The sequence below is a fragment of the Phyllostomus hastatus genome, unplaced genomic scaffold, assembly GCF_019186645.2.
Source record: "Phyllostomus hastatus isolate PE091 unplaced genomic scaffold, TTU_PhHast_1.1 phas_contig_549, whole genome shotgun sequence".
In the NCBI taxonomy this organism is placed as follows: Eukaryota; Metazoa; Chordata; class Mammalia; order Chiroptera; family Phyllostomidae; genus Phyllostomus; species Phyllostomus hastatus.
In genome coordinates, this window is record NW_025333907.1 from 1156356 (window position 1) to 1300534 (window position 144179).

Here is a 144179-nt window from a genome sequence, read left to right on the forward strand (position 1 = left end):
GTATTGCAGAGGGAGAAAAGAGCAGTGCAAACAAACCAACCCTAATAAGGAAAGGAACTACTCAGAAAACTGGAAAATCAAGCAGTGCTTACAGTCCACATAGAGCACCCCCTAGGAAGCATCGGGCATAAGGAAATGCAAAGCCCAGTTTTTATCCATGGCGAGAGTGAGGGTCTTACCCAGTGAGGATGCTAGTTCAAAATTGTCCAGCATCACATCCAAGTACAGGAATCTCTGATCTTCATTAAGCAGGCACCATTCTTCCCTGGAGAAGTACAAGGCAATGTCCGCAAAGGTCACACCAACCTGTCAGAATTGAGACAAATGAACCCAGGGCTGTTTGAGAATCACAGTCCTAGTCCTTACATATCCTACCCATGATCAATTTCCTCCAGGGCTCCCCAGTGCAGTATGGACACCAAGCCCTAATGCCAGGGCTGATTGCTCTCTCATCACAACCCAATTCATTATTGTTCACACATTCAGCAGCAGCAACTTGCTTAGGGGACACAGGGGATGGCAGATCAATGCCATCTAAGCCTTGGTCCATGACTGCAGGGTCCCATCCTTCCTGACAAACATTCCAAACATTCCACTGAGTCTCCCAGATCATCCCTCCAAAGCACAATCATCGTTATGCCCCACACCAGGGTCCAGGACCATCACCTCACATTTCCTCCAGCTGTGCACACCACTGTGGAATGTCTTTCTCTTGCACATCTTAAAACTCCATGTTCACTCTCTCAGCTCCGCCACCTTTCTACTCTATAGCACAGGTATCACTCTGGACTCAACCAAAAGCTAGGCATATGGCATCCAGAGAGGGCTTGGCAGGTTCCAGCAGGATCCAGAACAGCCCCCGTTTTCTAATGGGCCCCACAGCCCGCCAAAGCCCCGAATGAGGCGCTCAAGTCCTCCCTGCCTGCCTCATGATCTTTCCTTCAACAGTCACCAATCAGATCATCATGGGAAATCCAGATACGAATATCTCCGTTCACTTTGCATCGTACTTGCTGTGTCCTAAAAAACCACAACACTCTCTCCAATGAGCTTTCCTCAAGGTCCTCCACGCAGGTCCTGGGCGGCAGGACATTCGTACACCCGGACATAGGGTTCGCTGTGGTGAGGCGCCAGTGGGGGGAAGGTGTGAGGGGACTTGCACTGAGGGGACTTGCACTCACCTCCGCGGGGCGTCTCCTCAAGGCCGCCAAAGGACACCGTGAGAGAGGCTGGGAGGTAGCAAAAGTACAGGAGGACGCCCCCGGCTTGACTGCCCCTGTCTCCGCCCTGGCGCGGGTCACATGGGAAGTGTCGCTCAGCTTCTTGCTATCGTGTGTGCTGTGTGGACCGCGACTATGGCGCCTTCCCTGCCCCGGCATCTCCACCCGCACTCAGAGACCTGGAGCTTCAGAGCACAAACTTGAGCAGATTATGGCTGAAGCAAAATGCCCGCTGCAGCGAGACTCCGGAAGTCCCGCCCCTATCGGGCTCTCCCAACGGAAACGTCTTTTCGACCCTTCACTGGGTAGGCGTGGCGGTATTCCTCTCAGGGTGTTATGGGTAATTTGGGTCTGAGCGGCCAAGGCTGAGATCAGAGGTTTCCCCACATCACTTCCGCAGAAAAGGCCAAGAGCCGCCTCTTGGGGTGCTGGGAAATGACAGATGGTCAGGAAAGTCACATCTTACAAATGGCTAATGAAAATTGTCATCCTTTCCTGGTGATGGGGTTTGAGTCCATATTAATAAACACACATTATCTGTGAGACCAATACAGCGAGTCATAATAAAAGAGGTACGTCTGGATTACAGAGTCTGGAAAATTTTCTCACACAAATGATCTACTTACACCATCATATATGTATGTGACAAATATAATACAATACTGTACGACAAGCCTTTGAAGGAAACAAGAAGTTGCCTATCGTTTATAGTTCGAACATCAATTAATATAAATTTTTTTAAGTGTGAGAATTGAATTCTGACAGTTATTGATGTTTTTGTTAATGTGTAAGTCCTATGGTATTTATCATAGTGAAAGAGAATTTGTACTTTATAGACATCATACAAAATATTTCAGGCATTCTCAATGTGTTCAAATTACAAACATTTATGAGTTATACTTAGGGCAGAAAGACAGGGTAAGAAACATCGATGATGTTCGAGAGAAACAAGAATCGGTTGCCCTTCAGATATCCTCAACTGGGGAACTGGCTTGCAACCCAGGCATGTACCCTGACTCGAACTCGAATCGAACCTGCACCCTTTTGGTTCACAGGCAGGCACTGAATCCACTGAGCCACACCAGCCAGGGCTTACTTACTGTGTGATCTTAAAACCGTCAGGATCCTCGTGCTTGGTACTCCTGAGTGCTGCTCAGTTTATGTTTCCATATCATCTATCACCCAACAGTTTCTACAACAAAAGTTATTCTCTTTCAACTCATGGCTACTCCTTCAATAAAGCCATTGAACAAGCCCGGTTGTGATCACATTTCTTTATTCACGGGTGTATATCACAGACCTAGATAAGCCTTGGAAGCAGCAAAATAATTAGTAATGGCTTGTTAAAGCAATGAAACATAATACCATGGCTATTGTTTCACAATTCTAATTTTATCTGCTCACACCTTACATTATCCTTCTCACCTCACTTTTTTCCCTCAAGTTCTAATGAATAAATAGGACTCAATTTGTAGAAACAATTTTGATAACCACATTTCCAGCATAGCTATAGAATATGTAAATTCTCTCATCTCTTAGAACTTAACGTCCATTACCTCCCATTGAAACTTAACCAATTCTCAGGCTTCAGAGCCTTTTGTCTTCCAGCTATTTCAAAAGTGTTCACTTTATAACTCCACTAATCATCATTCATACCTTTCTGCAGTTTGCTCATCCCTTAACTTCACACCAGAAATAATCTGTAGTCCCATGCAGACACTCTCACTGTATTTACAGGTGTAAATGATCATCATTTCCCAGCAAGGGGGTTAAATCCTGAAAGGAAAAATTATTCTCTCGGAATAATTCACTTTCCTAACCTAACATGTTCACTTTCCCAACCTAAACAGAGGCCAACATGCACCTATCCTACACTGAATATAAATTTGGTACGTAGTCCTTATTCACAGGTACACGTCATACTCTTAGATTTTTGGAACAGACCATGTCTCAAAATGTTCAGTAAGAACTGCCACATGCAAATATGGATGAAATGATGATTATTTCCCAGCGAGATGAGATCTTTGAATCCAAAACGTTTTTCTCAGGATCAGATGCCCACTTTCAACACTTTTATGTATGATGACATTGTAGACATCTTGGTAGCAAATGGAACCATACTCCCAGATATATGCTTTATTGTTAGAAACAATAAGCCATATCCCCAAAATACATTAAGAAATGTTATGGAGGAAAATAAGTATTTCCTGAGACTGCAGAACAAGCATCAAGAAACAGCCAGGTACAATATACTCTGAGGAAACTAATGGTTTGGAGAAACCATATCTACTTGCTTTGGGGATGCCAAGTATCTCCCCTCCATGTTCCCTCTATACCCGTCTAAAGTATTCTCCCTCTGAACACTCTGTGAGCACCTTGGACCTAATGATGTTCACAATAAAAGCTTTGCTACCTATGAAGTGAAGAGAATGAAAACTTTGTGTTTTATTCAGTACATGAGTGAACTTTAATGTTTTGATAGCAATTGTTGTATATTCATTTTTCACCATTACAGAGCATGAATTACAAATGTAATCTTCAGGAACATTTTAGTAACATGTCTTTGGTAAAGGTGGATGTTAAATCTTCCTGCTGGCTTTAGTGAAAGCAACACATTCTTTAAAAGCATGCTAATAAAATATAAATAGCGAGATAATAACACATGTAAAGAACCTCAAAGCTACAAATAACATTGATGTTAGAACTCAGTATTTACAATTCAAATGGTGCAACTTTCCTAATATCTGCTCTGTGCTTAGAAGACCTTGGCTGTGGCTGTGGTTAGTATTCTCTGTAACTTCCATTTTATTTTTCTTACAATAAAGAAAAGTGTCCCAAGTGTCCTGTGTCCTAAGAAGTGTGGTTGTATCTGTCTGCTAACTGGAACCTGGGCAAGGGGCCTCTGCTGTGGCCCAGGATGGATAAATTCATAGTGCTAACTTCAAAGCTAAGAATATTTCTCAGTAAAAACATTTCACTTACTAATATATCATTAATAAATATATAAATATATATGTAAAATGCAAGAAATATAGTGTTAGACTTATTACAATGGAATATAAATCAATGTTTGCTTACAGAGCTGTGAAGGGCTGAGAAAGCATAAAATGGCCATGAAATAAACTGCCAGTGACAGTAATGATCAGTATTATGATGATGATGGTTTTAGTATTATGTATAAGTGAAGACTAATTAATTATACTTGAAATATGTTTACTAAAATCCATATATCCAACTCATTTTGAAAATAGGTTTAGCAGCTCTATATTCAAAACACACTCTCATGTGCTCTGGATGAGAATTTACCTCAGTCACAGTGAATATAGACTACAAGAGCCCTACTGGTGTGGCTCAGTGGATTGAGTACCAGCCAGCAGACTAAAGGGTCACCAGTTCAATTCCCAGTCAGGGTACCTGCCTGGATTGTGGGCCAGGTGCACAGTTTGTGTGAGGCAACCAACTGATGTGTCTCTCACACATCATGTTTCTTTCCCTTTCTAAATCCCTTCCTTCCCTTCTCTCTGAAGATAAATAAATAAAATCTATTTTAAAAATAGCCAATAAAAACTCACTGAAACCAACAGGACTGCTGTCCATTTCAAAATTGTGACATCCCTCAACTATAGATACACATTTTTTCTTTCCACAGGGCACCAGTGGCTCTGACATGAACATCTGACGGAAGACAGAAATCCACAAATTTTTAAAAAAAAATTTTATTGACTTAAAAGAGAAGTCTGTATTTGTTGTTCCACTTACATGTGCATTTATTTGTTGCTTCTTGAATGTGCTGTGACTGAAGTTTAAAATCAGAACTGAAGCATATCAAGATGACACTCTAATTAATTGATCTACCTGGTCACAGCCACAAAAACTTTTGATTATATTCAATCATAGTGACTGAATCAACAGAAGATAAATGTTCCTGCAGATCCTGTGATTTTTGTACACACCAACCTTGTGGTCTTTTTCTAAGAAATATTTCTGAATGCACACTCAAAAGAGGCACATTCATTCTAGTTGGCTGCAGTCTCCTCCAACACCTATTAGGCCAGGGTTTCTGTTGCAATCAGTTTTCCCTAACCTCTATGGTGCTGCGAATAGTGACTATCACCCATGTAATCACAGACATTATGGCACATAGCCCTGTGGAAAGCCTGGGCCCACAGACTCACTACAATACTAATCACATCCTTGACAAACAATAAAATCATGCTGCTCCCAGAGTACTTGAGGATGTCATAGCTACCCCTTCTTTGGCATGATCTCTGTGTGTCTTTGAACTCACAGCATTGAGGCTTCTCATGAGAACTAAAGAGCCCACAGTCTTGCCTAGGTGGATGTGAGCAGGATGCAGGCTTACAAAAAACCACTGAATTAATTCTATACTAACAGTCCGCATAGAAGCAAAGAAAGTTTGAGACATACATAAAAGGTGTTCATGCCTTTATGCTTGTACAGAAGATAACTGTTTCTAAACTACTACACATAATAAATAGAGCAGTAAGATTAAAGAAGACTTAGGAAAAAAGTCTTGATGATTTTACTAACCAAGGAATATTAGCTTGGCAGTTCTTGTATTGGTGATTTGACACTCAAAAATTATCACTGGTATGGAAAAAAACATGTCCCCCAAAGGAAGTCCTTCTGCAAACTGACAGCTGAATTCCGATGATTTTCTCTGGGCCAAAACTGAGTCCAATCTGCACCAGCTAGTAGGAGTACAAAGAATAACCCCTACAAAGCATCTCCTGGAACCTTTTAGGTGCTGCAGGTGAAATACCATCAGCACAGAAATTTGCAGTGGCATGAACTGGAAAGAGTCCTGGGTAAACAGTAAGTGCAACATGGACATACATGGTTCCCATATAAAAAAGAAATTTATGGGGAACCTCCCTAGTGTTTATGTTTGGCAGTATGAGATCTGATTCCCACAAACAAGGCTTCAAAGAGTTCCCTACACTATTGTTTAATTGAAAAAAAAAACAAAACCCTGAACATTTCTGATGCATCTCAGTTTATCCACCCATTTGAACTCTTATGTGCAGAAAAAGGTTATAATTTTGGCTAAAAGATTTCTGACATTAACTATACTTACATGGCCTTTCTCCTGTGTGAAGTCTCTCATGATGAAGTAGTTGATACTTTTGGATGACTGCACTTATAAGGTCTTTCTCCTGAATGAACTCTGTGATGATAATGGACGGCAGTGCTACTGGTAAAAGATTTCCCACATCCAATGCACTCATAAGGCCTTTCTCCTGTGTGAACTGTCTGATAACGATGAAGGTACGATTTGATTTTAAAAGATTTCCCACATTTAATGCACTCATGAGGCCTTTCTCCTGTGTGAACTCTCTGATGATAACGGAGGCCAGCAGTACTCTGAAAATATTTCTCACATTCACTGCACTCATAAAGCCTTTTTCCATTATGAACTCTCTTCTGAAAATGAAGTTCACCTTTTTGGATGAAAGACTGCCTACATTCAGTGCACTCATAAGGCCTTTCTCCAGTGTTAACTCTCTGACAATAACAAAGACTAGGAATTGTAGCAGAATACTTTCCACAATCATGGCACACAAAACACTGTTTTCCAGTAGAAATGCACTCCTGAACATATGTGGGGTTGTAGCCAACAGTTTTTTTGCATTCATTCAGGGTGGAATAACTTTTTCGTTGGATAGTCACTCAAGTCCTTGAAATTTCATCCAGCCTTTCCCTGATGTTATTAGCCTCTTGTTGGAGATGTTCTGACTCAGTAGGAATGTCCAATCCAACCTCCCTACAGCTAAAAAGCTTCTGGGGAACATTATAATTGCAACTGTTGGCAAGTGACATCCTGTCCACACCTCTTACAACAGGCTTCTCTCTCAGGTGGTGCTCCTGGTGCTGGTAAATATTTATACTGAAATAAAATTGTTTTGCACGTCCCCCACACCTCAACAGTTTCTGGCTATTTTGTCCTTCCTGATGCTCAATCAAGTGGAAAATATGACTCAAGATGGGCCCACAACTTTCACAGGGGTTGCTTTGTTGAGAAGACAAAGCTACACTGAGATTCTTTGTCTCTGACACCATTACAGGAACACTTTGTTCTATCAGTGTTTCCACATCTTCTGTTCCACAGCAGCAACCTAAACAGAAGGAAACACTGGTGAAATGTATGTTGACCTTATAAAGAAGGAATAGCCTCATCACACATGGCCATCTATCACAGCTAGGATGATTCTAAAACCATTTTCAAGATACATGAGTCAGACAATGAAGAAATGGCTGTTATACCTTACTTGGCCCCCAAAATCAGTCAGTGGTAGTGACCTCACTAAGGAGGTAACACAAGCATAAGATGAAACGCAAGGAAGAGAGACAGGTTCTACTAGTTGTTCTTCCACAAATGGTTTCCTGTAGGACATTTTCTGTCGATGATGTGAGGCCATGTAGATTAATTTGAGTACGTTCAAACTCAACAATGTCAATTGTATTGGAGCATATCATATTCAAAGTCAACATAATGATATGTATGCACTCCAAGGGTTTGCAAGCATGCACTAAAGTTAGAATACAGTAAAAAAAAAAAAAGCCCATAAAGAATGGCTGAGGTGAAAGGTTTAGATAGATGAAGATTATCTATAGACTGGGAATTTGAGTGAAATGAAGATTGAGAATTAAGTAGTTGACAAAGTGTAAACAATAAATAAAAATAAATAGAATGGGGTGATGAACTAGCAATGGCAACAAAATACTTTTATTTATTCTTTTAAAAGAGTTTATGTATTTTATTTATTTATTTAGAAAGACAGGAAAGGAAAAAGAAAGAGAGGGAGAAAAACATCAATGTGTGGTTGCCTCTCAAATATACCCTACTGAGGACCTGTCCTGCAACCCAGGCATGTGCCCTAACTGGGAATCAAACTGGTGTCCCTTTGGTTCACAGGCCGGCACTCAATTCACTGAGCCACACCAACCAGGGTTAGAAAGTTTTGATTTTAAGAACCAAAAAAGCCCCACAACACATTTGAACTCCTCACTGTTTACACATCAGGGGACCCTACAGAGTTTCTCAGCATAATATCCTGAACAAATCCCTTTGCATACAACCTAGTCCAGGAAGAACACAAAACTCAGTATGTCCCAACAGTATTTGCCACTAGACATTTCAAAATCCTTGACTGTCACTGAAAAGAGATGCTACCAAAGTAACTGGCACATTTTTTGTTATTTTGACCTCAGCTCACAGAGCATCAAGGCAACTAGGCTGCTGGGACTTGTCTCAAGTCTAAAACAAACACAGACTCAGTCTACCTTTAAATCTACATGTACATGAATGTATTTCTCTAGCCAGAATTTGTCCATAAAATTGAAAATAGTTACTAAATTTTTAAAATATAGCAAGGTGAATAAAGTAACACTATCAAGATATGTGATATTTGCATTATGGGAATTGGAGGAAGCCCTGGTGGTGGTGGTGGGTGGAAACAGAGGGGGAAAAAAGGGAAAGAAGCAAGTTAGGTATAACTTTTATTTTAAAACAGTAAGCTGAAGACTGACTTCTCACTTCTGAAAGAGCTGTGAACAATCAAGTGCACGCATTCTCACAGGTCCTTGTACAGATTCAATGCAAACTGGACTTTTCACAAAGACACAGTCAAATGAAAGTGTCAAAAATCAAAGGCAAAGAGAAAACACAAAAATAGTAGAAATGACTTACACACAGGGGAATACCTGAATAAGGATAGCAGTAGATTCCTCTGCAAAAAGTTGCAGACCAAGGGAAAATAAAATATTTAAAACACTAAATGGAAACCATCAATATTTTATCCAGAAATTCTGTTGTTCAGCAATAAATACTTTCCCAGAAAAACAAAAGTTAAGGAAGTTCACTGCCATTCAACCTCACTAAAAATGCCAAAATGACTTCCTGAAGATAAAATAAGAAAATACTATATAGAAACTCAATTACACAGGGAAGTATGATTCTCACTAGTAAAAGTGCTAATGAAATCAAATTACTATACTGTAGCACTAGAGTGTACAGTATAGTAATACTGTGGAGTGGACATTATTTAACTACTATAAAAGTTTAAAATTAAATCTAGTAAAAGTAATAAAGCTAACATTCTGTACCTTATTAGATGCACAATAATAAAAATATAAATTGTGACTTTAAAAAATATAAAGGGATATGTTGTAGAGAGTCAAAACATAGAATTTCTGGATATAATGAAGGTGTTATCAAGATAAAATAAATTGTAAAGTGTATGAGTTGTTTAATGTAAGTCTTTTGTAATCAGCTAAAATATATGTAATAATTATACAAAAAAGAATCAAAGCTCTATACAATCAAATTGCAAAGGAAGACCACAAGACTGGAAGACAAAGAAACTGCACAAGAAGAAAAAAAAACAATGAAGAACTGGCAAAGCATTTCCTTAAACAAATTCTCCAATCAAAAGACATGAGTGGCCCTGACTGGTGCAATTCAAGGTTTGGGCATCCACCTGCACACTGAAAAGTCACCTGTTTGATTGCTGGTAATGGAACATGCCTGGGTTGTGGGCCGGGTCCCAGGTGGGGGTGTGCAAGAGACAACCAACTGTTGTTTCTGTCACACATTGATGTTTCTCTCTCTATCTTTCACCTTCCCTTCCCCTCTCTTTAAAAATAAATTAGTAACATCTTTAGAAAAAGACATAGAGTGACTAAAGAGATTAAGGGAAAAAAAGACAAAATATATGCTGCTACAAGAGGCACTAACCTTTATGGACACAGTCAGGCTGAAAATAAAGAGATACAAAAAATCCCATGCAAATGAAACTAGAACATGGCAGGCGCAACTAAAATTCTACTAGGCCAAAAAAGATGTCTCAAAAACTGTCACAAGAGACTAAGTTCATGACAGAATGATAAATAAGTCAATTCTTCAAGAAAATAACAATTTTAAGTACTATGCACTAAACAACACAACCACCAGATATGTTAAGCAAATAATATCCAAACTGAAGGCAGAAAAAGAAACCCAACATTAGTTAGTAACTTAAATATTGCCCCTTAAACAATAGGTAGATCAATCATCCCATCCAAAAGCAATAAAGTACTGAAGACTGTCTACAGTTTAGAACAAAGAGTAAAAATAAATATATACAGAACATTCCATTCAATAGCAGAAGATGCATTGTTTTCAAGCACACATGAAACATTCTCTAGGTAGATCATATGTTAGGTCAAAAATCAAGTCTCAAACTTTGAGAAAAAAATCATGTCAAGTTTCTTACTCGATCACAATCTATGTTCTTTTTTTGAAAGATTTTATTTATTTATATTTTAGAGATAAGGGAAGGGAGAGAGAAAGAGAGGGAGAGAAACATTGACATGTGAGAGATACATTGATTGGTTGCCTTTCACATGCCCCCTACTAGGGACCTGGTCAGCAACCCAGGCATGGGCCTTGACTAAGAATTCAATAGGAGACCTTTCCGTTTGCAGGATGATGCTCAACTTACTGACACATGTAAGGGCTGAAGATCTGCTTTGGAAATGATATTCTCAATGTGGCAATAACCACCAGGGAAAAAAGCAAATATTAACAGTCTGAACTCCAACATATGAAAGTTTCTTCACAGAACAGCAATTAACATAATGAAATGAAAAGGCAACACTAACCAGTGTGGCTCATTTGGTGGGGTGACATTCTGGAAATCTAAAGGTGTCCTATTGGATGCCTGGTCAGGGCACATGACTAGGTTGGGGGTTCAGTCCCTGGTTGAGGTGGGAAAGAGGCACAAAGAATCAATGTTTCCCTCTCCCATGGCTGTTTCTCTCACTCTCTTTTCCCTTACCTTGCCTTCTACCTAAAAACAGAAATCAATAAAACTGAAAAAAAAATTCATAATAATCAAAAGAAACAGGCAGCCTCAGCATGGGAGAAAATATTCGCAAATATACAAAAACATAGTTTGGTGATACTGTGGGTTGAGTTTGGAAGCAGTCACATAAATGTAATGATGTCCCAGTCAATAACAAAGTTATGTCATCACTACATAGCAAGCTATTAACAAAACAATACCTTAGTCTAACAAATACTCTACATAATGTAATTAAACATAATTCTTCAGTAAACACTGGTAACCAGTCTCTGAGCCTGCTGAAAAACTGACAAGATCAGACTTTCAGAATACAGGGCTTCTAAAAAGAGTGAAAATGTAAAGAAATAAAAATGAACACTCTATACAGCAAAATAAGCAAACGATAAAAGCCACATATCAGTAGGTAAAAGAGAAATTAATACATAAAATATACAAGGTTTTCAAAATACCAAAAACTGTAGAAATTTTTCCTAAATAAAATATATACAAATTGCTCTAACTGGTGTGGCTCAGTGTGTTGAGCATCATCCCATAAAAAAGGACCCTGGTTTGAGTCTCAGGCAAGGCACATGCCTGGGTTGGGGGCCATGTCCACAGCTGGGGCCATACAAAAGGGAACCATTTGATGTTTTTCTCATGTATCAATGTTTCTCTCCTGCTCCTCCCCACTTTCTCACTAAAAATAAATAAATAAATAAAAGGTGTATGACAGGAATAGAAAAAATGCTTTTTCTCACTAACCCAGATAGTTTTCATTAGGCTCCCTGAAATGTTACAAACCACAAATCCTTCCCTATGAGTTCAGTACAACAGGCATTGGTATTGCAGGGGGAGGAAAAAGCAGTGCAAACAAACCACTCCTACCAAGGAAACTATTCAGAAAACTGGAAAATCAAGCAGTGCTTACAGTCCACATAAGAGGAGAGATCACCTGCAAGAGAACAGGCGCCACAAGGAAATGCAAAACCTTGTCCGTATCATTAGCAGAGTGAAGGTACTACCCAATGAGGATATCAGTTCAAAGTTCCCTAGCATCACATTCAGGTACAGGCATCTCTGATCTTCATCAAGGAGGCACCACTCTTCCCTGGAGAAGTACAGGACAATGTCGGCAAAGGTCACACCAACCTGTCAGAATCAACACAAATCAATACAGGTCTGTCTGGGAGCCTCAGTCCTACTCCTTACACATCTTTCCCACGCTGAAATTCTTCCAGGGCTCCCCAGTTCAGTGTGGACACAAGGCCCTAATGCCAGTGCTGGTTGCTCTCTCATCACAATCCCATTAATTACTGTTCACACCTTCAGCAATAGCAGCTTCCTTGGAGGACAAGGGAGACGGAAGATAAATGGCCTCTAAGCCTTGGTCCATGACTGCAGGATCTCATTCTTCCAGCCAAGAAATTACAGAATCTCCCAGCTCATGCCTACAAGGCACAATCAAACATGACCTTATAATTCACTGTTACGTCCTTGCACCAGGGCTCAGGACCATCAGCTCACACTTCCTCTAGTTGAGCACACCACTGTGGAATGTCTGCCTCCTGCACATCTTCAGATCCCTGGTTCGCTCCCTGAGCTCTGGCGCCTTCCTGCTCCATAGCACAGGTATCACTCTGGACTCGCCCAGGAACTAGGCATATGGTATCCAGAGAGGGCTTGGCAGATTACAGCAGGATCCAGCACAACCTGTTTGCTAATGGATCCCACAGACGGGCAAAGCCCCAAATGATGCCCTGAAGTTCTCCTCCCCGCCTGCTTCTATTTTTGCTCCAATAGTCACCACCCAGAACCGCAAATGAATTTGTTACGAATAAGCCCTGTCCTCTCTGCACTGTACTTGTGTCCACAGAAACCACAACACTCCTGTCTCTAATAACCCTTCCTCACGGTCCTCTACGTGGGGCCTAGGCTGCAGGGCGCCTGCACACGGGATGTAGAGCTCGCTGTGATGTGGCGGTTGATGTTGAACGTGTGAGGGGATGTGCATTTACCACAGCCCGGCATCTCAATGAGGCTGCCAATAGACTCTGTCCTCGAGGCATGGTGGTAGCCTTGGGAGAGGAGGCCGCCACCAGCACGGCTGCGCGGCACCGGCCCTGGCACAAGTCACCCAGGGAGCATGGCCCAGCCTCTTCCTCTCCTGTGTACTGTGTGAACCATGACTCTGGCGTCTTTCTGGCCCCAGCACCTCCAACAGCACCAAGCAAACTGGAATTTCTGAGCGCGTGCTTGAAGCAGAATTTCCGCTTCCGGCCGAAGAGGTCGCTGGAAACGGAAGCACCTTTTATGACCCCTCATTGGTTATGGGTAACGGTATTCCATGCAGGGTATTCTGGGTAATGGTCTGAGACTCCAAGGCGGGGACCAGAAGTTCTGCCTCATCAGTACAGTAGAAAAGACCAAGATCCTAGGCTAAGGGCAATGGGGAATGTCAAGTCCTCATGAAAGACACTTCTTTAAAATGGCTGCAGAAATCCTCACGTTTTCCTGGTGAAGGGTCTTGAGTTCATGTTACTAAAATGATCTGTGATCCCAGTACACTGAGCTGTAAAGAGGTATGCCTGCATTACAGAGTCCTGATAATATTTACACAAATGACCTATTTACACCATCATATATGTATGTGACTAACATAACACAGGACTGTAGGATAAGCCTTTCAAAGAAAAACAGAACTAAGATGTGTAACATAAACATTCAATGGAATTCCATTGTTCAGTTATAATTGGAACATTAATCAATTTTAAGTGGGAAAGTAGAATTCTGACAGTTATCTGTGTTTTTGTTAATGTGTAAATGCATTTGCATTTATCATAATGAAAGAGAATGTGTCCTTTACAAATGCAGTTAAGACATCAGGTGAAATGATATTTTAGGCATTCTGAATGTGTTCAAATTACACACGTATTTATTAATTATGGTTTGGGTAAAAGAAGTATATATTTACCGCTAAAGTTGACCTAGGTATATCTGAAACTTTAAAAATCAGATGAAATTGACCTGGCTGGTGTAGTCCCCAGTTGGGGGCCTGTGAAAGGCAACCACACATTGATGTTTCTCTCTCTCTCTCCCCCACTTCCCCTCTCTAAAAACTAAATACATCTTTTAAAAAATTAAAAAAATAAAAATCACATGAGTTATTATAAGTAACAAGTAATTATGGGTATGCATACATATTTAATAAACACTAAATTCATATAATTAGGTTAAAGGGATTTCCTATTTAAAATTTCAGAGCAAATATGACACTGAAATATAAACCATAATTTGAAAAACATTAAACTAAGTAATGTAACAGAGGAGTTGAAAAAACTCTGAAAGATTATCAGAAATTATAGAAATCCTTGCAAATAAACATAATGTCCAGCACTATGAAACTGTCACAATGATCATAGGTGTGGTCTGACACTGTGAGTGAACTACTGGCATGGGAAGATATTACAGCACTTTCTTGTCCACGAAACACCTTCCCCATTAAATCAAATCTCTTTCCCCCTCCTTTAAATGTGTGGTTCTTCAGGATGAACATCCTTGTCATTCTTCAGTACTGATCAATTTATGTTTCCACATAATATGTCAACTAACAATTTATTATATCATGAAATATTTTCTTTTTGAATTGTTGGCTATTGCTTCACTAAAGCCTTTGAACATTCTGGTTGTGGTCACATTTCTGTAATCACTGCTGTATAACACACGCCTAGTTCAGCCTCTGAAGCAGTGAGATAATTAGCAAATGATTATCACAGAAATGAAACACAACACCCTGCCTGTTTTTCCACAATTCTAAATTTGTCTCCTCACACATCATAGTATCTTTCTCACCTCACTTTCCCCCCTCAAATTCTAATAAATAAAAAGGACTCACATTGTGGAAACAAAAATTTTATGATAGCCATGTTTGCAGCATAGTTATAGTTCATGTAAGCTCTCTCATCTCTTAGAACTCAATGTCCATTAATTACCTCACACTTAGACTTACCTCATTCTCAGGCTTCAGAGTCCTTTGTCTTCCAGTTATTTAAAAAATGTTCATTTTATAACTTTACTAATCATAATTCATACATTTCTTCAGTTTACTCACCCCTTAATTTTATAACAGAAATAATCTGGAGTCCCATGCAGACACTGTCACTATATTTACAGGTATAATGATCATCATTACCCAGCAAGAGGGTTAAATCCTGAAAGGAAAAATTATTCTCTAAGGTTCAGATGCCCACATTCCCAGCCTACACAGATGTCAACATTACAGCCATCCTGGCTCTGAATGTAAATTTGGAATGTAGTCATTATTCCCTTTTTTGGAACACACCACATCTCAGAAAATTCGGTAAGAACTGTCGTGTGCAAATACAGATGAAATGATTATTTCCTTGGAAAAAGATGAGATTTTTGAATCCAAATTCATTTTCTCAGGATCAGATGCCATTTTCAACACCTTCATGGATGACAACATTGTAGACATCATTGTGGCAAATGTAAATTTGCTATGTGACCACACTCCCAGATATGTGTTCTATTATTAGGTAAAAAAAAAAAAACGCCATATCCCAAAAGTACATTAAGAAATATTATTTGTTAAGAAAACAAATAATTTCTGGGGATGCAAAATATATACCCAGAAAGAGCCAGATGGAATATATTCTGAGGAAGTGTTGGGAACTGTTCTGCCTGAATTCAGAAGCTGTAACCCCCATGGCTAAGGCTGAGTAAAAAAGACTTGGGACCATAAACCACTAAGGAGACAAAACTTATCCTCCTGGCAGGGGTGCAGCCTCTGCCCCCTTTACTTCACCCTGCTGGGTCCCTGGAGGATGGCTGGATAGTCAATGATGGGTAAGATTCCTCAAAGGGGGAACAACTTAAGACAGGAACAGTGGCAAAGGGGCCATCAGGGAAGGACTTAGGGGATTATGGAGCAGGGACAAAAGATCCTCTCCCCTCAGCTTTGTCATAGCCTGAGTCCTCATTCTATCTGTAAAAAGTCTCCTACTCTCTTGGCCACACACATCCCCCACCAGATTCAGGCCTGAAACAATGCTGAAGGCGGGTACAGCCCTGTGCCTGAACAGGCAGTTCCTGGCAGGGGTGCAATCAGACCTAAGCAACAGTACATAAAATCCTGTGAAACCTGCTTTGCTAAGAATGCCCTCAATTTAAATATTAAGGATCCAAGCGTAAAATGAGTTTGTTTCTCAGAGTTTTATGGCCCTTTGGCATTACTCTATTTGATCCTGACTCAGAATAAGCCCTTATAGTTCTTTGAACATTATCTATTCCTTGATCATTACTGCCTGACAATGACTGATGAGCTTTACATATATGCCCTGTATTCCTATGCAAACTAAACCCAATAAAAGTGCAGGGAAAGAGGTGCTCAAGGTCCTGTACCTCTGAGAGATTGGTCAGTCTTTTCTCCCCAAGTAGATCACGTCTTGGTAGATTTATTCTCATCCGTGGCAGCCAAGAGGGCTCTACAGGATGGAGCTTCCCTACAGGGAAGTAAACAATATGGTGGAACACATCCCCTTGTCTTGGGGCTGCTAAATATCTCCCCTCCATGTTCCATCTATACCTGTCTGGAAGAATGTTCCTCTGATCACTGTGCAAGCACCTTATGGACCTTATGGTATTCATGCTAAAAGCTTTGCTACCCATGAAGTGAAAAGAATAAAGACTGTGTTTTATTCATTATTTTAGTGAACCTTAATGTTTTGATAGCAATTTTTGTATATTCAGTTTCACCATTACAGTGCATGAATTACAAATGGAACCTGCAAGGATATTTTACTAACATGTCTTTGATAAAGGAGGGGGTTAAATCTTCCTGCTGGGTTTAGTGAAAGCAACCCACTCTTTAAAAGCATTCTAATAAAATACTATAAAGTAGAAACAGCAAGATAATCAGGCATGTAGAGAATCTGAAAGCTACAGAACAATGTTGATGTTAGAATTCAATGTGCGGAGCTTGAATGGTGCAACTTTCCTAGTATCTGGTCTGTGCTATAGTATGTTAGCTGGGACCATGGTTATTATTCTCTTTAAAATGATTTACATTTAATTTTTCTTACAGATTGTTTCCTAAGAAGTGTAGTTGTATCTCTCTGCTATCTGGAATCTGGGATAAGGGTCTCAGCTGTGACCCACGATGCTGAACACTGCAGTGAGGGTTTGTGTTCAGAAACAGACTACAATGGAGGACATGGTTCCAGAACATGGTCTTGGCTGCAGGACATGGTGTTTTATTTTCTCATACACCCCGTAGGGATACACAAGACAGAGTCACCTGGCTAGTGGGTAGCTTTCATGAAAAGGAGGTGTCACTTTACAATGAGATTGGGATCCTTTAGGTATTCAGCATTACTTCCAAATGTTAAGTTCCAGCATTCACAGCCATCTGGCCCCTCCACTTCAGGGTGAATGTCTGTGCCACATAGGAATACTCACAAAGTCAAAATAAAGCACCAAATTCACCAGAGTAAATGGGGTCACAGCCTGACACCGAAAATGGGGATGAAGGTGCAAAGACCCAAATTACCAAGGTTTCCTGAACATCAAACTATGGTGGGACCAACGGAAATGCAAACTCGAACTCCTTCTAAATGGAGGTTCCTTTTTGTGCGGACCCATGTGGTCAGTTGGTTGGACAACATCATGCAAACCAAAAGATCCCTAGATCCATTCCTCATTAGGGCATATGCCCAGGTTGTGGATTTGATCCCTTGCCGGACAAATCAATGTTTCTCTCTCACATCAATATTTCTGTTCCACTCTTTCTCCCACCTATCCATTCGCCTAAAAAATGAATTAAGTCATTTCAAAATAATGAAAGGAGAATATCCTGGAGGACTCAGTGGCACAGTGTGCTTTGACATTTTAGGGAATTAGGGAGAGAATCACATTAATTGTATTAATGCAAACAGCAGCTCCAGCTGACCCTCTCTGGTTTTCACACTGTACACAACTCAATGAGGGTTTCACAGCAGTGGTAGAGGTTGTTTCTGGCTCTGAAGCCAGAATACAGTTAAAATCAAGCCACTTAAATCTGACACTTGTGTGGTGAGTAAACTTAAGAGAACCTACTTCATTTCTCTAATCCTGGATGTTCCCAGCAACTCAATAATAGTTTCCACTTCCAAAGTTGTGTGAATTAAAAGTGAATCTTCTCAAAAAACAAAACCTGGAATCCTGGGATTGACAAGTACTCAGTTTGTTAACTCCATTGATCTCAAATGCTAAGGTTAAGACACAGCATCATCCACATGTCACATTAAGCCAACTGAGATCGGAGGAGCTCTAGCAAGTCACCTGCAGATTCCCAGGTTGGGAGCCCACATAGAGGGTCAGTGTCTCCCTGCAGGTGGGTAAGCCTGTAGTTAAAGGCCTGACTGTATCTTCAAATACACACCAAAACAAAGGAAGTGTGGGTATTGGGGGACTGAGGGGTCCTTGGCCTGGAAATGTCTCTGCAGGCAGAAACAAGGGTTACCCAAATCATGGAGGGTGCACACACAGCTGTCACATTGTGAATGGACATCTTAGCACTTGACCTTGTCCAACAGCTGAGGGTTAAAAACATACCTTACACTCATTACACAAAAAACTAAAACACAGACCAGAAAAGGGGTTATTTCTTGATAGGACAGTTAAGCTAGGAAAGTTCCTGGTCAAGAAGTATGAGGAATCAGAAGAAAAGTAAAGAAGGCCAAACAATTTGATTAACTTACAGTCAGCAGGAAAATCCCAAGACCTTATCTCCCCTAACCAAGACACTTGAGAACAAATGGTTTATACCTCTCCTTCCTGACTAGAATCTAGATCCTGGTCTTTGAAATGGAGAACAGAGATTTAACTCATGTCACTTGTGCCAATTAGAGCCAAGGACAGATGAAGTCAAGGGAACACATTTATTTTTAAAAAATATTTTATTTTTAGAGAGAGGGGGAGGGAGGGAGAGACAGAGAGAGAAATATCAATATGTGGTTACCTCTCACACACCCCCTACTGGGGACCCAGACTGCAACCCAGGCATGTGCCCCGACCAGGAATTGAACTAGCAACCCTTTGGGTCAATCTACTGAGCCACACCAGCCAGGGCCAAGGGAACAATTTAAAAAATGACATTAAGAGCCAGAGAGACCCAAGATTAAAGTAAAACAGCCTATTAGACCAAAGAATATTCCCCAAACCCCCATAAGCTCATTTTGATACATCACATATTAAAAATGAAGTTGGAAAGGTAATGAATATTCTGCTGAAACAATGACCTGAAATCCTCACCTACAGAAGATAAAAAGCCCTCAGGACAAAGAAGGCTCAGGGCTGGCTCACTCTAGAGTATATCCATGCCCCTTCCCAGGCATGAACATTTTACTTCCTCTTAAACTGTAAGGGATGCCAAGACACTTTCATCCAGAGGACAGGGGGCAGCAGCATATTGACTTGAATTAGCCCCAATCCCATCTCCAAGGCCCTATTTTCTCTGACCTCCCAGTGAGATGAAAGGAGTCTCGTCTTGTTTCACTTCTGTCTCTGTGACCTGACCTCCACTTCCCAGTGGGCTAACAGCAACCCTGGCTTGGCTTACTCCTTTCCTATAACTTTTCTAGGGAGCCAAAGCAGAGCACTGCCTAGTTTCTCTCCTGCTACTTCCTCTACCCTAAATCCTTAGTTTCACTGTCTTCACCCTTAATAACATACTCCAGGCTGGTTCCTGTAACAATTTGAGTAATTTATAATCTGGGATTCAGATCCATGGTGCCTGCCCCAGGGCATGGGGAGTCTGATCACTGCTTTCTTATTTCCTTCTGCATTGAGCTTTTGTCCAAACCATTCTCTCCCATCTTGATGCAATCTCATCTCCTTCAGAAACCAGTTCCAACTCAAGAGGCTCCATGACAAAAGACCAGAAAAATGAAACAAAATACAAAACAAGGGCTTATTGTAATACAAACAGACTGGACTTTTTAAACTGATGGAGAATGTTAGATACCACAAATGAAAAGTGTACATTGCATTGTGCTAAGTATAAAAGAGTACAAACTATTAAAACATCTTTCCAGTAACAAAAAAAACCCCACATTTACTTAATAAAGCAGGAAATGCCAAAAGTGAGTGAAATTCCAGCATACCCCTTTGTCCTTTCTGTCCTTTTGTTATAGAAAACCACCAAAAACTCAGATTAGTCAGAACTCATGATCAGACGTTTAGCAAAGGTAGACATAGCAAATACACATCTGAGAAAAGGCTCATGATAAATACTTAGAAAGATAATATCAAACAACAGTGAGGTAGCACTAGATATTTAAAAACAAGTTTTAATACAAAATGATTTATCAATCAAATATTAACATGTAAAGGAAATAAATCTCTTACACACTGCTGGAAAGAAACAAAAAGATACAATTGGTTTAGATCACAAATTCCTAATCTCTGTAACTGTTGGGAACCGCCCTGACTGGTATCAGAGGCTGAAACCCCGGCCTAGCTAAGGCTAAGGGAACGCCCTTGGAACCGTGAGCCGGCAAGGAGACAAAAGCTTATCTCCCTGGCAGTAATGCTGTTTCTGCTGCCGAACCCCAAAAAGCTTGGTCGGTTAGCCAAAGACGGGTAAGATTCCCCACGGGGGGAACAACCCAAGCCAGGCACGATCACTTTTGGGAGGCCCCCCAAAAAGAAGGACTTGGGGGGCTGCAGCAAAAGGGGGTGATGGACCCTCACTCCTCGGCTTTGACAAAGTCTGAGTTCTCAGCGTCCGGAAGAAAATCTCCTTATCTCTCGGTGGCCTTAGTTCCCGCGCTCCACCTAAGCCTGAAACAATGACGGGGAAGTACAGCTCGGTACTGGGAAGTGCGGATTTCCCGGGGTGATCAGGCCTAAGAAAGAACATGTAAATTACTGTGAAACCTTCTTTGTTCAAGAATGCTCTCAGTTGAATGAGGAGGGTCTTAGGAGGAAGCTAGTTTGTTCCTCAGCCTTACAGCTCTTTGACCCCCAAATCAATAGACCGGCAGAGCTCTTTGTTTTCTATATTCCTTACTTCCCCTAATGAGTATTGTACGTTACCTGAGTTATTATGCAAAATGAGCCCAATAAAAGCAGGTATGGACGGTAAATCAGCGCGCTCCCCACTAGGGGGGGTGGCCATTCCGTCCCTACTTCCCCACAGAAACTAGTCTGTCTCTGTGCATGTTGTTATTTCTCGCGTGTTTATTGTCGAGCCATCCACAGCGTTCCGTGGTCACTGCTGGCCGGTGACCCACGCGCAACATGTAACCTAAACATTCAGCTACTCTACAACTCATATTGTGCACTGAGTTGACAAAGGTAAATGAAACTAATGTCCATATAAAAATTATACACAATTACTTAAACCAGGTTTAAACTAAAAAATTAGAAATAATAATTTTGAATGGATAAATTCATTGTACTAACTTCATAGAATAGAGGGGTTGGTGTGACTCACTGGACCGAGTGCCAGCCTGCAAACCAAAGGGTTTATTGTTTGTTTTCCAGTCAGGGCACATGACTGGCTTGTGGGCCATGTCCCCAGTTGGGGGCGATTGAGAGGCAACCACACATTAATGTTTCCTCCCTCTCTTTCTCTATCCCTTCCTCTCTCTAAAAATAAACAAAATCTTTTAAAGCTTCTCAGCAAAACCACATGAGTTACTAATATATTACCCTTCAAATATAAATGCAATGTAAAAGCAGAAAAATACTGTTACTCTCGGTTATATATTACAATGAAATATAAATCAATGTTTACTTACAGAGCTGTGAAGGGCTGAGAGATTAAAATGGCCATGAAGTAAAGTCTCAGTGACAGTAAAGGACAGTATTATGAAAATGGAGGTGGTTTTAGAATCATGTATAAGTGAAGACAGATCAAGTATTATACTTGAAATACATTTACTAATTAAAGCTTATTAAAAATGATACAAGTCTTTAAAAATATATATGACCAACTCTTTTTAAAAATAGGTTGGCAAGTCTCTATTCAAAACACATTCTCATGTGCTCGGGAAAGACTTTGCCTCAGTGAAAGCAAATACAACCAACAATAAACTCACTGAAACAAACAGCTGGCTGGGTCAAAGTTGTAACATCACTCAACTTTATTTTTCTTTCTACCAGGACACCAGTGACTCTGAAAAGAACATCTGACAGGAGACAGAAATTCACATTTAAAAAAGAATTTTATTGATTTGAGAAACGGGGCGGGGGGGGGGAGGGATGAATCTGGATTTTTCCACTTATGTGTGGATTCATTTGTTGCTTCTTGTATGTGCCCAGACCAGAGTTCAAAATCAGAACCATGGGATATCAAGATGACACTCAAACCAATTGAGCTATCTCGCCAGGGCCAGAAAACCTTTTGATTATAGTTAATGAAAATGACTGAATCAACAGAAGATAAATATTCTTGCAGATCCTGAGGTTTGTACACAAACTGATCCTGCAGTCTTTTTCTCAGAAAATTTTCTAAATGCATGCTGAGAAAATGCACATTCCATCTAGTTGGCTGCAGTCTCCTCCAGCACCTATTAGGCCAGTGTTTCTGTTGCACTCATTTTCCCCAGAGCTCTACGTTGCTGCAATTAACCACCATCACCTATGGAATTGCAGACATTATGGCACATGGTATCTGGAAGACCTGGACCAGAAACTCCCTTCAAAAGTGTTGGTGTCCTTTACAAAGAAGAAAAGAATTCATGATGCTCCCAGATGTACTTGAGGTTGTCATAGCTACTCCCTTTTGGAGTGATCTGTCTCCTGAAACTCACAGCACTGAGGCTTCTCATGAGAACCAGAGAGCCCAGTCTCGCCTGGGTGGATATGAGCAGGAATGCAAGTCTGGAAAAAAGCTGTCATATTAATTTCTGTAGCAAAAATTGTCCCCACAGAGGCAGAGAAAGGTTGAGACACATATAAAAGTTGTTCATGTCTTTATGCTTGTAGGGTCAAAAACTGTTATTAACTACCACACACAATAATACAACGCTCAAGATTAAAGACTTAGGAAAAAGGCCTTGATTATTTTACAAACCAAAGGAATATTAGCTTGGCAGTTCTTAGACTTGGAAATTCAAAAGTCATCACTGGTATATAAAAAAAGCATGTCCCAAAAAAGGCCATCCTTCTGCAAACTGACAACTGTACTCAGATGACTTTTTCTGGGCCAAAACTGAATCAGGTCTGCGCCAATTAGGAGTGGAAGGAATAAAGCCCTGAAGTTAGGCTACTCCTACTTTTACCTCACAAATTGGGTAACAGTTATCCTTTCTGAGCACATTAGGATGATGACTCACACATCTCTCAGAACCCTATAGGTGCTGCAGGTGAAATATCTTCAGCACAGAAATCTGAACTGACATGAATCTAAAAAGAGACCTGGGTAAAGTAAGTGTGACATGGACACACCTGCTTCACATATAGAAAAAATTATGTGGCATCTTCCTACTGTTCATGTTTGGCTGTATATTTGATTCACACAAACAAGGCTCCATAGTTTCCTAAAGTATTAACATGGGGAAAAAATGCTGTACCTTTGCTACACATCTAAGACCTTCCCCTCTCCCCCATATAAACTCTTATGTGCAGAGGAAGATTAGAAATTTGGCTAGATTTCCCATATTAACCGCACTTATAAGGCCTTTCTCCTGTGTGAACTCTCTGATGACAATGAAGTTGCTGCTTTTGAATAAAAGATTTCCCACATTCATTGCATTCATAAGGCCTTTCTCCTATGTGAAATACCTGATGATAATGGAGAATAGTGCTATGGTAAGATTTTTGACATTCACCGCATTCCAAGAAGTTTGTCCAGTGTGAATACTCTGACGAGAACAAAGTTTACACTTTCCTCTGAAATACTTCCCATATTCACTGCATTCACAAGGCCTGTCTGCAATGGTATAGCAATGATATTTCTCAGCCAAACAGATGAGCTACTACCGTTAAAAATCTCCATATATGGAAATGTAAATCAATGTTTACTTACAGACAGGCGAAGAGGTGGTAGAAATAAAAAAGGCCACTAATTCCCAGGGACAGATAGAATCAATATTATGACTATGGTGATGATTTCAATTTTAAGTATATGTGAAGACTCACTAAATATACTTCAAATATGATATTCATTAAAACTTTTAAAGATAATTCAATATTTGAAAACTTTGTATGTCCAATACCATTTGAATATAGGTTTGGCAAGTCTATATTCAATCCATGTTCTCATGACCGCTGGGAGAGACTTTGCCTCAGTGAGCAAGCATAGCCAATAAAAAAAAAAAAAAACTGTCATGAAAGCAGCAAGAATGCTGGGTGGGTCATGAAGCAACATCCCTCAACTAAAGATATCCTTTAATTTTTCTTTTCTGCCAGGGCACCAATGGCTTTGACATTAACACCTAATAAATGACCAAAATGATCAACTTTTTGAAAAAATTTTACTTACTACTCAGAAGACACACATTCCATCTAATTAGGTGCAGTCTCCTCAAGCACCTCTTTAGGCCAGTGTTTCTGCTGCAATCAGTTTCCCTTAATCCCTGTGAAGCTACTAGTGATCATCACCCATGCAACTGTTATGATGCACAGCCTATTGCAAAACCTGAGCAAGATTCTCTCCCCCAAATATTGGCATCCTTTGCAAAGGAAAAATTCATGCTGCATCTATACATACTTAAGGTTGTCTTAGATACCCCCTCTTGGAGTGATCCTGTGTCTCCTAAAACTCATAGCATCTAGGCTTCTCATGAAAACTAGAGAGCCCACTAGTCTTGCCTAGGTGATTATAAGAAGGAATCCAAGTTTGAGAAAAACTGCTGAGTTAATTTCTGCAACAAACTGTACTCACAGAGTCAGAGAAAGTTTGAGACATGTGTACAACTGTTCACCATTTCATGCTTCTAGATCACAAATCTGCTTACAAACTACCCCAGACAATACACAGAATGCCCAAAGAATTCAGAAAAAAAGGTTTTCATTACATTACAATCCAAAAAGAAGGAAGCATGGCAGTTCTTGCACGGGTGATGTGGACACTCAGAAATTTATTACTGATAACTGGTAAGAGCATATCCCTGAAAATAAACAGGCCTTCTGCAAGCTGACAGCTGAATTCAGATGATATTCTCTGGGCTAAAAGTGCATTAACTAGTGAGTGAAAAAGGAATGAGAATCTAAAAATAAGTTAGCCTACTCCTAATTTTGCCCTGTCTGGTGTGGCTCAGTGGATTGAGTGCTGGCCTGTGAACCTACATGTCGCTAGTTCAGTCCCAGCTCTGGATTGCCAGACAGGTCCCAGCAGGGTTCTGTGAGAGGCAACCAAACAATGTATCTCCCTTACACTGATTTGCCTTTCTTTTCTTTCTTTCTCTTTTCCCCAACTCTAATAATAAATAAATTAAATTTAAAAAATCTTCAACTACAGAAATATGGAATGACATGGAGATATCTGGCAAAATACTTGGGTAAACTGAGAGGTGCAACTTAGACACAGGCTTCCCACACAATAAAATTATGTGGCTGTGGAATTTAAAATGGATGGAGACAAGATAGAGATGTAGGTAGATACACTTTGCCTCCTCACACAAACAAAAGAAAAACAACAAATTTAAAAGCAAAAAAACCCCACAAAAACCCAAAAACAAAAACAACAACCAGAAGTGTCAGAAGACTGAATTGTATGGAAGTCCGACAACCAAGGAATTAAAGGAGAAACATTACTCAAACTGGTATGAGGGGCGGAGACAGGCAGCCAGGACACAGGATGCATGGTCAGGTGAAGGCCTAGAGGTCCCACATTTGAGAGTGGATAAACTGGGAGGAACAACTGGGGAGCAAGACAGACCATGCAAGCCACGGTCCCAGCGGAGGACAATAAAGCCTCAAAACCCCTGGCTGCAAAGACCTTCGGGGGTTGCGGAAGCAGAAGAAACTCCCAGCCTCACAGGAGAGTTCACTGGAGAAACCCACAAGGTCCTAGAATGTACACAAGCAGCATTGTTCCCTGTCAGACCCCTCCTCCACATATAGTGCTACAATGCAGCAACCTGGGCTGTCCGCTCCAACACCAAAGGCTTCACCCCTTATAAAGTAACAAGCATGCCAAGACAAAAAAAAAATATGGCCCAAATGAAAGAACAGAGCTCCAAAAGTAGAACTAAGTGAGGAAGAGATAGCCAACCTGTCAGATGCACAGTTCAAAACACCGGTAATTAGGATGCACACAAAAATGATTTAGTATGGTTGAAAAATGGAGGAAAAAGCGAAAGCTATGTAAAGAGAAATAAAGAAAAATATACAGGGAACCAACAGTGACATTAAGGAAACCAGGATTCAAATCAACAATTTGAAGCAGAAAGAAGAAATAAATACTCCACCAGACAGAATGAGGAAACAAGAATTCAAAAACCATGAGGAGAGGTTTAGGAACATCCAGGACAACTGTAAACATTCCAACATCTGAATCATAAGCATGCCAGAAGAGGAGGAGCAAGAAACTGAAAACTTATTTGAAAAAATAGTGGAGAACTTTCCCAATCTGGCAAAAGAAGACTTCCAGGGAGTCCAGGGAGTTCAGAGAGGCCCAAAGAAGCTGAACCCTAGGAAGCACGTATCAAGGCACATCATAATTACATTAGCCAAGATTAAAGATAAAGAGAGAATATTAAAAACAGCAAGAGAAAAGGAAACAGTTACCTACAAAAGAGTCCCTATAAGACTATAAGCTGATTTCTCAAAAGAAACCTTACAGGCAAGAAGGGGCTGGAAAGTATTCAAAGACATGAAAGGCAAGAATCTACACCCAAGATTACTCTATCCAGCAAAGCTATCATTTAGATTGGAAGGGCAGATAAAGTGCTTCCTAGATAACATCACATTAAAGGAGTTCATTATCATCAAGCCTTTATTACATGAAATGTTAAAGGGACTTATTTAAAAAGACCAAAAACTATGAAGAGTAAAATGACAACAAAGACAACTAAACCAAAAAAAAACAAAAACTAAGGAAACAAGTAAAAGAGGAATAGAATCACAGAAATGGAGATGACATGGAGGAATATCAGCAGGGAGGGGGAGGAGGGAGAAGGGGGGAAAAGTTACAAGGAAGAAGAAGCATAATTGGTAGGTACAAATTAGACATGGGGAGGGTTAAAAATAGTATAGGAAATGGAGAAGCCAAAAACACTTAATATGTATGACCCATGGACATGAATTAAGGGGGAGCATGCTGGTGGAGGTGGGGTGCAGAACAGAGGGTAATAATTGGGAGAAAAAAATAGAACAACTCTAACAGCATAATCAATAAAATATGTTAAAAATAAATAAAATGTACAGAGAAAAATAGAAATGCAGCAGAAGAAAAATATGTGGAACCTCCCTATGTACATGATTGGCTCTATGTGATTTGATTCAGATAAACAAGGCTTAAAAAATTTCTTTTGGCATTAACATTAAAAAAAAAAAAGAATCTGTACAATTCCTACCCTTCTATGATAATCCTCCATGTGAAGTCATGTGTGTTATCATTTTTGTTGAAAGATTTCCACATCTGATTGTAACGATAAGTAGTGCAACTGTAAAATCTCCCACATTCTCTGTATTTATAAGGCCTTTCTCATGTATGAACCCTCTGATGATAACGAAGGATATCAATTCTGGTAAAAGATTTTCCACATTCACTGCAACAATAAGGCCTTTCTCCTGTGTGAACTCTCAGATGAACACGGAGGTTAGTGCTAGTGCTAAAACATTTCTCACATTCCCTGCACTGATAAGGCCTTTCTCCTGTGTGAACTCTCAGATGAACACGGAGCCTAGTGCTAGTGGTAAAAGATTTGCCACATTCACTACATTCATAAGGCCTTTCTCCAGTGTGAACTCTCTGATGACAATGAAGGTGATTAATTCTGGTAAAAGATTTTCCACATTCACTGCAATGATAAGGCCTTTCTCCTGTGTGAAATCTCTGATGATATCTGAGACTAGTGCTAGTTGTAAATGACTTCCCACATTCGCTGCACTCATAAGGCCTTTCTCCAGTGTGAACTCTCTGATGACAACAAAGATGATACATTCTTGTAAAAGATTTCCCACATTCACTGCAATGATAAGGCCTTTCTCCAGTGTGATTTCTCTGATGATAACGGAGGCTAGTGCTAGTTGTAAAAGATTTCCCACATTCAAAGCATTCATATGGCCTTTCTCCTGTGTGAAAGATTTGATGGTAACGGAGGTTAGTGCTAGTGGTAAAAGATTTCCCACATTCACTGCATTCATAAGGCCTTTCTCCTGTGTGAACTCTCTGATGACGATGAAAATCACCAATTGTGGTAAAAGATTTCCAACATTCACTGCATTCATAAGGCCTTTCTCCAGTGTGGACTCTCTGATGACAATGAAGGTGATTAATTCTGGTAAAAGATTTCCCACATTCATTGCACTCATAAAGCCTTTCTACAGTATGAAATCTCTGATGATCTTGGAGGCTTGTGCTAGTGGTAAAAGACTTCCCACATTCAATGCACTCATAAAGCTTTTCTACTGTGTGAACCCTCTGATGATAATGAAGGCTAGTGCTACTGATTAAAGATTTCCCAATTTCACTGCATTCATAATTCCTTTCTCCAGTGTGAATTCCATGATGTAAATGAAGGTAATAGAGCCTGCTAAAAGATTTCAGACACTCACTGCCCTCATGGGTTCTCTTTCCAGTGTGAACTCTCTGACAATAATGAAAACTAGAAATACTGGTAAAATATTTTTCACCCTGATGACACACAAAACATTGTGTCCCAGTAGGAACAGCTTTGTTCTCAAGAAATGTGTGGTTGCAGCCAAGTGCTTTTTTATACTCATTCAGTGTGTAATGACTTTTGCTGCTTTGAGGAGTCACTCCAAACGTCAAGATATCATTTGGCCTGTCCCTGGCTTGAGTAGCCTGTTGCTGATGTCCTAACCTGGTAAGGGTGTCCTGCCCAAAGTTCCCACAGGTAAAAAGCTTCTGGGACACATTAAAATTGCAACTTTTTGCAAGTGACATCCTGTCCACACCTCCCATGAAAGGCTTCTCTCTCATGTGGTGCTCCTGGTAAGGCTGACACTTTGTACTGAAATAAAATTGTTTTCCACATGCTCCACATCTCAGCAGTTTCTGTTTGTGTTGTGTTTCCTGCTGGTCAATACAGTGAAAAATGTCTCTCAAGACTGGCCCACAACTCTCACAGGGGTGGCAATGCCAGGGAGAAAAAGGTGTATTAGGTTTCTTTGCCTGTGACACTTCTATAGAAACATTTTCTTCATTTGATGCTTTCACACCCTCTGCTCCACAGCAGCAACCTGAACAGAAAATAAAAAGGGTGGTAAATAAATGTTGACCTTATAAGGAAGAAATATCCACATCATACACGGCTATCTGTCATAGCTAGACATGATTCTATGATTTTCAAGGAAAGTGAGTGAGACTCTAAATAAATGGCAGTTATATATTACTTGGCACCAGTGGTCAGTGTGTGGTAGAGATCTCATGAAGAGAGAGATGAGCGCAGAGAAAGCGACACAGAGAAGAGAGGTAGGGTCTACTCAATGTTCCTACACAAATGGCTTCTATAAGACCTTTCCTGCTGGTGATGTAAGGCTGTGTAGAATAATTTGAATGAGCTCCAACCCATAAACATCAGTTGTATTGGAGCATATGATGTTTAAGGTCATATAATGATCATGTGCACTCCAAGGGTCTGCAGGAATGGACAAAGTTTGAACTGCAGTAAATGGAACTTGTAAAATAAATGGCTGAGATGCAAAGTTTAGAGAGAGGAAGGTTATCCATGGGCTAGGAATCAGAGTAGAAATGATAACTTAGAACTGAGAGTTTGACAAAGTTTCAACAATAAATAAGAGTAAGTATAATGGGGTGAGGAACTGGCAATGGAAACAAAATACTGTTGAACAAAATGAGTTCCTACTTTTGACCTTAACAAAGCCCTTTCACCAAACCCTGTTCAGCAGCTGTATACCAAGGCAAGGACACCTCTCTGTCTACCCTGCCATGGATAAAGTCATGTTTATCCTGAGATACACAAGCGATTCTCCCCCTTAAATCCCAGTTGAGCTATTACATGAAATACAGATGATATAAAGTCTAAGAGCAAAACTGAAGACATGGATGGCCAGCACTTTGGTAAAACAAAAAAAGCACAAAAGAGACCAAAGAAAAAAGATCTGTATGAGTGACTTCAGCAAGACGGCCTAATAATGAACATGATAATTCTTCCTTCCTTCAGAACAAGGAGACAGCTATCGACAACAAAATCCATCACAGTGTGGCTCCATTCTGCAAAGTGAAAAGCCGCTAGTTCAATTACCAGACTGGGGACACACCTGAGTTGTGGGTTAGGTCCTGCTCTGGCCCATACAAGAGGCAACCAATTGATGTTTCTCTCTCACATAAATGTTTCCCTCCCTCTTTTTCTCCTTTCTTTGTCCTCTCTCCAAAAACAAATATATTTAAAAAAAATTTTAAGTAGATAATTCAGAAAAGTTACAGGATAGAAAATCAACATACAAATATCAGTTCCAACCTGGCTGGTGTGGCTCAGATGGCTGGGCGACATTCTACAAACCAAAGGGTCACTGGTTAGATTCCAGGTCAGGGAATATGCCTGGGTTATGGGTATAGTCTGAAGTTGGGGTGCCTACAAAGGGCAACCAATTAATGTTTCTCTAACTCTCTTTCTCCCTGCCTTCTCCTCTCTCTAAAAAAATTTACTATACATATTTTATATGTTATTATATAATATATAACTATACATACACTACATACTATACAATTATATAATGTACATATATGTCATATATGTTCCATTTCTACACAATGATAATAAACTGTTTAATAAAGAAACAAAGAACCATGGCTGGTGTGGCTCACTGCATTGAGTGCTGGTTTGTGGGCCAAAAGGTTGCTGGTTTGATTAGCAGTTAGGACACATGTCTGGGTTGTGGTCCCCAATTGGGGGCATTCAAGAGGCAACCTATCAATGTTTCTCTTGCACATTGATATTTCTCTCCTTCTTTCTCTCCCTCCTTTCTCCTCTCTCCAAAACTAAATAAATAAAATATTCAAATTAAAAAAAAAAAAAAAGAAATGGCCACAGCCAAGTGGCTCAGTTGGTTAGAGCATTGCCCCATACATGAAAATGTTCCTGGCTAAATTCCCAGTCAGGACACATACCTGGGTTGGGGGCTGGGTACCAGGACTGGCACATAGAACAGACAACTGTTCGATTGTTCAATTTCTCTCTTTTTCTCTTTCTGTCTCCTGCCTCAGTCTTTAAAGTAAATATATATATATCCTAGAGTTGGGACTGAAAAAAAATGAAGAGAGTAGTCAAATGTACAACAGCATTAGAAACAATAAAACGCCCAGGAATATATTCAACCAAAAAGGTGAAGTGTTTGTACCCTGAACACCATGAGACAATGATAAAAGAAATGGGAGAAAACACAAATAAGTGAAAAGACATCTGGTGTTCTTGGAATTGAAAATACAGTATCATCAAAATGTCTACACTGCCCAAATCAATCTACAAATTAAATGCAATTTCTAAGATAATTCAATGGTATTTTACACACAAATAAAAAAAATCCTGAAATGTATAGAATCTCAAAAGACTTCGAATAGCAAAAGCAATCTTGAGCAAGAACAAACTTGGTGGCATCTCACTTCCTGACTTCAATCTGTTACAAAGCCAAAGCAACCAAACTGTGTGTTAGTGGAACAGATACAGAAATATAGATCAATAGAACAGAGAACACAGAAATAAACACAGGCACAGGCTTTCAACTAACATTTGACAGTTAAACCTCAAGACTTATAAAAAAAGAGTCCTGACTGGTGTGGCTGAGTGGATTGAATGCTGGCCTGCAAAACAAAGCGTTGCTAGTTTGATTCCCAGTCAGGGCACATGCCTGAGGAGCAGGTCAGGTCCCTGGTAGGGGGTATGCAAGAGTCAACCACACACTGATGTTTCTCTGCCTCTCCTTCTCCCTCCCTACCTCACTCTAAAAATAAAAATAAATAAAATCTTTTTCAAAAAGACATATAAAAAAGAAAAGATAGTTTCCTTGATAAATGGTGCTGGAGAAAATGGATATTCTCAAGTAAAACAACAAAACTGGACACGATCAGTAAAAATGAACTCAATCTACATAAAGAATTTACTGTCAGTCCTAAAACTTAATACTTCTTCAAGACAATTTAGAGAAGAAGCTTTAGAGATTTGTTGTGGATATGATTTTCTGGGATGTGACAAGATCCACCAGACAAAATATGCAAAAACAAACAGTCTGGACTACAACAAATGAAAAAGCTTCAATAGAGCACAACAGCAATTATCATAATGAAATAAAAAGGCAATCTACAGGACTGGAGCAAATACTTGCAAAATCATTTAAAAGTATCATTTGGAGGTACTGCAGGCTTGGTTTCAAAAATCACAATAAAGTAGCCCTGGCTGGCGTAGCTCAGTGGATTGAGCGCGGGCTGTGAACCAAAGTGTTGCAGGTTCGATTCCTAGTCAGGGCACATGCCTGGGTTGCAGGCCATGACCCCCAGCAATCACACATTGATGTTTCTCTTTCTCACTTTCTCCCTTCCTTCCCTCTCTAACTATAAATAATAAATAAATAAAATCTTTTTAAAAATCACAATAAAGTGAATATTGCGATACAGAAATTTACAATTTTTAAAAAATTTCCCTGAATAATAAAGTTAGGTTAACAGTGCTGTACTGCATTATACTTTTTAAATGATTTTATTTATTTTTAGAGAGAAGGGAAGGAAGGGAGAAAGAGACAGAAAAATTGATTTGAGAGAGAAACATCGAAGGGGTGCACCCCGACCTGGGACCAAACCAGCAACCAGCCATATAACCTGATCAGGTATCAAGCTCGCAACCTTTTGTTGTGCAGGATGACCCCCAAGAAATTAGCCACAAAGGTCAAGGTTATACTGCAGGCTATTAATAACACAATACCTTTGTCTTAAAAAAATCTACAACTTCCCACCACGATTGAGGCAGAGGTAAACATGCTTCACCTCCCAGCACAACTATAGCAAAAATCACAATTAGATTACAAAACAGTTATCACACAGATTGGACAGAGAATCAAGCTGTATGGAAGTCTGACAACCAAGGATTTAAAGAAGCCACATTCATGCATATGGAGAGGAGAGGATACGAAGAGGTACAATGCAGTGAAATGGGTTGTTCTGCCCTGGCAACTATCTAAGGCTCCACCCCACACAATTTACAGGTGCCTTTTCTACAATACCCCAGGCTACTAAGACAGGGTGTCCAAGCAGCTCTACCTAATACACAAAAACAAACACATGGAGGCTGCCAAATTGAGGAGACAGTGAAATATGGTCCAAATGAAACAACAGAATGAAACTCCAAATCATAGGGTAATGCAATAAAAGAAAAAAGACTCAGGCAAAAATGAAGATGCCATTAAGTGAAACAAAAAAAAATGCACAGGGAACCAAGAGTGGAGGGAGCATTCAATCAGAACAAGAAGAAATCAGAATTTTTTAAAAAAGAGAATAGAGTAAGGAGCTTCTGGGACATCTCCAAATGTACAAACATCCAAATCATTGGGGTGCCAGAAAGAGAAGGGAAAGAGCAAGACACTGCAAACTGATTGACAAAAATAATGAAAGAAAACTTCCGTATTTGGCGAAGGATATAGAAATATAAGGCCAGGAGGCACAGTCTCAAACAACCAAAAGAGGACCACAAGAGGACCACACCAGGTCACATAAATAAAATTCCAAAGGTTAAAGAGAGAATCTTAAAAGCAGCAAGAGAAAAGCAGAGAGTTAACTACAAAGGAGTTCCCTTAAGACTGTTACCTGATTTCTCAAATGATACCTTGCAGGCTAGAAAGGACTGGCAAGAAGTATTCAGAGTGATGAAAAGCAAAGCTATCATTTAGATGTGAAGCACAGATGAAGTGCTTCCCAGACATGATAAAACTAAAGGAGTTCATCATTACCAAGCCATTATTACATAAAATGTTAAAGGGAACTATGTAATAAAAAGATCAAAACTATGAACATTAAAATGGCAACAGATGTATAACTATACACAACTGAATCTAAGAAAACAAACTAAGCAAACAAGCAGGACAGCAACAAAATCATAGATACAGAGATCATTTCAAGGGTTATCAGCTGACAAAGGGAAGGAGAAGAATGGAGGGGGAAGGTGCAGGGCCCAAGAGGTATACAATGGTAGGTATGAAATAAACAGGGGGATGTTAAGAACAGTATAGGAAATGGAGTGGCCAAAGAACTTATATGCATGACCCATGGACATGAACTAAGGGAGGGGATTGCTAGAGGGTAGTGGGATACCAGGCAGAAGGAGGGCAAAGGAGGAAAAATTGGGACAACTGCATCAGTATAATCAATAAAATACACTTTTAAAAGAAGAAAAAAAAGAATTATAGAAACTACACATAATTAAAAATAGTTATCACCAAACACTGGTTATAAGAATCTAAGCCTGTTGAAAAAATGGCAACACTAAACTTGCTGAATGCTGCATTGTCAAAAACATTGAATTTGTAAAAAAAAAAAGAAAAAAGAAAAACAAACAAACAAAAAGGAAGGAAACAAGGCCACAATATGTACAATGCACAATTACACAAATGTAAGAGCATGCACTTGTATATGAAAAGGAATTAATATATAAAATAAACAAGGGACATGTTAGCTAAAAAATGTCGAGAAAATTTTGCAAAAAAGATTGTATATATGAGGAACAGGATTAAAAAATGCTTTTCCTCAAGGTGATATTCAAGGTGATATTCATTAGGCTCCCTGCAACACTACAAAGCACAAATCTTTCCCTATTAGTTCACTACAACACATACTGGTATTACAGGGAGACAAAAGGACAATGCAAAAACCAGCCCTACCAAATAAAGCAGCTACTCAGAAAACAGGAAAATCAAGCAGTGCTTGTAGTCCACAGATGAGTAGAGAGCACCCCCTAGAGAATAGCAGACACGGGAAATGCAAAGCCAAGTCCACATCACTAAGGAGAGTGAGGGTCTTACCCAGTGAGGATATAAGTTCAAAGTTCTCCAGCATCACATCCAGGTACAGGCGTCTCTGATCCTCATCAAGGAGGTACCATTCTTTCTTAGAGAAGTACAGGGCAATGTCTGCAAAAGTCACACCAACCTGGCAAAAGGGAGACAAATGAAGCCAGAGCTGTCTGAGAACCACAATCCTATTTTTTTAGAAATCTTTCCCACGCTCAATTTACTGCAGGGCTCCCAGGTCAGTGTGCACACCAAGCTCTAATGCCAGTGCTGGCTGCTTTCTAACCACAGTCCTATTAATCACCTTATCACCTTTAGCAACAGCAGGTGAGCTTCTGGACGGTGGCAACAGCAGAAAAATGCCATCTAAGCCTAGGGCCATGAGTGCAGGGTCCCATCCTTCCTGACAAGCAATATCACTGAGTCTCCCAGATCATGCCTACAAGACACAGCCAAACATGAGCTTAAGCTGCACCCTGAAGTCCCCACACAAAGTCCCCACACAAAGTACACAGGACCATCATGTTTAAGATTCCTCTACTTGTGCATACCGTTAAGGAATGTCTGCATCCTTCACATCATTTCAAGTTCACTCCCTCAGCTCTAACATCTTCCTGCCCAGGATTCACACCCCAAGTAGGCACATGTAGAGTGCTTGACAGGTTCCAGCAGGACCCAACCCAACCCGTTTTCTCACGGATCCCACAGCCCAGGAAAGCCTGCAATGAGGTTTTGCGTCCTCCCTGCCTGCCTCTGACCTTTGCTTCAAAATTCACCACCCAGATCCGCATGGGAATTTCAGGTAGCAATGATTCCTGTCCACTCTGCACTTCACTTGCTGGGTCCTAAGAAACCACAACACTACTATCTCAAGTGAGGCTTTTTCACTGTTATTGCCGAGGGTCCCGGACACGGGGATATACAGTGTTCGGTGATGGGGGTGGACGTGTGAGAGGACACGCACTTACCTCAGTCCGGCACCTCAGCGAGGTCACAAACGGACATTGTGGGCGAGGCCTAACAGTGGTAGAGGGAGAGGAGACCGCCCCCGATATGGCGGCCCCCATTCCGGCGCCGGCACCAATCTCCCAGGCAGCATCGCCCAGCTTCTTAGTTGCCGATATTCTGTGTGGACCCCCACTCTGGCGCCTTCCCCGTCCCCTCATCTCCACCAGACTCCAGTGATGTGGAGCTTCTGAGGATTTATTTAACTGGACTACGGCTGAGGCAAAATGTCGACGGTGAGGAGGGCCCCGGAAGTTCCGCCCCCCTCCGTGTACGCGATACTGGAAACGCCTCTCCTGACCCTTCATTGGCTAGGCTTCTGGCGGTATTCAACACAGGGTACTTTAGATAACGTGGGTCAGAGTCCACAGCAAGGATCAGGAGTGTTCCTACATCACTCCAGCAGAGAAGACCAAGATCCGCCGTTAAGGCGTATGGGAAATGACAAGTCCTCATGAAAAATACATCCTGAAAACGGCTAAAGAAATTTGTCATCTTTTCCCGGTGAAGGGTCTTGAGTCCGTGTTCATAAAAACACATCTGTGAGCCCAATACAGACCGTCATAATAAAAGAGGTATTCCTGAATTAGGGTGGACAATTTTATAACACAAATGACCTACTTACACCATCATAAGTACATGACAGATATAACACAAGACTGTAGGACATACATTTGAAACAAAAATACTAACACATAATATAAACATTAAATGAAAGTCTACTGTATAAATTATACTTTGAACAATTCAAAATCAATCTTTTCTAAATGCTTGACAACACCGACAGTTACTGGTGTTTTTGTTAATGTGAAAACGTTATTATAATTATCATAGTAGAAGAAAATGTCTTTTACAGGCATATTGAAGGCATCAGGTGAGAAGTTTCAGGTATTCTCTATGTGGTAAGACTATGAACACATTTCTAAATTATATTTAGAAGTATAGCCTTATAAAGGAAGTTGACCTATGTATAGTTCCAATAATTTTTTAGAATCACATGAAATATTATAAAGAACTAATTATGGGTGTATATATATATATATATATATATATATATATATATATATATGCAATGAATATTAAAAATCAATAATCCGTGAACAGCTTTCCCTTTTAAATATTCAGAGCTAATAATGGAAAGTGATGTAGAATTCAATGAATGAGGCTGAACAATGCCCGAAACTGACCTGACACCAGGCCTATGCTTAGGAAACTTGAACCTGTGAACTTGCTCACTTTCCTCTTACAAACGACCTACGTTTATTTTTCATTATATATGTATTGTATCCTAAAATGTGTATTTGTATCTCAGTTGTGGCCAGTATGTGCTGGGCACTGGGGTCAGTTACTGTTAAAAACAAAATGAACAAAAACTACATTTCAAAACCAACTTCACTTGTGCAGACAAAAGTAGGCTGCAAAGGAACGCATGAGTTCAGAAAAGTTGGGTACAGAGACCCAGCCCAAATTATACAGGTCTCCTGAGTGTCAAACTCCATGCTGAGATCAAAGAAAAGGCAGAGAAATTGTAACTCAGCCTCAAAAAAATGTTCCTCTGAAAAAACCACAGGAGCTGATAGATGATGTCATTCCAGTGGAGACAGAAGGGCAAACGATGTGTTCTGAAATTTTAGGAAAATAGAAGATCATGATAACTGCACCAATGCAAAGACAAGCTTCAGCTGAGCATCCCTGGTGAAGACCATACACCATGAGGCCGAGTATGTGCACCAGTGAAAGCTTCACATTTGTGGTGGAGACTGTGGCTCTGGAGCCAAAATACTGAGTTAAAATCCAGCCTCTTGAATCTGACATTTATCTGTTGAGTGAACTTGGAGAACTTCATTCATTTATTTAATCCTGAATGATTCAAGCCATATGGTATCAGTTTCCATTTCCAAGGTTGTTGTAACAAAAGAGAAAATGTGGAAATGAAGACCCTAAAATCCTTTCAAAGACAAGTACTTGGTTACTTTCAATGATCTTCAAAGGCCAAGATAAGACCACCTCCATCTGCACATCATATTCGGCCAACTTAGATTCAGGGAGCTCTAGCAAGTCACCAGGATATTCCCTGATTGGGATAGCACACTGAGGGGTCAGCACCAAAAGTACCTGCCTTCCTATAGGTGGATCAGCAGTAAATGCACACCCCCAAATAAGGTGTTTGAGGACACTGGGGGAGTGAGGAGTGCCTGGTTTGGGAGTATCTCTGAGGGCAGAAATAGGAGTTCCTCCAACCCAAGAGGTTGGAGACATAGCTGCTGCACTGCAAAAGGACACTTTAGTACTTCACCTCCTCCAACACCTCGAGGATGTAGATATACCAGATATTCATTTCACAAAGGAGAAAACTGACTCTGAGTCCACAAGAGGGACATTTTGTGTGAGTCCCAAAGATATTTGGTATGCTGGGATTAAAATCATGGGTGCCTGACCCAGGGCGTCGTGAGTTTGATCAATGGCTTCCATTTCTCTGCACTGTGCTTTCAGACTCCAAAACATGCTACCCATCCTGATGCCATGTGGATTCCTTGAGTCCTGTTCCAACACAAAAACCCTCATGACAGAAGGCCAGAAAAATGGAAAATACTAGAAAGCAAAAGCTTAATTATGAAATGACTAGATTTTGAAAATAATAAAAAACAATAATAGTCAAAGTTAAAATGAATGTCAATTTTATTGTGCACAACATAAAAGAAAAGTAAAAAGGAATTGAACATAATAGTCCAACACAAAAAACATTTACTTAATACGGTAAAAAAGGCAACAAATGATTGAAATTTCACCATGGATCTTTATTTTTATGTCCTTTAATTATAAAAAACTCCCCCAACTCCTATCAGATTAGACAGAACATAGGCTCAGACAACTTAGCAAACATAGAGAAATAGCAAATATACATATGAAAAAAAGGTTACTATGAATCCTTAGAAACATACAATCCAAAAACAGTGAGGTAGAACTGCAATATTGAAAAAAAAAGTTTAGCACTGGCTGGTGTGACTTAGCAGTTGAGTGCTGGCCTGTGAACCAAAGGTCACTGATTCAATTCCCGGTGAAGGCACATGCATAGGTTGCAGTCTAGGTCCATAATAAGGGCACTGTGAAAGACAACCACACATTGATGTTTCTCTCCCTTTCTCCCTCCCTTCCCCTCTAAACGTAAAGAAATAAAATCTTTTTTTAAAAATTTAAATGAATAAACAACTAACCAAACCAAGTACTTTCTAGGATGTGAAGAAAGTGAATCCCTCATGCACTGCTAGAATTACGCAAAAAGTACAATCGATTTTGATAACAAATTGCTAATCTTTCTAAGTTAAACATTTACCTCCCCTATGACTCAGGCTGTCCAAAGAGTTACTGACAAAGGCAAATGAAACTTATGTCCATATAAAAAATTATAAACCAATATTTATACCAGCATTAAAGTCAAAAAAGAGAAATAACCAAATTAAATGGATATACTCACAGTGCTTTCTTCAAACATAAGACTATTTCTCAGCAAAAACAGATGACCTACTAACATACCATTAAAAAAACTCCAATTACACATGCAGTGTAAATGAAAGCATAAAAATACTATTCTCATCATATAAATTTAAGAAATTGCGAATTAATCTATTAGAATGGAATGTAACTCAATGTTTACTTAGAGAGGTACGAAGCGTAGGAGAGATGAAAATGGGCATCTCTGGGATGCCCATTTAATTCCCGACAGTAAAAGACAGTAGCGACTATGGTGATGGTGTCAGGATTGTGTGTAAGTGAAGATTGATCCAATATTACACTTGAACTATGATGTTTACTAGTAAAAGCTTATTAAAAATGGTTCAAGATTTTAGAGGTTCCAGCCAAGAAGGAGGTGTAGGTAGATACACATCACTTCCTCACATAAACAAAAGAAGGATAACAACCACTTCAAAAACAAATCCAACAACCAAGGAATTAAACATTCATCCAGACTGGTAGGAGAGGTTGGAGCCAGGAAGCCAGGGTGGCAAGGACACACAATAAGGCGTGGCTGACAGACAGGGGTGGGGAAGGTGTCAGCTGGTGGACTGGGATATCCCACTTTCGCATGCAGATAAGCCAGGAAGAACAACTGGAGAATGAGACAAACTGCACAACCCAGGGTTCCAGCACAGGAAAATAAAGCCTCAAAACCTGTGGCTATAAAAACCTATGGGGGTTGCAGCAGCTGGAGAAACTCCCACTCTCACAGAAGAGTCCATTGGAGAGACCTGTGGATTCCTAGAATGTACACAAGTCCAGCCACCCAGGAATCAGCACCTGAAAGACAAAATCAACTTGTGAGAAGCAAGGGAAGTGATGGAAAGTAGGGCAAGAGCCAAGCAAGCAGGCAAGTGGCATTATTCCCTCTAGGACCGCTCCCCCACATACAGTGCCACAACCAAGTAAAGTGGGTTGCCTTGCCTTGGTGAATACATAAGGCTGGTGTTCTTACAACATAACAGGTACGCCAACACAAAGAAATACGGTCCAAATGAAGAACAGATTAAAACTTCACAAAGAGAGGAGTTCCAGCCAAGATGGAGGTATAGGTAGAAACACTTCACTTCCTTGCACAACCAAAAGGATAACAACCAATCTAAAAACAACAAACAACCAGAAGTGCCAGAAAATTAAACTGCACAGAACTCTTGACAACCAAGGAGTTAAAGAAACACTCAACTGGATCATCTGGAGAGGCAGACATGGGAAGACAAGCAGCTGAGGGGAGGAGACATGCGGCAAGGCAGCAGACCAAGCAGGCGAGGTGGGACTGGCTAAATGGGAAACTAAAGACTCAAAGATAGCTGTGAACTACTATGGGGATTCCACAGCGGGAGAAACTCCTAGTCTCATACGAATTTGTTAGAAAGTGGAAGCTAGAGAGGAGCAAGTTGAACAGAATTGTTCCCTCTGCCTTGTTGCCCAAGACAGTGCCACAACACAGCAGAGAGGGCTGCCCCACCCTGGCAAATATCTAAGGCTCAGCCCCCTAAAAATATAACAGGTGTACTGAGACAAAAAAATATGGCCCAAATGAAAGAGCAGATTAAAACTCCAGAAAAAGAGCTAAGCAATGAGGGATAGCCAACCTACTTGACACAGATTTCAAAACTCTGGTAATCAGGATGCTCACAGAACTGATTGAGCTCAGTCGTAAAATGAAGGAACAAATGAAAGCTACCCAAAGTGAAATAAAGGAAAATATACAGGAAACCAACAGTGAAGGAAAGGAAACTGGGTCTTGAATCAACAATTTGGGACAAAAGGAAGAAATACACATCCAACTGGAACAGAATGAAGAAACAAGAATTCAAAGTGAGCAGAGGCTTAGGAACCTCTAGGACAACTTGAAGCACTCTCACATCAGATTCATAGGAGTACGCGGCGGCGGAGGAGGAGGAGGAGGAGGAGGAGGAGGGAGGCAGGGTCTACTAGTTGTTACTCTACAGATGGCTTCCTATAGGAACTTTCCTGCTAGTGATGTGAGGCTGCGTAGAATAATTTGAATGAACTCAAACTCATTGACATCACCTGTACTAGAGCATATGATGTTCAAGGTCTGTATGATACTTGCTCACTACATGGGACTGTAAGTATGGAACAAGGCTGAAGTGAAGTAAAAAACAACCTGCAAGAATAATGGTTGAAGTGTAAAATTTAGAAAGAGGAAGATTAACCATGGGCTGGGAATCTGAGTAGAAATGATAATTTAGAACTGAATAGTTGACAACATGTCACCAAAAAGTTGGTTAAGTTCAATTTAGTAAGGAACTAGCAATAGTATGAAAATATTGCCGGAAGAAAAAATGGGTTCTAGGCATAACCTTAAGAACACCCTGGTGTCAAATGCTTTCCAACAGTCCTTCATCAAGTTAAGACAGCCTTGGGGTTCACTGCCATGTATAGTATCAATCTTTTCCTGGGATGCACAAATGATTCTTAAATCCCAGTTGAGTCCCTACGTTGAATACAGATGATATAAACATTAAGAGAAAAACAGAAGAAATGGATGGCCAGCACTGTGGTAAGGGAAAAAGCACAAAAGAGATCAGGGAACAAAGATCTATGTGAGTGAGGTCAGGAAGATGTCCAAATAAGAAATACAAGATTTCATCCTCCTTTCAGAACAAGGAGGCAGCTATCCACAAACAGAATCAACCACGGGGAAAGGGAATAAGAATATGATTATGACAAACAACAAATTAGCCCTAACCAGGTAGCTCAGTTGTTGAGAGCTTCATCCTGATAGGCCAAGGCTGTGGCTTTGATCCCCAGTCAGGGCACATACAAGAAGCTACCAATGAATACATAAATAAGTGGAAAAACAAATCAATGTTTCTCTCTCTGCCCAACTCCCCATCCTCTCTCTCTCTCTAAAATCAATTGCAAAAAAAGAAAAACAGCAAAGCAAAAGAGGAAAAAATAGAGAACAGGCTACAAATGATGACTGGGAAGATAAGGTTACCAAACATATTTGAAAATGCCAATGCTCAAAAACAAGGGTCAGAGTTACTCTATCAACTACTGTGATTGCACTCAGGTTGACTTTAGTGGACTGTTCTGTGAAAAACACTGGAAATTTCTATTTTTAAGAACCACAGAGGCCCTTACAACATCTGCAAACTTCCCACGTTTACACATCAGAGGACCCTAGTGTTTCTCAGCATGAAAGCCAAAAGAAATTCCTTTGTCCACAACCGAGTGAAGAGAGAAAACAAAAATCTGTATGTCCCCAGCAGTTTAAGCCACCCAAGTCTGCAAAACCCTTGACTGTCAGTGAAAACACATGCTGCCAAAGCCACTGTGGACCAGGACATTTTTTGCTATTCTGATCTCAGCTCACGTAGTATCAAGGAGAATAGGCTTGTGGGCCTTCTCTCAAGCTTGAAACACACTACCTCACCCAGCCAACACTCCTGAATCCACATGCAGATAAATCTATTTCTCTAGCCAGAACTGGTCCCTAGGTTAAAAGGAATAACTGCTTTATCAAATCAACAGACATCAATACAGGATGAAAAAAGCATATTAAACACAAGGACACCAACAAGAGGGGTAATTTTTCAATAATTGATACAAAACAAATGGATATCTATGTACAGCCTGATAAGAAACCCAAAATATTTGGTTTAAAAAATGTCTATGAGCTACATCAGAACATAAATGAAACCAACAAAATGAAGAAACCAACAGAAACATAAGGACAATATCAGATAGAGAAAAAATTTAAAAATAATAAAACAGAAACACTGGAGTTGATGAATTACAATGAATAAATGAAATAAGGAGTATCAAAAGCATACCTTACACATGTCATCTCTAAGAGGACATCTGAAAGCATCAAGATGGAAAGAAATAAAGAGGGAAATAAATTTTTTAAATTTAGCAAGGTGAATTAAGTAACACCATCAAAGTAACAGATATATGCATGATGGAAATTCCTGGAAACACTGAAGTTGCTGGTGGTGGATTGAGACAGAGAAGAAAAGGGAAGAAAGGAGAAATAAAGTGGGAGCATTTATTTAAAGAAAATAAACTGAAGACTGAGTTCCCAAATCGGAAAAAGGTCTGTGATCAAGTGCACACATTCTTAAAGGTCCCTGAACAAATTCAATGTAAACTGAACTTCACGAAAAGATGTTATATTGAAAGTACCTTAAATCAAAGGCAAAGAGAGCTGTGAAAGCAGAAGAAAATAGAAACTGCCCTAGTTGGTAGATTGAGGGTTGGCCTATGAACTTAAAGTTTCATGGCTTGATTCCTAGTCAGGTCACATGCCTAGGTTGCCAGCCAAGCTCCCAGTTGGGGGCATGCAAGAGGCAATTAGTTGATGTATCTCTCACACATCAATATTTCTCTCCCTCTCTCCCTACCTTCCTTCTATCTAAAGATAAATAAATAAATAAATAAATAAATAAATAAATAAATAAATCTTTTTCTTTTTTTTTAAAGAAAGAATATAGAAACTCATCTCACGGATGGGAAACAACTAACGGTAACAGTATGTTCCTCTGAAAAAAACACTTGCAGGTTAAGAGAAAACAAAATGATATATTCAAAACATTAAATGGAAACCATCAATATTTTATCTAGAAAAACCTGTTCTTTGGAATAAAATACTTCCCCATACAAATCTAAGAAGTTTACTACCATTCAACCTGACCTTTTAGAAATGCTAAAAAAAAAAAGATTTTGAAAATAAAATAAGAGAATACTAAGTAGAAACTCAAACAGATATGAAGTGTAAATTGACACAGCCACCGGCCTGCAGTGACTGCGGAATGCTGCAGATGGCTCGTCGAAACACTAGAAAAACATACACAGGGACAACCGGGTCCTGTGGAGAAATAGGGACGAAATGGCCACACTCTCTAGTGAAGAGTGCCCTGAATCCCCGCCTAAGGCTTTTTATTAAGAATACAGACACAGTTTGTGGATTCCCAGTCTGGCAGGGAAGATCAAAAGGCATAGGTAATTTTCAAAGGGTCTGACAGAACTCCCACTGGAATTCTGGGCAAAGTTTGGGGTTTTATCAATACAGGACCTAAAAGGCTAGTCTCATTTCCTACCTGTGCCTTCATATTCTAATTCAATAGCATCCTCCAGCAAGCAGATCTCACAGGATCTTGCATATTCTATGTCCTAGGCCTGATTACCCTGGAGGTCCGCCGACTGTGGTCTGGACTGTACCACTCCTGTTATTTCCGCAGGCCTGAGTCAACAGAGGAGACAAAGGCAGCCAGGAGACTTGGATTTCTCACAACTAAGAGCAAGGACTCAGGCTTTGACAAAGCCCAAGGGGCAGAGGTCGATGTCAATCACCCCTTCATTTCCACAGCCCCGAATCTCTTCCCTGAGGCCTCCACATGATCATGCCTGTCTTAGGCAATTCCCCCCATGGGAAATCTTACCCGTCATTGGCTAACTGATCAAGCATTGGAGGCCAGGCACAGAACAGGCAGCATTCATGCCAGGGAAATAAGTTTGTCTCCTTAGTGGCTCCTGGTTCAGAGGTCTCTCACTCAGCCTTAGCCATGGGAGGGGGTGGGGGGGTTACAGCTTCCTGAGACCAGGCAGGGCAGACTCCAACAGTAAATATCACCAGTAAAGTAGAAAATGAAATCAAATCCACAGCACTGTAACAATGGATTGGTACAATGTATATTATGTAACTACTATAAAGGTTAAAAATTAAATCTAGTAAAAATAAAAAAGCTAACATTGTGTATCTTAATATATACACAATTATAGTAGATGTGAATTGTGATGTGAAAAGCATGTACAGCGGTATGTGGTGGTGATTCTAATGCAGATTTTTTGGATGCAACTGAACGTGTTATCAGGCCCTGGCTGGTATGGCTCAGTGGATTGAGCACTGGCCTGCAGACTGGAAAGTCACAGTTTCAATTCCTGGTCAGGGTACATGCCTGGTTTATGGACCAGGTCCCCAGTTGGGGGCGTGCAAGTGATGTTTCTCACTTGCTCTCCCTCTCCAAAAATTAACAAATAAAATATTTTTTTAAAAAAGAAAGTGTTATCAGGATAAAATAGATTGTACAGAGTATGAATAGTTTTACGCAAATCTTGTGGAAAACACAAGCAAAAATGTATGTAATAGGTATACAAAAGAGAAGAGAGTCAAACCACAATGTGAAATCATTAAACCACAGAGGAAGACCACAAGACAGGAAGACAAAAAGTATACTGCAAAAGAACCAACAAAAGAAGAAGTGGCGATTATAGCTCCTTAAAAAATTCCTCAACCAAATGACATTAGAGGGACTGAAGAGATAAAGACAAAAAAGAACAGGCACAAGATGCTGCCTACAAAGAGACACTGAACCTTTTATGAACACACACAAGCTAAAAGAGATGCAAAAAATATTACAAGCAAACAAAAAGCAGCTTAAAATTTATCAGATGAAACAGGTCACTTCAGAAACTGTCACAAGAGACTATAAATTCAGAGAATGACAAATAAGTCAATTCATCAAGGAGATAACAAATTTAAGCATTATGTACTAAACAACAGAGCAACTACATATAATTAAGCAAATACTATTAGGTGTGAAGGCAGAAAAAGAAACCCAATTATTAGTAAAGAACTTCAATATTCCTTCTTTAACAATAGTAAATCATCCCATCAAAAAGCAATAAGGAATTATTGAAGATTGACTACACTTTAGAGCAATCAGAACTAATAAATATATATAGAACATTCCATCCAACAGCTATAGATGATGGATTCTTCTCACATGCACATGAAACATTTCTAGGTAGATCATGTATTAGGTGTAAAATCAAGTCTTAAACTTTGACAAAAAAATCACATCAAGTATCTCATTTCATCACAATGTATGAATCTTAAAATCAATTTTACTTTCTAGAAAGCTTGAAAATTCACAAATATGATGAAATGAAACAATATACTCCCGAACAATCAGTTGTCAAGAAAAGAAAAAAATCCCACAAAAACCAAAAGAGAACTCCCTTGCACCTCACAGAACAATAAACACAAGAAAGTAAAACCAAAACTAGAAAGGGAACAGATTCCAATAAATATTACAACAAACATAAATGCAATAGTGACAAGACAAAAAAGAAAAAGAGAATTATCTATGGGCTATTTTTTTTTGAAAGACACACAAAATTAGCAAATCTTTACCTAGACTAAAACAAAAGATTCAAGTCTCAAATAAAATAAAGAATAATTTAAGGGAAGACATTACACCATATACTAAGAATCACAATGCCTCATAAGAGATGTTGGCACATGCCATAATCCCATATATAAAAAACTGTCAAATTCCCACCGTGAACTTCTGAAACTAATAAACAGCTTCACAATTCTGGGCAGGTAGCTGAATTGGTGAAAGCTTGGTCCCAAATGCCAAGATTGTGGGTTCAATTCCCCATCAGGGAACATGCAAGGGCCAGCCATGAATGCATACATGTGTGGAACAACAGATCAATGTTTTTCTCCGTTCTCTCACATTCCCCTCCTCTATCTAAAAATCACTAAATAAAAAATTTTAAAAATACATAAATTAACTGAGAAAAATTACAGGATACAAATCCCAATTCTGTTGCTACACACTAATAATAAATTCTTTGATAAAAAAAGAAGAGTCATGTCCAGGTGGCTCAGTTCATTGGAGCATTGTGACATAACCAAAAGGTTATGGGTATGATTTTAGGTCATGGTACACAAATAGGTTGCAGTTTGGGGCGCATATATGAGGCAACCGATTGATGTTTCTCTCTTACATACACGATTCTCTAACTCTCACCCCTTTTGTTTCTCTCTAAAATTAATACACATATCCTCAGGTCAGGATTAAAAAGTAAATGAAGAAATGAAAATGGTAGTCAATATTATAATAGCAAGAAAAACAATTACATGCCAGAAATCAATTCAACCCAAAGAGGTGAAAATCTGTACACTGAACATGGGAAGACAGTGATGATAATATGGCTTGGAGGTATTGTGGGTTCGGGTCAGAAAATGTCACATTAATTATTTTGAATTCTCAGTAAATTATAATAAAGTTATGTCCACACTATCCTGAAGGCTAGCAACAGAGCAACACCTGAGTCTAAAAACAAAAACAAAAACCCTCTATATAACTTATTTAAAATTACTTTATCACCATGCACTGGTAACCAGCATCTGAGCCTGCTGAAAACCTGGCAACACTAAACATGCTTAATGCAGGGTTGTCCAAATCATTGCAACAGTATAAAAAGTAAAGAGAAAAAGTAGTATCTGCAAAGCAAAATTAAGCCAATTGAAAAAGCCGTATCTCAGGAGGTAAGAAGGCTTATATACAATATACAAGGGATTCAAAACTCATTAGCCAAGAAAAACGTAGAAACAATTTTCCAAACAAATATGTACAAATGACCAACAGAAATAGAAAAATGCTTTGTCTCACTAATCGAGGTGATATTCATTAGGGTCTCTGCAACATTACAAACCACAAATGCTTCCTTTTGAGTTTAGTACAACAGATATTGGTACTACACAGGGAGAAAAGGGAAGTGCAAACAAACTAGTCCTACCAAGGAAAGCAACTATTCAGAAAACTGGAAAATCAAGCACTGCTTACAGTCCACATGTGAGGAGTCGAGGACCCACTAGAAAATAGGAGGCATGGGAAATGCAAAGCTAAGTCCATGTAACTGGTGAGAGTGAGGGTCTTACCCAGGGAGGACACAAGTTCAAAGTTCTCCACCATCACACCCAGGCACAGGCACCTCTGACTGTCATTGAGGAGGCACCACTCTTCCCCGGAGAAATACAGAGCAATGTCCACAAAGGCCACATCAACCTGTCAGAATTGAGACAAATGAAGCCAGAGCTGTCTGAGAACCACGATACTATTCCTTATAAATCCTCCCCACGCTCAATTTCCTTCAGGGCTCCCCAGTTCACTGTGGACACCAGGCCCCAATGTTGCAGAACACACAAGGGGGGCCTGGGATGATATACTATTATTTAAAAGGCCCCCAGGTCCGTCATGTCCGCCGCCAGAGGAAAGACGTCTCTCAATGCCAGAGATTCGTGAAAAGGAAAGGAAATGTCTATTTCATGCTATACAGACTTCAAGTAGTGACCTAATGTCTTTATCAAAAATCCTAAAGTCCCTAAAAACACCCACAAACACACAGTCCTTCCTTCCTTCTCCCTTTGCCCAGTCCAGAGTACCGTATCTCAGGAAAGGAAATAGAAGTCCATGGCTCAGGCAGTCCTCTGGTTCTTAGTTAGTCCTCCATCTCGACTGGGAGACCTCCCTGGGTTCCCGGCACCCTCGGCTGAGTCGCCGGGATCTCTGCTAAAACCAGGTGGTGGTTCCCCTTCTAAAGCTGTGGGGGTCCCCACTCTGTCCAGGCCGCATGATTCTCCCTCTCTCAGGGATGCGGGAGTCTTCACTCTGCTAAAGCTGTGTGGTTCTCTCCTCAAGCAGCACGGTTCTCCTTCTCAGGGATGCGGGAGTCTCCACTCTGCTAAAGACGCATGGTTCTCTCTCCTAATGGCCGCCAAGTCTGGGTTTTAAATCCTCGCGGCCAATCTTCCTCTGCAGCCTCATTTCCGACTCCTCCCACACTCGGCTTCACATGCCAGAACTTGTATCCTTCCAGCTTTACTGGGCTGCCATCATGAGTCTGGGCAGGTGTGGCCCCATGTCCTGGAGCCAATCTTCTCTGAGCTCCCATGCAGGCGCTGTAGCTTGGGGGGATCTGCCCCCAGTCATGTCTTGGTGGGGAAGTTACTTCCATTCCCCTGGCTCAGAGATGATCACAGCTATTTAACATAACCATGCAACCAGCCAAAGGTTATAGATATGTTAAATGACCACGCCAGAGGGTAGCTGCAAGGCTGTTGCTATGCAAAACAGCTCTCAATGGCCCTGCTCCATTTGTCTCTTCCCCCAACCCGCACGGTGGGGGGTGGGGGGGTGGGGGGTGGAGACATCTTAAAATCTCCTGGACACCTTAAGTTCTGGACCCCATTTCAAATGCCCATTTGGGTTCCCCCCTCTTGGCTGCACCCTGTAACACCTACACCAGTGCTGGCTGCTCTCTCATCACAGTCCCATTAACCACATTCAGCAACAGCAGTTTGGTTGGCGGACTCAGGGGAGAGCAGATAAATGCCATTTAAGCGCTGGGTCATGACTACAGTCCCCTTCTTCCCGACAAGCAAGTCCACTGAGTCTCTCAGATCATACCTCCAAGATACAGCCAAACATGGGCTTAAGCTTTACACTGAAAGCCCCAGAACAGGTAACCACGACCATCAACTCACACTTACTTTATTATGTATACAATTGTAGAACGTCGGCCTCCTTTACATCTTCAGACCCCAGATTCACTCCCTCAGCTCTGCCACCTTCCTGCACCATAGCACAGGCATATCTCTAGACTCACCCCAAAACTAGGCATACGGTATCGAGTCAGGATCCATAAGAACCCCAGTTTTCTGATGGATCTACAGCCCAGTAAAGTCCCGAATGAAAGGCGAAAGCCCTCCCTGCCTACTTCTGATCTTTGCTTCAGTATTCACCACCCAGCTCCGCATGGGAATTTTAGATCCGAATAAACCCTGTCCACTCTGCACCCTACTTGCCGTGTCCTCAGAAACCAAAACACTCCTCTAGTGACTTTTCCTCACGACCCCTGATGCGAAGCCTGGGAGGTAAGACGCCCGCACACCGGAAACTAGTGTTCGGGTGGTGGGGCGAAGGAGGGCAGGGGGAAGGCCGTGCACTAACCGCAACCGCGCCTCTCAGAGAGGCCGCCAACAGACGCTGTGGGTCAGGCGGAGAAGTAATGTTGGAAGACGAAGACACCAAGGGCATGGAGACCCCTCTCCAGGCTTTGGTCCTTTTCACCCAAGCAGGGTCGCTCGGCTCCTTACTCTCCTGTGTGCTGTGTGGACCATGGCTCTGGTGCCTTCCCCACCACCCCATCTTCACCATTACCAGAGCCTCTAAGCCACGTGGTTGATCTCTGTGCAGAGACAAAAATGCCCGTTGTGGCGCCGGAAGTCCCGCCCTAGCAGTGTGCGCCACGGAACACGCCTTTTCTGACCCTTCCTGGGGTAGGCGCCGCGGTGTTCCTCACTCGGTATTCTGGGTAATATGCATCACAATGTCCAAAATGGTGTTACTGGGTTTTTCTCGCATCATTTCCGCCGGAAACGCCAAGATCCGCCGCGAAGGCCGATGGAAAATGGCAAGTCCTCACAAAAAACACATCTGGAAAATGGTTAAAGGAAGTAGTCATCTTTTCTTGGCCAAGCGGCTTGAGTTTATATTAATAAAAACACATTGTGAACCCAAACAGTGAGTCGTAATAAAAGAAGCATTCCTGCGTTACAGACTCCGGAAAATTTTAGCTAACAAATGACATACACCATCATCTATGTATGTGACATATAACATAAAACAATAGGGCACGCCTTTGAAGCAATAAAACTATGATGCGTAATACAAACATAAAATAAAGGTCTGTTTAGATAATTTGCACGTCCATTAGAAAAAATTTTTAAATGTTGGGCTATTGAATTCTGACGGTTATTGGTGTTTTTGTTAAAATGAAAACCACAGTGAAAGAAAATTTGCCTTTCACAGACATATTTAAGATATCAAGTGAGATAATGTTTCAGGTATTCTCAATGTGATAAGATTACAAACATAATTTATAAGTTATACCAACATTGCAGCCATCCTGGCACCAAATATAAATTTGGTATGTAGTCATTTTCCCAGGTCCATGTTGTACTGTGGCAGGAAAAGAAAACCCCATAAAAAAGTTTCTATGCTCTGTAGCTTCTTTAATAAGCAGTGCTCTCTGTAACACTTGCAAAATTTCACACAGGACTATTTTAGGTAGAAGCTGACCAGCAGTTGTTACTAAGGTAACCATTATCTCAAGGCCAAAACACTGACCTTTGCTTCTGATTTTGTATGCTTGTTTTAAGCAGTTGCTCCCCGCTCCCTTTCTGCCTGTGTAACTAGTATTTAAAGGAAACTCCAGCTTAAACTATTTGCTCAGAGGATTTGGTAGGTTAACCCCTTCTGAGCCCCCAGGGTAAAAAAGTTTGTGCTTCATTATTTCTCTCCGAGAATGAGTGATTTTCCGCAACAGTACTTTTATGTTTTCAGAACAGACCATGTCTCAGAAAATTCAGTAAGAAATATTATGCACAAATACAGGTGAAACGATCATTATTTCCTGGAAAAATGGTATTTCAATCCAAAACGTTTTTCTCAGGGTCTGATGCTCACTTTCAACATCTTCATGGATGACAACATTGTAAACACCTTTTTTTAATTTTTAAAAAAATTTTTTTAGACTTTATTTATTTACTTTTAGAGAGGGAAGGGAGGGAGAAAGAGAGAGAGAGAGAGAGAGAAAGAGAGAGAAACATCAATGTGCGGTTGCTGGGAGTTATAGCCTGCAACCCAGGCATGTACCCTGACTGGGAATCGAACCTGCGACACTGTAATTTTTAAAAAAGATTTTATTTTTATTTTTTAGAGAGGAAAGGAGGGAGAAAGAGAGAGAGCGAAATATCACTATACAACAGATACATCAAATGTTTGCCTCTCACACACCTGCTGGAGACCTGTCTTACATAACTCAAGCATATGCACCAACAGGGAATTGACCCTGCCACCGTTCCGATTGCAGGCCAGTACTAAATCCACTGAATCACACCAGTGAGGTCATATTGTAGACACTTTGTTAGCAAATGTAAATTTGCTATAGAACAGTATTCCCAGACACATGTTCTAGTCTTAGAATAAATAAACCATATCCCCCAAATACATTAAGAAATATTATGGAGGAAAGCAAATATCTTCTGGGGTTGCGAAACAAATACCAAGAGCCAGATGCAATACATTCTGAGGAACTAAGCAGTATTGTGCATCCATGTATACTTGCTTTGGGGCTGCCAAATATCTTCCCTCTGTTCCCTTTATACCTGTCTGGAATACTCTTCCTCTGATCAGTGTACAAGCACACTGGACCTTATGATGTTCATGCTAAAAGCTTTGCTACTCATGAAGTGAACAGAATGAAGACTGAGTGTTTTATTCACTGCATTAGTGAAACCTAATGTTTTCATAACAATCTTTAGATATGCATTTTCACCATTTCAGAGCTGAATTACAAATGGAATCTGCACAAATATATTACTAACATATTTGATACAGGTGGAAGTTAACTCTTCCTGATGGCTTTAGTGAAAGCAACACTCTTCAAAAACATGCCAATAAAATACTGTAAAATACAAATAGTGAGGTAATCAGGCATGTAAATAATCTCAAAGTTAAGAACAACACTGATGTTAGAATTCAATGTGTGGAGTTTAAATGGTGCCTTCAACTTTCCTAACATCCGGTCTGGGCTTAGAAGACCTGGGCTGTGACCATGGGTATTACTCTCTTTAAAATCACCTACTTAAATTTTTTTTTTATTCAGATTGTATCCTAAAAAGGTTGTTTGTATCTCTGCTAACTGGAATATGAAATAAGGGTGTCAGCTGTGGCCCAGGGTGCTGATCACTGCAGCAGGGTTTGTGTTCAGAAAGATTATGTTCCAACCACAGGTTTGGTGTGCAGAACAGAAGACTGCAAAGAATGATGTGGGTCCAGAATAGTACGGGTTGCAGGGAAGACAAGGTGAGTTTTACTGTCTCATATAGCCAATAGGGATATACAAGACAGAATCATCTGGGCAGTGGGTCCCTTTTGTGGAAAAGAAGTGTCACTTTACAATGAGACAGGGATCCTGTAGGTCTACAGCATTACTTCCAAATGTTAAGTTGCAGCATTCACATCCAGCTGGCCCCCTCCACTTTAGGGTGAATGTCAGTGCCACATATGAACAACACTCCAAAAGTTAAAATAAGGCATCAAATTCACCACGACAAATGGGATCACATCCTGAGAGTTAAAATACGTGTGAAGTTGCAGACTCCCAGCCAAAATTACCAAGGTCTCCTGAGGGTCAAACTCCATGCTGGAAATCAAAGGCAGACAAACTGTAGCTCAGTCTAAGAGGTTCCCTGGACACTGACCAGTGTGCTTCATTTAGTTGTGCATCATCACGCAGTTTCCTGGTTGCAGTCCTGGTAAGGACACATTTGGGTGAGGATTTGGTCCCAAATCAGCGAGTGTTTAGAAGCATCTGATCGATGTATCGCTCACTTTGATGTTTCTTTCTTCCTTCTTTTCCTTGTCTCAACAAATGAGTAAAATATGTAAAAATAATTTGATGTTTCTTTGTATGACTGAGTGGCTGAGGGTAAATGCTTTGGCATTTTAAGGAAATAAGAGAATTGTAGTAATTGTACCAATTGAAAAAGCAGCTTCAGCTGGTCCTCCCTGGTTCTCATACTGCACATGACCCATTGAGGGTTTCACAGAGGTGGTAGAGATTGCATTAGAGGTGTGAGGGGGTGCCTGGTCTGGAAATGACTCTGCAGATAGAGGTGGGGGTTGCCAGAGTCTAAGAGTGTCCACACATACCTGTTCATTGAGAATGAACCCTTAGCATTGGTCTTATCCAACAGCTGAGAGGAAAAAATATACCTTATACCCACTTTGCAGAGAAAACTGAAGTCCAGACCAGAGGAAAAGATTACTTTGTGGCAGCATAATAATAATTTAGGAAAATTCCTGGACAAGTGGATTTCAGAAACTGAGATAACAAAATTAAACAAGGCCAAAGAGTTTGAGCAACTTACAGCCACCTGGTGAATAACAAGACTTTATCTTCTCTAAGGACACTTGAGAGCAAAAGATTTATATCTCTCATCCCTAAGCAGAGAATACATCCTGGTCAGGGAAATAGAGAACAGAGATTCAATTAACGTCATTTGAGCCAGCTAAAGGCAATGACAGATGAAGTCAAGGGAACAAATTTTAAAAATGACATTAAAAGCCAGATAGACCCTATATAAAAGTAAACAGTATAGTTGATCAAATATCCCCAAGACTCTCTTATGCACTCCTTCTGATGTATCAGCATGTTAAAAAATGTACCTGGAAAGCTAATGAATATTCTGCGGAAATCGTCCTCTAAGACTGTCACCTGCAGAAAAGATAAAAAAGCCCTCAGGACAAGGACTCAGGGCAGGCTTGCTCTACAGTATGTCTATGCCCCTCCGATGCATGAACTTTTCACTTTCTCCTAAACTCTAAGGCTCCCCAGGAGACTTGCAGCCAGGGAACCAGCAGGCAGCAGTGGCCTGACCCGGTTTACTCGCTGATCCTGTCTCCAAGTTTCCCAGACTTTCTCTGACTTTCCAGTGAACTAACAGCAGCCCTGCCTTTGCTCACTCCTTTCCTTTCTTTAACTTTTCTAGGGAGCCATAGCACAGCACCATCTTAGACTCTCTTCTGCTACTTTCTCTACCCTAAGTCCTTCCATTGTTTCACTGCCCTCACCCTTAATAAACATACTCTGATAATCACCTAGACTTATGTTGTGGAATCTTTTCTATACAAAGTCAAAATCCCACATACTACAGCTGACCTGAGGCTGACCAGCTCCTGCCCTGTAACAATTTAACTGTTAGTCTCAATGATATTTTGGAATCTAGTATTCAAATTTAAGGTGTCTGAATGAGGGCACGGGAAGTCTGATCACTGCCTATTTCCCTCTGAACTGAACTTTTGGAGTCCAAACCACCCTGCTCATTCTGATGTCATCTGGTCTACTCTAGAAACCTGTTCCAGTACAAGAAACCCCATGACAAAAGACCAGAAAAATAGGATAACACTACAAAACAAGGGCTTATATTATCAAATGACTGGACTTCTAAAAGTGATGGAGAATATTAATAGATGGTTAATATAAAGGATATCTGTTACATTGTACACAGCATGAAAATAATAGAAAATATTAAAATTCCATTCCAATACAAAAACAATTTTTAATAAAATTTTAAAAAGCAACAAATGAGTGAAATTCCAACATCTGCCTTTGTTGTTTTTCTGCCCTTTTTGTTATAAAACTGGCAGATAGGATCAGACACCTTAGCAAAGACATAGCAAATACACACCTAAAACTCACCATAAATCTTTAGAAAACCAGTGAGTGAGGTAGCACTGCAATATTTTAAAAGTTTAAATAAAAATGGCTTACCAACAACATATTCCCTAGGATGTAAAGGAAATAAAGCTCTCACACACTGCCAAAAGAATGCAAAAAGTTCCAATCAGTTTAAATAACAAATTGCTAATCTCTTTTAAACATTCACCTACCCTATGACACAGGCTGTGCAATTAAGTGAAACTTATGTCCACATAATCATACTCAGCTTTACCTTATTTATTTTTAAAGATTTTATTCAGTTTTGAGAGAAAGTGGGAGAGCGGGAGGGAGAGGAAGAGAAACATCAGTGTATGGTTGCCTCTCATATGTCTCCAACTGGGGACCTGGCTCACAACCCAGTCATGTGCCCAGACTGGGAGTGTAAGTGGCAACCCTCTGGTTCAGAGACTTGCACTCAATCCAATGAGCCACACCAGCGGCAAGGGCTATAGCAGCTTTATTTAAACACCCCAAAACTAGAAATAACCAAATTAAATGGATCAATATATTCAAAAATAAGAATATTCTCAGCAAAATGAGCCACTAATATATTAGTAAATCTCCAAATATATTTGCAACATAAATGAAAGCAGAAAAAAGCTAATCTCATAATGTAAAATTAAGAAATTGCAGTTATTAGAACTGAATGTAACTCAATGTTTACTTAAGGACATTTGAAGGGCTGAGAGAAATTTAAAAGGCCAAGAAATAAATTCTCAGTGACAAATAGTTTTATGACTATGACGATGGTTTCAACTTCATGTATTTGTGAAGACTGACCAAATACCATACTTGAAATATGTTTATTAACTAAAGCTTTTTAAAATGGTTCAAGATTTGAAAAAATGGTATTCCCAACTCCTTCTGGAAATAGTTTTGGCAACTCTGTATTCAATTCACATTCTCATGTGCTCTGGGACCAACTTTACCTCAGTGACAGCAAATATGGCCAAATAAAAAAAACTCACTCTATCCAACAGGACTTGTTGGCTGGCTCAAAAAAAGCGACACCCATCAAGTACAGATATCCTTTTTTAAAATTTTTCTAACAGTGTACCAGAGACTTTGATGTGAACATCTGAGAGCTGACAGAAACCCACAAGTTTTTTAAAACTTTGATTTTACAGACTGAGAGAAAAACATGGATGTTGTTCTGCTTACACGTGCATTTATTTTTTTGCTTCTTGTATGTACCATGATTGAACTGGGGACCTTGTCATATCAAGATGACACAGTAACGAACTGAACTACCCAGCCAGTCCCACAAAACCCTTTGCTTATATTCAATGATAATGACTGAGTGAACAGAAGATAAATATTCCTGCAGATCCTATGATTTGTGTACACACCGATCCTGCAGTCTTTTTCTCAGGAACATTTCTAGATGCACATTCCATCTAGTTAGCTGCAATCTCCTCCAGCACCCATTAGGCCAGTGTTTCTGTTGTAATCAGTTTCCCCTAGCCTCTGTGGGGCTACAACTAGTGACCATTACCCATGTAATTGCAGATATTATGGCACATGGCCCTTTGCAAGACTTGGGCCAGAGATTCCCTTCAATAGCACTGGTATCCTTATGAACAAGGAAAAAACCCATGCTGTTCCCTGATGTACTTGAGGTTGTCTTAGCTGCCCCCTCTTTGGAGTCATCTCTGTGTCTTCTAAAACTCTTGGCATCCAAGCTTCACATGACAACTAGAGCCCACAGTCTTGCCTAAGTGGATATTGGCAGCAGCGCAAATTTGGGAAAAAACAGCTGAGTTAACTTCTGCACAAAACTATCCGAACAAAGGCAGAGAAATTTTGAAACACACAGAAAAGTTGTTCACCTCTTCATGGTTGTAGGGCCCAAATCTGCATGTAAAGTACCCCACACAGTAAACAGAACACCCAGAATTAAACAAGATTTATAAAAGAGCCTTTATTGTTTTACAAATCAAATGGAGATGAGCTTGGCAGTACTTGCACTAGAGACCTGGACACTCAATAATTCATCACTGATACCTAGGAAAAGCATGTCCCTGAAAAAGGTAGTCCTTCTGAAGGTGATGGCTGAACTCAGATGATGTTCTCTGGACCAATATCACATCAGGTCAATGTGCCAACAGTAACAGTAAAAGGAATAAAGACTTAAACACTAAGGCCACTCTTAATTTTCGCCAACAAATCAGAGAGAACAATGACCTTCTGTAAGCACATTAGGATGGTGACTAAGGTAATCTGTGGGAATCCTATAGGTGGTACAGGTGAAATAGTGACAGCAATAGAAATACGCAGTGACATGGATATAGCAAGACACCTGGATAAATTAGAAAGTGCAACATAGAAATACATGCTTATTGCATAATACAAATGTATGGGGGAATCTCCCTACTGTTATCAGACTCAATTCAGACAAAGCTTAAAGAGTTTCTTATAGTTTAAAACCAAAAAAGTTAAAAAAAATAGTACATTTATGACACATCTAAGACCTTCTACCCATGTGAACTCTTCTGTGGAGAGGGAGATTAAAATTTTGGCTAAATGATTTCCAACATTAACAGTACTCATGAGGCCTTTCTCCTGAGTAAAATATCTGATAACGAAGGCCAGTGCTTATGGTGAAAGATTTCCCACTTTCATTGAATTCTAAAGGCCTTTCTCCAGTGTGAAATGTGGATGATAACAAAAGTCGGTGCTACTATAAAAAGATTACCTACATTCATTGGACTCACAAGGCCTATCTCCTGTATGAAATCTCTGATGATAACGAAGGGAATAGATCGTAGTATAAGATTTCCCACATTGACTACACTCATAAGGTCTTTCTCCAGTGTGAAATTTCTGATGATACCCGAGACCACTGCGACTGATAAAAGATTTCCCACATTCACTGCACTCATAAGGCCTTTTTCCAGTGTGAACACTCTGATGACAGCGAAGGTTATGCATACTGGTAAAAGATTTCCCACATTCACTGCACTCATAAGGCCTTTCTCCATTGTGAAATCTCTGATGATACCCGAGACCACTGCGACTGATAAAAGATTTCCCACATTCACTGCACTCATATGGCATTTTTCCAGTGTGAACACTCTGATGGCAACGAAGGTGATGGATTCTGGTAAAAGATTTCCCACATTCACTACACTTGTAAGGCCGTTCTCCTCTGTGAAATCTCTGATGATAAAGAAAGCCAGTGCTACTGCAAAAAAATTTCCCACATTCAGTGCACTTATAAGGCCATTCTCCAGTGTGAAATCTCTGATGACAACGCAGACCACTTCGACTAGTAAAAGATTTCCCACATTCATTGCATTCATAAGGCCTTTCTCCAGTGTGAACTCTCTCATGACCACGAAGGTGATGGATTCTATTAAAAGATTTCCCACATTCACTGCACTCATAAGGCCTTTCTCCTGTGTGCAATCTCTGATGATAATGGAGGCCAGTGCTACTGGTAAAAGATTTCCCACATTCACTGCATTTGTAAGGCCTTTCTCCAGCATGGACTCTCTGATGATAACGAAGGCCAGTATTACTAGTAAAAGATTTTCCACATTCAACACACTCATAAGGCTTTTCTCCAGTGTGATGTCTCTGATGATAACGAAGGTGATCGATTCTGGTAAAAGATTTCCCACATTCACTACACTCATAAGGCCTTTCTCCCGTGTGAAATCTCTGATGATAACGGAGACGAGTGCTGCTGGTGAAAGATTTCCCACACTCACTGCATTCATAAGGCCTTTCTCCAGAGTGAACTCTCTGATGATAACAAAGGCCAGTATTACTGCTAAAAGACTTCTGACATTCACTGCATTTGTAAGGTGTCTCTTTAGTGTGAACTCTCTGACAATAACAAAGACCAGAAATTCTGGTAAAATATTTTCCACATTCACGACACATAAAATGCTGTTTTCCAATACAAACATTATTGTTCTCAAGAAATGTGTGGTTGCAGCCAATGGCTTTTTTGCATTCACTCTGGGTATAATCACTTTTTCTTCTTTGAATAGTGACTCCAGATGCCAAGATTTCATTTGGCTTCTCCCTGGTTTCAGTAGACTGTTGTTGGACATGTCCTGACATGATAAGGATGTCCTGCCCAACCTCCCTGTAAGTTAAAAGCTTCTGGGAAACACTGCAATTGCAACCCTTCGCAAGTAGGTTCCTGCCCATGCCTCTTATGAAAGGCTTCTCTCCAATATGGTGTTCTTGCTGCTGGTCACACTTTCCACTGAAATAAAATTGTTGTGCACATGCCCCACACCTCAACGGTTTCTGGCTGTGTTGTGTTTCCTGCTGGTCAGACAAGTAGAAAATATGTTTCAAGACGGGCCCACAACCCTCACAGGGGTGGTTCTTCTGGGAAGATGAAGCCACCTTGGAATTCTTTGCCTGAGACACTCCAACTGAAACGTTTTGTTCAATCCGTACTTCCACATCCTCTGCTCCACAGCAGCAACCTGAACAAAAGGACACAATGGTGAAGTATATGTTGACCTTATAGAGAAGGAATATCCTCATCACACACGGCCATCTGTCACAGCTAGGCATGATTCTATGAAATGATACTCAAGACAAGTGAGTTAGACTCTGAAGAAATGGCTGTTATACTTTACTTGGCCACAAAGTTCAGTCATTGGTGGAGACTTCACCAAGGGTGAGACAGGAGCATAGGATGCAACACAGAGAAGAGAGGCAGGGTCTACTTGTTCCTCCACAAATGGCTAACTGCAGGACCTTTCCTGCTGGTGCTATGAGGGTGTGTAGAATAATCTGAATGAGTCAAACCCATAAACATCCATTGTGCTAGAGCATATGATATTCAAGGTGAATATAAACCAAGGTTGGAGTGAAGTAAGAAGGAACCTGTAAGAGAAATGGTTGAAGTACAAAGTTTAGAGAGGGAAAGATTTAACATGGGCTGGGAATTCAAGTAGAACTCATAACTTCAAACTTAGTAGTTGACAAAGTATCAACAATAAACAAGAACAAGTGGATGAGATGAGGCCTAGTAACAGTATCAAAATACTGTTCAACAAAATGTGTTCCCAGTGAGGACGTTAAGAAAGTCCTAGCATCAAACCCTCTCCAGCAGCCCAATACCAAGTCAATATTGCCTCTGAATCCATCCTGCCATGGATGGAGACATGTTTTTCCTGGGATGCACAAATTATTCTTCCTCTTAAATCCCAGTTGAGACACATAGCCAGCACTGTGGTAGAACAACAAAGCACAAAAGAGACCATGGAAAAATATCTATGTGACTGACTTCAGCAATACAAGAGAACGAGAAATACAAACATTCTTCCTTTTCCCAGAGCAAGGAGAAAACTATCCTAAAACAAAATTGACCATGCAGGAGGGAAAAAATAATCCAGTAATGACAAACAGGAAATTAGCCCTGACCAGATTGCTCCGTTGGATATAGCATCATCCCAATATGCTAAGGTTATGGGTTCAATCCTTGGTCACAGCACATACAGAAGCAGCCAATGAATGCCCAACAAATAGATGTTTCTCTCCATGTCTTCAAAGAAGAAGAAGAAGAAGAAAAAAAAAAGACAAGCAGCACAGCAAAAGATAAAAAAAAAAACACAGAGAATAGCATAGAAAGGATGACTGGGAAAATGGGGTTACCAAACATATTTGAAGATAGCTAGGATCCAAAACAAGGGTCAGAGTTACCTCTATCAACTACTGTGATTGTGCTAAGGTTGACCTTAGTGGACTGCTCTGTAAAACACACTGGAAATTTTTGTTTTTATGAACCATAGAAGCCCCTGCAATGTTTGTAAACTCCTCATAGTTTAAACATCAGAGGACACTAGAATTTCTCCACATGAAATCTAAGAGAAATTTTTTATCCACAACCTAGTCCAGGAAGACAACAAAATCAGATTTCCCTAGCAGTATTTGATATTATAGTTTTCTCACTTTTCCCCCCTTTACCCCCTTTACCCAGCCCACATCCCACTTTCATAGTCAGTCCCCACACCATTATCCATGTCCATAGCCCCTCCATATATGTTCTTTGACTAATCCCTTCACTCTCGTAAAATCAGTCCCCACCTCCTTTTTCCCCTCCTACAGATGCCAATCTATGTCATGATTCTATGCCTCTGGTTGTATTCTGACCTCAGCTCATGTAGCATCAAGGAGACTATGCTGCTGGGACTTGTCTCAACCCTGAACACCCTCCCAGGCAACACCCTTGAATCCACATGCAGATGAATCTACTTCACTAGCCAAGAATTGGTCTATAAGGCTGAAAGAAGTAACTGCTTCTTCAAATGCATAGACATCCATATAGGACTTAAAAAATACTAAAAACAAGGATACCACAAAGAGAGAGAACATAATAATTTTCCAATAATTGATACCAAACAAGTAGAGATCTATACGTAGCCTAATAAGAAATCCAAAATATTTACTTTTAAAAACATCCATGAGCCTACAGACAGTATAAACAGAACCAACTTAAGAAACCAACACAGAAAGAAAAGATTATCAGAGAAAGAAAAATTAAATAATAACAAAACAAAAACACTGGAGTTGACAAATTACAATGAACAAAATAAAAGATGCAATAAAAAGAGTCAAAGGCAGACATGAAGAGTGTCATGTCAGTCAGGTCATTGAAAGTATCTAGGTGGAGAGAAATAAAGAAGGGAAATAAATTTAAAACATACAGCAGGGTGAATTAACACCATCAAGATAAATGATATTTCCATTATGGAAATCCCAGGAAACATAGCAGCATGGGGAGGGTGGAGACAGAGAGAAGGAAAGGGAGAAAAGGAAAAAGAGAAGTAGAACATTTACTTAAAAAAAAAGCTGAAGACTGACTTTCAAAGTCTGAAAAAGAAATGTGAATAATCAAGGGCACACATTATCACAGCTCCCTATATATATTCAGTGCAAAGTGGACTTCACCAAGACACAGTAAAATGAAGTGTCAAAAATCAAAGGCAAAGAGAGCTGTGAAAGCACAAAGAAAGTAGAAACTCCTCACATAAAGGAATGCCTGAATAATGGTATCAGTATATTCCTCTCTACAAAACTTGCCAACTAGGAGAAAATAAAATAATACTGTGTGAAACACTAAATGGAAACCATCGACATTTTATCCAGAAAACCCATTCTTCAGAAAGATTTTCCCAGACAAACAAAAGCTAAGGAACTTTACCGTGACTCAACATGACTTAAAAGAACTACCAAAAAAGTCCTTGAAGATGAAAGAATACTAAATTAAAACTCGAATACATAGGAAAGTGTAAATCTCAGTAGTAAATTAACAATAAAATAAATTCACTATACTGTAACTTTGATGAAATGCATACTATGTAACTATTATAAAGGTTAAAAATAAAATCTAGTAGAAATAACAACACTAACATTGTATATACCTTAATCAATACACAATATGAAAAAGTATGACTTGTGACATCAAAAAAATATAAAGGGATGTGTAGTGAACATTCGAAAAGTAGAATTAATGCATGCAACTGAAGGTGTTATCAAAATCAGATAGATCGTGCTCTCACAGCATAGCTCAGTTCATTGAGCATGTATCACAAAGCAAAAGGATGACGGTTTGATTCCATTCAAGGCACATGCCTAAGTTGTGGCTGGTGTTGGGTTTTGGGCAGTTCCTAGGTTGGGGTGTATGCAAGAGGCAATTAATGATGTTTTTCTCACACACTGATGTTTCTCTCCGTTTCTTTCTCACTCACTTCCCCTATCTCTAAAAATAAATAAAGAGATTGTGTATGAGTTCTTTAAGTAAGTCTTTTAGAAATCACAAGCAAAGAATATTTAATATATATATAAATATATATATGTGCACACGCACACACACAAAAGAGAGAGAAGTCAAACCACTATACAAAATCATCAAATCACAAAGCAAGATCATAATAAAAGACAAACAAAGGAAATGAAAAAGAGACAGAAACCAATCAAGAAGTGGCAATAGTAGCTTCTTAAACATATTGTTCAAACAAGAATCGAGTGACTGAAGAGATTAAAAACAAAAAACAAAAAAAAAGACAGACTCAATATATGCTGCCTGCATGAAACATTAAATTTTTATGGACACAAACAGGATGAAAATAAAGAGGGCAGGGATCACTATAATTCTATCAGACAAAATAGACTACCTCAAAAACTGTCACAAGAGACAAGGGTCATTGCAGAATGATAAATAAGTCAATCAGAGGGATAACAATTTTAAGTATCAGCACTGAACAAGAGGGCAACCTAACATATTGTATTAAGCAAATAATATCAGATGTGAAGGCAGAAAAAGAAACCAAACATTAGTAGATAACTTCAATATTGCCCCTTCAACAATAGGTAGATCACCCATTCAAAAGCAAAAAAGAATTAATGAAGATTGTGTACAGTTTAGAGCAAACAGTACAGATAATTATTAAAACACAATCTATCAAAGATTATGTATAAAATGCAGGAAATACAATTCTAAGAGGAAATTTTATAGTGATGTCTATATTAAGAAAATAGACCTCAAATAAACAACCTAACAGTGCACCTCAGAAAATGCCAAGAAAGTAAACCCAAACCTAGCAAAGGGAAAAATAAATAAATAAATAAATAAATAAATAAATAAATAAATACACACATATTAGAACAAACACAAAGGAAATAGAGCTAAAAGAAGAGAATATCATAACTAAGAGCTGTTTTTTGAAAGATACACAAAATTGTCAACCCTTAGTGAAACTAAAACAAAAGAAAGAGGACTCAAATAAATTAATAAAATATAAGACATTATTATACCTGGCACTAGGAACCACAATGCACACAAAATCACCACACAAAAAAATAAACAAAAATAAAAAGATTGAAATACAACAAATGAAAAAGCTTTGTGATAAAACAACAGCAATTAACATAATGAAATAAAATGGCAATCTATAGGAATGGAGAAAAATGCTTGCAAATCACATGAAGGTATTACTTGGAGCTATTGTGGGCTCAGTTCAGAAAAGCACAATAAAGCGAGCATAAAGATATAGATTTCCCAGTGAATAATAAAATTATGTTAAACTATACTGCACGCTGTTTTTTAAAAAGCATTTATTTATTTATTGTTAGAGAGAAAAAGGAGGGAGAAAGAGATGGAAAGAAACATCCACGTGAGAGAGAGAATCATCCATCGGTTGCCTTACCTCAAGGGGACCAACCAGCAACCCAGGCATGTGCCCTGACAGGTCATTGAACCAGCAACTTTTCACTTTGCAGGACCACACCCAATCTACTGAACCACACAGGTCAGAGCTTTATTGTAGGCTATTAATAATGCAATATCTTTGTCTAAAAACAAATAAATCTCCACATAATTAAGAACAGTTTATTACCAAACACTGGTTATCAGAATCTGAGCCTATAGGAAAAATGACGACACTAGACTTGCTGAATGCAGGGTTCTCAAAAACACTGAATTTGTAGAAAGAACGAACGGAAAGGGAAGGAAACAAAAGGAGAGAGGGAAAGAAAGAGATCCACAATATCTGCAGAGCACTATTAGGCAAATGCAAAATTACATGTACTTGTATATGAAAAGGAATTAATATATAAAGTATACACGGGATTCATTAGCCAAAAAGATATGTACATATGACCAACAGGAAGGAGAAAATGCTTTTCCTTGCTAATCAAGGTGGTATCCATTAGGCTCCCTGCAACATTACAAACCACAAATCCTTCCCTATGAGTTTACTACAGCAGGTATTGGAACTGCAAGGACACAAAAGGGCAGTGCAAACAAACCAGGCCTACCAAGGAAAGCAACTACTCATTAAACTGGAAAATCAAGCAGTGCTTGCAGTCCACATGTAAGAGAGCACCCCCTACAGAACAGGAGGCATGGGAAATGCAAAGCTAAGTCCATGTCACTGGCAAGACTGAGGGTCTTACCCAGGGAGGATACAAGTTCAAAGTTCTCCAGCATCACATCCAGGTACAGGTGTCTCTGATCCTCATCAAGGAGGCACCATTCTTTCCTGGAGAAGTACAGGGCAATGTCCGCAAAGGTCACACCAACCTGTCAGAATTGAGACAAACGAAACCAGAGTAGGGTAGTCTTTCTAAGAACATGCAATCCTACTCCTTTCACATTTTCTGCTCACTCATCCTCTTCCAGGTTTCTCAGTGCTGGCTGCTCTCTCATCAGTCCCATTAATCACTATTACCGCCTTCAGCAATAGCAGTGTAATTACTGTTATCACCTACGGCAATAGCTGGGTTGGGAGTCGGGGAACAGAGGGTAAATGACATCTAAGCTCTGGGCCATGCCTGCAGGGCCCCATCCTTCCCAACAAGCAATTCCACAGAGTCTCCCAGATCATGGCCCCAAGACACAGCCAAACATGGGCTTATGCTTCACCCTTAAATCCCCACACACACTCGGGTCACCAGGACCATCAGCTCCCATTTCCTTTAGTTGTGCACATCATTGTGGAATGTCTGCCTCCTTCACATCTTCAGATTCCAGGTTCACTCCCTCAGCTCTGCCACCTTCCTGTTCCACCATCTCACTGGACTCACCCATGAACTAGGCCTATGGCATCCAGAGTGCCTGCAGGTTCCAGCAGGACCCAGCACAACCCCAGCTTTCTGATGGATCCCACAGCCCGGCAAAGCCCCGAATGAACTCCTCCCTGCCTGCCTCTGATCTTTGCTTCAACAGTCACACCCAGAACCGCATGGGAATTTCAGATCCGAAAAAGCCCTGTCCACTCTGCACTGTATTTGCTGTGTCCTCAAAAGCCACAACACGCAGTATCCACTGAGCCTTCGTCACGGTCCTCCACCGGGGCCTGGTCTGCAGGACCTGGCGAGCGTCTCGCACCCGGGGCCAGAGTGTCCACTGAGGTGAGGGTGAGGATGAGGTTGGGGATTGGGCGACGAGGACGGTCGCTCACCGCAGCCGGGAGCTTCAGAGTGTCCGCCGCCATCATCCTGTTTGCAGAATGGGGCGCAAGTGTCCGGAGAGAAGGACGCCCCGGACACGCGGCTCCAGTCCGGTCCGTGGGACGGGTCACTCCGGCAGCGCTGCCGAATCCCTTACTCTGCTGTTTTTGTGTAGACCACGACTATTGCGCCTTCTCTGTCCCCAAAACCAGCGATGTGGAGCCGCCAAACAAGAAGTTGAGCGGATTCTGGGTGAAGACAAAATGCCGGTTGTAAGGACACCGGAAGTCCCGCCCTCTGCAATGTGCCCTAATAGAGATGCCTTTTCTGACCCTTCATTGGTTAAGCCTAGCGGTATTCCCACACTGGTCTTCTGGTAATGTGGGTCGGAGAGTCCAAGGGGACGACGAAGAGTTTTCCCATTCCAATTCAACAGCAAGACGGCGATCCACTGCCAAGGGAGCTGGGAAATAAAACGCACTTATGAAAGAGACAACTTGAAAATTGCTAAAGTAATTTGTCATCTTTTCATCATGAAGGGTCTTAAATTTCTGCTGATGAAAACACATTATCTGTGAGGCCAATACAAGGAGTCATAACAAAAGAGGTATGTCTGCCTTAGAGTCTGGAAAATGTCATCACACAAATGTCCTACTTACACCATCATATATGTATGTGACAAATATAGAACACAAAAATATAGGCACACACCCCTTTAAAATACAAAATCTAATATACATAATATAAACATTAAATGGAAACCTGTAATTTGAACATCAATTAAATTTTTGAAAAAGTGGGAGAATTGAATCCTGACAAATTTATTGGTTTCTGTTATTTTGAAAATGCTATAGTAATTATCATGATAAAAAAATTGTCCTTTACAAACATATTTAAGACAGCAGGTGAGATGACGTTTCAGTCATTCTCAATGTGATAAGATTATGAACATATTTATAAATATTTAGAGTAAATTATGTATTCATAATGACAGCTGACCTATGTATAGGTAAAGTTTTTTAAAAACTTTAAAAAAATCACATGAATTATTGTAACAAGTGTGGATATACATATGTGCAATGAATATTAAAAATCAATAATTCTATAACAAGCTTCTATTTAAAAATTCATAGTAAATATAACACTAAAATATAACCCAAAATTTGAAAAACATTAAAACAGTAATGAAACACAGGGGTTCAAAAAAATCTAAAAACCTACCAGAAATGGAAATTCCTGGGGTCCAGCCTCGGTGGGGTCTCAGGGTCCCTGAAGGATGCACGGCTAAAGCGAAGCAAATGAATCGAGACACCCGGTGGGGTGCCAGAGGACAGCCAGGCTTTTTGGGCCCGACTGACTCACTGAAAAAAATCAATCTTTATTTTTATAGTGGAGGTTATACAACATTCAATGTATAGTGTGATTATTAAAACAGAAACGGTTACCATAGAAATAACTTCGAAAAGTACAGGTTTTACAGATTGGTCATGTTAAACAAAGAAATGACCAAAAAGTACAGGAAGTTCCAGAGATCAACCATATTAAACAAAGGTTATTTGGACCAAGAGGGTCATTAATCAGATAGCCAATGAAGCTATATGGGCACAAACTTTCAGGTGCCAATTAGTAACTAGGTGTCTACTAAGATTCTAGGGATTGGTCTAAATTAAAAGGGTGCAAGGGGTGATTTATAGGTTATATAGAAATTAGCTATTGTCCATTAAAGTTAGATTTGTCTAGGTTAGGTAACTGGTTTTTTGCCTCGGTTTTTTGATTTATATATCTTGTAGGGGGCATGTTTTGTATTCATTTCCATGTATTGAGATCATTATTTTCAACTAGAACTCCTTGATTCTTTACACTCCTGGCCAGGGTATGGGAGGGGTAGTGGTTCTAATAAATCTTAAGCTTTTGAGTGCTGACTGAACAAACATTCCTAGCAACAGTTCCCTTCAGCATCCTGGCAGTTGGTCTGCCCATAGTTTAATTTTGTCCTTAACTTCCCAGGTAGGGGGAGTAGGCAGCATTAGGGTTGCTAGGGGTCTCTATTCTGTGATCAGCAAGTCATTTCGTGCAGAATCAGAAGCATCGTGCAGATTTTTTGTTATAACACACAGGTATCTAAAAATCCCGCCACCTATTACTAGCTGGGACAGGTATACAGGAAGAGATAGACAGGAGATCTGGCCACAGTTGCCTCTGCTGTGCAGATGTGTCTCATCCTACCTGACTATGTCAAAAGTCAGCTGTTGGTCGGCTCCCAACAGGAAATCACTTCTAAATGAAAATAATCTCTAGCACCCTAAAATTAACACAATGATCAGAGAATGTCCTGACACTGTGTTTTATTAAGTGAGTGAACCTTAGTGTTTTTATAGCAATTGGTGAATATGTATTTTTTACTTTTTTGGACCATGAACTACAAATGGATTCTGTAAGTGAATGTTACTTATGTGTTTTTGGTTAAGGTGGGTGTTAAAACTTCCTGCTAGATGAAGTGAAAGAAAGCCATACTTAAAAACAGGCCAATAGAATACTGTAAAACACAAATAGCAACATAATCAAAATAATCTCAAAGCTAAAAAATCATAATGACGTTAGAATTCAGTAAGTGAAATTTGAACTGTGCCTGAAACTGACCTGACACCAGTCTATGCTTAGCAGATTTTTGCTGTTATCTACATCTAGCCCCATCTGGTGTGGCTCAGTGGATTGAGTGCCAGCCTGTGAACTAAAGGGTTGCCGGTTCAATTTCCAGCCAGGGCACATGCCTTGGTTGTTGGCCAGGTCTGCCATAGAGGACACTCAAGAGGCAACCAATTATTGATGCTTCCCTTTCTTTTTCCCTCCCTTCCCCTAAATAAATAAATAAATAAATAAATAAATAAATAAATAAATAAATTCTTTAAAAAAAAGAAAAAGACACAGACGTGGATGATCTTGTGTTAATAACTTTGATACTGTAAATATTCACGTTTGTGGGGAAAGCACATCCCTGAAAAACGCAGTTCTGCAAGTTGCCAGCTGAACTCAGATGATGTTCTCTGGGGGCCAACACTAGGTCAGGTTCATGTTGCAACTAGTCAGAGTGAAGGGACTGCAGATCCCCTAGGAGTTCAGTGTACTAATTTTCTCCAACAAATCAGAAGAAAAGGTTTGCTTTTGTGAGCACATTAGTACAGTGACTGATACAAACTGTGGAAACCTGCTAGGTGCTAAAGGTGAAATAGCTTTGGCCACAAAAATGTGCAATGACATAGATCTGGCAAGAGTCTTGGGCAGGTTACATAGTGCACCATAGACACAGATGCTTCCTACACTATTAAAATTTATGAATAATCTCCATACTATTGGTGTTTGGAGGTATGAGATTCAAGTCAGACAAATGGGGCTTCACAGGGCTTCTTACAGTGTTAACACTGAACAAGGAAAATGTACATTTCCTACATATCTAAGACTTTTCTCCAGTGTGAACTCTCATGGGCTGTGAAAGAATAAAGTTGTAACTAAAAGATATGCAACATACACTGCACTCATAAAACCTCTGTCCTGTGAACTCTCTGATGATAAAAAAGGTTATGGCTACTGGTATAGGATTTCCCGCATTCACTGCACACATAAAGCCTTTCTCCCACCATGAACTCTCTGATGAGAATGAAGGCCACAAATCCTTGTAAAGGATTTCCCACATTGACTACACTTATAAGGCTTTTTTCTTTTTTTAAAGATTTTATTTATCTATTTTTAGAGAGGGAAGGGAGGGAGAAGGAGAGAGAGAGAAATATCAATGTGCGGTTGCTGGGGGCCATGGCCTGCAACCCAGGCATGTGCCCTGACTGGGAATCGAACCTGCGACACTTTGGTTCGCAGCCCGCGCTCAATCCACTGAGCTACACCAGCCAGGGCAAGGCTTTTTTTCTTAAATAAAAGCATGTTATTATTTAGTGAAGAAAAAGATCAAACATATCTATTTTAAAAAATATTTTATTTATTTTCAGACAGAGGGGACGGGAGGGAGAAAGAGGGAGAGAAGCATCAATGTGCAGTTGCCTCTCACACACCCCCACTTGGGGACCCAGACTGCAACCCAGGCATGTGCTCTGACTGGGAATCAAACCAATGACTCTTTGGTTCGCAGGCCAGTGCTCAGTCCACTGAGCCACACCAGCCAGGGTTTAAACATATCTTTAATGTTGATCCCTACCCCTATCAGAGCCCAAAGTCACAGGCCTACAGGCTATTCTGTAGGTAGAGATTTAAGAAACCTTGGAAGGTCTTCACATCAATGAGGACAGCTGATACTGCAGGATCTTCCCTCAAGGCTGAGCTGAAGTTTTGGAGTGTGGTCTACACATTCATTTAACTCCAAAGCTTCCAGCCCTTCAAACCAGGGCCAAAAGAGGTAATCCATCATAGAAAGTAAATGGCCACCAAAGAAGGTTTTCTTCTTATTGGTCAGAACCTGGTGCAGCTTACTGAATTCTTTACGAAATTCTTCTTTTAAGCCAAAGCAGTCTTCCTAATTCTTACTTCTAATAAAGCTTCCTAATCAACCACTCGGGCTTATTTTTTAGGTTGATGTTGATGACTTCATGTTTCATTCCTTGGTCTTTAAGACAAGGAACATCCTCTTGGCCAACAGGCAGAGCCTCATGCTATAGACATGGATCAGGCCCTCTGGGACTGGCCCTGAAGGCGCAATTTCCTTTTTTAGGCTCTTAGCTGACACTCCAGACACTGTAGCACAGCCTCATTAGGCCTTTCTTCAGTGTGAACAGTCTAATGATAACAATGAGCAAAGCTACTGGTAAAAATTTCTCACTTTCACTGCACACATAAGGTCTTTTTCCAGTGTACACTCTCTGGTGATAAGAAAGGTTATTATTGAAAGTGGTAAATAATTTCCCACATTCACTCTACTCATATGGCCTTTCTCTTGCATAAACTCTCTGTTGATAATAAAAGCCAGAGATTCTGGTAAAATATTTTACACCTTCATGCACAAAAAATACTGTCTTCGACTACAAACAGCTTGATCTGGAACAGGTGTGTGGTTTCAGCTGATAATTTTCTTATATTTTTCCTGGTGTAATAATTTTTTCTCCATTGAAGAGTCACCCAAGACATCAACATTTCATTTGGCCAGTCCCTAGTATGAGTAATTTGTTGTTGGAGATGTACTGAGCTGGTAAGGATGTCCTGCCCAACCTCCCCACAGGTTAAAAAGCTTCTGGGACACATTAAAATTGCAGCCCTTTGCAAGTGAGATCCTATCCACACCTCTTCTGAAAGCCTTCTGTGTCAAGTGCTGCTCCTGGTGCTGGTGACACTTTGCACTGAAATCAAACCATTTTGCACAGGCCCCACATCTCAACAGTTTTTGGCTGTGTTGTGTTTCCTGCTGCTCAATCAAGTGGAAAATGTGCCTCAAGACTGGTGCACAACTCTCACAGGGGTGGCACTTCCAGGAAGACAAAGTTACCTTGGGATTCTTAGTCTGTGAGATTCCTATAGAAACATTCTGTTCAAAGGGCGCTTCCACATCCTCTGCTCCACAGCAATAACCTGAATAACAACAGAAAAAAGAAACACTTGTGAAAGACATCTTGACCTTATAAGGAAAGGGTAATCTCATCACAAATGTCCATCTGTTACACTAGGCATGACACTCTGGGATGATTTTCAGACAAGTGAGTTAGACTCTTGGGAAATGAATGTTATATATTAGTTGACCCCAAAGGTCAGTCAATGGCAGAGACCCCACCAAGGAAAATGATACCAGCTTAGGATGGGAAACAAAGAAGAGAGGCAGGATTTACTAGTTGTCCCTCTGCAAGTGGCTTCCTGCAGTACCTTTCCTGCTGCTGATGTGAGGCTGTGTAGAATAATTTGAAATGAACTCAAACCCATAAAAATCAATTGTACTAAAGCATATGATGTCCAAGGTCAATATAATGGTACGTGTGTACTCCAAGGGTCTGCAGGCATGGACCATGGTTGGAGTGCAATAAAGAGGAACTTGTAAAGGAAATGCTTCAGATTCAGAGTTTAGAGAGGTAAAGATTATCCATGGGCTGGAAGTCTGAATACAAATGCTAACTATTACAGCTGAGTAGTGGGCAAACTGTCAACAATAAGCAAAAGCTTATTGAGGTTTTTCTGTCTTTCTCCTTCCCTGTCCCTCTCTCTAAAAATAAATAAATAAAATCTTTTAAAAAATAAAATAAATTTTCTACCCCTTTCTTCCTTCCTCCCTTCTGTTTCCCTTTTTTTAACCCAGCATTTTCTGGGCTTCCCATGATGCAAATATAGGTTATCTTGATGGTGTTACCTAATATTTTTGCTATATTTTTAAATTTATTCTTATTTCTCTTTAAAATTTTTATTGTATTTTTTTCATCATTTGGTCTCCTTATGCCCACTCCCCAATGCAGTCACCACACTGGTGTCCATGCCCATGAGTCCTTATTCCTTTTTTGCTCAATCTCTCCACCCTCTAACCTCCCTCTTTTTTTTTTTTCTTTCCACCTGGATGCTTTCAAATAACTTGTGTTTGACATCAGAGATTTTTTTCATGTCTGCTTTTGATACTCTTTATTGTATTTTTCATTTCATTCATTGTAATTTTCAACTCCAGAATTTTGGTTTCCTTTTTTGTAATTTCTGTCTGATACTCTCCCTTTGTTTCTATATTGGTTTCTTCATTATGTTGGCTCCACTTGTGTTCTCTTGTAGCTCAAGAACGTTTTTAAAAAATATTTTGGATCCCTAACCAGGCTGTATGTAGATCTCCATTTGTTTGGTATCGATTAGTAGAAAATTATTGTTCTCTTGGTGGTGTCCTCGTTTGTAGTATTTGTTTTAATTTTGTGATAATGTTTACACGCTTGAAGAAGCAGTTATTCCGTTCAACCTCATGGACCAATTCTGGCTTCAGAACAAGGTTTATCTGCATATGGAATTAAGGGTGTTGGCTAGGCTAGGGTGTTGTGTTTTGTTCTTAAGACAGTTTCAGCCACCTAGCCTCCTTGGTGCTCCATAAGCTGAGGCCACAAAAACAAAAAATGCAGGGGTTTCTCATTGGTTATGGCAGGATTTTTCAGCAATGACAATTGTAAATTCTCTGATGATTATGTAGATCAGTGTTAGTGGTAAAAGATTTCCTACATTCACTGAACTCCTAAAACCTTTCTCCTGAGTGAACTATCTGATAAGAGGTCATAGATTCTGGTAAAATATTCCCCACATTCACAGCACAGAAAACAGGTCTCTACTACAAATACACTGGTTCTGAACAAGTTTCTGCTTGCCGCCAACTTCTTTACATTCTTTCCTAATGTAATAATTTTTTCCTCTTTGAAAAGTCACCCCAGACTTCAAGATCACATTATAATTAACAAATCATAAATGTACATACATGCAGTAAAAATTAAACATCAATAGTAATCTGGCGCACCCTGGCTGGCATAGCTCAGTGGATTGAGCACGGCTGCGAACCAAAGTGTCGCAGGTTCGATTCCCAGTCAGGGTACATACCTGGGTTGCAGGCCATGACCCCCAGCAACTGCACATTGATGTTTCTCTCTCTCTCTTTCTCCCTCCCTTCCCTCTCTAAAAATAAAATAAAATAAATAAGTCTAAAAAAATAGTAATCTGGCAATGACTTTTGTTCAAATTTAAGGCAATTCTTGAGCACCCCCACACATACTGCTTGCGGTGTGTGAGCCAAGCTTATACCCTTTTCTCGTATTTGCATCTTCACCTTCAAGGCCTGAATGGTGTGGCTCAGTAGCATGGGTGTCATCCCGCAGACCAAAAGATTGCTGGTTCAATTCCTAGTCAGGGGGCATGCCTGGATTGCAGGCCAGGCCCCTGGTTGGGGGCTTGTGAGAGACAAGCCATCAATGTTTCTCTCCCTTCCCCTCTCTTAAAAAATAAATTAATCTTAAAAAAAAATTTTTTTAAAGATGCCTGAGGAAGTGCACCACAGAGAGGAGGATGTGGGGACTTTTGCTTTCCAGGCAGAAATTGCCCAACTCATGTCTGTCATCATCAGTACCTTCTACTCCAACAAGGAAATTTTCCTTCAGGAGTTGATCAATGCTTCTGATGCCTTGGACAAGATACACTATGAGAACCTAAAATCGACATCATCCCCATGCCCCCGGAATGCACCCTGACTCTGGACACAGGCATTGGCGTGACCAAAGCTGATCTCATAAATAATCAGGGAACCACTGCTAAGTCAGTACGAAAGCAGTTACGGAGGCTCTTCATACTAGTGCAGACAGCTCCATGATTAGACAATTTGGTGCTGGATTTTATTCTGCCCACCTAGTGACAAAAACAGTGGTTATGATCACAAAGCACTAAGCAATATGCCCAGTAGTCTCTGCTGGGGGTTCCTTCACTATGCAAGCTGACTATGGTGAGCCCATTGGCCAAGGTACCAAAGTGATCCTCCACCTTAAAGAAGATGAGAGTACTTTGAGGAGGGGTGCGTCAAAGAAGTGGTGAAAAAGCACTCACAGTTCACAGGTTATTTCATCCCCCTTTATTTGGAGAAGAAACAAGAGGAAGTAATCAGAGATTATGAAGCAGAAGAGAAATGGGAGAAAGAAGATAAAGGTGATGAGGAGAAACTCAGGATTGAAGTTGTGGTCTCAGATGAGGATGCTAGAGCGGACAAGAAAAAGGAAACAAAGATTAAGGAGATATACATTGATCATGAAGAATTTAACAAGACCAAGCCCATTTAAACCAGAAGCCCTGGAGGAATATGAGAGTTCTGTAAGAGCCTTACCAATGACTGGGAAGATCAGTTGGCAGGCAAGCACTTCTCTGTGGAAGGTCAATTGGAATTCAGGCCATTGCTATTCATCCTATCGCTATTCATCCCATCAAGCTCTCTTTGATCTCCTTGAGAACAAGAATATCAAGCTCTGTATGTCTGCCATGTATTCATCATGGACAGACGTGAAGAGTTGAGTTGACACCAGAGCATCTCAATTTCATCCACAGTGTGGTTAACTCTGAAGATATGCCTCTGAAAATCTAAGAAATGTTCCAGCAGAGCAAAATCTTGAAGGCCATTTGTAAAACCATTGTAAGGAGTGCCTTGAGCTCTTCTCTTAGCTGGCAGAAGACAAGAACTGTAAGAAATTCTACAAGGCATTCCCTAAAAACCTAATTCATAATCTGCAATGCCTGACTAATCTGCAATGCCTTTCTAAGCTTCTACATTATCACATCTTCCAGTCTGGAGATGAAGTAACATCTTTTTTGGAATGTATCTCTCATATGAAGGAAGCCCAGAAGTCCATCTATTGCCTCACTGGTGAGAGAAAAGAACAAGTTCCCAACTCTGCTTTCATGGAGCGAGTGCAGAAGTGGTTTTGAGGTAGAATATATGATGGAATCTATCGATGAATACTGTGTGCAACAACTCAAGGAGTTTGATGGAAAGAGCTTGGTCTGTTACCAAGGAGGGCCTGGAGCTACTTGAGGATGAAGAAAAGAAAATAGAAAAGAGCAAGGCCAAGTTTGAGAACCTCTGGAAGCTACTGAAAGAAATCTTGGATAAGAAGATTGAGGAGGTGGTAATCTGCAATTGGGTTTTATGTTCACCTGCTGCATTGTGACTAGCACCTATGGTTGGACAACTAACATGGAGCGTATCGTGAAAGCACAAGTCTTTTGGGATAACTCAACATTGGGCTACAGAATGGCTGAAAAAACACCTAGAATCAACCCCAACCACCCCATTGTGGAGACTCTGCAGCTGAAGGCAGAGGCAAACAACAAGGCTTTCAAGGCCTCGTGCTGTTGCTGTTTGAAACTGCGCTGCTCTCTTCTGGCTTCTCACATGAAAATCCCCAGACTCACTCCAGCTGCATCTACCATACAATCAAGCTAGGCCTAGGTATCTGATGAAGATAAAATGAAAGTAGAAATCACAGTGCTGCTGTTCCTGATGTAATGTGCCCTCCCACTCCCCCACCCCCCAAGGGTGATGAAGATGCCTCTCACATCAAAATAGAGTAAAAGTTTCCACTAGCCCACCTGGTTCCCTCTGCTGATGTTTAGTGACTTTTTTTTCTCCTCTCTTTGCCTAAGGCAGGTTACAGGGGCCTCAAGCCTTCCTTTCTCACATTTGACATTGGGTTTGGATGCTGTGTATTGTTTTGTGTGTGTTCTGAAATTAAAGTATGCAAAACTAAAAAATAAAACTTAAAGCAAATATACTGAAATATAAACAATATTTGAAAAACACTAGAACCAATATATGAAAAACACTGGAACTAAGACTTGTAACAGGAGAGTTAGAATCTAAAACTTAACAGAAATTAAAAACTTCTTTTTTTTTTAAGCCTTTATTTTTTAGAGAGGGGAAGGGAGGGAGAAAGAGAAGGAAACATCAATGTGTAGTTGCCTCTTGTGCATCCCCTACTGGGAACCTGGCTCTCAACCCAGGCATGCGCCCTAGACTGGGAATTGCACCAGTGACCCTTTTGATTTGCAGGCCAGCACTCAACCACTGAGCCACACCGGCCAGGGCTAAAAACCACTTCTAAATCAAAATAGGAAATATCTCCAGCACCCTGCAACTGGCACAGTGGTCAGAGGAGCAGTCTGACACTCCAGGTAAGCTCCTGGTACAGGAACATTGTACTGGCTTTTTCTTGTCCGTGGATCATCTTCACAATGTACCCAAATTGTTTTCTCTCCTCCTTTAAATTTGTGCTCCTAAATTCCTAAATGCTACCTCTTCACATTTCCACAGTATCTGTCACTTTATAATTTACTATAAAATATTTTTTGTGACATCTTGGCTACTCCAATAATGGCTTTGAACAAACTTGCCCGAGAGTACATTTCTTTATTCACTGCTCCCTGAAGCAGATAATTAGTTAATGATTGTTGAAGCCCTGAAACACGATACCGTGGCTTCCCTTCAATTATTGAGTTTTTCTGCATGTACCTTACTGTAGCTTTCTCATCTCACTATTCTTCAAGTTCTCATGAATAAAAAGAACTCGCACCTTCTAGAAACAAGAATTTCATGGTGGCCAAGTTTCCAGCATAGCCAAGGGCTCAAGTAAATTCTCTCACCTCTTAGAACTCAGTGTCCTTTATTTACGCCCCCCAATCCCCCCCACCATTGAGACTTACCTGATCTCAGGCTTCAGAGGACTTTTTGTCTTCTAGCTATTGAGTAATGCTCATTGTAAAGTTCTGTTCATCAACACTGATAATCTTTCTGTATTTTACTAACTCTATAACTCTATTCCAGAAACAATCTCCACTCCCCATACAGACACTGTCACTGCATTTATAGGTGAAATGATCCTTTTTTTTTTTTTTGATGAAAACATTAGATCGTTGAATCCAAAATCTTTATCTCAGGTTCAAATGCTGACTTTCCACACGTTCAAGGATGCAAACATTGTGGCCATCTTGGGACCAAATGTAAATCTGGTACATAACTGCTATCACCATGCACATGTTCTTTTTTTTTTTTTAAGATTTTATTTACTTTTTTAGAGAGGGGCAGGGATAGGGAGAGAAACTTCAATTGGTTGCCTCTCACTTGCACCCAGAAGGGGACCTGGCCCACAACCCAGGAATGTACCCGGACTGGGACTTGACCTTTCAGTGACCTTTCAGTTTGTAGGCCAGTACTTGGCTCATGGAGCCACACTAGCCAGGGACACATGTTATGTTTTTAGAAAGAAAAAAAAAACACATCTCAGAATACTCAGTAAAAAATGTTACAGAAAAAACAATTATTTTCTGGGGTTGGAACACAAATGCTAAATGAAAGTCAGAAGGGACATATTTGGAGGAACTGGAAGGCATTGTGCTCACACATCCATTTGCTTTAGGGCTGCCTAATATCTCCCCTCCATGATTCCTTGACAGCTGTCTGCAGCATTTTTGTTCTCATCATGGAGTGAACACACTGGGCCTCCTGAAGTCCATTCTAAAAGCTTTGCTTCCTATGAAGTGAAGGCTATGAAGACAGTGTATTTTATTAAGTTTCTGAGTGAACCTTAATGCTTTTACAGCAATTGCTGGATGTGTATTTTTTACCTTTTCAGAGTATGAGTTACAAAATGAAACTACAGGAGCATTTTACTAACATGTCTTTGATGAAGGTGGGTGTTAAAATGTCCTATTAAACTTAAGTGAAAGTAAGACACACCTAAAAGACCTGTCAATAAAATATTGTAGAAGGCAAATACGGAGATAATCTGGCATTTAAAGAATCTGAAAGCTAAAGGATGCAGACAATATTTGAATTCAGTGAGTGGAGTTTGAATGTGCCTGCACTAACCTGACATCCGATCTGTGGTTTGGGGACCTCAGCTGTGACCATGGTTATTCTCTTTAAAATGACTGACCTACATTTAGTATTTCTTCTAACAATTGTGTTTTAAAAAGTGTATTTCTGTCTGTTCTCTGGCTGGGAAAACCAGTTTGACTTGCCACAAGTGATAGGTTATCTTGAAAATACAATGATATCAAAATAATGTTCTCAAGTTCCAGAGAGTTCACAGGGCCTGCTCAGAGCTGCTCCCTCTACTGAAGTGAAAAATCACTAACACTTAGAAAAATTTTAGAACTCAGCACCAATTCAAGACATTCTACTGCAGCAGGGAGACAGAAACAAGGGGCAAGGGGGTCAGTTTTCAGAGGGCATCCATGCATGTCACTTGGTGCCTTTTGAAGGGATTGCGTTCTTTAGGAAGATACTAGGACAGCACTGATGCACTGATGGCAAATGTCTCATCAAAAATGCTCAATACTCACCCTCTCCTGTGAGAAAAGCCCACCACCCACGACTCTGGTAACAGGGCTGTGGGGACACTGGCTTGCACAACTGGCTCCCTTCTCAGGGAATCTGGAGTGAGGATCTAAGTTGTGGCCAGAGTGTGCTGGGCACTGCAGTGAGGGTTTATATTCAAAATTATTATGTTCCTCCACAAAGATCCCTGGTGCAGACACAAGGAGACTGGAAAAGAGGACATGGGTCTAGAACATGGTTAGCGCTGCAGGGAAGGCATAGTCTCATCCAGCCAGTATAAACAAAGAGGACAGAATCACATGGTAAGTAGGTCCCCTACTTAATATAGTGGTGAGCACTTGACCAATGAGATAAGGATCCTGCAGGTTTCCAACATCACTTCTGAATATAATGCCTCAGTGAACACATCTAGTGGTTCCCACTCCTTCAGAATGAAGGTCAGAGCCCTGTACCAACACTTAAAAAGGCCCAAACTGAGGCATCCCATTCACCAGAGTGGATGGGATCCAAGCCTATCACACAAAGTGTAGGTGAAGGGCTAAATCACCAGGGTCTCCTTAGTGGCAACCTCTGTGCTCAGCTCAAAGGTGAAATAAAGTGTGGCTAAGGCTCAAAGAAGTTTGCCCTGGAAAAACCACTGGAGATGACACAGATGGTGTTCCCATGAAGACTGTGGGGCAGACTATGAGTGCTCTGGGATATCAAAGGAATTAGGAAGAAATCATGATGATAATTTCTGCAAGGCAAACAGCAGCAGCAGCAGCTGAGCCTCCCTGGCCATCCACCCAGGGCTGATGGCTTCACACGGGATGAAGACAGTGTCCCCAGTTCTTGAGCCAGACTCCCTGGTTCAAACTTAGCCTCTTGAATCTGACACTTTTCTGTTGTGTGACCTTGGAAAAGTCACTTCACTTTCTAATCCTTGATTTCCCATCAAATTATCAGGATGTTGTAAAAATTAAAGAAAAAACACTCAAAAAGCAAACTCTGGCATACTAGCACTAGTAAGTTTCCAGTGTTTTGTTACCTTTATGGATCCTCACAGGAGCCATAATTAGCACCTTCATTACTGTCATATCATCAGTGAAGTGAGTTTCAGAAAGTTTTAGAGCCATCCAGAGATTCCCTCAAGGGGAATCCACACTGAGACCTCAGTGCCCTTAAGATACCTCCATGTAATGGGGTCTTTGTGGACTGCAGCAGAGTGGTGGGTTCTGAGAAGCTCCATTTATTTTTCACAAGCATCTGGGGTAGAAGGCCCCAGGGGAGTCTGGCCTGTGGCTAGCACCCACACGTGAAGGCTGGTGGTATAGCCAGTGAAATAGGCACTAAGGCCTGGAGCAGGGCTGCTCTTTACCCTCATTTCCACAGGAGAAACAGAAAGCCCAGAGAGCGGATCCCTTGCCTGTCATCATGGCGACTGGTGAAGATCTGGGATTTAAACCCAGCTTGCACAGCACAGGTATAAGGAGTCTGATCACTAATTGCTTCTCTTTCACTTCTGGGAGTGCTCTGGGGTTCAGCAAACACCCATTCATCTTCATACCACCCAGTGCACTTTCATGTCCTGCTTTAAAACCAACCCCAGATGACAGACCACAAAAATGGGTGAATACTAAAAAGCAAGTCTTTATTATATTACTAAACGTTTGAACTTATAAAAATGATGCAGTGTATTAATGCAGATTCTTCAAAGTGTATGGTAAGTACCTACAGCATTGTGTATACCAAAAAAATTTTTAAATTTTCCAGTATTGAAAACAATTATTCTGGAAAGTAAGAGTTATGTCCATTACTCAAGCAATTAAAATGAATGACATTGTAACATATCTGTTGTTTCACTGTTCAATTTTTTAAAGGAGAATAGCTCAAATTTATAAAAGAATAGGCAAATCATGTGAGCACACATTTTACTAAAAACATCAGTACTAAATATTCATCATGATGAGCATTTTTAGTTATTTTATCATGACTAAAAATGTCTGTCATGAATCCTTCTGAAAATGCAATTAAAACAGCAAAAAGAAAACACAATATACTTATTTAAAAAGCTAAAATTAATAAAATTTAAACGAATCAACAGTTTGGTAGGTTGGCAAAAATGGACCTATCACATACCACTGGTAAGAAAGCAAAAAATTATAGTCAGTTTACAACATAATTTGTTAGATTCTTTAAAACTTAAACATGAAACTCATGACAAATGTTCACACTGGGAACATTTGTATAAAGTTCAACTCAGATGGATGGCTATTCAGAGTTTCCTTTAGTGTCATTGCACTGAACAAGACACTAACACACTCCCTAAAATCTAAGCACTTCAGGGTGTGAACTATTCAATCTCAAGAGACATAATTTTATGGCTAACTTCCCACATTTACTTCATGCTTGAAGACTTTCACAGTATGAACTCTCTGGTAAAAGAGGCCACAGCTACTGGGTAAAAGGTTTCCCATATTTAGTGCACTCATAAGGCCTTTCTCGTGCATGACCTCTCTGATAATAAAAAGTATGGCTACAAGGGTAAAAGATTTTCCACATTTTTGCACTCAGAAAAACTTTGGTATTATGTGAACTCTCTAATGACAATGAAGGCCATGGCTACTGGTAAAAGATTTTTCTATTCACAGCACTCATAAGGCATTTTCTCAGTGTGAAATCTCTCATGATAATGAAGGTTACCGATGTGGACAAAAGATTTCCCACATTCACTGCACTCATAAGGTCTTTCACCTGTGTGAACTCTCTGATGATAGTAAAGGCCACTGCTACTGGTAAAAGATTTCCCACATTCACGACATTCATAAGGTCTTTCTCCCTTATGAACTCTCTGATGATAACGAAGACCAGTACTACTGGTAAAAGATTTCCCACAATCACTGCACCCATAAGGCCTTTCTCCAGTGTGAACTCTCTGATGACGACGAAGGTCAGAGTTCCTTTGAAAAGATTTCCCACATTCACTACACTCATATGGCCTTTCTCCTGTGTGAACTCTTTGATGATAGTAGAGGCCACTGCTACTAGTAAAAGATTTCCCACATTCACGACACTCATAAGGCCTTTCTCCAGTGTGAACTCTCTCATGAAAACGAAGTTTCCTCGTATTGGTAAATGATTTTCCACATTCATTGCACACAAAAGGTCTTTCTCCAGTGTGAAATCTCTCATGATAACGGAGGCGACACCTAAAGAAAAAGGATTTCCCACATTCACGGCACACATAAGGCCTTTCTCCAGTGTGAACTCTCTCATGATAACAGAGTTTACTGCTACTGGTAAAAGACTTCCCACATTCATTGCACTCATAAGGCTTTTCTTCTGTGTGAACCCTCTGATGACAATGGAGGCCTGGACTGCTTGTAAAAGATTTCCCACATTCACTGCACTCATAAGGCCTTTCTCCAGGATGAACTCTCCGATGTTTTCCAAGGCTACTGCTTGTGGTAAAAAACTTTCCACATTCACTGCACTCATAAGGTTTTTCTCCTGTGTGAACTCGCTCATGACAACGGAGGCCATATACTGTGGTAAAATATTTTCCACATTCAGAGCACACAAAACACTTTCTTCCATTACGGATACCTTGGTGCTGTAAGAGACTGTGCTTGCGAACAGTGGCTTTCTTGCATTCCCTCCAGGTGTGATGATTTTTTCTTCCTTGAAAAGTTACTCCAAACAGAGAAATTTTATTTGGCCTATTCCTAATTTGAGTAGCTTTTTGCTGGAGATTTTCTGAGTTCTTCCCAACGTCTTTGGCAATAAAAGTTTTCCTTGATATGTGAAAATTGCTGCTTTTTGCCAAAGGGACTCTGTCCACTCTGCATACAAAAGACATCTTTCTCAGGTGCTGCTCCTGGCGCTGGTGATAATTTGCACTGAAATAAAAATATTTTGCACATGCCCCACACCTCAACAGTTTCTGGCTGTGTTGTGTTCCCTGCTGCTCAACCAAGTGAAAAATGTCTTTCAAAACTGGTGCACAACTCCCACAGGGGTGGCATTTCTGAGAAGACAAAGACACCTTGGGATTCTTTACCTGTGACACTCTTACAGAAACGTTCTGTTCAATGGATGCCTCCATATCCTCTGCTCCACAGCAACATCCTGAACACAAAGAAATGCTAATGAAGTATATTTGGATCTTATAGGGAAGGGTTAATCTCATCATAAATGTCCATCTGCCACATCTAGGTAGATAATACAGAATGATTTCAAGATAAGTGAGTTTGGCTCTGAGAAAACGGCTGCTGTACATTGCTTAACCCTTAAGGTCAGTAAATGGTAGAAACCTCACAAGCATAGGATGGGACACAAGGAAAAAAGGCAAGGTCTCCAAGTGTTTCGTCTGCCAATAGCTTCCTGCAGGACCATTTCTGCTGGTGACATGCGGCTATATAGAATAATGTGAATGTACCAAAAGCCACGAAAATCAACTGCAGCAGAACAGATCCTGTTCAATGTCAATATAAAGATATGTGCACACTGTAATGCACAGCAGATATGGATCACAGTCAGAGACCAGTATAGAGAGACCTGTGAGTGACATGGTTGAGGTGCAGGCTTTACAAAGGTGCAGATTATTCATGAGCTGAAAGTCTAAGTAGAAATAATAATTCTTAGAACTGACTGGTTTGTAAAGTGTCAACAATGAGAAAAAAAGTAGATTAGAGTGTGGGCACTGGAAATGGTAACAAAACTTGTTGTTATAGCCTGGGTTCCCAGTTATGACCTTAAAAAAGTGCTAACATCCAATCTTCACCAGTAGTCATTGACCAAGGTAAGACTCCCTCTAAGCCCACCCAGCCATGGATGGAGTTGTGTCCCTTCTGTGATGACAAAACATTCTTCCCCTTAACACCCAACTGAGTCATTACATGGGATACAATTCCTAAGAAAGAAACTAAAGAGATGAAGAGCCAGTGCTATGGTAGGACAATGCAACACAAAACAGACCACAGGAAAAAGACCTATGTGAGTGATGTCAGCAAGATGGCAGGAGAACAGAACTCATCTCCCTTCCAAGAACAAGTACACAGCTATACACCAACAAATACAGCAATGGGCTAAAGGAATAAGAGTCCAATTAAGACAAAGAGCAACGCAGGAAAGCAAAACAGAGAAAACTGCATAGAAAGTATGCATGTGGAAACTAGGTGTGCAAAGATGTGTGGAAACAACTAGAGTCTAAAACAAGGTGGAAGCTAGCTTTGTCTCCCAGTTTGCTTGCACTAGAGTAGACCCTAATGGCCTGTTCTATGGAAAACCCAGGTAAACTTTGTTGCTGCAATCCTTGGGAGGCTCTGAAACATCTGAAAACTCTCCAAAATTTACATACCAGAGTACACTGTAGAGTTCGTAGGCATGGAATCCAAGAGGAATCCCCTTGGCCATAACCTCTGCAATGGCAGAAAATGAGATGAGCATTTTACTGGGAGTGTATACACCTAAAACTCCATAAGCCAATGCTGCCATTGAGGAAAAATCCTGTCAAAGCCACTGAAGACTCCTACATTCTTCACTACTCTGACCTCAGCTCATTGAACAGCAAAGTGACAAGGCTACTGTGACTTATCTCAAGCTTGAAACACAACACCCCACCCAGTCAGAACCCTTGCATTTCCATTTCTACTGGAGGTTTTTTTCTAACTAGAATTAGTCAATAGGGTTGCAATGAGAAACTGGTTCATCATATGTGTAGACATCAACATTAAACTAAAAGAAATATGAGCTCTAACTGGTGTGGCTTAGTGGGTTGGGCATTGTCTGCAGACCAAATTATTGTTGGTTTGATTCCCAGTCAGGCACATGCCTGGGTTATAGGCCAGGTCCCCAGTTGGGGCTGTGTGAGAAGCAACCAATGTTTCTCTGGCACATTGCTGTTTCTCCCCCTTTCTTTCTTCCTCCCCTCTCCTCTCTCTAAAAAATAAATAAATAAAATCTTTTTTTAATAAATAAAAAATAAAAGAAATACAAAAAACACAAAAACTACCAAAAGAACATCATAAATTTCTAATAATTGTATACCACACACCCAAGTGCACAGACACACGGAAATCTACAAACAGCCAGACAATAAAACCAAAATACTTAACTTTAATAACCTCAGTAAGTTACAAAAGAACACAAATGGAATTCAACATATTAAACCAATACAGGAATGAAAGAAGTTGAGAAAGGCATAAACTGTAAAAAGGAATCAAACAGAAATTCTCAAGTTGAATAATAAAATTGATAAAGTGAAAAAATGCAAAAAAATTTTTCAAAATCACACAAGATCAAGTAGCAGAAAGAACAGATGATGTCTAAGACAGATCATTTGAAATCATCCATGTAGGAGAGAAAAAAGAAGAAACAAGTGAAGACAGCCCAATTGAATTATTGAACGCCAACAAATTAATTTATGTTTGCTTTATGGGAGTCCCAGAACAAGGGGAGAGTGAGAGAGAAAAACAGAGAGAACAAAAGAGAAGGGAAACGAGGAGAAAAACAGCAAGGGAGGTGAAAAGATAGAAATTTTATTTAAAGAAATAAGCTGGAGTGACTCCTGAAATCTAATCAGATATATGATTATTCAAGTTCATGATTCTCATAGGTCCCTGTACAGATTGAATGCAAATAGGACTTCACCAAGACACATTTAATAAAAGTGTCAAAAAAAGCAAAAGAGTATTTAGAAAGCACAAAAAGAAAAGAAACTCCCCTCACCCAAGGAAACAAACCCATAACAACAAAAATGTTCTTGGCAGACACCATTCAGACTATAAGTAAACCCATTGATTACTTCAAAACACTAAAAGAAAACAACTGCCATCAATAATACTATAACTAGAAAACCTGTCCTGCAGAAACAAGAAGAAATAAAAAGCTTTCCAGACAAATAAAAACTGAGGAAATAAACTGCCACTCACTCTAACTTGTTAAAAATGCCAAAGAATATTCCTCAAGCTAAAAGGAAAGGTTACTAAATAAAAATACAAAAACATAGGAAAGTAAAATTCACTGGTAAAACTGAGAATGGAATCAAATTAACAGTACTGTATTGTATTGGTGGAATATAAAATAAATAATTCTGTTATAAAGGATAAAAATTAAAAGTATTAAAAATGAACCCTAGCTGGTGTGGCTCAAGGGACTGAGTGCTGGCCTGCCAACCAAAGGGTTGCTGGTTCGATTCCCAGTCGGGACATATATCTGGGTTGTGGGCCAGGTCTCTAGTAGGTGCATGCAAGAGGCAACCACACATTGATGTTTCTCTCCCTCTCTTTCTCCCTCCCTTCCTCTCTAAAAATAAAATAAATAAAATCTTTAAAAAAGGTGTTAAAAATGACAATAGTCACAACAATTTGTTAATAGATGCACAAAGTAAAAAGATGTGAATTGTGATATCAGAAACATAAAATGCTGTGGTGTGAGGAGATACAAGGGTGAAATATTTATATGCAATGGAAACTTATCTGGTTAAAATAGATTTTTAAGAGTATGAGTTGTTTTATACACTCCTCATGGAAACAATGAACAAAAACCTATACAAAGATATAGAAAAGAGAAAGAAATCAAAGCATACCACTAGGAAAATTATCAAATTATAAAAGACATAAAGAGAAAAAGAGAAACAAGGGAACTACAAAAGAGCCGAAAAACAAAAGTAGGTCCTTAAATAACTTCTCCAATCAAAACAGAATATGGATTTGGAAATTATTATGCTAAGTGAAATAAACCAGTCAGAGAAAGACAAATACCAGATGACCTCACTTATATGTGGAATCTAATCAACAATTTAACAAACAAAATAAAACAGAAGCATAAATACACAAAACTGACAGCTGTCAGAGAAGAAGGCGTTTAAGGAGCTGGTAAAAAAAATGGTGAAGGAATTAAGAAAAAAATATATATATATGTGACACAGAGACATGAATAACAGTATACTGACAGCCAGAGAAAAAGAGAAGTGGAAGGAGGTGGAAGTGGGCAAAAGGGGGATAAGTGGGGACAGGGTCTTGACTTTGGGTGATGAACCATGCTGTGGTATGCAGGTGATGTTTTGCTGTGTTGTACACTTGAAACCTATACAGTTTAATTAACCAATGTCACCCCAATAAACTAAAAAAATTGACAAGAGTGGCAGAAGGGATACAAACACAAAATGCAATATATGCTACCTATAAGAGACTCACTTCACTTTTGGGAAGCAAATAGGCTGAATGTCAAGAAATGGAAAAAATATTTCATACACATGGACACTAAGAGAGAAAAGGAGTAGCTAAACTTCTATGAGACAAGATACACTAATACACAAACTGCCACAAGAGATAACAGTCTTTATAGAATGATAAAGGAGTCAATTCTTAAAGAGGATATAACAATTTTAAATATTAAATATTACGCACTCAACATCTGAGCACCTAACTATATCAAGCAAGTATCATCATATCTGAAGGCAGGAAAGGCAACCCAAAAGTAGTAGGAAACTCCAATATTCTTCTTTCAACAATTAGTAAATCATCCTGATCAAAAAACAAGAAGAAACTATTGAAGTCAAATTACACTTTAGCCTTGGCTGGTGTGACTCAGTGGATTGAGTGCTAGCCTGAGAACCAAAAGGTTGTGGGTTTGATTCCCAGTCAGGGCACAAGCCTGGGTTGCGGGCCAGATCCCCAGCTGGGGGTGTGAGAGAGGCAACCAATTCATGTATCTCTCAGATACTGATGTTTTTATTCTCTCTCCCTCCTTTCCCCTCGCTCTAAAAATAAATAAATAAATAAATAAAACCTTAGAAAAGAAATAATCTACACTTTTGAACAAGCAAAGGTAATAGACATGTATACAAAACATCACATCCAAATGCAGAAGAATACAGATTTATCTCAAGTGTGTGTGGAACAGTCTCTACATAGGTCACGTTAGGTACAGTATCTTTTTCTTTTTTAAATTATAATTTTCATTATCTTTTTTAAAGATTTATTTATTTATTTTTTAGAGAGGGAAGGGAGAGAGAAAGAGAGAGAGAAACATCAATGTGCGGTTGCTGGGGGTCATGGCCTGCAACCCATGTATGTACCCTGACTGGGAATTGAACCTGCAACACTTTGGTTTGCAGCCCGCGCTCAATCCACTGAGCTACGCTAGCCAGGGCCAGGTACAGTATCTTTTTCTGATTGCAATGGTATGAATGTAGAAATGAATTTGTGTCAAAAAAGCTGAAAAATTAAAAGTATGTGGAAATTAAATGACACACTCCTGACAAATTAACAGGTAAGAAAAAAAAAGAAAAAAATCAAAAGAGAATTCAGCCCCGGTTGGTGTGGTTCAGTGGATTGAGTACCAGCCTGAAAACCAAAAGGTGGCAGGTTCTATTCCCAGTCAGTGCACATGCCTGGGTTGTGGGCCTGGCCCCCTATAGGGAGCGCATGAGAGGCAACCACACATTGATGTTTCTCTCCCTCTTTCTCCCTCCCTTCCTCTCTGAAAATAAATAAAATCTTTTTTAAAGAAAGAGAATTCAAATACAGAAGCAAACATAAATGAAAACACAAGCCATCAATGATTATGTATAAGGTGCAGAAAAGTTTTAAGCACAAATTTTATAGAGATGAATGCCTACATTAACCAACAAGACTTCAAATAAACACCCTAACCTTATACCTCAGAAAATGAGAAGAACAAGAAGAAAAAGAGGACAAAGTTAGTAAAGAAAAAAAACAATACATAATAGAAAAAAACCCACACGTATAGGGGAAAGCATAGTCTCTTCAATGAATTCTGTCAGAAAAACTGGACATTCACATATAAAATAAAACAGGATTGCACTAACACCATTCATAAAAATAAACTAAAAATGGATTAAAAATTAAATGTAGGAGCTAAATACCTAAAACTCCTAGAAGACAATCTGGAAAAAAAGCTGCATGATTTTATGTTGGCACTTTCTGGATATGACACCAACACAAAGGCCACAAAAGTAAAAATAAACAATCTAAACTACACCTAATGAAGAAGCTTCTACAAAGCAAAACAAAAAAGAACAGAATGAAAATGCAACCCCTACCAGGATGGGGAAAATATACAGCTATCCACTGGAGATGCTGTGAGCTCAGGTGAGGCCACCACAATGGAGCGAATATTGCACTGTGATATGCCATACAAATTTTTTTATTTTCAATGAATAATAAAATTCTGGTTACACTATACTGTAGTCTCTTAGTGGTACAATAGCATTATATCTTTAAAAATGTACACAGCTTAATTAAAAATACTTGACTACTAAAAATACTAACTATATACTAAGACTGCTCAAAAAGTGGCACCAATAGACTTACCGAGAATGCAGGGTTTCTACAAAGCAATTTTGTAAAAAAACACAATATATACAAAGCACAATTAAGCAAATACAAAAAGACATGTACCTGTATCTGATAAGAAGTTAATATATAAAATATACAGCCCTGGCTGGCATAGCTCAGTGGATTGAGCATTGGCCTGCGAACCAAGGGGTCGTTGGTTTGATTCCCACTATAGGGCACATGCTTGGATTGTGGGCCAGGTCCCTGGTAGAGAGTGTGTGAGATGCAACTACACACTGATGTTTTTCTCTTTTTCTTCCTCCCTTCCCCTCTCTAAAATAAATAAATGAATAAATAAAATCTTCAAAAATATATACGTATATGTGTATATGTGTGACACACACAATTTAAAGGACTCGTAAAAATAAAAGATATGGTTAAAAATGGACTTAGGATGTACAGATATTTTTCAAAAGAACATATGAAAATGAACATCAGAAATATAAAAATATGCTTGTCCTCACTAGTCGTGGCAGAATCCATTGGGCTCCTTGCAAGACTACTTCAAATCCTGCCCACTGTGGGTTCAGTACAGCGGGTACTGGGATTACAAGGATATAAGAGGTCAGTGCAAACAAACCAGCCCTACAAAGAACAGTAACCGGCCAGAAAACTGGGGGAACAGGCAGTGCCCACAGTCCACAAGTAAGGACAGAACACCCTCTGGGAAAGGCAGGCAGAAGGAAATGCAAAGCCAAGTCCAGGTCACTGTGTAGCATGAGGGTCTTACCCAGTGAGGAAATAAGTTCAAAGTTCTCCAGCATCACATCCAGGTATAGGCATCTCTGAGCTTCATTAAGGAGGTGCCATTCATCCAGGGAGAAGTAGATGGCCACATCCTCCAAGGTCACACCAACCTGTCAGGATTAATACAAATGAAACAAGAACAGTGTCTCTCTGAGAACCCACAATCCTCCTCCTCACACATCTTCCCCATGTTCATCCTCCTCCAGGGCTTGCCACCGCAGAACACATACAAGGCCTCCCATTAATCACTGTTATCACCCTCAGCAGCAACAGCGGGGGGCGGAGGGGGGCAAATAAATGCCATCTAAGCTCTGGGCCATGCCTGCAGAGCCTCATCCTTCCTGCCAAGCAATACCACTGAGTCCTACAAATCATGCCTCCAAGATACAGCCAAACATGCTTCATCCTTATATCCTCACACCAGGTCCCCAGGACCATCAGTTCACACTTACTCTAGTTGTACACACCATTATGGAATGTTTACCTCCTTCACATCTTCACAACCCAGGTTCACTCCCTCAGCTCTGCCACCTCCCTGCTCCATACCACTGGGATCTCTCTGGACTCACCCATGTACTTTGCATATGGTGTCCAGAGAGTGCTCAAATATTTCAAAGTGATTTAGTATAACCGCAATCCTCTGATAGATCCCATAGCTAGATAAAGCCTCAGATGAGGCTCTGAAGGCCTCCTTGCCTGTCTTTGATCTTTGCTTCAACGTTAACCACCCAGAACCACATTGTGAATTTCAGATATGAATAACCCCCTGACACTTCTACACTGCAGAGGCCACACCATCCTCTCTCCAGTAAAACTTCCATAAGTCCCTGTCTGATTTGTTTCCTATTTAGACACAGTGACACTCAAAAGTGACAACATTTGCCCTAGACATCATCTACCAGCAAGACTGAAACACTCCATACCCCATCAAAGCGTACCACAAAGTTCCGATGAATCTATATGGTAGTAAATAAGCAGGAGCTTAGTCTACAAACTCATCTTTTCTCAATCACTCTTCTGCCTTCAGAACTATTATGTCCACACATCACCCTCTTTCTCACTCTGTTGCCACTATCACTCCTCTCACTAACCTGTGTTTGTGAGGCTTAGCAACCCCAGTCAAGTGACAAGGATGAGAAACCACTCCTGGGCAGGCACCCTAGCCTTTCTCAGTCCTAAACATCACTGCAGATCTACACTGATGCACACAAGAGCAACAACTTTTGGATATCTCCCTCCTTGATCCCTCTTCAGATTTCCATACCTGGGTATGCAGCTGCCCACCAAATGCCTCTACTCACTGGTCTCTTCTGAGTCTGGAAACTTCTGAGACTCTACACAGGGCCAAAACAAACTTCTGATATTCCCAAGAAAAATTATCCTACCACCAATCTCCTCAGCCCAGTTGATGGAGCGTCCATCACTTCAACTGCTAAGACCAAAAATTCTAAAGTCATCCCCAACTCCTCCTTTTTTCTGCATCACCTACACAGTCTGGAAGTCCACTTGGCTCTTCTTTAAAAATTGACCCAGAATCCAAACTTTTTTCCTAATCCCGTGGACACAGTTCTGGTCCATCAGCACTCCTCTGGATTACAGCAGTACCTTTTCCTTGCCTTCCTGCCTCCTGCTCTATCTAACCCCTGAGCAGCCAAAAGGAGCCTGTTAAACCCAGGCAAGAACAACTCCTTCCTCTCATCCAAATACCTCATTCTCTCCAAAACAGGCAGATAAATGATCAGTTGGCCACTTTACAGATCTGATTATAGAGTTGCTTGCTCTTTGTTTTAAACACACAAAAAAGGAGAGACCTGTGGGAGCTAGTGCCAGCTCAGTGGCATGGCCTCCAAGCACTTGCACATGCTGGTGACTCTCCCTGGGTAAACCTTCCACATCTGTTTACATTGTTGTAAACCAATGCAAGCACCTTCACATTTCCTGCGCCTGCACTCAGGACACAGGTCTGGGAGTATTCCTTGAGTCTACATATCCAAGAGATGGAAAAAATACCAAGGGAAGAGTCTAAAGACACCACAATTCCAATCACTATGTGGTTGTGTCACCACCAGGGAGGGCCTTGGACACTCTGTCCTTCCTTATCTTGTTTAAATAAGTGGTTTTTCATCCTTCAAAACCTGTGGAAAGATGCAGACAACTACCATTCAGCTCCAGGTAAGCAGGTGTCCTCTATCCTTGCCCAGGCCTGGAGACTGGCGACCTCTGGCACGCTGTCTATCCTCTGGGATCAGTCTTCACGGCTGCCTTTTAGCAGCTCTGTGACCTTGCACAAGGACCCAACTCCCTGTGTCTCACTGTCCTCATCAGCCCATTCCAGTCTGTTCTCTCTCTGAGCAGGATTTTAAAAGCTGGAAATGCTAACCCAACCGGTGTCCCTCCTTCACAACTTTCCACGAATCCAAGGACCCTCAGAATGAACGTACCATCATCCCTCTGCCGCAAAGTCAAGAGGTGATTCCCCTCAGACTGTTTACTACAGACAGAGAACCCCAGGTTCCCCAGTCCTCCCGTTCAGCGTTCTCTGCACGTGTTTACACGGGCTCCTCTGTCTGTCACTCTCCCACCGCCATCACACCATGTCACCTGGGAGGGTCCCGCTGGCCTGGACGCCGGGGCTAGAGCTGCAGGATGTGCCCGGCGCCCCGCAACCGGGGCTGTAGGGCTCGATGGGGTGAGGGCCAGGGGGGTGCGCACTCACCCACGCCGGGCGCCTCAGCGTGGCCGCCGCCATCGGACTCTGAGGGTGGAGCGTAGCGGGAGCTGCAGGCTAGAAAGAGGCCCCGGACACGGCGGTCCCAGTCCTGGGCTTAGCACTGGTCTCCTGGGCAGCGTCGCCGAGACTCAGACCCGTGGCTGTGTAGTGGGGACCACCACTCTTGGGCCTTTTCAACCGGACTGTGCGACAAGATCCTCCTGAACGCCTGAGACAAAACTGACAAGATGAAATGCCCGCCAGGAGGACTACCGTAGTCCCACCCAACAAATGTGGCCAAACGGAAACGCCTATTCTGAGCCTTCATTGGCTCAGTGCGGTGGCATTTTTATGCCCGGAATTCTGGGTAATGTAGTTTCTGTCCTGCGAAGTCGGAATCCTGTATTTCCCCAGCTGACCATCATGGGTCATATACCCCAAAAATACACTAAGTGGGCTAAGTGCCCTCTAGCGCCCCCATTGGAGATCACCGGTCTGATCAGGGCAAGTTTGTTTCTGGTGCACCCACGGGCTTCCTTTAGCTGCAAGTTTTGGATTCCTTTCTACAGGATCCGCTCTTTCTGACCACCTGGCTATTTCCTGATTCAGGCTATCTGGCATCTGGCTCCTTCCGACCAAATGTAGTTGGGGAGGCTGCTCAAGTCCCTAACGCTACCTATAGAGTTAGATAGCATCATCCCATATGCCAAAATTTTGCAGGTTTAATTCCCGATCAAGACACATACCTAGGTTCAATCCCAGGTCCCGGTGCTTATGGGAAGCAACCAATGGATGTTTCTCACACTGATGTTTCTCTCTCTGTCTCTCTCTCTCTCTCCTCTCTCTCCTTTCCTCCCTCTCTAAAATAAAAAACATATCCTTGCGTTAGAATTAAAAACATAATAATGTTTTTAAAAAATTTAAAGGGCTTCCCCACTCCAACCCTCCCCCACCCCATTTCTAAGACTGCAGCTGGTATCAAGGTGTCCATCTCAGATCATCTTTTGCCATCCTAACAAACTGAGGATGTTGCAGGTTTTAGAAGTTTGAAAGTTTCTGACACTTTTTAATTTTTTTTAGTTTCTGACACTTTCGATCCAGGACAACCCCTCAAGCTGGAGTCCCTGTGAGGTTCCTGAGTAGTTTGGCTCAGATGTGGCCCAGTGTGCTGAGCACTACAGTGAGGGTTGGTGCTCAAGAATACTATTTTTGTTTGTTTGTTTGTTTGTACAACAGAAATTTATTTTCTTATAGTTCTGGAGGTTAGAAATCCAAGATGGAGGTGTTGGCAGGTTTAGTTTCTTCTGAAGACTCTCTCCTTGGCTTGGAGATGAGCTGTCTTGCCACAGTGTTCTCACATGGTCTTTCCTCTGTGCACACATGTCCCTGGGGTCTCTTCCTCTTCTTGTAAGGACAGTAGTCACATAGAGTTAGGGCCCCAATCCTATAAACTCATTTAAAGTTAATTCCTCTTAAAGCCTCTATGTCCCAATATAGTCACTTTCTAAGGTACTGGGGGTTAGGATATTGACATAAGAATTTTGGAGGGGACACAGGTTAGTCTATATGACACCTTACTACAAGGTCCCTGTTTTAGAGAGGCTTATGGTGTAATAGAGGGATACAGCAAAGGAAACAAAAATATGAATCACTTGACAAAGGATAAATCATTTCCTTTCTCAATTCCTCAGTATTTCAAAAACACTATTTTTCAACCCAGAGATTTCTGGTATACACACAATAAAACTGGAAAGAAAGGTGTGGGTCTAGAATATGGTCAGGACTGAAGGGCAGACATGATGAGCACCATTGTCTCATACAGTCAGTAGGGATACAGATGACAGATCACATGGGCAGTGGGTTCCTTTCATAAAAAAGCGATGAGCACTTGCCCAATGAGACAGATCCTATAGGTCTTCAGCATCACTTTCAAACATGAGATCCCAGAATTCACATCCAGTTGTGCCCTCTCCTGCTGGGTGAATGTCAGTGCCACATATGAACAACACTTGAAGAGTCAAACTGAGGCATCAAACTCACCAGAGTAAATGGAATCATAGCCTGGTACCCAAAAGGTGGGTGAAGGTGCAGAGACCCAGCCATTACTGAGGTCTGCTGAGGACTAAAGTCCATGCTGGAATCAAAGGAAAGGCAGACAAACTCGCTTTCAAAGGAGGTTCCCCTGGATAAACCACTGAAGTGGACAGATGATGATGTTCCAGTGAACACTGGGGGAAGAGGGTGAGTGCTCTGAGATGTTAGGGGGAAAAGAGAAAAATCATGAAAATTGCACCATGGTAAAGCAGCTTCAGCTGGGCCTCCCTGGGCCTCACAGTGTACCTGCCCCAGCGAGGGCTTCAGATACATTGTACAGATTGTCCCTGGCTCTGGAGTCAGAATCCCAAGTTGGAATCCAGCTTTTGAACCTGACAAATTATCTGCCATGTAAACTTGGAGAACCTACTTAATTTCTCTAATTCTGGATGTTCCCAGCAATTTGTTATTAGTTTCCACTCTCCAGGTTGTATTAAAAGAGGAAAATGCTTAAAAAGCAAACTACAAAATCCTGGCAATGAGCATTCAGTTTCTTACTTCTATTAATCCTCAAGAAGGCAAAGTAAGTGCCAACATCAGCAGTATGCATGTCACAATTAGCCAACTGAGATTCTGGGAGTTCTAGTGAGTCACCTAGATGTTCCCTGGTGGGAACTCCACCCTGAGACTTCAGTGCCTACAGTACCTTCCTTCCTGCTGCCTTCCTTTTTAAAAGCCCTATTTCTTAATCAAATATACTTCCCCAAATAAGGTGCTTATTGGCATTGGGTGAGAGGTACCTGGCCTGAGAATGACTCTGCATGTGGAAGTGGGAGTTGCCACAGCTCAGGCAAGCTGGAGACACAGCCACTGCACCACAAATGGGCACCATAGTACTGTCCTCCTCCAACAGCTCAGAAACTGAGACATACCTTGTACCCATTTTACAGGGGGAAAAAAGCCCAGACTAGAGGGAGGGGGTCTTTTCCCTGTGACTCCCAGTAAAATTTGCAAATCTGGGATTTAAATCCAGGGTGCCTGACCCAGGCCACGGGGGTCTGATCAATGCTCTCTTATTTCACTCTGCACTGAGCCTGGGATTCCAAATATCTTTTCATCCTGATGCCATCTGGTCTCCCTGGAGTGTTATTCCAACCAAAGTATCCCCATGATGGCAGACCTGGAAAGTGGGAGAACACTACAAAGGACTTAATTCTATTATTAAATGTCTGGACTTCTGAAAGTGATAGAAAATGTTAATAGTGTGGGCTAAAATTAAGGGTCCATTACCTTGTGCATAGCATTAGAAATTTAAAAAATATTAGAACATATTATTCCAAAATAAAAAATTTATTGCATAAAACAAAAAAAGCCACAAAATAAAATTCCAACATGCACCTTTGTTTCACTTTTCTTAAATTGTTAAAATTCATAGGATTAGGCAGAACATGTGATCAGACATTTTCTATAAATTTAGTGATAGCTAATACACATCTGAATAAAATGCTCATCATAAAGGTTAGAGATAACAGCCAGATGAAGAGATAGGGTGCGAGGTCTGTGAGGGTCCCAGGCACAGGAGCTTCTGTTCCCATGAAGCTGGGGTGCATCACTCTCCCCAGACTTGGACGTGTTTACCCACTGAAGCTCTCTGAACCCACTTTCTATTGGTACGTTTATGGAGGTTTCCTCAAACAGGCATGGTTAATCATCAACTCTATTTCTAGCCCCTCACCCATCTCCAGACGTGTGGGGTGGAGATGAACATTCCAACCAGTCACCTTGACAGAACAAAAGATGCTCCCAATGCTGTTCTCTCTTAGAAATTTACAAGAGTTTCAGGAGCTCTGTGCCAGAAGCTGGGGACAGAGACCAGTGTGTATGTATTTTCTACATCTCACAAGGTCAAATAGTCAATCTCAAAAGGAACATAAATGAGATTTATTATTCTATAAATGATAATATTACCGATACCAAGAGACATGTGATGGCAAGGGTTAGGGTCAGTGAAAATATGTGATGGTGAATAGCTTGAGGGTTTGTGATAACAAAAAATTCTGAATTTCTAATACGGTGTTGTTTACAAGAACCTACATATGTGGTATTTCTTAAAACTACATATAAAAACCAAACAAAAATGAGTGTCTCCTGACCAATGTGGCTCAGATGCTTGTGCCTCATCCCACAAAATAAAATATCACTGGTTCGATTCATGATCAGGATACATGTCTAGGTTATGGATTTGGTTCCTGGTCAGGATGCATATGAGAGGCAACCAATCAACATTTCTCACTGACATCGATGTTTCTCTCCCTTGCCCTCTCTCTAAAAAAAAAATAAAAAATAAAGAGTGCATGTTAAAACTGGAGATACAAATAAATCCTGTAAACAGCACTGCAACAATTTCACTTTCCTCTCTTTGGTATGAACTGTGACTATGTAAAGTTTTTCATTTGGGAGTAGCTACCTGAAGGGCATTTTAAAATTTTCTAAAAATTTTGTTTTTGTAATTCTAAACTTACTTTAAAATTAAAAGTTATAAAAACATTTAATAAACCACTTGTTACTACTTAACAGACTAAATACATTCATACATGTTGTTATACTAATGAAATGAATATATTGTTTTATTTTCAAGTACTACAAGGATTGTAAAACATATAAACTTAGAGGTAAAAAGATGTAGAATCACATAATGAAATAGGCATAGACCACTCCTGTGTTGTATAAATTAAAATTTAATACGTGATAAGAGTAACTATCACTGTTTAAAACATAAAATTAATGAATGGCAATGGTAGAAATATGACTGAAGGTATCCTGTTCCAGGTGCTTCTGAGGTGCATTATCTGTTTGGGCTTAGAACAGAATGCTTTCATTCAAGGGTTCTTTTGTTCATTAAATGATCTGAGGTTTTGCTAAAGACCACCAAATTGAATGTGCTAATGAGTTATTTCTGCATAGACTTCCTGGCAAATAATGAGGCAACATAAATTACTGCAAACCATGCCATATTCACTGCCAAAGGAAAGAATTTCTCTAGTGTGAACTGACATCTCCTGAGGTCTTAGTTTTGGCCAGATGCTTTCTCACAATTAGAAATATTCATTGATTCATTTATTCATGATCTCTGATCACATGAGAGGGTGTACATACACTAATAGTTTCCCAGTTTGTCACACATATAGGATTTATCTCAGTATACACTGTTTAGACATATAATGCCCTAAAATATTTGCACCAAGCTGATTGTATTTGAGTTGTTCTGCAAATTTTGGGGGTATGAAATATAATGTACCATTTTTGCTGTATAATGCACATTTTTTTGTCCAAAATTTTGAAGGAAAACAGGATGCACATCATAAATGGGTATAATGATTACATACCATGGGTACTATAATGGGTATAATAAGCCTGCGTATAACATGCACAAAAATGTGGGTGCACATTATACACAGCAAAATACAGTGACTGATCAATAAAGACAGTACCACATTCTTTACATTAACTTACTTTTTTTCTCTTTTCTGCATGGTTATTCTTCATTGCATACTATTATCTTGAGGGCCTACAACTAGCAACAGGCTTTCCCCAAAGCAAGTACCTATGAATTTTCATGTTTACCAAGAATTGGCAAGTGGGCAAAAGCTTTTCCACTATAGGGTCTCTTTCATGTATGCTTTGTTTGATGTTTGATTCCTATCTTTGTAGTGAAGACTTTCCCATGTGTGTTACCTTCACAGGGTCTCTCTGATATTTAATAAAGTCAATTCTGATCAATGAGAATTTTCCACATTGAGAACATACAAAGAAAGTGTTTCCTGAGAGAAATCTCTGATGTTGTATGAGACACATTTTCTTCCTAAAGCCTTCACATTCATTGCATTTGTACAACTTCTCTGCAGTATGAGCTTACTGATGTACAACTAAAGTACTCTTCCTGGTGAAGCCCTTTCCACGTTCATTGCTTATATACAATTTCTCTCCATAGAAATTCACAGATGTACAATAATCATGCTTTTTCTCAATTAAGCTTTTGTCATATTCCTTGCATATATAAGGTTTCTTTCCCATATGAGTGGGCCACTGTACACTGAGATGACTCTTCATGGGGAAGCCTCTCACATTCACTGCACATACATGGTTTCTCTTACATATGAGATTGCTGATGTAAAGTGAGATCAGTCTTCACCACGAAGCCTTCTCCACACACACCACATACATAGGGCTTCTCTCCTGTATGTTTTAGCTGATGTCTGATGAGATTGCACTTAGCTGTGAAACCTTTCCAGCATTCACTACATATATAAGGTTTCTCTCCTGTATGAGTCCGTTCATGTACAATCAACTGCATTTTCACTGGGAAGCCTTTTCCACATTCCCTGCACACATAGGGTTTCTCACCTGTGTGCATTCGCTGATGTACAACTAGACGACTCTTCACAGTGAAGCCTTTCCCACATTCATTGCACATATATGGTTTCTCTGAAGTATGACTTCGGTGATGTACAGTGAGATCACGTTTCATCGTGAAGCCTTTTCCACAAACACTACATACATAGGGCTTCTCTCCAGTGTGAGTTCGCTGGTGTCCAATAAGGCAATGTTTCATTGAGAAGCCTTTCCCACATTCACTGCATAAAAACGGTTTCTCTCCTGTATGAATTCTTTGATGTGCAGTGAGATTAAACTTTTTAGAAAAGGTCTTCCCACATAGACTGCATCCATGGGGTTTCTCTCCTGTATGAGTTCGATGATGTGCAAGAAGACGACTTTTCTCAATGAAGCCCTTTCCACATTCACTGCAAACATAAGGTTTCTCTCCCGTATGAGTTTTCTGATGGGTAGTGAGACTAAACTTTGTAGAAAAGGTCTTCCCACATAAACTGCATCCATGCGGTTTCTCTCCTGTATGAGTTCGCTGATGATAAATGAGCCGAGACTTTTTTATGAATGCTTTCCCACATTCACTACAGTTATAAAGTTTCTCTTTCATGTGAGTTTTCCAATGTACATTGAACTGTGATGTCTTGAAGAAGGTTTTGTTACATTCAGTGCATTCATACTGCTTCAGTCCCGTATGAATTCTCTGATGTTCAGTAAGTCTGGACTTTCTGGAGAAGACTTTGCCACACAGACTGCACCCATGAGCTTTCTCTCTAGTATGAACTCTCTGATGATCAGTGAGCTCAGATACCTTGATGAAGCCTTTCCCACATTGAATGCATATATAGGCTTTCTCCTTGTTGAGAGTTCTCTGTTGCTGAATGACCTGGGACTTATTATTGATGGGTTTGGAACTGATGTGCAATGTCATTTCAGTGTAAAATTGCTCATGGTTAGCATGCAGAATGGATATCCCACCTCCATTCAACTCAACAGACTTCCTTAAGTTACAGTTTCTGTTCAGGTTTTCAAAACTTAAATTTGATTTTAAAGGTTTTTCACATATCTCAAACATATCATGATTTTGCTTTAATCGAAAATGACCTTCGCTCTGATTAACAATATTTGCAAATATATTATGTTCAAGGCATGGTTCCACACTCTTTTGAATGCTTCGACTTTGCAAGTGACACTGCAGAGGATCATCAACTTTCCTGAGTTCTAGGAAAGAAGAGGACAGTGAATCATTCTGTAATATCTCATAATCCTAGTTTGGAACAAAACTGTTTTTTTTTTAAAGACTTCATGTGAAATAACTCTAAGAAATATATTTGGTCTTTGTCCATAGTTCTTGACACTGAGCTTGTAAAACCTTTGCAATTTCCTAAATGATGTAAGTATTATTTGTTCTAAAACAACAGTAACAACAAAACCTTACAATAACAGCCCTGGCTGGTATAGCTCAGTGGATTGAGCACTGGCCTGCAAACTGAAAGGTCGCCAGCTTCATTCCCTGTCAGAGTACATGCCTGGCTTGTGGGTCAGGTCCCCAGCTGGGAGCAAGGAAGAGGCAACCAATCAATGGTTCTCTCACACATTGATGTTTCTCTCCCTCTCTTTCTCCTTACCTTCTCCTCTATCTAAATAAAATTTTTTTAAAAACACCTTACAGTAACAGCCAATTTTATGGTAAGGAGGTGACTTAGCACAGGGATCCTACATAGATTCGGGAAGGAGCTAGTCACTAGAAACACCAATTAATTAAAAGACTGGACTTTCAGCCACACTCACTGACCTCTGGAAAATGAGGAAAGGCCTAGAGATTAATACTCTATAAAAACTTTTAACCACATCTGGTCAGCTCCTGGGTTAGTGATCACATGATGTGTCCCATGGGTGGTTCACCACAGTTCCATGGGGCAGAAGCTCCTGTATTAAGGAACCCTGCAGATCATGCCCTATATACCTATTCTATATCCTTTATAATAAACTAATAAACATAAGGATGCCTTTATAATAAAGTAATAAACATAAGGAAGAGTTCTGTGAGATACCTAGCAAACTAACTGAGTCCAAGGAGGAGGTCATGAGAACCTCTAATTTACAGCCAGTTGGTCAGAAGCACAATGGTGCCAATTTGGACTTGTGATTGACATCTGAAGTGGGGGCAATCTTATAGGACTGAACTCCTAACATTCAGGGTCTGACACTATTTCTATGTAGATAGTGTCAGAACTGAGTAAATTTGTGAGACAACCAGGTTTAATAATTTTACGTATATACACCTGAAGCAAAGTAATAAAGGCAATTGCAGCCCGTGAAACATGGTTAAATGAACAATGGAATGTAAGAGGTGGAGGGAATCAGGATGTATGGGATGGAGAAGAGTAGATTTACAGTTGTTTATATGGAAAATGATACAATAATAAATAATAATAAAAGAATAAACTCCATGTTTCATGTACTCACAATTGTAAACCTACTTTTACTCCACTATGTATTTAAAAACAAGACAAAGTTCACTAATAGGCTCAGTGGCAGAGGCAGGAAGAGGTTAATGAGAGTGAGGACTCAGTATTACTCCAGGAACAATGTGGCTTGAGCCACTAGGCACGTGGAATGCCTGTTAAGGAAATGAGGAATATTACTGAAGTCCACAGTAAGGGGAAAATCTAGAGTGTATTGTGAAACAAAGTTTAAGGTGATAATTTACTTATTCAAATATAAATATAAAGAAACTGGTTGAATACAGACATCTTTTTAAAAAAGATTTTATTTAGTTTATTTTTAGAGAGAGGGGAAGGAGAGGAGAGAGGGAGAGAAACATCAATGTGTGGTTGCCTCTCCCATGCCCCCTACTGGGGACCTGGCCCGTAACCCATGCATGTGCCCTGACTGGGAATCAAACTGGCAACCCTTTGGTTTTCAGACTGGCACTCAATTCACTGAGCCACATCAGCCAGGGCTTAATATAGATATCTTAAAATAGATTTTATCTGAAAATAGTGTGAATACCATCATGCAGGCACGTGTAGAGTTTTGGAAGTCAGTAAGCCCTTGGAAGAAAAGCAAACACTGAGTATTGTGATCAGGTGCACATGTGGAAACTCAGGTGTACTGAACAAATCCATGGTGAATAAGGATGTGGATCCTCAGCATCTGATTTCCAGAGAAGTATAACAGACTATTGAGGGTTTTCATATTCCAAAAACTTGCCATTCTTCATCATTCTGCAGCAATCTAACTTACCCAAAGCACCAATCTCAAATGTAGACAAAAACTATAATCAAGATCACAACCAATGCAGAGGCTAGAACATACTGTCCTATGTTCCCACATAGAGGAGAATGGATAACATGCAGTAAAGCGTTAACTCAATTAACTATGCAGAAGGTCACACCATCCCTGCACATTCCAAGACAGGAGGTGCCCTGACTGATTACTGGAAGATGACCTCTGATTCCTGGGAATATCCTGCCTGATAGAAGTGTCTCTTTATGTCTGAGGTCGTAGGCCATGCCAGATAGTTTATATGAATGATGTGATTTGTGGCCTGTTTTTGTGTTCCTGAGGCTTGGGAGAGCACTGCAACCTTGTGACTTTAGGGGGCTAGAGACACCAGCTGGGTAAGCTTCCCCAGTTGGAAATCCTTTACACATGTTGGCAAACATCATTACTGGCAAAATTCAGCAATTTCCCTAAAAATTTATTTTTATTTATTTTTAGAGAGAGGGGAAGAGAGGGAGAAAGAGAAAGAGAGAAATAACTGACTGGTTGCCTCTCGCACAATCCACAACTGAGGACCTAGTCTGCAACCCAGGCATGTGCCCTGACTGGGAATGGAACTGCCAGCCTTTCAGTCCACAGGCTGGTGCTCACTCCACTGAGCCACACCAGCCATGGCAACCCCAATTTTTCTAAGTCAATAAGCACATATTATCCGTTTCCAGGGATAAGGAGTCCAAGAAGAGCCTAACTGGGTCCTTTCCTCAGGGACTCAAGACTGAATGAAATCAGCCAGGGCTGTGGTCTCACTGGGCACTGGGGGGACTCATCCAAGCTCACTGGTTGTGAGTGGAACTCAGTTCCTGTGTTTGTGGGACTGAGGCCCTCAACTCCCACAGTCAGCACGCTGTTTCCTGATAGGTGGTCCTCTCTACAACATGGTAGTTTGTTTAAGGCTGACAGGAGAGCACCTCTGCTATTTCTGCTTTTTGTCTCTTAACTTTAGACACTTTCAAAGGCTCACAGGATTAGGTCGAGCGATTTAGCATTTTTCATGTCACTCCTGAATTTTCTTCCTACCCACCTTTTATCTTTGATAATTTTAATCTGTATTGTTATACTGTCATGTATTATAACCCTGAGTATAACAGCACATGCCCCTCCCTGATAATGTCTATCTTCTACATTGTAAGCAAAGTGGTCCACTTTTAAAATGAGTTAAATAATGACATTATTTCACACAAAACTCCCCACTGGTTTCTCAGCTCCTTTGGAAAGAAAGCATAGGCTTAAATGGTCTTGATAAGCAACGTGTTACCTATATGTCAGAACTCCACCAGCCACACACTGCCCTCATCTCCAGTCATTTTCCCTTTTGCTCATTACAGTCTATCTAGACACGTGTACTAGAAGTTCTTCAAACACATTCCAGATTCAGCTCTTTCAACTTCCCATAGTCTCACATTTGGAAAACTCTAGGGAGCTGACTCACATCCCTCACTATGTGCTCAGAGGCACATTATCAACGGGCCATTCCCACTCCTGAAAGCACAGTTCAGGAACAAACAGCCACTGTTCTGTTGGCTGCTTCAATTTTCCTTACAGCAATTTTACCCTAAGGTATATGTTTATTATTGATTATATAGTACTTCTCAGAATGAAAAAATATCAAGAGTAGAAACCAGGTCTATTTTTTTCAATTTTTTTGTACTGTTGTGAGCTTCAAAAATACTACACTGTCAAAATGAAGCTTTAAAGAAATAAAGTGATCATCTCAATTGCAGGAAGGAATCACAGGTATGGAACACAGAAAGAGTGTTTAGAAAGTAGACAGAAACTTTCTAATCAATATAATAACATGTCATGTAGATCACTGAAAGAAAAAGTGGAATTTCATGATAGGAAACTTGGTTACCCGGGACTGTCATCAGAATACAATGGAAAACTAATCAATTTTATTTTTATGTTCTAGAAATAAATAATCAGAAACTATGATTAAGAAAACAATTCCATTTGCTATATAATAAAAATATATATAATACATAGGAACAAATATAAAGAAATAAAGTGTAAAACTTTTACTCTGAAACTTACAAAAGGATGTGGGAAGAAATTAAGGACTGAATTAGATAGAAAAAACAACCAATTACCCTGATTAGGACGTAGAATATGCTGAAGATGACATTACTACCCAGATGAGAGACAGATTCAAAATAATATTATCAAAATCCTGGCTGGGTTTTTTTTTGCAGAAATGTACAAGCTGATTCTAAAATTCAAATGGAAATTGAAGGATCAGAAGTCAAAATCATCTTCAAAGAGAAGAACAGAGTTGGAGGACTTAGCCTTTCCAATTTCCAAACTTATTGCAAAGTACAGGAATCAAGGCCACAACAGTACATGTACATATAAAATGTTCCAAAATTGGTTGTGCAGATAATCATCACCAAGTATTTGAATATATTAAAAACCAATTAACTATATATTTATTTTATTTTTTAAGGTTTCATTTATTTATTTTTAGAGAGGGGGAAGTGAGGGAGAAAAACACTGATATGCTGCAATCCAGGCATGTGCCCTGACTGAGAATCAAACTGGCAACCTTTTAGTTTTTGGGTCGGCACTCAATCCACTGAGTCACACCAGTCAGGGCAGCTGTATCAAACTGTACACTATGTGAATTAAATCCAAGTAAAACCAATTAAAAATATGATGAACAAACAACATATTTAGGAAAATAAATGCAGTAATAACATCTAAGAAAAAGAAAATCTGAATTGGGAAAACTAGGAAGTGATTAATTTGAACTGGACATAAGTCATTACCTAGTTTGGGCTGAAAATCATGTATCAGTTAAGATATTTTCTTGTTCATCAAATGGAACAGTAGAGAACTTTAGGGAGAGCTCAGCATGTAGGGAACACCCCAGCTGATGCCAAGACAAACAGAACTTTACACCTCAAGAGCGCAGAGAGAAACTGAATTTAAGAAAGGATGCAGGGAAGGTGATTCTTGTTCTCTGCTCTCACACTCAAAATGGGAAGTCAGAAGCCAGCTGCCATGACGATGAGCAAAATACACAGGAAGAAAGTGTACATTAGACAATGATGAGGGAGAAGTCAATTTGGGAGCTTATTTCACAGAACACAAAAAGGTTAATTTGTGGGAAGAGAGGAAAAGTTTAAAAGTGGAGAGAACTGAGTATGAGGAACCTTGTGGGGAGGGGGATAAAGAACAACATAAATGTACCATACAAACCACATTATCACAGCACTGAAGAGGAGGCTGGATGCTATGGAGGGAAATCACTATTTCCAAACAGGGCATGAAGGCCCTGTAGTAAAAAAAAAGTGAGGAATTCAAAGTTCTGTCTTTCCAGAGAGGCCTAGAAAGTGGAGTTTCACAGCAAGAGAAGTGGTAACACAGGCACAGACACTGTGACTGTGGACAAAGAAGAGGAAGATCTGAGAATCCTAGGACAGGGGTCAGAGCCCAGGAGAGAAAAATGAGGTATGGTTTCCTTTAAACTTCTATAAACAAAAAGGGTTCTCACACATGGAGGGTGGTTTGAGTTTCCTCATTCACTGTCACAGCTCTGACACTGTCTCTGACTAGAATGTGACTTCCCGGCCTCCCACCTTGCTTGTTCTCACCCCCTCACCTGGGCAGACCACATGGTGCATTTCATCCTGTACTGCCCTCGGTTCTTCCCCTCGTTCCAACCTGGAGAGTGTGTCTGGTTTGCTGGCTTGATACCCTGCTTGTGAAAAATAACAGAAGACTTAGACATACTGAACTGGGCTGATGTCTGTCAAGAAGGAAGAATGTTACATTTCAGAAAATGAACCGCTTTGCATCTGTTAACATTAACAGCTTTCTCTCCAAAAGGGGACATTATACCCTCTTGTGAGGGGCAAAAGAAAGGTCTCAGATTCTACCATTTCAGAGAACTGCAGTTATTCTGGAGAGTTAAGCACCCGAGGGGAAAAAAAGCCACTAAGAGGGCACCATCTGAGTAACACTGGGGAGCTGTCCTCACCCACTGACACCAGGTTGCTGTAGTTCTCCAACATCACGTCCCTGTACAGGTCCTTCTGATTGGAGTCCAGGAGCTGCCACTCCTCTAAGGTGAAGTCCACGGCCACATCATGAAATGTCAGGGATTCCTGTAACAGCACCGTGCTGTTCAATGGTGTGATGTGCTTTAGATGAAATGGAAGAGATGTTAGTTTTTCTGTTCATTTTCACTTTATAGGCGGCAGCTATATAGCAAGTGGGGTTTTATTTTGATACACAGTTCGATAATCACATGTGCAGTGAAATACAGGGAGAGGCAAGATTAGGTTTACAATTGTTCACATAAAAAAACACAATAATTAATAAATAACAACACAAGAATAAAAACTCTGTGTTTAGCGTACTCACAAGAGTAAACCTAATTTTGGCCCACCCTGTATTTTGTACTTGTTCATTCAGTCACTCACGCATTCATACAATTAGAAGTTTCTATAATGGGAAGTTAAATGTTCTCATTAACCTAGAAACACCACATTCACATATTTGAGAAACAAATATGTATAGTTTCAGATTAATAGAGATGTGTTCTTTATAAACCTCTACAAATCCATTAATGAAGAAAGGAAAAGATAAAGCAAACCAAAGTCACCTGAGCCTGGAACATTTTCTTCTGTTCTCTGTAAAAGGTGGCAAAGGCAGGCTTTGTCTTTGTGTGTTCTGGGTCTGCTCTAAATTTCTGCTCAGAAATCTGTCTTCAGTCAGGTGTGTTCCCAGACATGCTGACACCCAACCCTGCAAGTTCCTCCTGCTTTACATGATTGCTCCTGGGGAGTCAGGACCTGTGGATTGAGGAGAAAATTCAATGGGTGGTACATTTCCTCTGGGTCCAGATGCTACAGTGCTCCTGACCCTGACTCTCACACAGTGATCACAATATCATTAGTATCCCTTCATATGGTGTCCCTGAAGTATTCATTCTCCTGGCCAATAACATCTTGGGTTCTAACTGTTTTAGAGGAACTCCTGTATCTTGTGGAGTTTACATGGTGTGACAGTCAAAGGAGACCTGAAAAAGGACATCCACCTCCGCACCAGGAGCAGCTGAGTCTCAGTAAAATCACTTGTACAAAGCAGACCTTATGGAAAGAAAGGATCTGTATTCCTTTAAACCAAGTGTTCTCAGGGGTTTCTTCAAATGTTTCTCTACACCTCATGACTGCACACATTTCAGGGGGGAACCAATGCACTGGGCAAGTCATCAGCACTGTCTCATAAGCAGTAGTGATAATATCTTAGGAGGTTTTAAATATATACAAAAACATGCAATATTATAAATAAATTAGAAGGTAGTAAATGAAGTGCTGTAGAATTACTGCACTATAAGAAAAGAGTGTAAAAGTTCTATTTAACACAAGATAACAAAGTTCTAGGATGTATGTAGTCTGTCGTGTCAGAATGAAATCTAACAGTCATCTTAAGGTACATAATTTTGATGTTATGTACTTTAGCATGGGTGGGGAAAATATAATTTTCAAAAATCATCAAAACAATGCAGAAAATAAAAATAAAAAAGAATAACTGGGGCAAGTACAATGCACTTAGATGACTGTATTAACAGAAAACATAGTGCCCTGGCTGTGTACCTCAGCTGGTTAGAGCATCGTCCCAACACACCAAGCTTGCAGGTTCAATCTCAGGTCAGGGCTCATACAAGAAGCAACCAATGAATGTATAAATAAGTGGAATAAGAAATCGATGTTTCTTTCTCTCTCTCTCTAAAATAAAAAATAATTTAAATCTTTTTAACAGGTTAAGACAAATAAAACAAAACATACCTATAAGTGTAAGCACAACAAGGAGTCCAGTTAATTACATTAAATACAAATGCCTCAAAACTGTCACACTCAATTAAAATTTAAAACCAAACAACATGCTATTACAGGTGACATATGTAAAACATAATGGCATGGAAAGCTTAAAATAAAAGATCAGAAAAAGCCCTGACTGGTGTGACTCAGTGGACTGAGTGCCAGCCTGGAAATCAAAGGGTTGCCAGTTCAATTCCGAGTCAGGGCACATGCCTGGGTTGCAGGCCAGGCCCCCAGTAGGGGGTGCATGAGGGGCAACCACCTATTGATGTTTCTCTTCCTCTCTTTCTCCCTCCCTTCCCCTCTCTTTAAAAATAAGTACATAAAATCTTTTTTTTAATAATCAGAAAAAGATATATCATGAAAAGGGTCACCACAAGTAATCTCATGTAATTATATCCTCGGACAAATGAACCAGAAAACCAAAAATTTACTACAGAGAAAGAGAAACAACATACACTAATAAAAGGTTCGATTTAACACTTTATAAAGTTTTCAATTCCTAGGCACCTAGCAATACAGCCTTGAAATACATACAATAGAAGTGGACCAAACAACAACAACAACAACAACAAACAAGAAAAAATTTCAACATACCTCCCTCAGTAATTGACAGACAAGTAGGCCCTCAACAAATACAATAAAACTTACAAACTATCATTTTAAAGAATATCAAAAATATTTCATAAAGTAGCAAGAAATATAGAGAGAAATTTTAACAGAAAGAAATGAAAAGATAGACTATGAAGATGACTCAGAATACCCAGCATTTTAAACATGTCATGTCTCCAAAATGTATACATAGATCCAAAATCCTTGATAGCTACATAACTTTTTTAAAAAAGTTGAAACACTTGCTGTATCAGTTATGAAGGCTGAAGGTTACTTTAGCTGTGACAGTACTACATGTATTAGCATAATAGACAAATCAGCCAAAGGAACAAAATAAAATGCCTATGAACAGATTCAGGCATAGATAAAGACATGATGGCACAAGAAGCTCTGCAGAGAAGAGGGTAAGGATGTCTTTTCAAAAAAACGGTTCTGAGACAATCAGATACCCATGCTGGAAGTGGGGTATGGGGAGAAGACTGAATCACACCCGAGAATGTACACAAAAATCATTTTGTGCGACAACTCTCAATTTCAATGGGAGAGGCACATTGATGCCTCTTTAACATAGAGAAAAATATTTTTCTTTAAGATAGGAAACAATTTTTCAATGTGTTAAGTTATGAAAAGATCTTTTAAACAGGTCTCATAGAGGACACTAAAAACCTAATTACAATCCATTTGGCTGGAATAAATATAAGGGGTACAAACACTGTAAAACATTTTGGCATCATCTTTTGGCATCAATTTCAGTTTAGACTGAATTCACACACATCCTAAGACACAGCATTTTCACTCGGAGGTATACATCAAAGCTATATACTCCCCCCAAAAAACATAAATAAGGGCACCTTTGAACCAGAAGAAATGTACAAGAATTTTCATGGCAGCAATATTGCTAATAATCCAGACTGCAAACAATATAAGGTCAATTAACAGTAGGCAAAAGTGCCATACACTCAAACAACAGCATACTGTAGGGAAAATACAACCTTGGCCCAGCTTGCAAGCTAAGAATGCTTTAAACTTTTTTATTGTTTATATATTTTTCAAGTTATAAGACAAAGTTTATTTCAAAGTTATTAAAAAAAGTTACAGAGGTAGCAGAAGTGAGCCAGCTGGGCTGCATAGGCTCAGGAAACAAGTTACAGAAGCAAAAGGAGGGCCCTTGGAGCTTTGGGAAGAGAAAGGCAAGGGTAACATCCCTGGGGAGACAGAGTGGAGGATGGGGAAGGAAAAGCCACAGGCATGCTCCAGGAAGGGAGAACTTCTAAGCTTTTTAAAGAATAGTAAAAAACAAAATGAAACATACCCCAAAAAAACCTATCTTTTTTGTGACTAATATGTCAGAGACATTCTGTGGTTTGCAACTCCTAAAATAATTACTGTGTAAACATTATAGAACTACCTGACCCTTGTTACAGAGTGAAAATATATATATACCTGTGTATTCAGCTAAAGAAGACTCACATAAAAAAACTGCATGATATATGATTGTTTGATACAGTTAAAATTAGGTACAACTAAATAAACTATAAATATTAGGAATAATTAATTATATGATAAAACTATAAAGAAAAGCATTAAAGTGCTTGGGATAAAGAGTGGGTGGTAATTACTTTAGGTGTGAGGATGTAATATAATTAGTGTGGGGCTCATGGAATATCCCTGGGGTGCTAGCAGTGTGTTCTGCTTCTTCACCTGGGTAACAACTGTGTGTGTGTGTATACACACACATGTTGGGAACTGCCCTGCCTGGTTTCAGGAACTGTAACCCTCCCCCTTCCTGCATCCCCCCCATGGCTAAGGCTAAGTGAGTGACCTTTGGACCATAAGCACTAAGGAGACAAAGCTTATCTCCCTGGCAGGGGCTCCGCCTCTGCCTCTTTTACTTCACCCTGCCTGCCCTCCAATGCTTGATCATTTAGCCAATGACCAGTAAGATTCCTCAAGGGAGGGATGACCCAAGACAGGCATGATCACCGGGGCCCCCAGAGGACTTGGGGACTACAGAAAAGGGGTGATGTACCCTCGCCCCTGGCTTTGACATAGCCAGAGTCCTCATTCTGTCTTCAAGAAGTCTCCTAATCTCTTGTCTGCCTTACTTCCCCTGCCTTACTTAAGCCTGGAAGAATGCCAGTGGTGGGTACAGCCCTGTGCTGGAAAGGGCGGGTTCCCTAGGGTGATCAGGCCTAGGAAAGAGTATCCTGTGAAACCTGCTTTGTTTAGAATGCTCTCTATTAAATGATAAGGGTCCAAGCAGGAAGTGAGTTTGTTCCCCAAAGTTTTATGGCCATTTAACTATCTGACCCTGACTCAAAATAGCCCCTCAGAGTTCTTTGTATGTTATCTATTGTTTGATCCTTACTGCCTGATAATGATTAATGAGCTTTATGTATACACCCTGTATTCCTCTGCAAACTGAATCCAAAAACAGCTTGTCAAGGCAAGGGTTGGGGCGCTCTCCTCTTGAGAGAGTGGCCTAGGCACTCTGAGGCTTGCTCTTCCCTTGAGAGAGAAGTCGTGCCAGCCCTTTTCCTCCACAGGACTTGGTAGTCCATGTAAAGTTATTTTGTCTCATTCATAACGCCGAGGACACAGCAGGCTGGTGTCCGCGTTACACACACAGTGGCTATCATATTTTATATATGTGCAAAATGTATTTTATACACATGGTACATACATGTATATTTGTATATATTACAAATGTGAACAGTACATATATATGTAAATATTGCTTTTATATTAAGTGGTAGATCTTTTAATTAACAAGTCAATGAAAGAGCTCAACAATGCCAAAAGCTTGTTTCTTAAAAACACCAATAAAATATATGTAGTTGTAGTGAGACATAGCAAAGAAAAATTGGGCAAAGTCTACAAGGAATTAATGGGAGACAAATCACATTAAATAGACTTTTTCTTGCCTTGAAAAGCATCATAAACAATTTCATGTCATTCAATTTGAAATCCTGAATGAGTCATAATTTTATGATCCTTCCCTCATAGAAACTGTTAACTCCAGACACTAGCAAGTGAATTTTCTGAGTAGGCGACAGGGCGCAGATGTCCACTATGACCCCACTTGGAGAGTTGAGCCAATGCTTTGAGATAAGAATAAACTCTAAACATTGGAAAGTAAGACAAAAAATTAAGGTTACATTCTGACAATGTTACATCAACATGGAAAAAGAGATTCAAGGAATTACTCATTTAAAAGAGAAAATGTTCTCCAGAAACCACTAAGCAGATTTCTACTTTTGTAGCTGGCTAAAACTGCAAGCACCACGTAACTAATCTCATTTCATGGTAAACCAATCACTAGTCACTAGCGAAGGGAACTGGAATAACTATTGACTAAGATGGACCAGGGCTTACTAACACACTGACATATATGTCACCTTGTCAGAGGAATGGATATTAAATGAAATAGAGATTTTATCAGTAAAGAAGAAAGTGTGAATGTATGTCAGGCAAGTAAGCAAAGTGTCCACTGCTACATATGAAGAGGTGAGAGCAGGTGTTGGTAAACATTTTCTGCACAGGTACAGATATATATTTTTGGCTTTGAGGGCCATAGGTCAGGGTCACAAAGACTCAGTTCTGCCTTTGCAGAGAGAAAGCAGCAAGACAATGAGTGACTGAAGGGCGTGGCTGGATTAGTCTCTCCACTGCAGTTTACCAACCCTTGGATAAGAGGCTGGAAAACAGTAGGGTCTCTAATTACTTGCCCTGGGCTCTACTACCTCCTCTGAGGTTTATACCTAAGATCAATCCCCCACTCCAAAATAAAGGCACATCTGAACCAGAACACATGAACAAAAATGTTCACAGCATCATTATCCATAACAAGCCAAATTGTAAACAATACAAGCTTAATTAACAGTAGGAAAAACTGCCATATACTCAAGCTACGGAATGCTAAGGATTCCGTCACGTCCCAACAGCTGAGGTTAGAACCTCAACCCAACACCAGCCCGGGGTCCTGGGCGTCCTCAGGATCAGGAACCTCCTCTGAAAGCCACTGATCACACACACACACACACACACACACACACACACACACACTTATTATTCCGAAACATACACCAAACACCCTCACGTAATGACCATCCACACTGGCCACAACACCACCGAGCCCCAAATTAAATTCCGAACCTGAATCTGACACCACCGCGATTATCCTAAAGGCCACTTCCATCCGTTACAAACAGATTGACCCGAAAAGACCATGACAGTCGGGAAACAGTCGTCGATCTCTACAGACCCTTAATCTCCTGACGATCCCAAAGGTACCCCAACCACAGACAGGAGTGTCACACCTGGTTGCTCCCCAATACCTAGACGCTCCTCCCACCAGTCCCCGCCGATAATTTCATGGGTCCAAATACACCACTGCGCCCCTGTGGCTTCACGTACTCTGGGACAGGCAAACCTCCCAGGAGACAAAATCTTTCTAAAAACTTCAAAGGACTAGGGAAAGCTGACCTGATTTTTTCCAGGCAGCAGGAGAGTCTGAACTTAACACTTCCGCAAACTGCTTCTGCCACTGAAACGTCGCCCAGATATATCGTCGGCCTACGGCGGCCGACGAGAATCCGAAGCGTTTGAAGAAAAGCGGGCAATTTCCGGATGCCCCTCCGAGGCAGCAGGTCGGCACCCTTTTCGCGTGGCCACCTTGGGGGTCGTCATGTTGGACGTCTGACTGTGGCTCAGAGAACAGGCTCGACTCTGGCACCGGCAGCCAGGATTAGCTGGAAGGTGAGAAGCTCCTGAAATTAGCTCTTATCCTGGCATTTTACTCGTGTGGAAAATGAGTATTATTTTCAGATTCGAGCTTCTCGAGGTAAATACGGAGCGATCTATATATCTATATCGTTCAGCGGACTGAGCAAGAAAGTCACATGGGAGCAGCCTTTATTTTTCAGTTTGTACCAAAAAAAAATTTTTTAAGTTTCAAAAACGGCCAGGAGCACAGGTGTTGATATAGCAGTAGAGAATGAAATCCTGCCAAGTGAAAAGATCGTACAACGGTTAAACGGACATCGACGGGAAGATTCTGGTGGAAAATTTCTTGCAGGAAGTGATTTTTAGGAACAAAGATTTAGAAAATGATAAAGTGTGGGGCTGGCCATCATTGACCAGGGCAAAACAGTGGCTGGGACAAGCTGAAGTTGTCATTGGGATGGGGGCTTTGTAAAAGGCCACTGAAAATGAAGTCAGTAAAAGTTCTCGAGCCAACGAGAGAGGAACAACCAGAATTGAGAATCCAACACTATTAAGGTCTATTGCTTTTTAAACAAGGTCCCAAGATAAGGCAATGAGATAATTCTTTTCAACAAAAGATGCTGGGGTAATTGCATATCCATTTGCAGTAAAATAAATTGAGACCCTTAACTCCAACCATACAGAAAAATTAACTTAAAATAGATCATAGATTGAGCTATAACAAGTATATGAGAGAAGTAAACAAGAGATAATGTTCCTGAACCTGAGTTAGCCATAGAGTCCTGAAAGAATACAGTGAAGGATGAGCCATAAAATAATAATAATAATAATAATAACAACAACAACAATAATAATAAACTGGACTTAATTTTTTAAGCGTTTGTATTCCTAAGCACAACATCTACGAAAGTGAAGAGTGGAGCCAGAGATTGGGAGAAAATATTTCCACATCAAACATCTGAAGAAGGACTTGTATTCAAAACGTTGTATATAAAGAACCTCTAAAACTCAACAATAACAAAGCAATCATCCAATTATTTTATGTATGAGGTCATAACATTTTCTGAAAACTAATTTGTGGAGATGATAGCATAATCCAAATACCAAATGTCAACAAGCTGTAAAATTACAATGTAAATGTTATATATAAATTATGCTCTGAAAGCTGTTAAAATGAATTGCCATTATGAAGTACAAAATTTAGAGAGTATGAATTTTTTTAAGAGGCATCAGGTACAATTGCAACATTATAAACAACCTAGGATTAAAAGTAACTGGAGATGTCTGGGACATACAAGAAAAAAGGTACCAACATATCATGGAATATGAAAATAAGAATTTGGATAATAAAAGGATCATAATATAAACTGAACATATTGAATTTTATGTTTTAAATATATATCCCACTTTAGTGCATATTTTCTATGTGACTTTAGTTACTATCCTACTAGTTCACCCATGACATTATACCTACTTCATATTAATTACATATAGATGTGCATAAATATTTTATACTATGGAAATATGTATATGAGAAACAATAAAATTATACCTTTTTACCAGTTTTGTTGAGATATAATTGACATATAATAGACTTACTTTTAATAAAGTTTTATTGTGGAGGATTTTTATACTTACACAAATGTTACAAGGTACGATTACAAATTCACATATACCTTAATTCAACTTCCCACTTTGTGAACATTTTGTATCACCATGATACATATTTGTGAAACTGACAAATTAACATTGGTATAATATTTGAACCAAACTACAGATTCTTCTCGGATTTCACAAGTTTTTCCACTACCATCCTTTTTTTGTTCCTAGATTCAACCCAAAATACAATATTGCATTTAGACATCACATTTCCTTAATTTTCTCTGTTCTGTGACTGTTTCTCAGTCTTTTTCTCTTTTATATCCTCAAGTATTTTGAGTACTATTCAGGTATTTTGTACATTAACCCATCTTTTGGGTTGGTATAAGTTTTCCTCATTAAACAAGTACATTTTGGAAAAGACACCTCGGGCCCTGGCTGGTGTTACTCAGTGGACTGAGTGCCCACCTGAGAACCAGAGGGTCATCAGTTTGATTCCCAGTCTAGGGCACATGCCTGGGTTGCAGGCCCTGTCCCCTGGAGTGGGAGGGTGGGGTGCACAAGAGGCAACCACACACTGATGTTTCTCTCCCTCTCTCCTTCCCTTCCCCTCTCTAAAGATAAATAAATAAAATCTTAAAAAAAGAAAGAAAAGAAAAGACACCTTGGAATTGAAGCATTTCATCACACCTAATGAAGTTTCTCATCACTAGGGGTAGGAAATATCAACAATGTTTATCTCCTGGTAAAGATAGTATCTGCCAGGTTTCTACATTAAAAATAGCAAAAACTATTCTGACCAAAAAGAACCATCATACAGGGCTTACATCAACAGACTTTAAACTAATGTGTATTATTGGTATTGATAGTATTTCTGAAAGGATAAACATAGTTAAATGGGACAGAATAGATATCATAAAAAGACCCACATATATCAAATACATTCAACTATTTGACAAAAGTACAAAGAGTATTCAATGCTGAAAGATTAAACATTCCAACAAATGATGCTGCAACACTTAGAGGTTCACAGGCATGCATAAATAAATAAAACCCAAATAAATAAAATCTCAACAGATTCATCAAACACATTTTTATCTCATAAAACACTGGTCCCAGAATATAGAATTCTTACAACTCAGCAAGTTTTTCAATGAGCATAAACCTTGAACAGACACTTTTAAAGATAAGCAGATGGGAAATAAGCATATGAAAAGATGGTCAACATTATTTGCTATCAGGGAAATACAATTTAGCACTGCAATATGATCTATGTACTCAGCTATTAGAATGGCTGAAATAAAAAAGCAGAAAAGATGAAATGCTGATGATAAGGTGGAGTAACAGGAACTCTTAATTTACTGGAGACAATGTAAAAAACGACAACCATGTTGGAAGATATTTTGACTATATGTTTATACATATGATTTTAAGTTTTAGAAAAGTAGTCTAAAATTTTTTTAATGAAATGTTCTCATTAATGAGTAGAATTTAGGAAAATGGTTGTTTTTACTTGTATCTAATAAGCCTGAAAGGAAATATCCAAGAATAAACTTTGCCCTAGATGAACAAAAAATCCCATATTTACTTGTAGATACACCATTGATCATGGTAAACTATTCTGATTTGTGAGGACACTGAGAAGAATGGAGATAGGAAAGAATTTTTTTATAAGAGTTTATTGCAGCCACACTGATGACTCATGTCAAAGAGCAAGATCTCAAATTTTCTAGGACACAAATTTTTAATGGGAAACCTTGAGCAGGGACTTGGACTTGAACTTGAAAGACCGAAAGTCCAAATAGCCAATTGGCTATAGTCAAATAGCCAATCTCAACATCCAAAAGCTGAGCTTCAAAATACCCAAAGTCTGGGATATGGGTCTCAAAACTTACAGAGTCCTATGTTTGCAAACCCAAACAAATCCTGCATTCTTCAAACAACAACTTCAAATTTAATCTGAAATTTACCACAGAAACTCTTGTCCATTGACACCTTTCCCTGATTAAAATAAAACTTGATTTAGGTTAAATCACTAATGTAGACAACAAGCAGAGTTCACTGGTACAAAGCTCCCACAGTTTTTCCATCACTAAATTGAGGAGGGTTGACATAGAGACCTTAAGCCATGATCATCAGATCTTTAGTCATTCATCTCTTCAGACTAAGTCTTAACCAAAAGCCCCAAACTAATAATGCCCAGACCCTTCAGTAACTGAACCTAAGTAAAGCCCCCAAATATGGACATGCACAAGCATTCCTGCTTTACCCAGCCCATAGGCTCTTCACTTGGGATCCACATAGATTCAGGCTCACAAGACCTTGAGCCTCTGAAGACTCCACTGGGGGCTGTCAAAGGCTGAACCTGGATACCAAACTACTTCCAATTTGGTGCTCTCTGCCCAAGTACTTCCTTAACTGTTGCTATGGACACCAAAGGGCCAAGAGAAGTATGTGGCCAGAGCTCTGGATCATTTCTAGAAGTTCTAGTTCTGGCCTTGCACAGGATCTAAAACTTCCTAGAGCATTTCCCAAAGTTTCTGATGGGAGTGCTTATAATGGTTGCTATGACTCTGCCAGGTAAGACGGAACAGATCTCTCTTATATACTCCCCAGTGCCTTCCTCTCTGCAAGAAATAGTCACAAATGCAGAGTTACTACTCATGTTTTTAGAAATGGAAACCTATCCATGTCCAACTTAGCATGGGATGCACTGTATCCATCAGTTTGGACAGAACAGAAAGTTGACCATGTCATTGAGCTGTTAGACAGGGACACCTAGGCTGCATGCAGACAGAAGACCCTAGAGAGCTTCTGGCTAGATCTTATGTTGAATTCACTTGAGGTTTGTTTTGGCAAAACCTACAGTCCAGTCTTCCTCCTGGGTTTTTCCTTTACTTTCACACTCACAACACTCCTGGTCACCAAAAGGAGGCGGGGAGTTCCCCACACCACAAATTCTCCACATCACCTAAGTGTTCTACAATTTGGCTCAATTCTCACACAATAGTGTCATATGTCACAACTTAAGGTTGCAGTGCTACAATCAGCTTCCACCCCACTTCAGATGCCAATTAAATGTGGTAAATCTCCAGGTTACCCACAACTTCTTATTTGGCTTAAAATGGAGTTTCCCACAATGCCTCCTTTGGTTCAATTAGAGTGGCTCACATCACAGAACTTAGGAAAAACACAGTGCTTATATTTAGCACTTTACTAAAGGATACCATAAAGGTTACAGATGAACGGCTAGATGAAGAGATACTAACATGATGTCTGAGAATGTCCAGAGTTCCTGTCCCCATGAAGTTAGGATGCATCATTCAACCAATACTTGGATATGTTCACCAACCTTGAAGCTCTCTAGACCCTCTCTCTCATACTGGGATCTTTATGAAGGCTTCCTCAAGTAGCCATGATTGATCATGAACTCTTTCCAGCCCATTGCCCAGCTCTAGATGTGTGGGATGGAGCTGAACATTCCAACCAGAGTAGACTTGACAGAACATAAATACTCCTAGTACTGTTATCACTTAAGAGTTTGTAAGTTTCAGGAGCTCTGTGCCAGCAACTGGGGGCACAGACCAGTAGGTGTGCATTTTCTTTGTCTCACAAGGTCAAATAACCAGTCTCAAAAGGGCACATGCTAATTGATTCCATCTTCTTAATATTCTATTAATGGCAAAATTAGATACTGAGACAGCTGTGGTGCCAAGGACTAGGGTCAGGGAAAGAATGTGACTATGAAGTGGTAACATGAGGGAGTTTGTGATAACAAAAAATTCTGCATTTGCTACTGTGGTGTTGGTAACAAAACCTACATAAGTGATATAGTTTCTTAAAACTATATTTAAAAACCAAACAAAAACAAGTGCATGTTAAAACTAGAGATACAAATAAATCTTGTAGTTAACAGCACTGTAACAATTTCACTTTCCTTTCTTTAGTAATGAACTGACTATGGCAGGGGTGTCCAGCCTGTAGCCCATAGGATGCATAGCCATAGCTCAGGATGGCTATGAATGTGGCCCAACACAAACTCGTAAATTTAGTTAAAACATGATATTTTTTGTGATTACATGTTGCAATGTATTTAATGTGTGGCCCAAGATAACTCTTCTTCCAGTGTGGCCCAGAGATGCCAAAAGGTTGGATACCCCTAAAAGGGATTACCTTTGGGAGTAAGCTATCTTAAGGGTATTTATGAAATCTCTAGAAAATTTCAGTTTTTGTGACTCTAAACTTGTTTCAAATTTAAATGTTGTAACATCATATTTATATTAACTTTATAAACCACTTAATGCTACACCTCTAAATATGTTGTTATACTTATGAAATGAATACCATATTTTTTGGACTGTAAGACACACCTAGGTTTTAGAGAAGGAAAATAGGAAAAAAATTTTGAAGCAAAACAAGTGTGGTAAAATATTTAATAACATAAATAATATATTCACCAATGTAAATGTAAAGCTACATTTGGACTATAAGACGCACCCCCTTTCCTCCCAAATTGGGGGGGTTGCATCTTATAGTCCAAAAAATACAGTACATACTGTGTCATTTTCAAGTACTTTAAGTATTCTGAAATAACAGTGATTTGGAACTAAAAAATACATTTAATTACATAATGAAACAGACATAGAACACTCTTGTGTATATTAAAATTTAAGCCATGATGAGAATAACTGCCCCTATTTAAAACTTAACTTGTATAAATCAAGGGCAAGGCAACTCAAAATACAGCTGTAGGTATCCTGTCCTGAATTGCTTGTGAGGTGTATTATCTGTTTAGACTTGTGGCAGATGCTTTTTAATTTAAAGCTTTTTTTCCTTTATTAAGTTATCTGGAGTTCTGATAAATACAACCAAATTGAATGTGTTTATGAGTTACATCTCCATGGATATCCTGGCAAATGATGAGGCAAAATTTTTCAATTCATATTATTTCCAGGAACTACAACTGGTAACAGGCTTTCTCCAAAGCAACTACCTGTGAATTCTCTTATGTTTAACAATAATTGACAACTGGGCAAAAGCTTTCACACAATCATTGCCCCCATAGGGCCTCACTCCTTTATGTTTTCTTTGATGAACTTTGACTCCAGTCTTTGTAGTGAAGCCTTTCCCACATTTATTACACTCATCAGGTTTCTCACCCGTGTGAATTCTCTGCTGGGTAGTGAGATCATTTTTGCTCACTAAGAATTTTTCACATTCAGTACATGCAAAGGAAGTCTTTCCTGAGTGAAATATCTAATGTAGTATGAGGCATGTCTTCTTCATAAAGACTTACCAAATTCATAGCATTTGTAAGACATTTCTACAGTACAAGATTGCTCTAAGTACTCTTCATGGTGAACTCTTTTCACACTTACTGTATACCTACTTTCTCTTTGTATGAATTCACAGATGTGCAATGAGCATGCTTCTCCCAGTTAAGCCTTAGCCACATTCCTTGCATATACAAGTTTTCTCTCCTGTATGAGTGCAGTGATGAACATTTAAACGACTCTTCACACAGTGAAGAAACAAATAAATGGAAGCACATACTGTGTTTATGGGTAGGAAGAATTAACATCATTAAAATATCCATACTACCCAAAGCAACCTATGGATTCAATGCAATTCCTATCAAGATTTCAATGCCATATTTCACAGAACTAGAACAAATATTTCAAAAAGTATATGGAACCACAAAAGGCCCCACATAGCAACAGTGATCCTGAGAAAGAACAAAGTTGGAGGAATCACACTACCTAATATCAAACTATGCTATAAGGCCATGGTAATCAGAACAGTATGGTCCTGGCATAAAAACAGACACATAGATCAATGGAAAACAATAGGAAACCCCAAAATAAGCCCACACCTTTATAGTCAATTAATAATTGATAGAGGAAGCAGGCACATGAAATGGGCAAAAGATAGTTTATTCAATAAGTGGTGTTGGCAAAATTGGACAGATAAATGCAGAAAAATGAAACTACACCACCTTCTCACATGATACACAAGAATAAATTCAAAATGGATTAAAGACTTAATGTTAGACCTCCAAACCATAAGAGTAGAAAAAAACATATGCAGCAGAATCTTGGGATTTAGCAATATTTTATCAAATATATCTCCCCAGGGTAGGGAAACAAAAGAAAAAAAAATAAACAAATGGGACCATATCAAAATAAAAAGACAACACACATAATGGAAGAATACATTCGCTAATACATCATAAGGGGTTAATATCCAAAATTTACAAAGAACTTACAAAACTCAACACCAAAAATACAACCCAGTTAAAAAATAGGCAAAGAACCTGAGTAGTTCTTCAAAGAGGACATATAGATGGCCAATACACAGACATATGAAAAGATGCTCAATATCAGGAATCATCAGAGAAATGCAAATTAAAACTATAATGAGATATCATCTCAAACCTTTAAGAATGGCTATTATCAATAAATCAACAAACATTCCCTGGCTGGTGTGGCTCACTGGATTCAGTGCTGGCCTATACACTAAAAGGTTGCTGGTTTGATTCCCAGTCAGGACACATGCCTGGGTTGTCGGCCACATCCCCAGTTTGGGGCATGTGGGAGGCAACTGATCGATGTATCTCTCACACATTGATGTTTCCATCTTTCTCCCTCTCTTCCCTTCTCTCTAAAAGTAAATAAATATTTTAAAAAATAAATCAACAAACAAGTGCTGGTGGGGATGTGGACAAAAGGGAATCCTTTTGCACTATTGGTGGAAATGTAGATTGTTGCAGCCACTGTAGAAAGCAGTATAAAGATACCTCAAAAAATTAAAAATGCATCTGCCTTTTGACCCTGTGATCCCATTTCTGGGAATATACCCAAAGGAACCCAAAACATTAATTCAAAACAACATAAGCACCCCTATGTTCATTGCATGTTGTTTACAATCACCAGGATATGGAAGCAGCCCAAGTGTCCATCATTAGATGAGTAGATAAAACAACTATGGGAAATTTACACAAGAGAATACCACTTGACTGTAAAAAAGTTTTACCCCTTTGGAACAGTATGAATGGACCTGGAGATCATTGTGCTAAGTGAAATAAGCTAGTCAGAGAAAGACAAATACCATATGATTTCACTCATATGTAGAATCTAATGAACTGAAAAAAAAAACAAGCAAAATAGAGGCAGACTCATAGAAAGCAGGATCACAGCTAAAGGGGGAGTGTAGTGGGTGGTGGAATTGAGGAAAAAGGATTCACTGACATGAACAACAGTGTGGTGACTGGTGGGGGAAGGGAGGTATAAGGGGACTAAATGGTAATAGAAAAAAATACAATTAAAACTCATTAAAAAAATAAATGACTCTTCATGGTGAGGCCTTTCCCACATTCATTGCATATATGTTTTTTTCTCAATTATGAGTTCACTAATATAAAGTGAGATCAGTTCATGGTCAAGCCTTTTCTACACACACTATATACATAAGGCTTCTCTCCCATGTTTTAGCTGATGTCTGATGAGATTACACTTAGCTGTCAATCTTTCCCCACATTCATTATATATACAAGGTTTCTGTATGAGTCTGTTCATGTACAATCAGCTGCATTTTCACCCAGAAGACTTGTGCACATTCAGTGCATAGATTGGGTTTCTCTCCTTGTAAATTTGCTGATGTACAATTAGATGACTTTTCCGTGAAGCCTTTTCCAAATTCATCTCACATACATGGTTTTTCTGACATGTGACTTCGGTGATGTACAGTGAGGTCATGCTTCATGGTTAAGCCTTTTCCACAAATACTACACACATAGGGCTTCTCTTCTGTGTGAATTTGCTGATGTCTGATGAGGCAGAACTTCACTGAGAAGCCTTTCCCATATTCATTGCATTAAAAAAGGTTTCTCTCCTGTATGAGTTTCCCCATGTATTTTGAGGGTAGACTTTTTACCAAAGCCTTTCCTGTGTAGACTGCATCCATGGGGCTTCTCTCCTGTATGAGTTTTCTGATGTACAGTGATAACTGTCTTTCTATGGAATGTCTTACCACATTCACTGAATACAAAGGGTTTCTCTCCAGTATGAGTACGATGATGTACAATAAGATAGCTCTTCTCGATGAAGCCTTTTCCACATTCACTGCATCTATAAGGTTTCTCTCCTGTATGAGTCCGTTGATGTACAATCAACCTGTTTTTCTGTGAGAAACCCTTTCCACATTCATTGCATCTATAAGGTTTCTCTCCTGTATGAGTCCATTGATGCACAATCAACCCGTTCTTCTGTGAGAAACCCTTTCCACATTCATTGCATTTGTAAGGTTTCTCTCCTGTATGAGTTTTCTCATGTGTTTTGAGATTAGGCTTACTACAGAAAGTCTTCCCACATAGACTACATCCATAGGGTTTCTCTCCTGTGTGAGTTTTCTCATGTTTTTTGAGGTAAGTCTTCATATAGAAGGTCTTTCCACATAGACTACATCCATAGGGTTTCTCTCCTGTATGAGTTCGCTGATGACTGATGAGCAGAAAGTTTTTGATGTATGCTTTTCCACATTCAGTACATGTATAACGTTTCTCTTTCTTGTGAGTTTTCCGGTGTATATTGAACTGTGATATTTTGGGGAAGGTTTTGTTACATTCAGTGCATTCATACTGTTTTAGACCTGTATGAATTCTCTGATGTATAGTGAGATTTACACTTCTAGAGAAGATCTTACCACATTCACTGCATATAAAGGGTTTCTCTCCAGTATGCATACGATGATGTACAATAAGGTAACTCTTGTCAATGAAGCCTTTTCCACATTCACTACATCTATACGGTTTCTCTCCTGTGTGGGTCCGTTGATGTACAATCAACCTGTTCTTCTTTGGGAAACCCTTTCCACATTCACTGCATTTATAAGATTTCTCTTCTGTATGAGTTTTCTCATGTTTTTTGAGATAAGCCTTTCTATAGAAGGTCTTCCCACATAGACTACATCCATAGGGTTTCTCTCCTGTATGAGTTCGCTGATGACTGATGAGCAGAGAGTTTTTGATGTATGCTTTCCCACATTCAGTACACACATAACGTTTCTCTTTCTGGTGAGTTTTCCGGTGTATAGTGAACTGTGATATTTTGGGGAAGGTTCTGTCATGTTCAGTGCATTCATACTGATTTAGTCTTGTATGAATTCTCTGATGTGCAGTGAGACTTGTCTTTCTATGAAAGGTCTTACCACATTCACTGCATACAAAGGGTTTCTCTCCAGTATGAGTACGATGATGTACCATAAGATAGCTTTTATCGATGAAGCCTTTTCCACATTCACTGCATCTATAAGGTTTCTCTCCTGTATGAATCCGTTGATGTACAGTCAACCTGTTCTTCTGTGAGAAACCCTTTCCACATTCATTGCATTTATAAGGTTTCTCTCCCGTATGAGTTTTCTCATGTTTTCTGAGATAAGTCTTTCTATAGAAGGTCTTCCCACATAGACTACATCCATAGGGTTTCTCTCCTGTATGAGTTCGCTGATGACTGATGAGTAGAGAGTTTTTGATGTATGCTTTCCCACATTCAGTACACACATACAGTTTCTCTTTCTTGTGAGTTTTCTGGTGTATATTGAACTGTGATATTTTGGGGAAGGTTTTGTCACATTTAGTGCATTTATAATGATTTAGTCTTGTATGAATTCTCTGATGAACAGTGAGAACTCTCTTCCTATGGAAGGTCTTACCACATTCACTGCATACAAAGGGTTTCTCTCCAGTATGAGTACGATGATGTACAATAAGATAGCTCTTCTCGACGAAGCCTTTTCCACATTCACTGCACGTATAAGGTTTCTCTCCTGTGTGAGTTTTCTCATGTGTTTTGAGATTAGTCTTACTACAGAAAGTCTTCCCACATAGACTACATCTGTAGGGTTTCTCTCCTGTATGAGTATTCTCATGTTTTTTGAGATAAGTCTTTCTATGGAAGGTCTTCCCACATAGACTACATCCATAGGGTTTCTCTCCTGTGTGAGTTTTCTCATGTTTTTTGAGGTAAGTCTTCATACAGAAGGTTTTCCCACATAAACTACATCCATAGGGTTTCTCTCCTGTATGAGTTTTCTCATGTTTTTTGAGGTAAGTTTTCACATAGAAGGTCTTCCCACATAGACTACATCCATAGGGTTTCTCTCCTGTATGAGTTCGCTGATGACTGATGAGTAGAGAGTTTTTGATGTATGCTTTCCCACATTCAGTACACGCATGACGTTTCTCTTTCTTGTGAGTTTTCTGGTGTATATTGAACTGTGATATTTTGGGGAAGGTTTTGTCACATTTAGTGCATTTATACTGATTTAATCTTGTATGAATTCTCTGATGTTCAGTGAGAATTGTCTTTCTATGGAAGGTCTTACCACATTCACTGCATACAAAGGGTTTCTCTCCAGTATGAGTACGATGATGTATAATAAGATGGCTTTTCTTGATGAAGCCTTTTCCACATTCACTGCACGTATAAGGTTTCTCTCCTGTGTGAGTTTTCTCATGTGTTTTGAGATTAGTCTTACTACAGAAAGTCTTCCCACATAGACTACATCTGTAGGGTTTCTCTCCTGTATGAGTTTTCTCATGTTTTTTGAGGTAAGTCTTCATATAGAAGGTCTTCCCACATAGACTACATCCATAGGGTTTCTCTCCTGTATGAGTTCGCTGATGACTGATGAGTAGAGAGTTTTTGATGTATGCTTTCCCACATTCAGTACACGCATAACGTTTCTCTTTCTGGTGAGTTTTCCGGTGTATAGTGAACTGTGATATTTTGAGAAAGGTTTTGTTACATTCAGAGCATTTATACTGTTTTAGACTTGTATGAATTCTCTGATGTTCAGTGAGACGCAATTTTCTGGAGAAGGCTTTCCCACACATACTGTATCCGTGAGCTTTGTTTCTAGTATGAAAACTCTGATGATCAGTGAGCTCAGACATCTTTATGAAGCCTTTCCCACACTGAATGCATAAGTGGGCTTTCTCTACATTGTGAGTTCTCTGTTGCTGAGACTTATTATTGATGGGTTCAGTACTGACAGGCAATGTGATTTCAGTATAAAATTGTTCATGGTTAGCATGCAGAATGGATGTCCCACCTCCATTCAACTCAGTAGAATCCTTTAATTTACAGCTGCTGTTTAGGTTTTTAATACTTAAATTTGATTTTAAAGGTTTTTCATTTATCTTAATCATATCATAGTTTTGCTTTAATATGAAATGACCTTGGCCCTGATTAACAATATTTGCAAACATATTATGTTCAAGGCATTGTTCCACACTCTTCTGAATGCTTTGACTTTGCAAGTGACACTGAAGAGGATCATCAACTCTCCTGAGTTCTAGGAAAGAAGAGAACAGTGAATCATTGCATAATATGTCATAATATTAATTTGAAATAAAACTTTTTAAAAAATGCCTTCATGTGAATTACCTAGTGACAATCCTATGTGTTATAGGGTAAGTGATGAGTCTCTTTTTTTCTACATAAAAATAAAAACCATTAAAATTACAGCTGAATTTATGATAATGTGGTAACTTAACACAGTGTTCCTACATAGCCTCAGGAGGAAGCTAGTTGCCAGAAAGAACAATTGATTAGAAGGTTGGACTTTCAGCCTCACCTACTGATATATGGGAAGAGAGGGTGGGCCTAGAGATTAAACATCTATAAAAATTATTAACATAGGTAACTATCTCTCTGAGTACTGTGATACACTTGAGCAAATTAATTGAACCCAAAGAAGGGTTCATGAAACCCTCCAACTTATAGCCAGTTGGTCAGAAGCACAAGTGACAATGTGGACTTGCAATGGACATTGGAAGTAGATGCAATCTTATGGGACTGACCTTTTAACTTGAAGGGTTTAACACTATTTCTTGGATAGACAGTGTCAGAATTGAGCTAAATTTGTGGGTCATCTAGGTTTAATAGTCTTGGTATACACACATGACGCAAAGTAGTAAAGGCAATTATAGTCCATGAAACATGGTTAAAAGGAAAATGGAATGTAAGAGGTTGACAAAATCAGGATGAACAGGGTGGGGCAAAAGTAGGTTTACAGTGCTGATATGGAAAATGATACAATAATTAATAAATAAGAATATAAGAATAAACTCTGTGTTTTGCATATCCACAACTATAAACCTAATTTTGCCTCAAAGTGTATTTAAAAGAGAAAACAAAGTTCATTGATTGGATCAATGAAATACATGAGAAGAAGTTCATGAAAGTGAGGACTTAAAAATTACTCCAGGGAATTATGTGGCTTGAGCCACTGGGTAGGAGAAATACCTGTTAATAAAATGAGGACTGTTACTGAAGTTTGGATGAGGGGAAAATATAGCATGCTTTGTGAAACAAAGTTTAAAATGATTACTACATATATAGGACTATGGTACTTCTACTGAAAACAAAAGTACTGTTAGGAGTAGAGACAAGATCTATTTTTTTCTGTTTTTGGTACAGCTGTCATCTTTAAAAATATTAGGCTATCAGAATGCAAGTTTTCAAGAAATTATGCAATCCCATAATCATAGGAGGCAATCATAGGTATGGAACACATTAAGGGGTATTAAACAGGATGACAGAAACTTTCTAGTCAAAATGATGGCATATCACAAAGATCACTAAAAAAGAACTGCAATTTCATAGGACAGGGAAACTTGGTTACCTGGGACAAAGTGTCATCAGAATATGAGAAAATAATTTTATTTTTATGACATAGCAGCAAATAATTGGAAAATGCATTTAAAAAATCAATTCCATTTAATACATAATAAAAATAAATATCTTCCCCTGGCTAGTGTGGCTCAGTGAATTGAGTACTGGCCTGTGAACCAAAGGGTCACCAGTTCGATTCCTAGTCAGGCACATGACTTGACTAGGTTGTAGGCCAGGTCCCCAGTAGGGGGCGCACATGTGCAAAACTGCACATTGATGTGTCCCTCTCTCACCTCTTCCTCTCTGCCTTAAAATAAATAAAATCTTTTAAAATAATAAAAAAAATGCCTTCACAAACGGTATACACACATCTGTGGACAAAAAAGTGGGGTTGGGGGAGTGGGTTTTTTGGAAAGTAACCTAACAAGGTGATCTGATCATAAATTCCTAACTGGGCACATTTAAAAAAAGGAAAAAATACACACACACACACACAAAATCTCATAGTTAAGAATAAATTGGCCAAGATGGAGGCAGAGGTAGACACACTGTGCCTCCTTCCACAATGAAAATAAGGACAACAAAAAATTCTGAAACAAAAAAACAATCAGAACTGACAGAAAATTGAATGGTACAGAAGTCCGACAACCAAGGAGTTAAAATACATTCATCCAGCCCCGTAGGAAGGGCGGAGTCAGGCACCTGGTGGAGAGGAGTGGTGGCAAATAAAAAAACGGTGGCTTGTGGACCCCGGCGTGCAAGACAGCAGCGGGCGGACCCTGGGCATGCAGGCAGTGGCTGGCAGACCCCGGGTGCAGGGTGGCAGCAGGCAGACCCAGTGAGGTGCACAAGGAGGCTGGCTGACCGGGCAGTCACACATTTGCTCACAGATAAACCAGGTGAAACTGGGAGCAAGACAGACCACACAACCCAGGGCCCCAGCACAGGGAAATAAAGCCTGAAAACACCAATTGAAAACACCTGTGGGGGTTGAAGCACGAGGAGAGACTCCCAGCCTAACAGGAGAATGCGTTGGAGAGACCCATGGGGTCCTAGAACGTACACAAGCCCACTCACACGAGAATAAGCACCAGAAGGGCCTAGTTTGCTTGGGGGAAGCGGCAGAAGGGACTGAAATCCAGCAGAGAGTGGAGAAAGTGCCATTGTTCCCTCTCGAACCCTTCCCCTTCATACAGCGTCACAACCCCCACTGAGTTGCCTCGCCCTGGTAAACTTAAGGCTCCACCCCTCACTATGTAACAGGTGTGACAAAACAAAAAAAATATGGCCCAAATGGAAGAACAGATCAAAGCTCCACAAAAAATACAACTAAGCAACCAAGAGATAGCCAACCTATCAGATGCACAGTTCAAAGCACTGGTGATTGGGATGCTCACAGAATTGGTTGATTTTGGTCACAAATTATATGAAAAAAATGAAGGCTACAATAAGAGAAATGAAAGAAAATGCACAGGGAACCAATAGTGATGGGAAGGAAACTGGGACTCAAAACAGTAGAGAAGACCAGAAGGAAGAAAGAAACAACCACACAGAAGAGAAGGGAGAAGTAAGAATTCAAAAAAATGAGGAGAAGCTTAGGAACCTCCAAGATATCTTTAAACATTCCAACATACGAATTATAGGGGTACCAGAAGGGGAAGAGGAAGAGCAACATGTGGAAAACTTATTTGAACAAATAATAAAAGAGAACTTCCCCATTCTGGCAAAGGAAATAGACTTCCAGGAAGTCCAGGAAGCTCAGAGAGTCCCAAAGAAGTTGGACCCAAGAAGGAACACACCAAGGCACATCATAATTACATTAGTCCAAGGTACAAATGAAGGAAAGAATCCTAGAAGCAGCAAGAGATAAGGAGACAGTCACCTACAAAAAAGTTCCCATCAGACTGTCAGCTGATTTCTCCAAAGAGACCTTACAGGCAAGAAGGAAGGGGCTGGAAAGAAGTATTCCAAGTCATGAAAGGCAAGGACCTACATCCAAGATTGTTCTACTCAGCAAAGCTTTCATTTAGAATGGAAGGGCAGATAAAGGGCTTCTCAGATAAGGTCAAGTTAAAGGAGTTCATCATCACCAAGCCTTTATTATATGAAATGTTAAAGGGACTTATCTAAGAAAAAGAAGATAAAAAACATGTATAGTAAAATGATAGCAAACACAGTTATTAACAACCACACCTAAAACAAAAAAAAACAGAAACTAACCAAACAACTAGAACAGGAACAGACCCACAGAAATGGAGATCACATGGAGGGTTATCAGCAGGGGAATGGAGGGGGAGGGGGGAAAAGGTACAGAGAAAAAGTAGCATAGATGGTAGGTAGAAAATAGACAAGGGGAGGGCAAGAATAGAATGGGAAATGTAGAAGCTAAAGAACTTATGATACATGGACATGAACTAAAGGGGGGAATGTGGGTGGAGATGGTGTGCAGGGTGGAGGGGAAAGAAGGGGGAAAATGGGACAACTGTAACAGCATAATCAATAAAATATATTTAAAAAAAGAATAAATTGAAGGGAAGTGTAAAACTTTTACTCTGAAACTTACGAAACATTGTTGAAAGAAATTAAAGACCAAATTAGATGGTAAAACACCCAATGATTCTGAATTAGGATATATAATATGGTTAAGATGGAATTACTACCAAATTGATAGACAGATTCAATGTAATCTCTATCAAAATTGTTTTAAGAGGAAAGAACAGAGCTGGAAGATTCACTTCTTTCAATTTCCAAGCTTACTGAATAGCTATAGAAATCAAGGCCATGATGAAAATATGTACATATAAAATGTTACCAAATTGATTATGGTAATGGTTGCACAAGGATGAATATATGGAAAATGAATTAACTATATAATTTAAATGAGTAAATGGTATGGTATATGAATTAAATCTAAGTAAAACCATTAAAAATATGATTATGATATGGGGAAAAAGCTTCAAAACAAAAAATGCATCAGTAACATCTAAGAATGAAGCAAAATCTGAATTACAAAAACTAGGAAGGGAGTTATCTGAAGCAGACATAAGTTATAATATAATTCATGCTAGAACTCATTTACCATGTTAAGATCATTTCTTGGGGATAGGGAAGCAAAGAATGATGTGGCGTGAAACGAGATTATCATGGGGACAGAACATCCAAGTTGGGGTTCGATTTTAAAGAAGGAAAGCACTATGTCAAAACATGGCAGTATGGCCCCATAGTGAGAGAAAGTGACAAATTCAAAGTTTTATCTTTCCAGAGAGGCCTAGAAAGTGGGGTTTCACAGCAAGAGAAGTGGTAACACAGGCACAGACACTGTGACTGTGAACAAAGAAGAAGAAGATCTGAGAATCCTAGGATGAAAAAAACTATACAAACATAAATAAGATATAAATAAGATGTAAATAAGGCAAACACGGGTCAGAGCCCAGGAGAGAAAAACAAAGTATGGTTTCTTTTAAACTTCTATAAACAAAAAGGGTACTCACACATGGAGGGTGGTTTGAGTTTCCTCATTCACTGTCACAGCTCTGACACTGTCTCTAACTAGAATGTGACTTCCTGGCCTCCCACCTTGCTTGTTCTCACCCCCTTACCTAGGCAGACCACATGGTGCATTTCATCCTGTACTGCCCTCGGTTCTTCCCCTCGTTCCAACCCGGAGAGTGTGTCTGGTTTGCTGGCTTGATACCCTGCTTGTGAAAAATAACAGAAGACTTAGACATACTGAACTGGGCTGATGTCTGTCAAGAAGGAAGAATGTTACATTTCAGAAAATGAACCGCTTTGCATCTGTTAACATTAACAGCTTTCTCTCCAAACAGGGGACATTATACCCTCTTGTGAGGGGCAAAAGAAAGGTCTCAGATTCTACCATTTCAGAGAACTGTAGTTATTCTGAAGAGTTAAGCACCTGAGGGGGAAAAAGCCACTAAGAGGGCACCATCTGAGTAACACTGGGGAGCTGTCCTTACCCACTGACACCAGGTTGCTGTAGTTCTCCAACATCACGTCCCTGTACAGGTCCTTCTGATTGGGGTCCAGGAGCTGCCACTCCTCTAAGGTGAAGTCTACGGCCACATCATGAAATGTCAGGCATTCCTGTAACAGCACCGTGCTGTTCAATGGTGTGATGTGCTTTAGATGAAATGGAAGAGATGTTAGTTTTTCTGTTCATTTTCACTTTATAGGTGGCAGCTATATAGCAAGTGGGGTTTATTTTAATATATAGTTTAATAATCACCAGTCTAGTAAAATACTATTTTGTAATTATTCATTTGTTCATCCATGCATTCAACCAATTAGAAGTTTTTATAATATGAAGGAGTTAAATATTCTTGTTTACCTAGAAACACCACATTCACACATTTGACAGACAAAAGGTATATACATGTGTGTATATTCCTCAGATTAACAAGTGTGTTTTTTTTCTAGGCCTCTACAAATCTATTCATAAAAAAGGAAAAAAAATAAAACCAAAGTCACCTGAGCCTGGAGCATTTTCTTCTGTTCTCTGAAAAGAGCTGGCAACAGGGAGGCTCTGTCTTGGTGTGTTCTAGGTCTGTTCTAAACTTCTGTTCAGTCTCCGTCTCCAGTCAGATGTGTCCCCAGAAATGCTTACACCCACCCGTGTAACTTCTTCCAGCTTCACACGATTCAATAGCTCTTACAGTCCTCATCAGAAATGTCCAATACTGTAGGAAATTTTTATGAGTTTATTTGAGCCAAATTGACAATAATTGCCAGGAAACAATATAACAATGGATTAAGAAAATGCTTCATAGCATTTATGTGCCTTATTTTATACATTAAAGTCAAAGGAAAGACATAAGAAGGTTACCTGAAATTCACTGGTGATAGATTAGGGAGGTGAGAGAAACCAAGAGAAAAATCTCTGGGATTGGAGAAAAAGTAAAAAGAATAGACACATACTTCTTTTGCATAGGTGGAAATAGGACAGTTATCAATTAATGCAATAACTATAACAATGAGGGGTTCTGTAGTGCCTTAGGCTGGTGGGAGATTGTGCCCTGAGGGGGCCTGAAAAAAAGAAGTTAATGTGACATTCCAAAAGTCTGTTATTGTGGATGCAAAAAGAAAATAGACAGGCCCAGTTAAGGTCAATGTTTGTCAAGGAAGATACTGGTCTAAAACATGACTACCCACCATTACTCACCTTCAGTTAAAAGTTTTAATATCAGACCTGGCTGGTGTGGCTCAGTGAATTTGGTGCTCTCCTGTGAACTGAAAGGTAGCTAGTTTGATTCCCAGTCAGGGTACACGCCTGGGTTGCAGGCCAGGTCCCCAATTGGGGACTTGTTAGAGGCAACCATTTGATGTTTCTCTCCCTCTCTGTCTCCCTCCCTTACCCTCTCTATAAAAATAAATAAAAATAAAAAACTAAATGCAGTGCAGGTATCCCTTTATTCTGTGGCATTTAAGTGGAGTAACTGTGAAAAAAGATGAAGGGAATGATGTTGGAGGCAGAAAAAAAATTTCTTCCCTTCTATATTCTTTGACTGGTCTAATAATTAAAATGATAGAACACAGATTAACAGAGGAAAATTAACTTAAAAGGTTAATAACATGTATAACTCTTAGACTGATGGAAACAACCCAGAAAACAAAGTAACTTGCAAAAGTGACAGCCACCAACACCTGAAATACCACTTTTACCTAAAGTCAAAAGATGTTGGAGGTGGAGAGTCAGTTACAGAAGGTTACCAATAAAGGCACAGTAAACAAACCACAAGACTGTTATGCAGATATAAGTCCTGCTTCTTCCACTGATAGTTATGGGGAGTCTGGTATAGTGAGGGAGACATCCTTACAGATTAGATTGCTCTTACAAATGTAAATATCCTTCACAACGATAACTTCTGCTAGGTTTTCCAAGCTTCTACCAGGGCTGCAGATTCTTCAAATTAACCAGCCTAAAATCGCCAATACCCTAAAGATGCATATTTTAAGGTGGCAAACCACTCCTTTTCAGACTCAAAAAATTATATATTCAAAAGACAAAATTTTCTCCCCCAAACAACTAACACATTTTCTCATATACAAGGTTTCCCAACACATGCTCTCACCTCTTCATATTGATGCAAAAAGAAAATGTATATACGCCCCCCAATGGAATTTATTTATAAAAAACTGTGTATTTATTCTTCCATGTTTAAACTTCAGTCACCTTCAAAGCATCCTCCATTTCATACAATATACTGATTGAGACATTTTTCTCGACTGCTCAAAACAGTTTCTGAACTCGTTGATTTTGATATCTTTTAAGTACTTCTGCTGTTTTTTGTTTCACCTCTTCCACATTGGCAAAGTATTTCCCTTTAAGGACCTTTTTTTTCATCCAGGGGAAGAAAAATTAGTCACTGGGGGCAAGATTGGGTGAACAGGGTGGTTGGGGCACAGACATCATCCTGTTTTTGGTCAAAAACTGCTGAACACTCAGCACAGTGTGAGCAGGTGCATTAATAAAATGTCACTCATAAAATGTCACTCATAAAATGGGAAAACATGTTGAAAGAATCTTCAAAAAACATTTCAGTGAAGCCGAATGCAGCCTCTCACAACAATGCCAGCTGGTACACTGATACAGATGAGTTCCTAGAACACTTACCTAGTGGGAGAATCTTATACTATAAGGGGCCCACCCTCCAGAAATTAATTCCAGGGTGTTTTGGGGGGCTCCTCCTCATATCATTGGCTAGAACTACACAATGTATCTAAAATTATTTTATAGTAATTCAATCAGTAGTGATGGAAACTGGAATCACTACAGTTGACTAAGACCAAAACTTATTAACACACTTGTATATGGGTCACCTTGCCAGAGGGATGGCTATTAAATAAAATGAAAATTCTGTTAGCATAAAAAATGTATGAATGTATGTCAGGCAAATAAGCAACAATGTCCACTGCTCTACATGAAGAGGTGAGAGCAGGTGTTGGCAAACATTGTGTGAAAGACACAGATAAACATTTTCCACTTTACAAACCAAAACTTCTGTGCCACAACAGCCCAATTCTGCCTTGCCACAGGAGATGTGCCACAGAGAATACATTATGAATGAGCGGTTAGTCCCTGGATATGTAGTTAGTCGACTGCTGGACTAAAAATTGAAAACCAGAAGGCTTGGACCTAGTACTCTGGGCCCTAACACCTTCTGTCCCCAGCAGCAGTGGAAGTTATAACCTTAACCAAATACCAGTGGCCCTGAGCATTCAAAACTTAACGTTCACAAGCATCTCCTGATCACAGACACTGATCACACTTCCTGATTAATTGGAATCCAGGCCCTGATGGTTATGGCTTAGTTGGTTGGGCACTGTGGTTCAGTACATCCCTGGGTTGTGGGTTAGGTCCCCAGATGGGAGAGGCTATCTCTCACAACAATGTTTCTCTCCTTCTCTCTCCACCCCTTTTACTGTCTCTAGAAAAAATAAATAAAATCTTTAAAAAAGAAAGGAAACGGGGCCAGCCACTATGTGATGAGCAGTCACACCACCCTCAACATCACTGAGCAGTGTATTAAACCTGACTCCAACTTAAACCTGACACTGCATTCATCCTAAATGCCACCTGTACCCTGTACAGGCGGGGTGACCTCAGAAACCCATACCCTGAAGGGCCAAGGGTGTTATTGTAATAGGGGGGATACACACCCCCGGAAATGGGGGCAGGGTTTGGGGTGGGGATGCCTGACTGGCGACTTTGCCCCTTTGCTAAACCTGACAGCCAGAAGAGGGGCAAAGGCAAATATGGCAGATACTGGCCCTCATTGGTTGGAGAGCCAGACACTTCCACTGGCTTTCAGCATGCATGGGATTCTGAGAGAGGAGTTTTGAAATGGGGTATGCATGTAAGCAAAGTCAGTTCTTTCCCCTCCCCCCGTAAGTGGTATGCCAATGGTGGCCAGTGTGGGGGCCTGTGAGCAGAGGCCTGGGGGCACACTCCAAAATACGCCTGAAGATAGACAGTGACTGGAGACCAGCTAAGCCATTTACGTTTATGATTCTTTGGGTGGGAAAAGAGGTTTCCAGTGCAACCTTCAACAGAGCTGGCAGAGGGTGACAGGGTGACTTTTCTCTGGGTGTCTTAGAAGGAACAGGGGTCTGAGGCAGAAACTTGCCATTATTTCCAAAGATATTTGGTGATAACAGCACTGTGAACAGATTTATGTTCTTCTGCTATTTTCAGTTTTTGAATGTATCTGGTAGTTGTAATGACAAATATTTAAACAGCTATTTTTGATGTCATACTCTGACTTTTCCTTTCCCCTTACTTTTGTTACCCAGATATTTTAGGCAGAAACTTGCCATTAAATAAAACATTCCTTTATTTTTCACTGAAGTCCATCTTTGGAAATTTGCCTGGTGGCAGCGGTAGGACGTCCCCCGTCCCCCCCAACCCAGTTGGGTGGGGTAACATTATCTCTACACAATGACCCCCAATCACAGACAGACACCTCTGGTTCCCCTCAAATCCGATTTTCACATCGTTCTCCTTAACTAGCTCCACCTGTGTGCTTCTACCCTCCCCCTCCGACCCGGTGATGATTCCAATGTCCACACACGACACGTCATACATATGTCACCTTGTGAGAAACAAAACTTCCACTGTGACGAAAAAAAACTTCCAGAGACAAAACCACATACTGACCTGACCTGTTCCCCAGACCCACACGGAAAGCGCAAATGTATTTCCTCATCTCGCTTTAACTTCGGCACCGGTCCCACCCTGTCTACGGTGGGTGAAGAGGGTCTCAGGCGTTTGAAGAAACGCAGGGAACGATTTCCTGTATTAGATTGCAATATGTCCGCGCCCATCCTTCGGAGGCGCCCTGGGGGCCGCCATGTTGGGACACCTGAGTGCTGAGCAGAAGGCCGAGCCGCAGCTTTAGGGACATTAGTCAGAGAGGATGAGTGAAACGTTGCTGACATTCTTTCTCTGGCACTTCCACTCTTTTGAAAATTGGGTAAAAATTTAGAGCTTCACGATGCAAACACGGTGTGGGCAAAGTTGCCTTCAGCGGGCTCTGCAGAAAAGGACTTAAGTCCTCAGAGTATTATCTCCACTTTATATATTTATAAACGTTTCCAAACGGACAACTAGGTGTTAAGGTACAGCAATGGGGAGGCACTCTTAAAAGGGACAAGATAACACAGCTGGTAAATAGCCACCCACGGACGGACGGATAGCTTTGACTGGAAAGAGTTGGCGGAAGCGTCCTATAGAAACAAAAAGAAACTGGTACAGTGTGAGACTGACTGGGACCCCCAAGCCTCAAGGTGTCATTTAGGGTGTAGACTCAGGAAAGGCACTAAAAGGCCAGTATAAGTCTGGAAATCAATGGCAAGGGTATAAACGGAATTCATTCCATTAAAAGGTATATTGTAAGCGTGGCGAGGTAGATGTAACTCAGGATTTAAGGCCAAAAATATCAAAATAAAGTGTGCATCAGGCCGTATTTAAAAAGGCATAGTCCTGGACCCCAGCCCAGGGCTGGAGTTTCTGGTTTAGAGGGTGTGGAATATGACTGGGGATCTGCATTCATTTACTTTTCTGAGACAGGAAGGCTGTTACAATCATTAGAAACAGTCTTGTGTTGGACTTAATTGGTGATCATCTTGTTATATACATGCCTAATCACTATATTGTACATCTGAAACTAATATAAGTCTGTGTCAACTGTAATGGAATTTTTTAAAATTAAAAAATCAAAAGAAACAGCCCTGGAATGTACTCTGGTTACAAATATGATTGGTGACTCTCCTCCATACCTCAGTCTTGGCTCAAATCATTTCCAGAAAACCCTGTTGGCAAGAGCAGGAATAATTCCCTCACTCCCATTACAGCCTATACATTACTATAAATTACTATCTATGCGTTACAAATTATTAACTATTATTTTCTTTACAGACTCATTACATCCTGAGGTTTCGTGATCCACTTTATAGTCTTCTTCTCTAGATTTTAGGTCCACAAAAGCAGTTTTTATGCCTGTTTTGTTCACTGTTGTAATCTCAGTGGGTAATACAATGCCTGGCACAGTGTTGGTGCCGGAAATGTATTTGAAGAATTGAATTACCTAGAACCCAGTGTTGGAGATTGAATTCTGAAATAGCCACCACATGACAAAGCAAATTTCCATTTTTATTCTGATGAGCAAGACTCACTGTTTATAAGTTGGATAGGTGGGAAACTATGGGACAGTTATGAGATTAAAAGAAAATACACTGAAGAGTGAGAGAGCAAGAGCCCCACTCCCAGGAGACAGAGAAGGAAAAATGAAGAGAAAGCACATGTCTCAATTCAGCAGGTAACAGTGAAGCTGGAATCTCTGAAATGGCGGCAGCTCTCAAGGGTGATGGTCCTGTGCACAGATGCAGAGGCTCTTCTCCACGACATCCCTTAGGGATCTCACCTTCCATCTCCCATATTCTTCATTCTTAGAGATTAAGATTCTTGTCATCTCTCTTATCCTACTGAAGATCCTTTCTTTTTTTCTCCTTTGCCCAGTTTATATTCAATTAAAGTCTCTAATCACACATAATTTGGGGAGGAAACAACTGTTCCTTACAACTCCCTTCAAATGGCTCATTCCTTTCAATGACAAAATGCTGATTAGTCATTGTAGCTCCTTCATTCACTTTCCAAATTAGAATATGTTTTTATTTTTCTGTACTGGGAAATATCAAATCATGCCTACAAGTGCTTTCCAGTATAACTTTCTGGGATGATGAAAATTATGGCAGATTTCTCCAAGTAGCCATATAGTTAACTACAAAAGTTTGATCATTGCACTGTCAGTGAGATAACCACCAGTCACATATGGCTACTGAGCACTTGAAGTATGGTAGCGCAACTGAGGAATCGAGCTTTTATTTGGTTTTTAAAAATGTAAAATATAAAGAGGAAAACATTGTCAAGGAATTTTTCATCTACTTGGAGAAGACATGAGCATTATAAAAAGGAGCTTGTTGAGGTGCTTAAAGTTTATTAAGAGTATTCCTCGCCCTCCAAATAATAAGCTCCTTAATTTAACTCCTTAAAATAATTACTCCCTATTTGCTATAGAGTGAATGTTTGTGTCTCGTTCAAATCCATTCATTGAAGCCTAACCCCAAATGTGATGGTCCTAAGCAGTGGGAATTTCAGAGGTGATTAGGTCATGAGGAAGGAATCCTCATGAACTGGATTGCTAACCTTATAAAAGGCATCCCAGAGAACTCCCCTGCCCCTTCTTCCACATGAGGACACAGAGAGGACACAGGTCTTCTGTGAACCAGGAAGCAGGCACTCAACACATACCCATCTGCCAGTGCCTAGATTTGGCTCTCTGGAGCTTCCAAAACTCTAAGAAATAAATTTCAGCTTTTATAACCACCCAAGCTCTGGTATTGTTTTGTAGCAACCAGGAAAGCCTAAGACTATGTCAATTTCATGGGTGTATATTGACATTTTCTTAATAGATTCACTGGTGTGTACAGGTGCCTCTTAGAGATAAGATAACCCCACTACTCTCTAATGTTGTCTCTAGGACACCATGGCCATCTTCTGTTTTGAACAACACTATTCTCAGCTCGTGGAAGAGAACCAGATGCAACAGAAGTATTGAATATTGGACAAAAACAATATAAATTAATGAATCAAGTCACTTTAAGGCTGCTGTTCCATAACTCCCTCTGCAATAATATAAACTAATAATATAAACTATAAAATAATATAAACTTCTAAAAGTTTATGAGAGATGCCCTGGCCAGTGTGGCTCAGTTGGTTAGTGTTGTCCTGTAACTGAAAGGTTGCCAGTTTGATTCCCAGTCAGGGCACATACTCAAGTTGCAGGTTCAATATCTGGTCCAGGAATTTATGGGCCAAAAATAGAAATGCCTTATGGGCACCCCAGTGCCTCCTTTTTCAAGAGATGGTCACAAGTGCAGAGCTACTACTTAAGATTTTAGAAGCTGGTACCTACCCAAGAACAACTAGGCACGGGTTGCATTGTATTCATCAGTATGGGCAAAAAAATAAATTGTGCCTTTGAGTTGTGAGACAGGGACACCTAGGGTATAACCAGTTTCCATGATGTCTGGTGCCCATATTGGCAGAGAAGACCCTAGAGAGCTTTAAGATGAATCTTAGGTTGAATGCACTTCAGATGTGTTTTGGGAAAACCTATAGTTCAGTCTTCCTCTTGTGTTTCTCCTTTGCTTTCACACTACTTCCACCACCACAAAAAGGCACTACAAACATATACTACACCACATACACCACAGAATGGGTCTTTTATCCTGTATAAGTCTGCTGATGTTGGATGAGCCAGTGCTTATGTTCTAAATCAGAAAAAATATAGCTTTCTATATTTAAAATAAAATTCTATTGCTAGATCATTAATGTAATCTTATGGCTTTAAAAGTTTTCATTTCTAAAAAAAAAGGCACAAGGAGGGAGGAAAAGGAAGAGAAAAATGAATTGAAAATTCCAATTTTACAGCCTTTTTCACTCTACAATGTTCCTGCCATCAGAAATCCCTATTTTATGTATTTTACTTCACATAATTTTCAAAATAACCCTGATGGAGAGATTTTAACTTCTTTTGTTTCTAACAAGGAAACAGACACAGGTCACATTTATTGCAATATGGGCAAAGCGAGAATCTGGATTGAAGAACCAGATTTATTTCATTCCAAAGTTCACTTTCATTGTACTTCGTAGGACAAAAATATTTGTAAATAAAGTCTCTGTTCATTAAGTAAACAAAGGGAAAAATGAAGAGGCTATTAGAATTCCAATTAATCATGTTATCACAGAAGTATTTAGAGTAATGGTAGAGGCTTGCAACATTGGAAATGCACCAAAACCACAGCCACCAAGGCTGACTTGTGGAAGAAGGATGAATAAAGGATTACATAATAGATAAAGCTGGCCTAGTACTATAGCTGGTAAACCTCAGGTAAAAATTATTTTTTAAATCTAGATTAGGGTGGGTGGGCTAGAATGGGAGTAAAAGGGAGAAAACTGTACTTGAACAATGATTAAAATAAAAAAATCTAAATTAAAATATTTGAAATACTTTCAATATTTCTGTGTGTCTGAAAATTTTCACACTGAATGTGGGCTGCAAAGAAAAACATTTTAATTTTAAGAATTTAGTAAGATGACTAAATATAAAATAATTATTTAAAATTTATTGTTGTAGCCCTGGCTGGTGTGGCTTAGTGGACTGAGCACTGGCTTGTGAACCAAAGGGTTGCCAGTTCAATTCCCAGTCAGGGCACATGCCCGAGTTGCAGGCCAAGTCCCCAACAAGGGGCACATGAGACACAACTGCATATTGATGTTTCTCTCCCTCCTTTTCCCTCCCTTCCCCTCTCTAAAATAAATAATTTAAAAAATATTTAAAAAATAAAAATAAAATAAAGTAAAATGTGTTGTTCTTTTATGTTATAAAGGGGAGTTAGAAAATAATATTGTGTTTAAAATGGCAATAAAAGTACCATGTTTTTCAGACTATAAGACACACCGTTCTCCCCATCCCCCAAATTGGGGAGGAATAATGGTGGTTAATGCTGCTGTTGAGTTCTGTTTACATTTACATTGGTGAAATATTATGTTATTTATGTTATTAAATATTTTACCACATTTTTGCTTCAAAGTTTTTTTTGTTTCAAATTTTTTTTTCCCATTTTCCTCCTGTAAAACCTAGGTGTGTCTTATGGTCCGAAAAATACAGTAAGTAGTCTAGAGTGTAGATGAAAAGCAGGGGACAAATCCATGGGTAAATGCAAAATAAAAAAATGTTCTTAAAATTATATTTTTAGCGTTTCCAGGACCAGTGGCTACTGCTTTGGGAGGCTTGGCCTCTGGGGCCTGCTGGTGGTGACTGCCTAGGGAGGTGAGGCAACTCATGGGCAGGTGCACTGATGCTGAAGTACTATGAGCTTTCAGATCTTCTGGAGGGACTACAAAGTTCAGGTTGTTATGGTACCTTTAATTGGGCTCATACATTTGAAGTGGCACAGAACCTAAAGCAGCCCTGTTTTCCAAAAACCTAACATGGAAAACATTACTGAGCTAGATAGTCTGGCACTTACAAGTCCTCAGAAGGAACACATTCAGGAGAAATAGCAGGGTTGTATTCTTCAGAAAGATGTGGCTTTGAATTTGAGCTTGACATTGAAAGAAGAAATTAAAAAACAAGTTGGAATAGAAAGAAATATCTTCTTGTAATTAGAGTTTCTATCATAGGTGTCCAAGATGGACACCTACAGATCATTTTCCTCCTGCATAAAGTGCATATGCAGTCTGGAGGCAAACAAAAGAGTATCAAAGAATGAAGGAAAACAAATATTTGAAATTACAAATATCATTAAATTATGCTGATAAGATTTTTAAACATAAACATATTTAATTTTATTTTTTAAAATGCTGCATAGTAAGACTTTCACTCCTGAAAAATATTTTTTAAATGTTACAGAGGAAACTATGGTTTAACAAAATAAGAGCTGTCTTCACAAGTTACCACCTAAAGTTAAGATGTCTCATTTAGAAGCTAAAAATCTGTCCCTATAAAAGTGAACCACTGATTAGTGAGAGAGTCGGGATCAAGCTTTCTCTCTCTAAAGGAAGGTAACATCATACTGTAGTCCTTCAGGTAGGCCAAAGCAGCTTCGAAATAGCCTGGGAGGCTCTATGTGCACTGCTTCATAGTTGTCAGCCCTGTTCCTAACCTTTCGATCACCCATTCAATTTTAAAGATCCTGACAACTTCCATGCAGAATCATGTGTGGTGCTTCAGTGACTGTGGCTTATTCACAGCTATTCTTTGCTGTCATCTTAGTGAAAATGCCCAGAGAATAGGCTTGACACCCACCACAGTCAATATAAAAACATCTTTTGACCTTTCCAAAAGAAAAAAAAAAGGATATATTTAATGTTTAACCTATATATAAATCTATGCAAACACTTAATGAATTACCTTATAATACCACCAGTTAACACATTACATACAATTTGTAAATGTTTTTCACATGAAAAAAATCATAGTGTCACTTATGCAATTTACCTGAATGATGAGTACTAGGCAAATAATACAAAAACCTAACATGAAAATAAGCTAAAAATTTGATAAGTATTATCCTTTGGGGACAGAACTTAAAGTGACACTGGTGTTGTTTTGCTTGTGTCAGAAAGAATCTGAAAAGAAATGGCCAAAAGGAGAAGAGATGCATCTTAAATAGAAAACAATCTACTACTAGAGATTTACCTAGTGGATCTCTAGATTATGCATCTCACCAAAAACTTTAATTAAAAAAAATATATTTTAAAGACTATTTATTTTTAGAGAGAGGGGAAGGGAAAGAGAGAAGAAGAGAAACATCAGTGTGCAGCTGCCTCTAGAGTGTCCCCCCACTGGGGATCCAGCCAGCAACCCAGGCATGTGCCCTGACTGGGAATTGAACTGGTGACGCTTTGGTTTGTCAACCAGCACTCAATCCACTGAGCCACACCAGCCAGGGCTAAAATATATTTTTAAAATACTTCTTTGTTTTTCACTTACAATTGACCCACCATTATTATATTAGTTTCAGATGTACAAAAAATCTTTCATTTCTGACAGTTCAAGAGTAAGGAGTGATTGTGT

At 39.9% G+C, this 144179-nt stretch overlaps 6 protein-coding genes and 2 pseudogenes across 8 annotated transcripts in view; 1 reads left to right on the forward strand and 7 right to left on the reverse strand.

Moving 5' to 3' along the window:
• Positions 1-1444, reverse strand: part of LOC123824184 (zinc finger protein interacting with ribonucleoprotein K-like) — a 16915-nt gene extending 15471 nt beyond the window's left edge. The window contains exons 1-2 of the mRNA XM_045847307.1: positions 1182-1444; positions 180-306 (exon numbers count right to left, since the gene is read on the reverse strand). Coding sequence (XP_045703263.1) covers positions 180-306; positions 1182-1379 — 325 coding nt within the window. The 5' untranslated portion in view covers positions 1380-1444. The remainder of the gene's footprint in view (positions 1-179; positions 307-1181) is intronic.
• A 25918-nt stretch (positions 1445-27362) lies between these two features.
• Positions 27363-36458, reverse strand: LOC123824173 (zinc finger protein 883-like). The gene is made up of 3 exons (XM_045847289.1): positions 36181-36458; positions 35225-35351; positions 27363-29440 (listed from the first exon to the last, which is right to left on the reverse strand). The coding sequence occupies exons 1-3, from the start codon at positions 36376-36378 to the stop codon at positions 27720-27722; spliced, it is 2046 nt and encodes a 681-aa protein (XP_045703245.1). The 5' UTR covers positions 36379-36458; the 3' UTR covers positions 27363-27719.
• A 21287-nt stretch (positions 36459-57745) lies between these two features.
• On the reverse strand, positions 57746-67059 carry LOC123824180 (zinc finger protein 501-like). Of its 3 annotated transcripts, none has more exons than XM_045847295.1 (3): positions 66784-67059; positions 65777-65903; positions 57746-60297 (listed from the first exon to the last, which is right to left on the reverse strand). In XM_045847295.1, exons 1-3 carry the CDS (start codon positions 66817-66819, stop codon positions 58541-58543), a joined length of 1920 nt encoding a protein of 639 aa, XP_045703251.1. In that variant the 5' UTR covers positions 66820-67059; the 3' UTR covers positions 57746-58540. The 3 variants fall into 3 exon arrangements, with proteins under 3 accessions (XP_045703251.1, XP_045703252.1, XP_045703253.1); XM_045847296.1 differs by lacking the exon at positions 66784-67059 and adding an exon at positions 66407-66774; XM_045847297.1 differs by lacking the exon at positions 65777-65903 and having other exon boundaries at positions 66784-66893.
• A 3772-nt stretch (positions 67060-70831) lies between these two features.
• On the reverse strand, positions 70832-74567 carry LOC123824129 (annotated as a pseudogene).
• Positions 74568-74739: 172 nt separating this feature from the next.
• On the forward strand, positions 74740-76702 carry LOC123824176 (annotated as a pseudogene).
• Positions 76703-81189: 4487 nt separating this feature from the next.
• On the reverse strand, positions 81190-93652 carry LOC123824187 (zinc finger protein 256-like). Its single transcript, XM_045847312.1, has 3 exons — positions 93387-93652; positions 90654-90780; positions 81190-83687 (listed from the first exon to the last, which is right to left on the reverse strand). Exons 1-3 carry the CDS (start codon positions 93417-93419, stop codon positions 82201-82203), a joined length of 1647 nt encoding a protein of 548 aa, XP_045703268.1. The 5' UTR covers positions 93420-93652; the 3' UTR covers positions 81190-82200.
• Positions 93653-96745: 3093 nt separating this feature from the next.
• ZNF615 (zinc finger protein 615) lies at positions 96746-113810 on the reverse strand. The gene is given in 7 exon segments (XM_045847287.1): positions 96746-99161; positions 99164-99537; positions 99539-101021; positions 106687-106782; positions 107065-107227; positions 107692-107881; positions 113678-113810. Coding segments are annotated over 6 exon segments (2274 nt in total). The 5' UTR covers positions 107707-107881; positions 113678-113810; the 3' UTR covers positions 96746-99018.
• Positions 113811-122908: 9098 nt separating this feature from the next.
• LOC123824169 (zinc finger protein 615-like) lies at positions 122909-137297 on the reverse strand. Its single transcript, XM_045847286.1, is given in 6 exon segments — positions 122909-123718; positions 123720-127198; positions 132120-132215; positions 132498-132660; positions 133009-133217; positions 137195-137297. Coding segments are annotated over 5 exon segments (3924 nt in total). The 5' UTR covers positions 133024-133217; positions 137195-137297; the 3' UTR covers positions 122909-123547.
• Between the last annotated feature and the right edge of the window lie 6882 nt (positions 137298-144179).

Excerpts from the sequence above, each read along its gene's own strand:
- LOC123824187 (XM_045847312.1), bottom strand. The coding sequence starts at position 93,419 with ATGGCGGCGGCCACGCTGAGGCGCCCGGCGTGG. Across the intron at positions 90,781-93,386 it reads CGCTGAGGCGCCCGGCGTGG|GTTGGTGTGACCTTGGAGGA; the intron begins GTGAGTGCGCAC and ends TAATCCTGACAG. Across the intron at positions 83,688-90,653 it reads TGAACTTATTTCCTCACTGG|GATGTTGCTGTGGAGCAGAG; the intron begins GTAAGACCCTCA and ends CTTTGTGTTCAG.
- LOC123824180 (XM_045847295.1), bottom strand. The coding sequence starts at position 66,819 with ATGATGGCGGCGGACACTCTGAAGCTCCCGGCTGCG. Across the intron at positions 65,904-66,783 it reads CTCTGAAGCTCCCGGCTGCG|GTTGGTGTGACCTTTGCGGA; the intron begins GTGAGCGACCGT and ends CAATTCTGACAG. Across the intron at positions 60,298-65,776 it reads TGAACTTGTATCCTCCCTGG|GTTGCTGCTGTGGAGCAGAG; the intron begins GTAAGACCCTCA and ends CCTTTTGTTCAG.
- LOC123824173 (XM_045847289.1), bottom strand. The coding sequence starts at position 36,378 with ATGAGGGGACGGGGAAGGCGCCAGAGTGGGGGTCCACACAGAATATCG. Across the intron at positions 35,352-36,180 it reads CGCTGAGGTGCCGGACTGAG|GTTGGTGTGACTTTTGCAGA; the intron begins GTAAGTGCGTGT and ends CCCTTTTGCCAG. Across the intron at positions 29,441-35,224 it reads TGAACTTATATCCTCACTGG|GTTGCTGCTGTGGAGCAGAG; the intron begins GTAAGACCCTCA and ends TTTTCTGTTCAG.